The following is a 144,179-nucleotide window of genomic DNA, read 5'->3' on the forward strand; positions in this document are numbered from 1 at the left end:
GGTTCAGCCCGTTTGAACTATTGTAAGGACACCCGGTCCGCGGACCGCTCAGCCTGGTCAAGGAGGGCTGGGAGACGAAGCCCCAAGGCGCCCCTCCTGACGTCTACCGATACCTCCTGACCCTCCGAAACCAGACCCGCAAGTTCCGAGCCATGGCCGAAGCCAACCTCGAGGCCAGCCAGGAGGACATGAAGCGGTGGTACGATCGGAACTCCTCTACCATAGAATTCGAGCCAGGTCAGAAAGTATGGGTCATGGCCCCGGTTGAACCCGGCGCCCTCCAGGACAAGTGGACCGGGCCCTTCAAGGTGGTGGAGAGGAAAAGTCCCGTCACCTACCTGGTCGACCTGGAGTCCCCCCGGAACCCCCTCCGGGTCCTACATGCTAACAGGCTAAAACCCCACTTTGCCCGGCCCGATCTGAGCCTGCTACTGGCGACCGACGAGGGGGGCGAGGACGACTCCGAGCCCCTGCCCGACCTCTTGCAGTCCAACGTCCATGATGGATCAATCAAAGGTGTCCAACTCGCCTCTTCCCTGACTCCGGAACAGCGCAACGACTGCCAGCAACTGCTGCAGGACTACGCAGCCCTCTTCTCCCTCACCCCGGGGGTGACCCACTGGTGCGTCCACGACGTCGACACCGGGGAGAGCCCCCCCGTGCGACACAGAGCCTACCGGGTACCCGACCGAGTGCGGGTATGCATCCAGGCCGAAGTAACGAAGATGCTGGCCCTGGGGGTCATCGAACCCTCCGACAGCCCGTGGGCCAGCCCTGTCATCCTGGTGCCAAAGGCCGCAGCTCCCGGCCACCCCCTGGAGTTACGATTCTGCGTGGACTACCAAGCCCTGAATGCAGTGACCAAGACGGACGCCCACCCTATACCCCGGGCCGACGAACTCATCGACCGCTTAGGGGCCGCTCGCTACTTGAGCACGCTGGACCTCACCGCCGGGTACTGGCAGATCCAGCTCACCCCCGGCGCCCAAGAAAGATCCGCCTTTTCGACCCCGGATGGGCATTACCACTTTCGGGTGATGCCCTTCGGAATGAAGAACGCCCCGGCCACTTTCCAAAGACTGGTGAACAAGGTTTTGGCCGGGCTTGAGGCCTTCAGCGCGGCCTACCTAGATGACATTGCCGTGTACAGCAACAACTGGGCAGAGCACCTCCTTCACATTAAAGCCGTCCTGGCCGCCCTCCAGCGGGCCGGGCTCACAATCAAGGCCAGCAAATGCCAGATCAGCCACGGATCCGTGACCTACCTGGGCCATCAAGTAGGGAGCGGGCAGGTGGCCCCTCTCCAACCGAAAATAGATGCCATCCAGGCCTGGGAACCCCCCACTACCCAGACCGCTGTCCGGGCCTTCCTGGGTCTCACCGGATACTACCGGCGGTTTATCCGGGACTATGGGAGCATTGTTGGCCCCCTCACAGAGCTAACGTCCAAAAAGCAGCCCAAGAAGGTGCACTGGACACCCCGCTGCCAAGCAGCCTTCGACACCCTAAAGACAGCCATGTGTACTGCCCCGGTGCTGCAGGCCCCTGACTACAATAAGGAGTTCGTGGTGCAGACGGACGTCTCCGAGTATGGGATCGGGGCCGTCCTGTCCCAGGCCGATGAAAAGGGGCTCGACCGACCAGTGGCCTTCATCAGCCGACGGCTACTGCCCCGGGAGCAACGATGGAGCACCATCGAGCGTGAGGCCTTCGCTGTAGTGTGGGCCCTCAAGAAGCTCCGGCCCTACCTCTTCGGTACCCACTTCCGGGTCCAGACCGACCACCGGCCCCTGCGGTGGTTAATGCAAATGCGGGGCGAGAACCCCAAGCTGCTGCGATGGTCCATCTCGCTACAAGGGATGGACTTTGACGTTGAACACCGGCCCGGCAATGACCACGCCAACGCCGACGGCCTGTCCCGCTTCTTCTGCCTTGACGAGGAGAATCCCCAAGGAGATGGGTGACTCTCCATGCCTTCGGCTGGGGGGGACGCCTGTTGGACCCGGCCTCGTGGCGTGGTCCTTACCCCCGGGGATTGTGCCCGTTCCCCGCCCCGGCCTTCACGGGCCACCCTTCTGAACTGCACCGAGGCCCTTCATCCTGAGCTGCACAAGGTCGCATACCTCTCGTGGCTCCGCCATCTTGTTGGCATCCACGTGACTCTGTGCGCCAGCCAGCACGACCCCGCTCAACCCGGCCTCGACCCCAGCGAAGCCCCGACAACGGGGCACCACAAACTGGCCAGGGGGTGCCGCAGGAACCATTCATCACCCCCGGCGGAGGACAGTATCGATGGGACCCCCAACTGTCCTCCCCTCTCGAGGTGTGATCGCCCTGCAACTCCCTTGGGCCTGGCGCCTCTCCTGCTGGGCGTCTGGTCACCTCCACCCGGCCTCTCCCCCCCCCCCCCGGGCGCCTGGGTCCGGACATCAAAGGGCTCCAGACCTATATCTGGGGCGACCCCGCCACAGATCGGCAGTTGTATCCCGGAGTCGAGAGCCCTGCTGATTGAATCGCGGCTGACCCTACGGAGAAGAACTCTTGTCGGAACCATCACGAGCCCTGCTGACTGCGTCGCGGCTCCTTCTTGTGAACACTTGGAAGCCACCTGGAACATCGGAGCCCTGCTGACGCTGTCGCGGCCCAACCTCGCTGAAACCTCCCTCGGAGCCCTGCTGACGACGTCGCGGCTCGAGCTGAGCAGAAACCATCTTGAGAGCCCTGCTGATTGGATCGCGGCTCTCCACGAACTGTACGCCGGAGCCCTGCTGACGCCGTCGCGGCTCGATCCCTCCGAGATCCGGAGGTCCTCCAGCTTGAGGATAAGAACTGGGCCCCAGGTACCCTCGTACCGCACTCCTGCCAAAGACTGTCCCGCTACCCCTACCCTTCCAAAGAGACACTGAGACTTTTGGTGGATCCCTCGATCCCTTCGTGTAAATATTGACCTCGTAACCTTTTTATTGCTGATAAAGAATTGCTTGTCTTGAGACAACCTCCTTGAGTCCTGTGTGGTGGTGTTACGGTGCTAGTACGTGATAGGAGAAGGATCTCTCAGGAGACTTCTCGGCAGCGCTCGGCTACTTCGTACAGTGTGAGGGCCCCCCTTGGTGGTCTCGCCGACTCCTCGGGGTCCGCCTTCCAACAGACACCAAATTGAGAAGGGAATCAGAAAAGTGTCTCATGCGCATATTGAAACAGTCCTTAAGATGAAATTTCTGACCACACAGAGAGAAGTGAGAGTATACTTGGTTGGCTATTGTCGACAGTGGATCCCATACTTTTCACTTGGTGGTGAAGCCTTTACTAAGGCCGATGCATACTGATGTCAATGACCCGGTAGCAAGGAACAATGAGAGAACCCTACATTGCAGTGCACCTGCTCTCGGAATGCCAGACTACACCAAGGAGTTCATATTCTTTTGCCATGATGAGATGGGTGTGCTTTATCTATGTTGACACACACCCATGGGGTGGCCAAATAACCAGTGACCTACTTCTCAGCAACTTTTGATCGAGTAGCTGCATCATTGCCTGGTTGTCTCAGAGCAGTCTCAGTGGTCAGTCAAAGCATTCAGCAAATGGAAGGAATCGTGATGTGTCACCTGCTAATTTTTATGGTGCTGCATTCCATTGAAATTTTCATGACTCACACTCTGCATTTGACCAATAGTCCCTGTAGGAGAGTAGGGTCTGCTATCCTATGGTCACCCCAAATTTTTGCTTTTTGCTTCACTGGTTTTTGACATATTGAGGCTGTGGGCCTGCTAATCAGACCCCCAGCCTGCTGTTCTCTCTACTAAATTGACACTATGCACTTTAGGTGCATAACCAATTGGAACTGGATCACCCTGTGAGCCCCTGTACCAGTGTACACTAGGTACCCAGGGCATTGGTGTATCTAAGGCCTACCAGGGGCTGAAGCATGTATTGTGCCACCCCTGGCCTGGCCTAACAATTTGACACAACTGGCTGATCACTCAGCTGGGGTAAGTTGGTGTAACCACCTCTTACTTAGGTGTAGTATACCTATACCTAACCTTAAATGGGACACATGTTAACCTATAAGTCACTCCTATGGCAGGCCGTAACAATCCTGAAGGCAGAGTGCTTAGTTTCATGTGAGATTGTGCTCTGGCATGAGCTGAGCCTGTCTGCAGTAGTCGGAACAACTTCCTTCTACCATTTCCAGATATCGCCATACCATATACTCTTAAGTGCATTATGAACCTCGCGGTTAAATGCTATCTTTGGTTTGGCTTTATCAAAACATGTCGAGTAAGGTGTCATACGAATTGGAATACTAACCCGTCGCCAGTTCTGGCGACGGGGGTTAGCATTCCACCCTTCTAGAGGGACACGACATGTACAGAACCTGAAACCCGGGTAAAATCAGACATAGCCTCAGCTCCACAAAATGGACGCTGCCAGCACAGACACAAGTCTGCCCTCCTGCTGCTGGGAGTCCTTCCAGCTTGGGAGACGTGGACAAAGGGTTTCCTGCCAGGGGAGGTGCGAGCCCCACCCCAGACAGGATTTTGTGTATTGGTCAGGTAGGACTTGAATAGAATCAGACATGCCGGAGGCTCACAAGGAGCCTCGGTGCATATGCCAGTTCAAACCGGTCCTGGGGCACACCAGCCCCGGACCTGGGGCGAGCTGGACAAAGGATTGGGGGTGTAACCACCCCCCTTCCTGGTCCCACCGTTAGGGAGGGACCTAGCAGGTAGTCCGGCCCCTAGAATCCGCTTAAAGGTAGGAGCTGTGTCCTAAGACTTCAGACATCCTGGAATCAACTTAACACTAAGAAGAAGACGGGAACTTCGACGTTCTGCTGCACAGAAGACTGAAGGAATTTCCCCCCTATGGTCAGGGAGTGACCATCTTGCTAACGCAAGCACCAACCAGCGAATCGACGTCTGCTTTGCCGCCGCCTCCCGCCGGAGCCCGAGCCCAGAGACCGACAAGAACTGGACCTCCAGACCTCTCATAGCCCGATCCACAGTCCCGGCAAAGAAGGAACCCGTGGAGGCACCGAGACACGTGGAGCCAGCCATCTTGGAAGACACTCGACAAGCTGCAAGCACAACAACAGAGGCTCCCTCCAAGTTGTGCTTTGGGTCCTGAGAAGCCCAACATCCGAGCAGCATCTGCACCAAAGGTGAGCCCTCCAGCATCTCCACGATCTGCGTGGGGCCCCTCTGCACTTTGCGACTCGACGCACCTGCCCGGTCCCTGGCCCGTTGGCTAGTGGCCATCTTGGCAAACCCTTTTGAAAACTACAATGCTGGTCTGGTTGCTCCAGACTGGCCCCTGCATCCCTCCAAAGGAGCAGCCCCTCTGACCTTGCTGGTCAGAGCTAACAGCTTTCTTCGATTCCTGTGACTCCTGCTTTTGCCAAGGCTTGTTTGCTTCTTCTGAGACGCCGACACCGCCAACAGCGAGAGCCTGCGTGGGACAGCTTGTGAACCAACTCCTGGACGTCGTCGACCTTCAGGGACCACGTGGCTGCAGAGACAAGCTACACCTCTACACCTGTTTGCACCCGACATCGCCTGGTACCTACCTGGTGCCACGCCGGTCACTGGCTAGTGACTGTGAACACTGTCCCCTCTGCTTACAGGTCTTCTACACTTCTGATCCACCCTTGGATCCACCGCATCTCTTCTGGACCGACCGCCTGCAGCATCTTTGTCGTCAGGCTCCATTGAACAGATAGACGAAACCCGACGCACTTCGAGCCCTATGCACCCGCTTCCTGTGGGTGAGATAAAGCTGGCACTCCAGTGCACAAGTATAGAGTAACATCTCTAATGTCTAGGTTTGAAGTCTTGATTTCGTAGCCCAACCAGAAGACCCTTCTAGCAGTAACTTTTGAACTTTTACGCACCCATTGAAAACCTATGGGAGCCCGCGTGTAACTTCCCTCACTGCACACGCGACCCGTGGACCTCCTGGTCACTAACTGAAGTTAGCTCCTTGTAGGCCCAGCGATTCTAGAGGCCCTAGGCCTTCTACCTTTCCTATTCGTGGTACTTATACCACTATTTTAGTATATGGTTTGAGAGGCCACCAGGGCCTATCCATATAAAGTGCAACTTCTGTATATTGTGATACTTTCTTGTTTAACGATTTGTGCTCCTGTGCTCATAAAGAGTCTAGGGGATACTTTGAGTAATAAATACATATATATTTTGAATATATATCTGTGTGGTGTCCTTTCATTGGTATAAAAGGGGGTTACATATGGTAAAACAGCTTGCTTTACATGCCTAAACGAGTTTAGCCTGAAAGACTGCTTAGCCTACGCTACCACTAGGGCAGCTGGTCCGAAAAGGTTGACTTACAACCACACCATAAGGGTTGCTTGGCATGGTACAAGGTGGTCACTTTAACTAGTGAACATCATATACCAGGCCAACTTCTCACATTGGTGAGCAGCGGTTGGGATTTGAGCTTGCTGTTGTTTTACCTCTGTAATCTCTTTGTTACCAATTGAAAGATCATACAGGTACCTTTAGGTACATATAAAACAAGTTAGTTATATACTTAAGTTCTACTGAACTTAGTTGTTGTAGAGAAAAGGGAGTAGCACACCCTGACTACAACTACTAGATAGGTTTAGTAGGAAAACCCAAGTGTAGGTAGTTGCAACACATCCACCCACACTTAAGAGCAATGGCTGGGGCAGAGGGGTCCAGCGTACCCATCTCTGTCGAGAGTGACCCCCAGAGGGCAACATCCATCTTTGCTACCCTAAACCAGAATGAGCTCAGGCAGTTGGCTAATTCCAGGGGCCTTAAACAGCCCAGGAACCCTACCTCTGCTGAACTCAGAGAACGCTTGCAAACTGATGAAGATCAGAGAGCTCTCAAGAAAGCCTCCCAGTTAGGCCCCTTAGGGACTGGAACAGGAGGCCCTCCTTCTGAAGATGCTACTGAAGCACCCCTTCCTAACAGTCGCCCCTTAGGTGAGAATCAGACTACAGATGATGAGGATCAGCATAGGGACAAGAATGATAAGGGGGATGAGTCTGATAGTAGTAGTGGTTCAGATGGGAGAAATAGCCCAGTGCCAAGTGTTATACTTGGCTCAGCTAACTTAAGACTATTTGGGAATGACAATGGGTTCCCCCCATTGAATCTCCCTAGTGGACTTAACCAGGGGTTTGGGAGACAAAGGAATCACTCAGGTGACTCTAATGCCTCTCATGCCTCTAGAGGCTCTCAGGGTCACTCCAGAAGAAGGATGACCAGCCCTCAGAGGAGGGAGCATGAGGCCAGAATGCAGGAAGCCCAGCTGAGGATCAGGAAACAGGAGCTAGAAATAGCCCTGATGGAAGAGAAACTGAGCAAGGCTAGGCAACCTAGAGAGAGTGGGTCTATACCCACTGGTGGCAGCATTGTCCCGAAGGACAAAGATAGGGTCTTTGATAATAGGAACCTGTCCAAGGTTGTGGCCCCCTACAAAAGTGGGGATGATATCCACAAGTGGATGACTGCTCTTGAGAGAGCCTGCAAAGTGCAGCAGGTTCCTGAAGACCAGTGGGCAGCAATCTTATGGCTCTCCTTTGAAGGTAGAGGCATAGATAGACTCCTCACTGTTAGAGAGGAGGATGTCAGAAACTACAGAGCCCTGAAGAGTGTCCTGGTTGATGGGTTAGGCTTAACCACTGAGCAGTACAGGTTAATGTTCAGAGATACCCAGAAGACACAGACTCGGGACTGGTCTGAATACATTGAATGTGCCACTAAGGCTTTGGAGGGTTGGTTGCTGGGAAGTAAGGTTTCAGATTGTACAGGATTGTACAATTTGATGATGAGAGAACACATTTTAAATAATTGTCAAAACCAGCAACTGCATCAACACTTGGTTGACTCGGATCTGACCTCTCCCCAAGAATTGGGAAAGAAGGCAGACAAATGGGTCAGAACCAGGGTTAAGCAAAAGAACCAGAACCAGGGCCAAGGGGGTGATCAGAAGAAAACAGACCAAAAGGGTGGTGATCAGAAATCCAAAGACCAGAAGTCTTCAACAGGGCCCCAAACTAGTACTAATGAGGGTGGGTCCCAACAAGCTAAAGGAAAGAAGAAAGAAGGTCCAAAGAAACCCTGGTGCAAATCTTGCAAGAATACAACTCACTGGACTAGTGATTGTAAGAAGGGTGGAGCCCCCAACACTGTTGCCCCTAAGGCACCTGCTCCCAGTAGTACTGTTAGCAGTGTTGGTCCCCAGACAAAGGGTGTAGTGGGAATCACTATGGGAACTGAAGGAGATTCTGACTTAGACAGAACCCTTACACAGGCAGTCTTGATCTGTGATGGGGACATGGATTTGTCCCTGACTGTGAGCCCCAGTAACCTGGGCAAGTACAGACAGACTCCATTGATAAATACAAAAGTGGCTCAAGCATACAGGGACACATGTGCCAGTGTCACTATGGTGACACCAAGCTTTGTGGATCCTGGACAGTACATACCAGGTGAGAATTACCTGGTGACCAATGCCAGCAATACCACTACTTCCCATAGTGTGGCTATTGTTAACTTCTGATGGGGAGGGGTAACTGGCCTCAAAAGGGCTGTGGTTAGTGCAGACCTCCCAGTAGAATGTTTGTTGGGCAATGACCTAGAGAGTTCTCTATGGTCAGAAGTGGAGTACAGGACACATGCAGAGATGTTAGGTATATCAACAACAAAAGAGTGTGTCCATCAAATGTGAACAAGTGCAGGGAAGATAAGAAGAGTGAATCACTATGTTTTTAAAAGAACCCTCACTCACCAACCTAGTTGGTGACATGCTTCATCATTGGGTTCCCACCGGAGAGACCGAGTGTCTCCCCGGTGTGCTACGACGCCTGAATTACAGCGGAGCAGGTTTTTTTGTGTGTGGGTGCAGTGCAAAGAGTGATAGTGTAAGTTTAAAATATGTCGCAGTTTCAACCAATAATGAATTTAATAATGGTAAACTGGACACAGTTAAAATGGTGTGGCGGACGGTATGAACTGGTGATAATTAGACCAGCTACGTCCTAAATCAAGTGCATAGTGAAAGGAGTGGTCAACATGTTTCTGCTTCTTGCGTCAGTGCACGAAGCATTCGTCAGGACCTAAAGTGAGACCACCACGGCGGTGTACGCACGCTAAGGCGTACCCTAACCTGTGGGATCAGAAACCGCTTTGAAACTTACGGTTGCGTTTACCCTTCAGCAATTTCTGAGAGGTTCAGTTCTGTTGAAATGAAAAAAGGACAATACAGAACAAACAAACAGAGATTCACATCATACATATATATTTGCACAAGAACAGGCATGAGCTAAATCACACACGTGTCGTGAGGAAATTTCATGCACACACATGGTGGGGATTTCCATGTCCTTGGAAATGCGGGTAGCAAAATTCATTAGTATTAGCCCGTGTTCAAAATCTAAAGGCATGTGGTGCTCTTTAGCGCTATCGCTAATTGTGCCGATAAAGTGATACACCCTGTTTTTTGTGGGGTGATACGGCAAAGCGACAAAAGTATATGGCCTTCACATTGGTGGTCAGCACTGTATTATGGCCGATCTGTAGGAGGCGGTAGGAAAAATAAAATAAAATAAAATGCTTGGGTTGTGATGGAGAATCGAGGGTAAATGTATCAAGTGGAATTGTGAACATCGCAAGAGACAATCTCAGTGCTTACGTGATGTTCAATTTTGTTTCACAACATGAGTCCGGGTGGGAGGCGGGACTTGTAGTCACACTCTGGACGTGGAGTGAAAAGAATAAGAAAGATTAAAAACTTACACGATTGGAGGGTGGGTATAGGCTTCCGTCCTGTAGCACCATTACTTACTACTCCAAAGCCACCAGCCCTCTGCAACACCTATTCGGCCCTCCTGCGGACTCGGATGTTGATGTCCCTAGCCGCCGAGAGGAAGAAATAGTCAGCGTTTTTCCAATTGGGACGGCGTCACGTCATCACGTGAATCACGTGGGACGTAGACGCGGGGAAAAGAAGGAAGAGACTAGACTGCTGCTTGTCAGGGGCAAAATGAAGACTTTGTACACTTCCGGGAAGCCTCGGTAGAATTATAGCGGTACAGTGACCAGAGGCTGGAATGAAAAAAGGGGGTATTTTCGTTAGCCCAAAAAAAGGGAGGCATACAGCCTGACAATAACGTTACCATATTAACTCTATCTGCCATAGGAGAATTTTTTATTTATGGTGAATAACGTTTTGCGTGTTGCAGTAATTTAGAACAGTCGTGCCAGTGAAGCAGTGCCATGATCATAGCCTAGTCTGTCTTTAGTGGAGGCGGGGCTTGGTGTAGAAAATAAACCCATAGTTCAATACCTAATGTCGTAAGCCAATGGAAATGAAACGTAAGTTGGTGTTGACGCACATTTCAATAGAGGCAATGATGAGATAGTGTGGAATATTGCCTCCTGGGTGGTCAAAGGAGCCTCAATATGTTCATTTTGAGATGCGTCTACAGCGTTATAAAGATGGAGCAAAGCCATAAGGTGACTTGTTAAGTGTAACAGTGGTATATAATCCATATGGCTTATTACCTTTTTAGTACTGTGCCCCAGGGGATGTTATCGTTAAAACCTGTGAGGTGACTGGACAGGCGATAGATCCAACGTTGTTCCTTCTCGAACAAGATGTTGGTCGTTCTGATTCCTGGATTGATTTGCTCAATTATGGTCCAGGTTAAGTCGTCAGGGGTGTGTTTGAGGGCTGAGTAGTGCTCTGTCATTTTGGTGACACTCTTTCTACAGCGTATTGTACTCCTATGTTCGACAATGCGTTGTTTAATTTTGCGTGTAGTCATTCCAACGTATCTAATGCCACACGGACATGTGAGTAGGTAGATAACGTTGGATGAATTGCAATTCGTGTGGGTACGTTGGCTCCACACCTTATCTTGTTCCAGATTCAGAGTTTTGCTTGCTTTTGTGAGGTGGCACACACTGCATTGCCCACAGGGGAAATGTCCTGTTACTTTGGGAAGACCCCAGGATTGTAGGACAGACGGAATGTTGTCAGGTGGTGATATACGTGGTCGCGTATGTACTAGAGCATCTTTTATACTTCTAGCCTTCTTGAAAGAAAATAGTGGTTTATCCCATTGCAAGTTGTTACTCAGTAGGATGCCCCAATTTTTGCGGATGGATTTGGTGACAGCATTGGAAGCCGTGCTGTAGGTCGTTACACATGTCAAAGGAACATCTTCCATCGTTTTTACTGAATCCTCAAGTAAAGCCTCTCTGTGTTGATTCTTTGCCCTCTTGCAGCTGCGTTTTAGAATTTTATCCGGGTAACCCCATCTTTTCAGTTTGGTTGAAAGGTTATCAGATTGAATGCGGAAATCTTCCATGCGACTGCAGTTGCATCTGATACGCAAGAATTGACCAAAAGGGAGGTTTTCCCTAAGCGGTCGTGGATGGAAACTTGAGAAGGCTAAAAGATTGTTCTTTGAGGTCGGTTTATAATATGTTTTTGTGACCAGCTTGTCTTCACACTTGGTGATAGTGAGGTCCAGAAAGATTATTTCATTCTGGTCATATGTGTTGGTGAACTTCAGACTCGGATCGCAGGTGTTGATCCATTCAAAGAACTTGACGAGTTCGGTTTCAGGTCCTTTCCAGATCACCAGAATGTCGTCTATATATCTTTTCCAAAAAGATATATAGAGAGAGAAAGGGTTGTTGGGAGTCAATATGTACTTCTGTTCGAAATCGTACACGTAAAGGCCTGCCACACTAGGGGCAAAGGTACTCCCCATGGAAGTACCGGTAGCTTGGAGGAAGAGGGTCCCCTTGTATTCAAAGAAGTTCTTTTCTAATGCTAGAGTTGCACAGTCAACAATGAACTGTTTCGAGGTCTGAAAATCCCAGGGACTCGTCTCCAAAGTTTCGCTAATGACCCTGATGGTATCTTCCTGCGGAATGCTGGTGTATAGACTTTCTATGTCTAAAGAGACCAGGAAGGTTTGTTCGTCTGTCAGGATTACATCCTGTAGAAGTACCAGTAGGCTCTTGGTATCTTTCAAGTAGGTGGATGTGCTCTGGATTAAGGGTTTTAGGAAAAAATCACAGTATATTGAAAGAGGCTCCAGAAGGGAGCCAATTCCAGAGACAATGGGACGGCCAGGCGGAGGAGACTTGTTTTTATGAGTTTTGGGTAGCGTATAAAAGTAGGGAATAATCCCTTCACTTTTAGTTAAGAAGTCAGCCTCATGTCTGCTTATATGGCCGCTGGACTCTGCCTCCTCTACCAGGTTAATGATCATTGTCTTCAGCTCTGGAGAAGGGTCAGTGGTTAAGGGGGTGTAACTAATCCTGTCCGCAAGGAGGCGTCTGCATTCAGTGTCATAAGCTGATGAATCCTGGATAACAAGACCCCCACCCTTGTCTGCTGGTTTGATGACAATGGAAGGGTTGGACTGGAGAGTTTTTAGTGCTTGGAACTCTTCGGCACTCATGTTCTTAAAAGTGTCAGTATCCTCGTAAGCTTCAATGTCATTGAATACTGCCTGCTCAAAAGCAATGAGTTCTGCTGGGACAGTATGAGGTGGTGGAGTGAAGGTAGATTTTAGTCGTAATCCTGTATCACTCTCAGGCAAAGGAGGGCTACTGGCTTGATGTTTTTCAAAGTAGTGTTTAAGTTTCAGCTTTCTAAAGAAATCCGACAGTTCACAGTGTAAACGGAAACGGTCAAGGCGAGCGGTTGGAACAAAACCTAACCCCTTCTCTAGGACTCGTTTTTCAGTGTCTGTGAGTACGAGGGAAGATAGGTTAGTCACTAAGGTCTCTGATTGCTCGGTCCTGCTTGTTGCGCCCCTGACTTGCTCCTCGTGTTGATCCCTGTTCCCTCGTCTGGTCCCCAATGTACCTGATTTCTTCTCCTTCCCCTGCCTCTGCGGCCTCTCTCTAAAAAAGGGGGGCGGTACATGTTGGGTGGATAGGAAGGAATCGGCATGAAGGCTGGATTCCAACCCATCATGGGGAATTGTGGAGGTTGATGGTATTGGTTAGGGAGGTTGGTGCCTTGATTAGGAAAGACAGGCCACTGTTGTTGGTAATTCTGGTACCTGCCCTTACCCCGACCCCTTTGTCTGCTCTTGAAACTGCCACTGCTTGAGCCACTGGTGGTGGATGTGTCGTCATCAGATGTATTGTCTGAGTAGTTGGAACCGCGTTGCGGTGGTGTATAGTTAGGGTCGGCATAGGGGTATACTTTGGTGAATGCAAAGCGCTTAAGATCTTTTTGGAACTTTTGTGCCTTGGATTGTGTTAGGTTGTCTTTATATTCGTTTATTTCTTTATTTAGTTCCTCAAGCTTCTTCTTATACCCTGTCAGTGTTGTTCTGAAATGGGTTTCAGTGAGTTGGATCTCGACCATTAGTGCTTCAGACAGCCTCAGGGCCGTCTTAATGATCAGGACCAACCAGTCACGGGTACAGTGCCAGGCTATCTGTGCCCACTCTTTCCTGAAAATAGAGTCTTCTAGGAAAATACGCGGGGCATTGGTCACCAATAAACCTCTGGGAGCTATGTTGTTACGTAAATATTCAGTGAGAATAGTGCCGTGTAGGATGGTGCGGATGCGGTCACGTTTTTGCTCAGATAGTTTATCCCATTCAGTTGTTTGCGAGATAGTCTGGGCAATGGATGGGTCTGAAAAGAGGGAGGGGTCAGCCAGGAGGGCATCGACCTCCTCATCAGTATAGGTTAAACCAGGATTCTCCATATTGAAACCAAGCAAAAGGACAAAATAATTTCAATTTTGACCACCAATTTATGGGTCAGTGCAATTTTTGTCCAAGAGAGTAATATCTCAAAGAAAAACTCTCGCAGCTGTGCGCTGCCGAAATATAAATTAACAACAGGAGAGGGAGGGAATTTTTTGGAGCCACTCTCAGTCCCCCAGGGCTAGTATAAATCAACAACAAAAGAGTGTGTCCATCAAATGTGAACAAGTGCAGGGAAGATAAGAAGAGTGAATCACTATGTTTTTAAAAGAACCCTCACTCACCAACCTAGTTGGTGACATGCTTCATCATTGGGTTCCCACCGGAGAGACCGAGTGTCTCCCCGGTGTGCTACGACGCCTGAATTACAGCGGAGCAGGTTTTTTTGTGTGTGGGTGCAGTGCAAAGAGTGATAGTGTAAGTTTAAAATATGTCGCAGTTTCAACCAATAATGAATTTAATAATGGTAAACTGGACACAGTTAAAATGGTGTGGCGGACGGTATGAACTGGTGATAATTAGACCAGCTACGTCCTAAATCAAGTGCATAGTGAAAGGAGTGGTCAACATGTTTCTGCTTCTTGCGTCAGTGCACGAAGCATTCGTCAGGACCTAAAGTGAGACCACCACGGCGGTGTACGCACGCTAAGGCGTACCCTAACCTGTGGGATCAGAAACCGCTTTGAAACTTACGGTTGCGTTTACCCTTCAGCAATTTCTGAGAGGTTCAGTTCTGTTGAAATGAAAAAAGGACAATACAGAACAAACAAACAGAGATTCACATCATACATATATATTTGCACAAGAACAGGCATGAGCTAAATCACACACGTGTCGTGAGGAAATTTCATGCACACACATGGTGGGGATTTCCATGTCCTTGGAAATGCGGGTAGCAAAATTCATTAGTATTAGCCCGTGTTCAAAATCTAAAGGCATGTGGTGCTCTTTAGCGCTATCGCTAATTGTGCCGATAAAGTGATACACCCTGTTTTTTGTGGGGTGATACGGCAAAGCGACAAAAGTATATGGCCTTCACATTGGACTTGTAGTCACACTAGACTGCTGCTTGCCCCTGACAAGCAGCAGTCTAGTCTCTTCCTTCTTTTCCCCGCGTCTACGTCCCACGTGATTCACGTGATGACGTGACGCCGTCCCAATTGGAAAAACGCTGACTATTTCTTCCTCTCGGCGGCTCGGGACATCAACATCCGAGTCCGCAGGAGGGCCGAATAGGTGTTGCAGAGGGCTGGTGGCTTTGGAGTAGTAAGTAATGGTGCTACAGGACGGAAGCCTATACCCACCCTCCAATCGTGTAAGTTTTTAATCTTTCTTATTCTTTTCACTCCACGTCCAGAGTGTGACTACAAGTCCCGCCTCCCACCCGGACTCATGTTGTGAAACAAAATTGAACATCACGTAAGCACTGAGATTGTCTCTCGCGATGTTCACAATTCCACTTGATACATTTACCCTCGATTCTCCATCACAACCCAAGCATTTTATTTTATTTTATTTTTCCTACCGCCTCCTACAGATCGGCCATAATACAGTGCTGACCACCAATGTGAAGGCCATATACTTTTGTCGCTTTGCCGTATCACCCCACAAAAAACAGGGTGTATCACTTTATCGGCACAATTAGCGATAGCGCTAAAGAGCACCACATGCCTTTAGATTTTGAACACGGGCTAATACTAATGAATTTTGCTACCCGCATTTCCAAGGACATGGAAATCCCCACCATGTGTGTGCATGAAATTTCCTCACGACACGTGTGTGATTTAGCTCATGCCTGTTCTTGTGCATATATATATGTATGATGTGAATCTCTGTTTGTTTGTTCTGTATTGTCCTTTTTTCATTTCAACAGAACTGAACCTCTCAGAAATTGCTGAAGGGTAAACGCAACCGTAAGTTTCAAAGCGGTTTCTGATCCCACAGGTTAGGGTACGCCTTAGCGTGCGTACACCGCCGTGGTGGTCTCACTTTAGGTCCTGACGAATGCTTCGTGCACTGACGCAAGAAGCAGAAACATGTTGACCACTCCTTTCACTATGCACTTGATTTAGGACGTAGCTGGTCTAATTATCACCAGTTCATACCGTCCGCCACACCATTTTAACTGTGTCCAGTTTACCATTATTAAATTCATTATTGGTTGAAACTGCGACATATTTTAAACTTACACTATCACTCTTTGCACTGCACCCACACACAAAAAAACCTGCTCCGCTGTAATTCAGGCGTCGTAGCACACCGGGGAGACACTCGGTCTCTCCGGTGGGAACCCAATGATGAAGCATGTCACCAACTAGGTTGGTGAGTGAGGGTTCTTTTAAAAACATAGTGATTCACTCTTCTTATCTTCCCTGCACTTGTTCACATTTGATGGACACACTCTTTTGTTGTTGATTTATACTAGCCCTGGGGGACTGAGAGTGGCTCCAAAAAATTCCCTCCCTCTCCTGTTGTTAATTTATATTTCGGCAGCGCACAGCTGCGAGAGTTTTTCTTTGAGATATTACTCTCTTGGACAAAAATTGCACTGACCCATAAATTGGTGGTCAAAATTGAAATTATTTTGTCCTTTTGCTTGGTTTCAATATGGAGAATCCTGGTTTAACCTATACTGATGAGGAGGTCGATGCCCTCCTGGCTGACCCCTCCCTCTTTTCAGACCCATCCATTGCCCAGACTATCTCGCAAACAACTGAATGGGATAAACTATCTGAGCAAAAACGTGACCGCATCCGCACCATCCTACACGGCACTATTCTCACTGAATATTTACGTAACAACATAGCTCCCAGAGGTTTATTGGTGACCAATGCCCCGCGTATTTTCCTAGAAGACTCTATTTTCAGGAAAGAGTGGGCACAGATAGCCTGGCACTGTACCCGTGACTGGTTGGTCCTGATCATTAAGACGGCCCTGAGGCTGTCTGAAGCACTAATGGTCGAGATCCAACTCACTGAAACCCATTTCAGAACAACACTGACAGGGTATAAGAAGAAGCTTGAGGAACTAAATAAAGAAATAAACGAATATAAAGACAACCTAACACAATCCAAGGCACAAAAGTTCCAAAAAGATCTTAAGCGCTTTGCATTCACCAAAGTATACCCCTATGCCGACCCTAACTATACACCACCGCAACGCGGTTCCAACTACTCAGACAATACATCTGATGACGACACATCCACCACCAGTGGCTCAAGCAGTGGCAGTTTCAAGAGCAGACAAAGGGGTCGGGGTAAGGGCAGGTACCAGAATTACCAACAACAGTGGCCTGTCTTTCCTAATCAAGGCACCAACCTCCCTAACCAATACCATCAACCTCCACAATTCCCCATGATGGGTTGGAATCCAGCCTTCATGCCGATTCCTTCCTATCCACCCAACATGTACCGCCCCCCTTTTTTAGAGAGAGGCCGCAGAGGCAGGGGAAGGAGAAGAAATCAGGTACATTGGGGACCAGACGAGGGAACAGGGATCAACACGAGGAGCAAGTCAGGGGCGCAACAAGCAGGACCGAGCAATCAGAGACCTTAGTGACTAACCTATCTTCCCTCGTACTCACAGACACTGAAAAACGAGTCCTAGAGAAGGGGTTAGGTTTTGTTCCAACCGCTCGCCTTGACCGTTTCCGTTTACACTGTGAACTGTCGGATTTCTTTAGAAAGCTGAAACTTAAACACTACTTTGAAAAACATCAAGCCAGTAGCCCTCCTTTGTCTGAGAGTGATACAGGATTACGACTAAAATCTACCTTCACTCCACCACCTCATACTGTCCCAGCAGAACTCATTGCTTTTGAGCAGGCAGTATTCAATGACATTGAAGCTTACGAGGATACTGACACTTTTAAGAACATGAGTGCCGAAGAGTTCCAAGCACAAAAAACTCTCCAGTCCAACCCTTCCATTGTCATCAAACCAGCAGACAAGGGTGGGGGTCTTGTTATCCAGGATTCATCAGCTTATGACACTGAATGCAGACGCCTCCTTGCGGACAGGATTAGTTACACCCCCTTAACCACTGACCCTTCTCCAGAGCTGAAGACAATGATCATTAACCTGGTAGAGGAGGCAGAGTCCAGCGGCCATATAAGCAGACATGAGGCTGACTTCTTAACTAAAAGTGAAGGGATTATTCCCTACTTTTATACGCTACCCAAAACTCATAAAAACAAGTCTCCTCCGCCTGGCCGTCCCATTGTCTCTGGAATTGGCTCCCTTCTGGAGCCTCTTTCAATATACTGTGATTTATTCCTAAAACCCTTAATCCAGAGCACATCCACCTACTTGAAAGATACCAAGAGCCTACTGGTACTTCTACAGGATGTAATCCTGACAGACGAACAAACCTTCCTGGTCTCTTTAGACATAGAAAGTCTATACACCGGCATTCCGCAGGAAGATACCATCAGGGTCATTAGCGAAACTTTGGAGACGAGTCCCTGGGATTTTCAGACCTCGAAACAGTTCATTGTTGACTGTGCAACTCTAGCATTAGAAAAGAACTTCTTTGAATACAAGGGGACCCTCTTCCTCCAAGCTACCGGTACTTCCATGGGGAGTACCTTTGCCCCTAGTGTGGCAGGCCTTTACGTGTACGATTTCGAACAGAAGTACATATTGACTCCCAACAACCCTTTCTCTCTCTATATATCTTTTTGGAAAAGATATATAGACGACATTCTGGTGATCTGGAAAGGACCTGAAACCGAACTCGTCAAGTTCTTTGAATGGATCAACACCTGCGATCCGAGTCTGAAGTTCACCAACACATATGACCAGAATGAAATAATCTTTCTGGACCTCACTATCACCAAGTGTGAAGACAAGCTGGTCACAAAAACATATTATAAACCGACCTCAAAGAACAATCTTTTAGCCTTCTCAAGTTTCCATCCACGACCGCTTAGGGAAAACCTCCCTTTTGGTCAATTCTTGCGTATCAGACGCAACTGCAGTCGCATGGAAGATTTCCGCATTCAATCTGATAACCTTTCAACCAAACTGAAAAGAAGGGGTTACCCGGATAAAATTCTAAAACGCAGCTGCAAGAGGGCAAAGAATCAACACAGAGAAGCTTTACTTGAGGATTCAGTAAAAACGAAGGAAGATGTTCCTTTGACATGTGTAACGACCTACAGCACGGCTTCCAATGCTGTCACCAAATCCATCCGCAAAAATTGGGGCATCCTACTGAGTAACAACTTGCAATGGGATAAACCACTATTTTCTTTCAAGAAGGCTAGAAGTATAAAAGATGCTCTAGTACATACGCGACCACGTATATCACCACCTGACAACATTCCGTCTGTCCTACAATCCTGGGGTCTTCCCAAAGTAACAGGACATTTCCCCTGTGGGCAATGCAGTGTGTGCCACCTCACAAAAGCAAGCAAAACTCTGAATCTGGAACAAGATAAGGTGTGGAGCCAACGTACCCACACGAATTGCAATTCATCCAACGTTATCTACCTACTCACATGTCCGTGTGGCATTAGATACGTTGGAATGACTACACGCAAAATTAAACAACGCATTGTCGAACATAGGAGTACAATACGCTGTAGAAAGAGTGTCACCAAAATGACAGAGCACTACTCAGCCCTCAAACACACCCCTGACGACTTAACCTGGACCATAATTGAGCAAATCAATCCAGGAATCAGAACGACCAACATCTTGTTCGAGAAGGAACAACGTTGGATCTATCGCCTGTCCAGTCACCTCACAGGTTTTAACGATAACATCCCCTGGGGCACAGTACTAAAAAGGTAATAAGCCATATGGATTATATACCACTGTTACACTTAACAAGTCACCTTATGGCTTTGCTCCATCTTTATAACGCTGTAGACGCATCTCAAAATGAACATATTGAGGCTCCTTTGACCACCCAGGAGGCAATATTCCACACTATCTCATCATTGCCTCTATTGAAATGTGCGTCAACACCAACTTACGTTTCATTTCCATTGGCTTACGACATTAGGTATTGAACTATGGGTTTATTTTCTACACCAAGCCCCGCCTCCACTAAAGACAGACTAGGCTATGATCATGGCACTGCTTCACTGGCACGACTGTTCTAAATTACTGCAACACGCAAAACGTTATTCACCATAAATAAAAAATTCTCCTATGGCAGATAGAGTTAATATGGTAACGTTATTGTCAGGCTGTATGCCTCCCTTTTTTTGGGCTAACGAAAATACCCCCTTTTTTCATTCCAGCCTCTGGTCACTGTACCGCTATAATTCTACCGAGGCTTCCCGGAAGTGTACAAAGTCTTCATTTTGCCCCTGACAAGCAGCAGTCTAGTCTCTTCCTTCTTTTCCCCGCGTCTACGTCCCACGTGATTCACGTGATGACGTGACGCCGTCCCAATTGGAAAAACGCTGACTATTTCTTCCTCTCGGCGGCTCGGGACATCAACATCCGAGTCCGCAGGAGGGCCGAATAGGTGTTGCAGAGGGCTGGTGGCTTTGGAGTAGTAAGTAATGGTGCTACAGGACGGAAGCCTATACCCACCCTCCAATCGTGTAAGTTTTTAATCTTTCTTATTCTTTTCACTCCACGTCCAGAGTGTGACTACAAGTCCCGCCTCCCACCCGGACTCATGTTGTGAAACAAAATTGAACATCACGTAAGCACTGAGATTGTCTCTCGCGATGTTCACAATTCCACTTGATACATTTACCCTCGATTCTCCATCACAACCCAAGCATTTTATTTTATTTTATTTTTCCTACCGCCTCCTACAGATCGGCCATAATACAGTGCTGACCACCAATGTGAAGGCCATATACTTTTGTCGCTTTGCCGTATCACCCCACAAAAAACAGGGTGTATCACTTTATCGGCACAATTAGCGATAGCGCTAAAGAGCACCACATGCCTTTAGATTTTGAACACGGGCTAATACTAATGAATTTTGCTACCCGCATTTCCAAGGACATGGAAATCCCCACCATGTGTGTGCATGAAATTTCCTCACGACACGTGTGTGATTTAGCTCATGCCTGTTCTTGTGCAAATATATATGTATGATGTGAATCTCTGTTTGTTTGTTCTGTATTGTCCTTTTTTCATTTCAACAGAACTGAACCTCTCAGAAATTGCTGAAGGGTAAACGCAACCGTAAGTTTCAAAGCGGTTTCTGATCCCACAGGTTAGGGTACGCCTTAGCGTGCGTACACCGCCGTGGTGGTCTCACTTTAGGTCCTGACGAATGCTTCGTGCACTGACGCAAGAAGCAGAAACATGTTGACCACTCCTTTCACTATGCACTTGATTTAGGACGTAGCTGGTCTAATTATCACCAGTTCATACCGTCCGCCACACCATTTTAACTGTGTCCAGTTTACCATTATTAAATTCATTATTGGTTGAAACTGCGACATATTTTAAACTTATACTATCACTCTTTGCACTGCACCCACACACAAAAAAACCTGCTCCGCTGTAATTCAGGCGTCGTAGCACACCGGGGAGACACTCGGTCTCTCCGGTGGGAACCCAATGATGAAGCATGTCACCAACTAGGTTGGTGAGTGAGGGTTCTTTTAAAAACATAGTGATTCACTCTTCTTATCTTCCCTGCACTTGTTCACATTTGATGGACACACTCTTTTGTTGTTGATTTATACTAGCCCTGGGGGACTGAGAGTGGCTCCAAAAAATTCCCTCCCTCTCCTGTTGTTAATTTATATGTTAGGTATATCACCACATGTCCTTGCTGTGACCAGGTCACAGGCCAAACAGTGCCTTACTGAACCTCAGGTCTTGGATCCTGGAACAATGGACCAAGCACCTACCAAGAAGAAGAACAGGAGGGTTAAGGCTGTGCCTTCCCCCCTGCCTCCAAGTAATGATCAGTCTTCCCAGGAGGATGATCTTGAGAACCCAGAAGGAACTGTCCCTGAAGAGCTTGAACCTGACCAGGTTGAGTTTCTGGGGACAGGGGGACCTTCTAGGGCTGACTTGAGGCAGGCTCAGTTATCCTGTCCATCTCTTGAACCCCTCAGACAGCTGGCTACTGCTGAGGCTTCTGGGAATGCTCAAGGTACCCATAAAGTGTATTGGGATGATGGGCTCCTTTATTCAGAGGCTAGAGACCCAAAACCTGGTGCAACCAGGAGGTTGGTTATACCTCTGCAATTTAGGGGCTTCCTTCTTACCTTGGCCCATGATATTCCTCTAGCAGGACACTTAGGCCAGAACAAGACTTGGGACGAGCTCGTCCCTCACTTTCACTGGCCTCACATGAATGAAGATACCAAGGAGTTTTGTCGCTCCTGTGTGACCTGCCAAGCCAGTGGCAAATCAGGTGGCACAACAAATGCCCCCCTAATACCACTACCTGTGGTGGGGGTTCCCTTTGAAAGAGTGGGAATAGATATAGTGGGTCCCATGGATCCCCCCACTGCATCTGGGCACAGATTTATACTGGTGGTAGTGGATCATGCCACCAGGTATCCAGAGTCAATTCCCCTTAGGGCCACAACAGCTCCTGTTGTGGCCAGGGCCTTACTGGGAGTATTCTCCAGATTGGGGTTTCCTAAGGAGGTAGTTTCTGACAGAGGTACCAACTTCATGTCAGGATACTTGACAACTATGTGGAAGTAATGTGGTGTCAACTACAACTTCACCACCCCTTATCACCCAAAATGCAATGGGCTTGTTGAGAGATTCAACAAGACCCTAAAGGGTATGATCAAAGGATTACCTGAAAAGCTCGGGCGAAGATGGGACATCCTTCTACCCTGCCTTCTGTTTGCTTACAGAGAGGTCCCACAAAAAGGAGTTGGCTACAGCCCCTTTGAATTGTTGTTTGGGCACCCTGTAAGAGGCCCCCTATGTCTGGTGAGGGAAGGATGGGAGTTACCTCTCAAAAAGCCTAAGCAAGACATAGTGGACTATGTACTTGGTCTCCGCTCCAGGATGGCTGAGTACATGGAGAAGGCATCCAAAAACCTTGAGGCAAGCCAGGCCTTACAGAAAGCTTGGCATGACCAAAAGGCTTGCACCAAGTAGCAAACATTTATTTGATCTGGAATGAGTGGAAGAAAGAATACTTTTTCAAAAACCTCCAGTACCCATTGTATCATATAGTATAACCCCATCCAGTATGCTACAAGTATTTAAAAAAAAATTAAGTCAACAGAGAAAGGGAAAACAAGGGGGTGTGAAGTCAGCCCACAGGTTAATTAAACAACTTAATTAGCTCTACACACATCCACAGTAATGGAAAAAGGAGGTGAAAAAATGTGTAAAGAAAGAGAAAGTACCTCACGTGCGCACCACCAGAGGAGCTACTGGTTGGTTCTCACCAGCTTGCCCACGTCTATTTCATCATTGGTAACTTTCTCTTAAGAAGAATGTGCAGTGTCCAGTGCAAAGAAAAAACACACATAACAAAACAATGTGTATTGTGAAGACGAGAACACAAAAACTGTGCCAACAAAGACAGAGAAGGGGTTAGACTCTCAAATATTTATTTATTCTTGTTAGGAGTCTATCCCGCTGTTTAAAAACACAGCATGTTGAATACCTTGTTAATGACGGCCAACATGTTTCATTGCCAATTATTTTGTGGCAAATTCATCAGGACGAGAAGAGGTCAAAGATCACCTCCCTGGACACATACCATTAAAAAGGACTGACAAACACAAAGAGGTCAGATTTAATCTTGAACCACAGGCCAATCAATAACTTGGATCTTTGATCCGTTCTTTTTTGGGCCAGGCCCAGCAAGGCAACAGAGGGGGAGGTCACAGGGGACGTGGCAGAGCCAGACAGAATCAATCCCAGAACTGGCAAATGTTTTCCCCACGCCATGCTCGCAGTCGGGGCAGAACCCCGATGTAAATAACATTGTTGTAAACCTCTCTGAGCATGAGCTAACAACAGGCCAGCTGAAGGTCCTGAATCGTGGACTTGGGTATGTTCCGACTCCTAAGCATGATTCTTTTAAATGTCGGACTGAAGTCCACAAAGTGATGAGAAAAATCAAAATCAAAAAATTCTTTGCTAACAAAGAACCTATTTCCCCCTCGGTTTTTTCAACGGATTTACACCGCCCCTCCCAGTTTTGTCCACCACTATCTACAGTGGGCCCTGAGGTCGCAGTTTTTGAAAACAAGGTATTGAATGAGATCAGGTTGCTTGAGGAATCCCAGCATACCAATACCTTTAATAACATGAGCAAATTGGATTGGGATGCAGGGAAATGTTTACAGGATAACGCTGCGTTGACCATTAAATCAGCTGATAAGGGGGGCGCTGTGGTCCTTATGAATACCAGCGACTATGAGGCTGAGGTTCTGAGGTTGCTGAGTGACAGGAGGAATTACCGCCCTCTTGTACGTGATCCCACGGCCGAATTACTACAACTGATTACCACCATTGTGGCACAGGCGCGTGAGAAGAAGTGGATCACTGTTAAAGAGGCAGAGTTTCTTGTTAATGTCAACCCCAGGATACCGGCATTCTATGTTCTGCCAAAGATTCATAAGGCCCAGCGTTCCCCCCCCTGGTCGTCCAATTGTATCGGGGATCTCTTCGGTACTCGAGCCCCTTTCACAATTCGCTGACTTCTTCCTTAGGGAATCTGTAATCAACCAGCGGTCATATGTCCAGGATACGACTGATGTCCTGAACATTATAAATGATATGGACTTTGACCCTTCCCAGCAGTTGCTCGTGACTATTGACATCGAGTCCTTGTACACCAGCATACCCCAGGACGCGACGCTGGTGGCAGCAGCTCGCGCTCTTGGGGCCCAGGAGTGGTTCTACGATACCCCCCAGTCTTTTGTCATGCAATGTGTGGAGCTGGCCCTCACTCGTAACTACTTCTGCTACAAAGATGACCTGTATTTACAAACTTCGGGGACATCTATGGGCGCTACCTTCGCGCCGAGCCTGGCATGTATTTATGTCGGCCAATTCGAGGAACATCACTTGGACCAACCCTCCAATCCCTTCCAGGGGCATATTTGCCTCTGGAAGAGATATATAGATGATGTTCTATGTATCTGAACGGGCACCCAGCAACGCCTTTGTGAATTTTTGGAGTGGGTGAACTCGCTTGACACCTGTTTAAATTTCACCTGGCAGATCAGCAGGGAGACGGCCACTTATCTTGATCTTGACATCACTGTGGTTAATGACAAACTCAGCACCAGTGTTCATCATAAGCCTACTGACAAAAACTCCCTGTTGCACTACCAGTTGTTCCATCCTAGAGCTCTAAGGGATAACCTCCCGGTGGGCCAATTTCTGAGATACCGCAGGAATTGTTCCTCTACATCGGACTACCTGCGGCAATCGGAAGTTTTGAGCGAGAAATTGGCTCAACGCGCTTATCCCAAGAGAGTCATCACTAGAGCTCGTAAGAGGGCCAAAAATACACCTAGGGAAGCTCTGCTTGAGAGGAATCAAAAGAAAGTAAAGGCAAAAGAAAGTAAATGAGAGTCTGCCCGTAGTCCTGACGTTTGACCCTCTGTCGAGTAAGATCAGACAGATAATAAAGAAACACTGGTCACTGCTGTCTACCAGCAATTTTCAGATGCCTCAGCCTAGATTTGCGTTTAAAAGGACGCAAAGCTTGAAGGACAGACTAGTGCACACGAGACCTGTTCATGACAAGAAGAGTGTGAGCCATCCCCAGGACACCATCCTTGTGGTGGTTGTTCAGTGTGTGGACTGACGGAGAAAACAACTGAAATTACACTAGGTAGTGGGAGAACCTGGTTCCTCCGCCAGTTCACTAATTGTAATACGTCCCATGTAATATACAGACTTACATGCCCTTGTGGTTTACACTATATTGGTTTAACATCTAGAAAGGTCAAGGTACGCATACAAGAGCATCTAAGCACGATCAGGGCAGGCAAGCTCACTACACGCCTGGTACAACATTACCATGACCAGCAACACCACTTTAAATCATTAAAGTGGGTCATTTTGGAGAAGGTTTTTGGTGATGCTGGCGACATAGACAAAAGATTGGCGGTGAAGGAAGCTCGCTGGATCTACTCAGAGAAGGGGGATACTATCGGTCTTAATGACCAAATTGAGTGGAACAAAGTGAGTAGACAGGTGGTACTCTGTAATTCCAGTATAATATCAAGAGAACACGATCTAACTGCTTGGGTAAACCTCTGCCTATCTATGTGTTGTGTATCGAGTTCAGTATAACACACAATAGGTTTAACCTTATCAGTCGATGAAATTAACTTGGGGATTACTACCTCTCACATCTGGTGTCTTACCTGTCCTATGGTCGCTGGGGAGATGGTGTTGTTTATTTTGAGGCCGCTCTTCCCTTCAACTCACTTAGATGTCGTTTGGCCTCTGCCTGGTCGTTGAGCCTGACTTAGAGCTATGTGATTGGCTTATGTAGGGACTGTGATTGTTCGGAATTGGATTTAACTATATTCGTCATAGGGACCCAACACAGTGCTAAGATGGCCGCCACATTCTCTTACACTGAGGCAGCGATCTGATTTATAAAAACACACCCAGATCGCTAGAGTTTTCAGCCTGAGTATCCTGTTTGAGTTGGAATGGCAAAGTCTGTCGGTTCAATGAACTTCCTTTTCTCTTTTTTTTAAAAAGAACCTTTAAAATAGGGTTCATGTCAGGATTCAATAGGACCAGACATAGTGCTAAGATGGCTGCCGCACTCCCCAATACCGCTCAGACTCGAGATTGAGAACTTTGGAGTCTCGCGAGATGGGTTGTGTGACTGTTTGTAAGCAGACGTGGGCGGGCGGTAACTCGTTCCAGTGTTGAGTTACCGCCCGTGTGTAAAGCTACATGGTAAGCAGGGGGTCTAAGAGACGCTGAGAGGCTGTCGCTCGTATATCGAGCGGTGTACGGTTGCTTCGTTGTGTAGAATTTTAGTCTCTCGTGAGCGTGGCACGAGCTGTGGTCAGCTGTTTTAGGCTGTTTGAGGGCGTAAGAACACCGAGTGAACCGCGGGGTCCTCTGCAGCCATAGGACCGGTTTGTGACTTGTCACCATGGCGATTATGACGTGTTTTAGTGTAGTTGACATCCTGTTGGGTGAGCACATTTGATAGCCTTAGGAGCAAAAGTGACAACAACGTTGACAGGACATGAATATATTGGTAGTTACTTGAGCTCTTGCATGGTGGCCGGGCTCTGATGAAAACTAGCAGTGATTTTGCGATGATTTATGGCAATTATAAGGGCTGGTGATGTGCTCTTTTTCAGCGCAACCTGTGTTGATTTGAGCGCTTACATAGGTGGAATATTTTTGCATCACAAGATGGAGTGTGATGACATAAATATAAGGGAATGTTCCCTGTCAGTTGTATATGATCTATATACTTTTTTCACAGACGCAGGCACTAGCAACGGTCGTGCTTTGCTGAACAGGGAGGCGAAAGTAAACAGGTTATAACGCCCCTGTGACTGGTTGGTGGCTGGTATGTGGGCCCATAGCTCCAACTAGGTAATGGATCTGAATTCATAATCCTGAATTTTTTCCGTGATGCACTGTGAATATACCTCCCGATGAACTAATTATGCTGTATGTTGTCTCTTTGTGTTTGTCAGTCCTTTTTAATGGTATGTGTCCAGGGAGGTGATCTTTGACCTCTTCTCGTCCTGATGAATTTGCCACAAAATAATTGGCAATGAAACATGTTGGCCGTCATTAACAAGGTATTCAACATGCTGTGTTTTTAAACAGCGGGATAGACTCCTAACAAGAATAAATAAATATTTGAGAGTCTAACCCCTTCTCTGTCTTTGTTGGCACAGTTTTTGTGTTCTCGTCTTCACAATACACATTGTTTTGTTATGTGTGTTTTTTCTTTGCACTGGACACTGCACATTCTTCTTAAGAGAAAGTTACCAATGATGAAATAGACGTGGGCAAGCTGGTGAGAACCAACCAGTAGCTCCTCTGGTGGTGCGCACGTGAGGTACTTTCTCTTTATTTACACATTTTTTCACCTCCTTTTTCCATTACTGAGGGTGTGTGTAGAGCTAATTAAGTTGTTTAATTAACCTGTGGACTGACTTCACACCCCCTTGTTTTCCCTTTCTCTGTTGACGTAAACATTTTTAAAATACTTGTAGCATACTGGATGGGGTTATACTATATGATACAATGGGTACTGGAGGTTTTTGAAAAAGTATTCTTTCTTCCACTCATTCCAGATCAAATAAATTTTTGCTACTTGGTGCCAGTTCTTTTGTGTTGAAATTATAGTTGATTGGAGGGTGTTCTGGCACGTCTTCCCTCTGTAGCTCCTCTTTTCGATTCAATGACCAAAAGGCTGTCTTGGTTGAGTTTCAGCCAGGACAGAAGGTATGGGTGTTGGAGCCAGTAGCCCCAGCAGCACTCCAAGACAAATGGTCTGGACCCCATACAATCCTGGAAAAGAAGGGAGAGGTTACCTACTTGGTGGACCTAGGCACTCCCAGGAGTCCCCACAGGGTACTCCATGTTAACAGATTAAAAGCATATGTTGACAGGGCAGACATGGGCTTGCTCATGGCTACAGATGAGGGACAGGAGGAAGAGAGTGACCCTCTCCCAGACCTGTTGTCTCAGAACGCTGAAGATGGTTCAGTTGAAGGAGTGACCCTTGGAGGCAACCTCACTGAGCATCAGCAGATTGAATGTAGACAAGTTCTACAATCATTTCAGCATATGTTCTCACTGATACCTAGTCAAACTGACTGGTGTACCCATGTGGTGGACACTGGTGACAGTCTTCCTGTGAAGAGCAAACTTTACAGGTAACCTGACCATGTCAGGGACTGTATAAAGGCTGAGGTACACAAAATGCTGGAACTGGGTGTCATTGAACCCTCAGAGAGCCCCTGGGCTATCCCAGTGGTTCTGGTCCCCAAACCTCACACCAAAGATGGCAAGAGAGAGATGAGGTTCTGTGTGGATTACAGAGGACTCAATGCTGTCACTAGGACAGACGCACATCCTATTCCAAGGGCAGATGAGCTCATAGATAAACTGGCTTCTGCTAAGTTTTTGAGCACATTTGATTTGACAGCTGGCTATTGGCAAATCAGGTTAGCTGAGGAGTCTAAGGCCAAAACAGCATTTTCAACCCCAGGAGGACACTACCAATTTTTGGTGATGCCCTTTGGTCTGAAGAATGCACCTGCCACCTTCCAAAGGTTGGTGAATCAAGTCCTTACTGGGTTGGATGACTTTTGCGCAGCATATATTGATGACATTGCTGTCTTTAGCTCCACCTGGGAGGATCACCTGATCCACCTGAAGAAGGTACTTGAGGCTCTGCAAAAGGCAGGCCTCACTATCAAGGCTACTAAGTGCCAGATAGGGCAGAGTAAGGTTGTGTACTTGGGCCACCTTGTAGGTGGAGGCCAAGTTCAACCACTGGAGAGTAAGATACAATCCATCAAGGACTGGTCTCCTCCCACCACCCAGACTCAAGTCCGAGCTTTCTTGGGCTTGACTGGGTACTACAGGAAGTATGGGTCCATTGTGACTCCTCTTAATGATCTGACATCCAAAAAGATGCCCAAAAAGGTTCAGTGGACAGTAAGCTGTCAAAAGGCATTTGATGACCTGAAGAAGGCCATGTGCTCTGCACCTATCCTGAAAAGTCCTGACTACTCCAAAGAGTTTATTGTCCAAACAGATGCTTCTGAGTTGGGTGTGGGAGCTGTGCTGTCACAACGTAATGTAGATGGTCAAGACCAACCCATTGCTTTTATTAGCAGAAGGTTGACCCCCAGAGAGAAGAATTGGTCAGCTATTGAGAGGGAGGCCTTTGCTGTGGTGTGGGCCCTGAAGAAGCTGAGGCCATACTTGTTTGGCACTCACTTCAAGATTCAGACCGACCATAAGCCCCTCTTGTGGCTAAATCAGATGAAGGGTGAAAACCCCAAACTGCTTAGGTGGTCCATTTCCCTACAGGGGATGGACTTTACAGTGGAGCACCGGCCAGGTACAGACCATGGGAATGCAGATGGTCTCTCCAGGTACTTCCACTTAGGACATGAAGACGAGACTGGTCAAGGCTAGTTTAATGTCCCTGCGTTTGGAGGGGGTGGGGTTGTGTAGGAGAGTAGGGTCTGCTATCCTATGGTCACCCCAAATTTTTGCTTTTTGCTTCACTGGTTTTTGACATATTGAGGCTGTGGGCCTGCTAATCAGACCCCCAGCCTGCTGTTCTCTCTACTAAATTGACACTATGCGCTTTAGGTGCATAACCAATTGGAACTGGATCACCCTGTGAGCCCCTGTACCAGTGTACACTAGGTACCCAGGACATTGGTGTATCTAAGGCCTACCAGGGGCTGAAGCATGTATTGTGCCACCCCTGGCCTGGCCTAACAATTTGACACAACTGGCTGATCACTCAGCTGGGGTAAGTTGGTGTAACCACCTCTTACTTAGGTGTAGTATACCTATACCTAACCTTAAATGGGACACATGTTAACCTATAAGTCACTCCTATGGCAGGCCTTAACAATCCTGAAGGCAGAGTGCTTGGTTTCATGTGAGATGGTGCTCTGGCATGAGCTGAGCCTGTCTGCAGTAGTCGGAACAACTTCCTTCTACCGTTTCCAGATATCGCCATACCATATACTCTTAAGTGCATTATGAACCTCGCGGTTAAATGCTATCTTTGGTTTTGCTTCATCAAAACATGTCGAGTAAGGTGTCATACGAATTGGAATACTAACCCCTCGCCAGTTCTGGCGACGGGGTTAGCATTCCACCCTTCTAGAGCGACACGACATGTACAGAACCTTAAACCCGGGTAAAATCAGACATAGCTTCAGCTCCACAAAATGGACACTGCCACCACAGACACAAGTCTGCCCTCCTGCTGCTGGGAGTCCTTCCAGCTTGGGAGACGTGGACAAAGGGTTTCCTGCCAGGGGAGGTGCGAGCCCCACCCCAGACAGGATTTTGTGTCTTGGTCAGGTAGGACTTGAATAGAATCAGACATGCCGGAGGCTCACAAGGAGCCTCGGTGCATATGCCAGTTCAAACCGGTCCTGGGGCACACCAGCCCCGGACCTGGGGCGAGCTGGACAAAGGATTGGGGGTGTAACCACCCCCCTTCCTGGTCCCACCCTTAGGGAGGGACCTAGCAGGTAGTCCGGCCCCTAGAATCCGCTTAAAGGTAGGAGCTGTGTCCTAAGACTTCAGACATCCTGGAATCAACTTAACACTAAGAAGAAGACGGGAACTTCGACGTTCTGCTGCACAGAAGACTGAAGGAATTCTCCCCTACGGTCAGGGAGTGACCATCTTGCTAACGCAAGCACCAACCAGCGAATCGACGTCTGCTTTGACTGTGAACACTGTCCCCTCTGCTTACAGGTCTTCTACACTTCCGATCCACCCTTGGATCCACCGCATCTCTTCTGGACCGACCGCCTGCAGCATCTTTGTCGTCAGGCTCCATTGAACAGATAGACGAAACCCGACGCACTTCGAGCCCTATGCACAGCTTCCTGTGGGTGAGGTAAAGCTGGCACTCCGGTGCACAAGTGTAGAGTAACATCTCTAATGTCTAGGTTTGAAGTCTTGATTTCGTAGTCCAACCAGAAGACCCTTCTAGCAGTAACTTTTGAACTTTTACGAAGCCATTGAAAACCTATGGGAGCCCGCGTGTAACTTCCCTCACTGCACACGCGACCCGTGGACCTCCTGGTCACTAACTGAAGTTAGCTCCTTGTAGGCCCAGCGATTCTAGAGGCCCTAGGCCTTCTACCTTTCCTATTCGTTGTACTTATACCACTATTTTAGTATATGGTTTGAGCGGCCACCAGGACCTATCCATATAAAGTGCAACTTCTGTATATTGTGATACTTTCTTGTTTAACGATTTGTGCTCCTGTGCTCATAAAGAGTCTAGGGGATACTTTGAGTAATGAATACATATATATTTTGAATATATATCTGTGTGGTGTCCTTTCATTGGTATAAAAGGGGGTTACATATGGTAAAACAGCTTGCTTTACATGCCTAAACGAGTTTAGCCTGAAAGACTGCTTAGCCTACGCTACCACTAGGGCAGCTGGTCCGAAAAGGTTGACTTACAACCACACCATAAGGGTTGATTGGCATGGTACAAGGTGGTCACTTTAACTAGTGAACATCATATACCAGGCCAACTTCTCACAGTCCCCTAACCTGCCATGCGGTAACTTTTTTGGCTGCAGATAATGTTTCTTTAAGGAGGTGTAATACACTAAACCCTGCTTCTTTATTGCCCTCCCCAGATGAAGGTGAGTTAGATCATGACTGCATAAGTGTCACTGAGTTATACACAAAACCAAGACCAGATATACTGGATGTCCCCCTCCTTGAATCTGACCACACCATGTTTGTTGCTGCTTCTGTGTGAGAGACAGAAGTTGCATTTTAAGAGCTGTATATGCTGTTTGATCAATGAGTGGAGTTGTGGAAGCATCCTACTTGTGCTGTGTGACCTCTGCACAAGTAGAGGAACTGATTGCCCGTACCAGAGCCTGTTGCACTTGAGAAGGCTCACAAGTCACCATTTACACTGGTAGTCAGTATGGATTCGGCATTGTGCACGACTCTGGCCAATTGTGGTCGCAGAGCTGATTTATAATTTCTGCTGGCTCTCCCATCCCATCAGCTTGCATGTTTTACATTTATTTGAAGCTCCTCAGCTACCGAAGAAATTGCTATGGTGAAGTGTGCTACACACAAGAGCGGTGATAACTTTGTCATTAGAGGCAAACGCTTTGCAGATGAGATTGTGTGATATTGCGCTCTTGACTCTAGCACCTTCCACATGACTAAGCCAAGCAGTTCTGAGGGAGAACGAGTTTCAAATATGCTGTTAAACACTGTGCAAATTTTCATTGAGGTGAGGGAATTGCAGCATGCAGCTCCTGAGATCGAACAAACCAGGTGGGAAAGACTAGTATGTGTGAAGGATGCCAGTGACATCTGGGTATCAGTTAAGGCAAAGTCTGTACTTCTAGTTTCAAAGTTACCAGCCATGGTGAGCCACATGCATAGGCTGACACTTGTGGACCGTGACGGGATGGTGATGAAATTTAATCAGCACTGTCAGAATCCATGCTTCGCGCAATAGCGGAAAACCAGGGCCAGCATTGTGCAATCTGAAAGAAGCAAAATTCGGGGAAAAATGTTGTAGTGACCATGAGCCATATAGGAAAGTCTGATGGATCTCCATATTGACTTTGTGGAGATGCCCTTGTGTATCCAGTTGAGGTAATTGCATGTATGTTCTCTCATTGGATGGAAGCATATCACACCAGGAGATGTGACAATATGAATGTTGCCGAACTACTACTGCAGGAGTTGATACCGCATTTTGGGCTGCCAGTTCATCTTGAATCAGATCAAGGAAGTCACTTTAAGAATGAGATGATACAGTTGCTCTGTATGACTTCAGACCAAAGATTCCATTTTTGTTATAGACCATTAGCCTCAGGCATAGCCAAAAGAAAAAAAGGGGCAGTTAAAGCAAAATTGGCCAAAACATGCGCATCAACAACTCTCAAATGGTCTATCACAGATGATCTGGTCCTCGAATACTCCAAGAGATTGGCTGATGTGGTATGTTCTCTCTCCCAAAGTTGATATCACCACTCTAACTGGGCGAGACACTTCATGTCATGATCTGAGCCCTGGTGATTGGGTTCACTAGAAGAAGCACATTCTCAATTCATGCCTGGAGGAATGTTGGAGACGCCCATACCAAGTGATCTTGGTGACCAACACTGCTGTGAAGTGTGTCGCACTGCCTAACTGGATACATGCCTCCCATACCAAGAGGGTGAGACAAGCAGAGGAAGAAGCAGAGTCAGCATTCACTAATTCCTTTGAGTTTGCCTAGGTATCAGGTTTACAAAGCATCTGAAGAAGGAGGGGAAGGCCAGTCTGAAAATTCTCATCTTTCCATAGAGGAACGCCAAAATCTGTCAGAGCAGAATGAGAGTACTAAACTTCCAGTCACGACCAACACTGCAGACTCTAGATTGAGAGTGCACATTCACAGAGACAGTGGGAACTTGTGGAGAGCAGAATTGAATCTGTCTTATACAAGTGCACCAGAATCAGAGAGGGATATTGACAGAGAAAGTTCCGCCTCTTAAAGCTAATCAGCTTCATCCGAGCCAGAAGTCACAAGTACCTCTGAGAATCGTGCATCAATAGAAGAAGGTTGGCCAAAAACTAGGACCAGACAAAAGAGACTATTGACAGCTACTAAGAGACCGGAGACTATAAAATAAGTTAGTGAGTTAGAGGAACAAAAACATCCAGAACAACAAGATACTGCCGAGTGTTTAGACTTGGCGTTACTTAAAAGGTCCAGAAGGGAGAGAAAGGCTAATACCAAATATTCAGGCCCCAATTTGACATACTTCGCCAGGATTGACATTGAATCTGACGAATGTCTGACAGACTTTGATGAACCTCCGTGAGTAAAAGACAGTTGAATGTTTGATCTACGCAATTGCTGACAAAGTAAACAAGGATGGAAAGATAGTTAGGGTAACAGTAAGAAGGCTACAGAGCCTTACCATCCAGTCAATGCAGAATAAAAATCACCATAGATTTTGAGATAGGGTAGTGACTTTAAAGTAGTAGTAGAATGACAAATCAAATCAACCAAAGATTCATCACTTGTTCTGATTTAAACTAACATGGTGCAGCAACACTTCAAAATGTCTGATGGCAATTTTGGTAGTTGCAATTCTGTTTCTGTAGTTGAGTGCATGTTAGATGCTCATCTGCTGGAGGGAAATGTTCCCCATGCATTAGTGAATCAAACTAATAAGCCTGTTAGTTGCCAGGAAATGGATGAAAGAAGAATTTGGCATGCCCTTCACTCAGAAGGTATTTATAGTTATAATGTCTGTTTTCAAATGTTAGTTGAGTACATTAGATTCTTGAAGACAGGGGACTGCTTTGTATGGTCCTATTTTCAGCCTCTGCAGCTGAGAAAGTTGCATACTTCCATTTACTGTTCCCCTTTCATTTTTCCTGCATTATCTTTCTAAATCTGTTCTATTACCAGCACACATTATATTATTTTATACTGATTATGAAAAGTCTTTGAAAATCTGCGGATTGTGAAGAGATTGAATATGTATTTGTGGTTTACTAAACATGCTCATTTTTCCAAAGCCTTTCAACAAAGGGATCCGTGTGAGTATATGATGAAATTCTTTACACCTGTGATTAAAACTTGTATTTCCAACAAAGTGTTAGAATAGAAAAATGCATGTTTGCGCATTGTTCTATGTATGTTAGCATTTGCGGCTCCATTTTCTATGTCGGCGTCATTTTGTGTTATAATCGAAACTCATACTTCGCTATTTCAGAGAAAAGGCCTCTGTTAGGTTATATTCCTCCAAGGACGAGTTTTGCTTCACTAATGAATACACTGTTTTTATTAGCACATACCTTTCCCACTAGATACTGGCCTTCTTCCACTTGTCTGAAGACGAGCTGACTGCAGTGGCCTTGGACTCTGCAACTTTGTAAGATATGAGCACTGAGATTGTTTTTTTCTCTCGTTTGCATTGCTTTACAGCACCTGTCTGGAAAATTCCATCATGGTCATGTTCTAGCCAAGTTATGAAATGTACTAAATGTATCTGTATGCTTGTTGACTTTAGTCCCTTTGCAGCACTCCTTAGAGACTGGGCAGACCGGGCTCCGCACTGAGTGTACTCTGAATAAACAGATATTGGTTTGTATTCTTTACTGTCTGACCGACTCTTCATTTGGTGTGGAAGGCAGAGAGGTGGTCGTGAGTGACCCGGGTGACCCCAATCGGGTCACTTCCTTGAAAAAGCATGCTTGACTTAATGTGCAAAATGAGTGGGTGTGGCCAAGAAGGCAGCCGCATTGGACGTGCTCTGAGGAGCATTGCGGCCGGCCTGAGAAATATCCTGCATAGGTCCTCACCCGTCTGCTGCAACATGCCCAAACACAGTGCCTATTTCACCCATCTCCCTGGAGGTAGCGCGACCATCACAGGGACTTGAGAGATCCCCTTCTCACCAAGAGGGATGCGAATGAAGTCGGGGCTGATGCCTGCAGAGAAACAGAGCCAGTGCGGTTCCACTGCCTCGGAGACCGCGTGGCGTGCCAGAGATTGAATGCGGACACGGAACTGGGAAGACAAAGCACACCCCCTACCTGCTGCCTGGTCAAACCCATATCTGGGCAAAATCCATCGGCATGGCCGCTGGCCAGGTGGCAACCCGGTCGAGACTCCCAATAAGGCCTCTGATTACATTGCTAATGGCTGGTACCCTAACACGACCGCACTGCCTACACGCGACATGGTGGGGTCTCCCGCTACGGCCCACAATGGACTTGCCACTAAAGCGATCCTGCTACTTCTAGGGACCATGAAGCATGCTAGTGAGTGGCACCTGTGGGGTGGGAGCAGCCCGCACCTCCTAAATCTTCCCACCAGCCAGCCTGCTCCCCTCCAAGGGGGGAACCTAATCGCATGACGACCAAGCCTGGAAGAGAAGGCTTCCCTGAAAAATCAAGTGACTGTCCCGGAGTACAGATGCATTCAGCTCCCAGTCAGGGCTGACATGCTTGGTGTGTGCATCACTCTGTATTGTGGCCAGCAAGCTGCCCTGAAGCGGACTGCTAACTGCAGAATTTATTCGCCGGTTGTCATGGGACAGGGGGGAGATGAATCTGAAGCAGGTGGAGCTGCGGGACCTGAGGGCATCGTAGGCATAAGAAAACCCTGAAAAACCACATCCACTGCGGGCCAGTAAAACATGAAGGTGACAGCAGTGTCCAAATGAGAGAAAATGTGGCTGAATGCTGCAGACAGGACAGGCATGATGGGGACAGCCCTTCAGAGCAGATGGACTCTGGCTTCCTTATGAGATCCTAGGTGGCCCTGATGACAGGATCAATGCCCACGGCGTGAGGAAATTTTTTATTGAAACAACCTAGTTCCTGAGGGTCTTCATTGGGGTGCAGTTATTGCTGGAGGCGTCATCTGAGTGGGGGAACTGCCCCAAAGTCCTCACTGGGAAGTAGCGACGTCACAGTTATTTGGGTTGACCCACACCTGGAGCCCAGTCACCTTGAAGACATCACTGGCGCCCCTGGGGTCTAGATTGCCACACCTCTACACTGACCCCTCTCTCTCTATCCTCCCTCCTCCAGGCACGGTACACCATGGGAAGGACATACCCTGCGGAGGAGTGCAACAGACCAAGATGGATCAGTTTATGGCCCCCAGGACAACTTTGATGTGCAACCCTCCATGTGCAGTGCCACCTAGGCACCAGGAGGGACCACAGGATCCAACTGGTGTACTGATATTGGCAGCTATAGAGGTGTCCAGCGCAGCAGTACAAGCCAAGATAGACACCGTCTTGCTGGTTGTTGGACTCCTGAGAATTGACCTCCGCACAGTGGTGGAGCACTCTCTAGCCACAGAACAACATGTGTCCGAACTGAAGGGCAATGTCACTGCCTTGAAAACTGCTCTGACAGACCTTTCCGTCTAAACAGAGGTCTTTGAGAGCAGAGAAGAGTATGCAGAGGGACGCTCCGGACACTGCAACCTTTGCTTTGTCGGATTTCTGGAGGGGGCACATGGCCAGACACCTGAATTCTTCTTCGAAGGCTGATCAAGGAGACCCTTCCAATTGCTGCCCTATCCTCCATGCTCTTGATCGAAAGAGCTCACCTAACCTTGCCCCGACACCACCAGTGGGCGACCTGCCATGCACTATATCACAAAGATCCTCAACTACAGAGACACAATTCTCGGGGCAGTCCGGCATTCCAGGGATCCTACCCATGAGAACCATGCAATCTGTATCTTCCCTGACTATACCTGACTGGTGCAGCCCATGCGAATGTCCTTCGGGGGTGAAACAAAAACTTCTCTATCCAGCCATGTTGAAGGTGCTCCACTCGGATCATGTACATTTCTTCACCACCCTGGAGGCCGCCTGGGACTGGCTGGAGGTATGTGGAGAGGGTTAGAACCCATCCTGGCCTAGAGCACCACAGGAGACTGAGCCTCGGTGACATATGATGCACGACCGCAGAGAAGACAGTCAATGAGGTGGGTTGGCCTCTCAGGCTTCTAAATGTGTGGTGGTACATCATGCTGGTACTCTGGACTTTGAACGGCAGAACTTGGAATGTAAGGAGGTTAGTGCGCTCATGGAAGTGGTGACTGCCTCCAACTCAGACGACCGTGATAACGATATTGTGGGGGAGCATCCAGTGACAGGGGAGTCCTGAGACATCTTTGCTGCTGGCAGATGCTTTGGTGTGGACTATTGCAGTGGGTTTGATAAGGCTGCCTGATTCTGTGGATCAGGAACCATGGCCCGGGACTTGCAGTTCACGCTTTGGATCTTCTCATTGTACTTGTACTGGGCTGCTGGTTGTGAGCGAGAACTGGGTGTGGAATACTCAAGCATGGCCACACCGTCACTGTGGTTGAGTCAACTGACGTGGGAGAGCGTGTGTTTTGAGTGTTCAATGTAGACAATGTGTTTGGAGTTGCTCTGAGGTGGCTCTTGCCTCTGTGTTAGAGAGAGTGTTGGATGTGAGTGTTAGCAGCCGAGTGTGGTGGTGTGTTATCGGGTGCTGCTGCGCTTGCGATTGGCTCCGGCACACCCCCTCTGTGCTCTATTTTTCTGCAGGGTGAGTGGGGGGCTGAGTGTATTTAGTAAGTGTTAGGTGACGTGTTTGACTGATTTACATATCCCTTCCTTTGTCTTCTGAGGTGGACGTAGACTGTGAGTTGTTTGTTAAATAGGATGGGTTTCCGTAGAGCTGCAATGATTGGGGAGGCACAAGTTGTTTATCTTCTGGGTTTACCCTGTGGGAGGAGGGCTTTGTTCACAGTTTCTTTGGATATTTGGCAGTGGCGCTGGTGTGGTTACAGGGTGGGTACAACCCGAGGGGCAGGGGAGGGTTGTGGGGAGGTGACACAGGATGATGGCAGACTTTATATTTGTAACATGGAATGTTCGTGGGCTCAATTCTTAGGTGAAAAGATACAGGGTACAGACATATCTTCACTGGCATGGTGAGCATATAGCGATGTAGCAGGAGACACATTTAACGGAGCAGGAGGTCCACAAGAAATGGAGGGGACAGTGTACTCCGCCACATATTCCAACTATGCCCGTGGGGTGGTTACCTTGGTGGCTCCCCAGGTTCCCTTCCGGGTTTGTGGCTTCAGAGCAGACGTCAAGGGGAGATATCTGATTGTGTAGGATCTGCTGGATGGAGTGGAAGTATGCCTGTTCAACGTTTATGCTCTGAATGAAGATGATGGTGGTTTTTACTTGGAGTTGGAAAAGGAATTGGCCCCATATGTTGCTGTACCTCTGTTTTGGGCCAGGGACTTCAACTGCGTACTCGACATCCATTTAGACAGACACCCACCACAGCCGCAGACTAAGTCGCACATGACAGAGGCCCTACACACAGTGATGGAATGCCTGCATTACATAGATGTTTGGCACTCGACCCACTCTGGGATGCAGGAATATACATGCAATGTTCCCACACATGAGATGTATAGTCAGCTCAAAAGAATCATGGTCTCTGGTGATGTGGCAGCGACCACATCGTAGATCCAAAACCTGAGTCGATTACTTTCGGCCCATGCTCCATTGCTGCTAGAATGTGGGGTGGGCGGCATTAGACTGTGAGTGGCCCTCCGGCCAGAGATGTTAGGTGACACACTATTTCAAGAGGAGCTCCGCGAGGTAACTGGAGGATACTTTGATATGAACTGGTTGTCCACCACATGTAGAAGGCTAGAGTGGGACACTCTGAAGCTGGTGACATGCAGAGAATCCTGTCCAGGGTGGAGGGTTCGAGATGGCAGTATGAACAGAAGCTGACTGAGGTAGAAGGGTTACTGACGGACCTTCAACGTGCAGTGCCCGGGCTTGAGGAAAATCGAGAGTCCTTGTTGATAGTGTAGTATTGGGTTGGTGATGTCTGGGATAGGCTGGACTGTCCGACCTGCCGCGAGTACAGGCAGCTGCTGCACCGGGAGGTGGATAAATCGGGTAGACTTCTGGCCTGACTACTGAAGAGGGAATGCTCACCCTGTTTATACTCTCACTGCGATGCCCACATGGAGCCATGGTCAATACTCAGGCCGGCATTAACTCTCTACTTCAGGACCACCTTGTGACTATTTACTGTGGGGGCCCAGGGATTTCCCTGGATGCGACTGAGGGGCTCCTCGATGATTTGAACCTCCAGCACCTCACGGAGGTGCAGGGATGGGTTCTTGAGGACGATCTCTGGATAGAGGAATTGAAGAAGGTTATTGCTGACATGGCACGCTGCAGGGAACAGGGCCCAGACAGGCTCCCTGTGGAATATTATCAGATGTTCACTGGCCCTCTTACTGCCACCCTTGCTGAAGACCCTTCTGGAATCCAGACATACAGGTTCCCTGCCAAACTCCATGCAGGAGATTCAGATTGTCATGATCCTGAAACCTGGCAAAGATCTGGTGGTCCCCAGTTCTTATCGTCCCCTGTCTATGCTGGGAATTGACACCAAACTCTTGGCTAAGACCCTGGCGATGCGCCTGGGACGTATGGTAGGCCATCTGTTCCACGAGGACCAATGCTGCTTTATACCTGCATTACTTGAGATAATGGCTGCTTTTGGAGAGGTATCTGGCTTACGCGTTAACTGTTAGAAGGCAGTTCTCTTCCCGCTGGTGTGCCTGGTTGGGGTGGACTCAGCTGCCCCCCCCCCCAGCGACAGAGCTCAATTGAGAGTGCAATCACTTTCGCTACCTAGGCATACAGGTGGCTCACAGTGCTGAAGATAACTACAATCTAAACATGGGTGAGGGCATCACTCTTCTCGAGGCTTCTATTTGCTTCTGGAATCGCCTTCCTCTTTCAATCATGGGAAGAGTAGCATTGAGCAGGATGGTCTTGCTCCCATGCTGCCTCTAAGTACTGCAGAACTCCCTCTGCCAAATGCTGTAAGATATCTTTGCCAGGTGGAACAGCCTTCTATTATACCTGGTGTGGGCTGGCAGGCATAGCAGGTTAAAGTTGGAGGTGCTAAAGCTGGACGTGGAGCTCGGGGGCCTGGGGCTACCGGACTTGCAACTGTATTACTGTGCTGGACTACTACAGCATGCTGTGCAGTGGTGCTCCGTTGGCTCGAATGGTGAGAGGCCCTATTAGCGAAATGGGGTGAGGGGACAGACCATGCTGGGTGTCTAATGAACGGATCTGGGGTGCTGGCTGACTGCCCGTTTATCGTCTGCCAGGTAATGGAGGTTTGGGAACAGGTGGTCACTCTAGTGCTTCATAGGGCCCCGTACACCAGATTGTTTCCTCTTCATTGCCTACCCTGTACTTGGCAGATGCAATCAATCATGAGCTTAAGTGATAGACTTAATGCAGTGGTACACTGGGGGATGCTCCACGGCAGGAGTCCTATATCTAAATGGCACTTTCCTCACTATGGAGGAAGCTAGGGATTGCTTTAAATTACAACCCGGCCAATTACTATAACATGCCTAGTTATCACGCATGGCCTGCGAGGTTTGGTTTGGTTTCTCGGTGGAACCAGGGAAGTCACAGACGTTGCACTGATTGCTGGACATAGGCTCCTCCAGAGGAATGATCTCCTGCATGTACAAAGCTCTGAAAGCCAACTGCAGGATGGACGTTGCAGGGATTCACAATAGGTGGTCGGTCGATCTACCAGAACTTCTCACAGAAGGTGAATGGTGTTGGTCGTTCACACAGATCTGGGAGGTTTCCAGCAACGCCCGCTTCAAGCTCACACAATTCCACTATTTGCACCGCACCTACCTAATACTTCAATGACTACATAGATTTAATGCAAATCGATCTCCCGCTTGCTTCAATGCGGAGTGGAGCCAGCGACGTTCCTCCATATGACCTGGTACTGAGCTAAACTGCGGACTTACCGGGACGGGATACTGCATGCATTGTGGGATGTCGCGCTGGTCCAGATAGAGACCTAGGTCAGGCACTGCTTTTTGGGCATGGTGCCGACCCCAAAACGAGGGGCACGGATGAAACACAGGTTTGCCTTGTTGGGATAGGTGCTGGCTAAATGACCCATCACATTCCACTGTACGTGTCCCGGCCCCCCCACCCTGGACAGATGGAGAGCGAACGTACACAAGTGGGATTTGGTGGAAGAGCGAGAGCTAAAGATGGTTTGCACCAATGAGAATGCTGAGCTGGAGCTGTCGGTCAACGTGTGGAACGGTCTGATAGCCGAGGACTCACGGCAGGTTACACCTTCTGACCACTCACTAGCTGTAGGCTTGGCTGTATCCACGGACACCACACAGACAGGTTCGCCGTACACCTGGATGATGTGTATGCATGTATGTATGTATGTGTGGTTATTTGGGCGTGGGAGCATGTGAGGTGTTGTGTGTGTATATGCATGTATATGCCCATAGGCAGGCAGGTAAATGCGAGTGTGCATATATTTACAACTGCTGCTGCTTCTACGTGCAGGATAAGGGCATGGCAGCTTCTGTAGGGCCAGGCTCTGATTATCCTTGGACCCGCAACATTCCGCCTCCCTTCCCCCTTACATTTGGGATGACTCACCTCCCTAAATTCTCCCTAACTTACTGTCCCTACTCCCTCTCTAATGAACGGAGGTCCTGGGGAGGACGGACACACACTGGTTAGTTACTGCCAGTACTGTTAGTTGTTGTTTTATTGTTTGAGCTTTCATTGGTTAATGCATGTCCTGCTTTTTACTTTTCCCAAGCAACGTATTCTCGCACCACACCACACCACACCACACATTAAAATTTGCATGAAGAAAATCTGACGCATATAGTTGGGAATTTCTCCAGAGCTGTTCGGTGTAGTAGGCCCTCTGCCTCGATTTGTAGACCACTGTATTATATGTTCCTGTTTTCACTGATGTCTGGATTTGATTGTATTATTATATCTTCTGTGACACCAACATGTTTGCCATAATTTTATATTGTATACTGTGTAATTGTTGAATAAAAAACACAAATAAAAAACAAAACTTGCAAAATTAGCAAGTCTGATCGAAATTTTGTAGATGATTCAAATGAAAGAATAAGACTAGATGAAGAGAAGGGGAGCAAGAGAGTCAACCAGGAACAGCTACTGGAAAGGGTAAAAGAAAACTAGAGGATCTGCCCCCAAGGATGAGCATTGTTGTTGCTGAGAACTGAACTTTTTTGTATGATAAGAAGATAAGAAGGGAATGAGACTGTTGAGGTAGTGGGTTAGAGTGAATGTGAGCATAGTTATTTAGTTGGAGGAAGAGTTTTTGCTGAATTAGAGGGAAGTATTAAAGGTTTATATATTATGTTTGGCAAGTCAGCCTATGTCCAGTTGCCACGCAATTGGGTAAGAGGTTGCTAGGCAGCTTTAGACTTTTCAAGAATCTATCACACTAATGATATTGATCCAAAACTTGATTACTATGTGAAACAAAGCAGGCGCAGCTTTAAGCAGATACTCAGCAACACTTTTGGAGCACTAACACGCTCATCAGGAGCAGCGTTAAATGATGTTAAGATTAGAAAATGGTCAACCTTAGTGAATAACCTTGCTACTAATACAGCAGGAGCTATGAATGTCATGATAATACAAAATCGGCTTGCTTTAGACATGCTTCTCATCAAGGAACATGAAGTCTGCTAGGTAATTAATGCTAGAGAATGTTGCGCTTACATTCCTAAAATAAATATTCAGCTGTTTTGTCGTTAATATTAGTAATATTGCCTAGGAACTGAGGGCCATATTTATGACAAAGTCACACAGTGCAGGGCAGCAAGTCAATGCAGCGCATTTATGCCTTTTTCCCTGTGCTGGTGCCCTTTTGACAGCCTAGCGCCAATGCAGTCACCCTTGTGCCATACTGCAAGGGTGCCTGCGTTGTATGGTAGATTATTTTTGTGCCAGAAGGGGCACCTTTCTGCACAAAAACAATCGTCTAAGGCTTTTTTCCTCTTTCTACGTGCTCTGCGTAATAGAGCACATGCGGAAAGAGGAAATAAAGAGGAGAAATAAACATATTTCTCCTCGTTATGCCTCCTTAGGGAAGACATAGGTTTTTGGTACATTCCTTGGTCTACCACTTCTGGTAAATCTAGGAACGTGTAAAAACCTATTGTGCTGGAACACCCACGCAAAACCCATGGAAATGTCTCCCTGATGCAGATTAATGCAACACAGCGATTTGTGCTACATTGCATTACTCAAGATTTATGAAGCCCGTTGGACCTGGCCCTTTTTGCACGGTTATCGTCAAACTTCTTTATTTTTCTGACCCTCTTTTTGTTGACTTTAGGACTCTTTACCACGGCTAATCAATGCTAAAGTGCATGCGCTTTTTCCTTTAAAACATGGTGCAATTTGTTTACTCCTGTTTGGCATATTTAGTTTACTTGTGTGTCCCTTGTACAGTGGTATCCCATATACCCAGGACCTGTAAATTAAATGCTACTAGTGGGCTTGCAGCGCTGCTTGTGCCACATACAGAAGTAGTCTTTGTGCCATTTAGCCTGTGTGTGCAGTTTACTGCCACATCGACTTAGCATTTAAAGTTACTTGCCAAGCCTGAAACTCCCTTTTTACCACATATAGGTCACCCATAAGGTAGGCCCTAAGTAGCCCTATGGGCAGGATGTTGTGAAGATAAAAGGTAGTACATGTGCCTTTATTGTGTGGCATATCCTGGTAGTGACAAACAGCCTATTTGGTTTCTCATTGCTGTGAGGCCTACTCCTCTCATAGGCTAACATTGTGAATTCCCTCAAAGGAACTTAAGTGGCAATTCCTGAACTGAAAGGAGTAGCATTGCCATGTTTGGTATGTTTGGAATAGTGGTGATAAATCTTGCTTATTGGTGTAGGTGGGTATTTCATTATGTTTATAGAAATGCCACTTTTAGAAAGTGGGCATGATTCTATGTGCATTGCAGCCTGACTCCAATCCACGTCTAGGACATAGTGACAGCTACGCTTTATGCAGACTTTCCAGACAGCCATAACACAGGGAGGGTTGGATGTAACGGGTTTGCATCTACATTCATCTGCATACTGAAGGGTCTCGTGGACCTGGAAAGAGGGAGTCGCCGACACTTACATTTGTATAGGCTATGTGCTGACCTCATAGAAAAGGCTGATTTACCCCCTGCTGTCCGTCTTGAGCCAGAGCTGGGTTGAAAGGGGGTGTTGTGTACTTCGAAGGTTTCTTTTGAAGCTTACCCATATCAAAGACATTTTGAGTATAATAACAGGGGCTCTGATGTCTCACTTGTTGTTGTGCTGACCTGTTGCCTGCTGGGCTATAAGAAGGACTGTCACTTTACTACAAGGACCCGGATGTGTTGACCTGCTGCTTGTTCCCTGCTCTTGTGCCACCAGTTGGTCTCCTGGGACCAGTGACTTCCCAGATCTTTTCATGGAACTCTGATTCTGACCTCTCCAGTCACCTGCAACTAACATGTAGTGATGTGGGATTTGATTTTGCCCTTTGATCTGTCCTGAGGACTATAGTGTGGTAAGTGCTTCATGACGCTCATTTCCCCTTATTCCAATATTAGTGTGTGATTAGCACTGCATTTGACCTGCCAGTGCATGGTGAGCACTGTGCTCACCAGTGTATGTGAGGCGCTGTGTCCAGGAAAGGTCATTGCAGGCTGCACGCGTTCATCATTGTGAGCTCAGAGTGGTGAGGCTTGGTGTTGTGCTTATGCCCCACACCACTACCCTGAAGGCCAGCCTCTCCTGGATTGCCAGGCTTGCTTCCTGTTGTGGGCTGGTTGCATAGGCAGGGTGTGCTCTGCCAGGAGGATCACCAAGGCAACCAGGAAGCACAACCTTGTGGTAGTGACCCACCCCCAGAGTTGCTTCTCAGAAGAATCCCCAAGGTAGAGGGATTGCCAAGCAGGTAGAATAGAGCTGTGCCCCAGCCCTGCCTGCATCTGCGAGAGTCCAGCCTGACTCTCTCTTCCCTCAGAGCGGGCTCCGTGTGCAAGACCCACCCAAGATCCTGAGCGGCTACCTGGCGTTGTGATCCTGATGGCGTGGAGGACTGAGAGAGGTCTCCCTATGGGAGTCTGCAGTGTGTGGGACCCCCACCTGCCTTTGGGATGTACCGGGCATGGTGCTTGCTCACTGCGGCAGGCTGTTGTTTTGGGGCATTCCTTGGCAACCCGTCCACGTGCCAGCATTGTGGGCTGCTGCCAGTGATTTCTCTGCATGCGAGGGGCCTCTCCTAGGACCGCTACTGCGGGTGCCCCTCTCTTCCAATTTAGACAATACACAACGGATGAGTCCTTGACTGAGGCCCCCGGTCGGGAACAACCGCAATAGGGAAATTACAGGAGAACCACCATTTTTCCACATTCCAGGTGGTAGGAGCATTGATACTTTTGGCCCTACACTTTGTTTTCGGTGCCACATTACTGTATAGTGTCTGTGAGAAGCTGGTCTGGTATATGATGTCCACGTAGTGGGCACCTTGACCAGTCCAAACAACCCTTATGGTGATTAAGAGGTCTTAGATAACCTTAGAAAGCTCTATAAGCGGTGAAGGAGTGTAAAGCAGCTTGTTTTACCATAATGCAATCTTATATGTATAGATTAAGTGAAAAAGAACCACACAAGGTATTTATAAAAATATGTATTTATTATATAATACTCTCTAGCACATACACATATTTCCTACCCGCAGATATGCACAATGTACACAATACTTTGCTAAGAAATGCAGTAAATAGCACAGAATACACAGTGGACCCCAGGGCGGGACCAAAACATATACTAAGAAAGTGATATAAGAACTACGACTCGAGTCAAGACAATGTCGAGAGGATGTAGAATTGCTGGGGACCCACAGAACCACCCAAGGTAAGTAGATAGGTACCCCACTGAGAGCATGTGCAGTGTGGGAACACAACCGTGTGCTCTGTCCAAGTCAACGTGTAAATTGCAGTTGGAGTTTTAAAGATTAAGGACCCTTCCCAGTGGACCCTGAAGAAACCCCGTGGTAGGCAGAAGGTTGGAGAGCCACCCCACCCGTGGATACCCTAGTCCCCACGTTACCTACACAAGGGAAGCCGGGTGCATACGTGTGAAGTGGTGTCGGAAACCGCCGTTGAACCCAATGGGGATTTCAGGAAAGTGCCGCTGCTGAAGAAGGAGAAAGTGTCAGGTGGAATCTGAAGGTGGATTTTAGTTGACAGGTACCTGCAAGCAGAGGGGACAGAGTCTATGTCACTGTGACCAGGAGACTTGGAAGATGAATGCCCTCCGATTTCGGGTGTTGCAGGAGAGATGACGATGACCTTGACTCTGCAGCTGTAAGGCCCAGGTGACGTTTAGGAAGACCAGGAGCCATGCACGAGCTGTCCCAAGTCTGATGTCGAGTGCTGAGGGGTCGGTGTCCGGCAGGAGCACCAACAAGGTTTGGCAAGTGCAACCAATGCAGAAGTCAAAGAAGGTGCAGTGTCGGGACCAGCAAGGTCCAGGGGACTCTTCACAAGCAGGGGAGCTAGGGCAGGCCTGAGCAATCAGGGAAGCCCAACAGAAACAAAGATGATCCTAAACAGGACCCACAGGCCGAAGGCAATGGAGTGGCAAGATGACCTCGAGCAGCTCACCAAAAGATGCAGGCCACGGTGCAGTCGATGCGATGTGGACAAAGACTTGGTCACTGGAGATGCTTGCGGTTGGGACTACTTGGAGCCCGAAGATCTTGGTGGAAGCAAGCCAACAAGCATTTGCAACTGCAAGCTGCACAGGGGTTCGGTTATTGCAGCCCCCACAAGGAATACTGGCCTCAAACTTGGTAAGAGGGCAGGCCAGGCCTCGGAAGCTGTGGAAAACCGCCACCTGTGTTGCAGATCCTTTCGGAGTCCAGAGGAGCTCAGGTTCAGCAGACTGGTTGACTTAGTTGCGGTGCCTACGAATTCCGGAAAGTGACTCCTTCACTTCAAGGGAGATTCCTTCAGGTGTCTTTGATGCCCATAGGCCTTGGAAGGTTCCAGTATGGTGCACAGGCCCAGACAATGCAGCAGACTGGAGGGGAGACTAAGTCAAGCCCAAACGAAGTTCAGTGAAGTCCAGAGTGCCCAGATGGTAGAGGAAGAAGTGGCGTCTGATCTGAATCTTATCCCACGACAAATCTAGGGACCCACCCACAGGTAAGCCCTTAAGTACCCCAAAGAAAGGGTTGGGACAATTCAGGGGACCCTCCCAGGGGAGGATCTGGACAGGGGGGAGGTTACTCCCATGTCCTTTGTCCAGGTACACGCCAGAGCGGGAGCCAACGGTTCCTAGGACTGGTTTAAACTGGACTATGCACGGAAGCACCAAATGTGCCCCTCATGCAGACTCAGTGGCGCCGGCAAGCCCCCCCACTTACCCCAATACACTACCTCCTGTCTGGGAGGTGGTCACACCTCCCTGTGACAGGACGCCTATTGTTCTGCCTTCCCCTGCTCTAGCTTGGCTCAGCAGCAGGAGGGCAAAATCGTGTCTCTGGTCAGCAGTAACCATTTTGTGCTGTCCGAGTCTAAAAGATTGGCACCGGAAACACTGAGAGCCTAACACAGGGCTCTTCCAGTGCTTGGAATCATACCTCCCACACCATTTACAGTGTGGGGGTATAATTCCAACATGTTTGATACCAAACATGATAGGATTCGTTGCAGCCAATTTCGAGATGGTCATCGCGTAATCACGCAGTACCCTTCTATATGGTATATGACTGCTTCATTTACAACCGGGGAGAATGGACTCCATAGGCTGTAGGGGTGTCCTGCTCATGCAGGGGCACTCTCACACTTAGAACCACGCACCCTGCCTTCAAGATTTCAAAGGCCTGCTATAGGGGTGACTTATAGGTTTTGAGTGCAGTGACCCAAGATATAGGAAACCTATATCTTTAGTAAGTGGTGCTAGCAAGGGAAAGCCTGTAGTTCCATTTTGAATGGTTTCCCATGGGTGGCATAATAAATGCTTCAGCCCATGGGGGACCTCTGGGATACCTATGGCCTGGGTACCTTAGTACCATATACTGGGGACTGATAAGGGTACCCCAGTATCCAATCTGGGATGCACCTAAGTATTGAAAATAACAATTGAAGGGAGAAAGCAGATCGACTGGGTCCTGATTAGCAGGATCCCAGTCAGACTAGTCAACAACAGCTTAGCACCAGGCAAAAATTGGGGGTAATATTCAATGAGAACTAGCTCTTGTTTAAATTGTTTGTATGTCTGTGGGTGTGGGAAAACCATTATGTTTTTATGAAGGCCCTCACCCACCAACCTAGTTGGTGGCATGCTTCATCATTGGGCCCCACCCGAGGTTCCGAGTGTACCTCAGGTGTGCTTCGACGCCAGATTACTGCGGAGCGGGTTTTTTTGGTTCGTGAGGGTTCTGTGGGTGTGCTCTGAGTGAGGTTTAAAATACTGTCCTGGGTGTCCCAAAGACTGTTTTAATGGTGGGCCCCAGGCAGTCAATAAAAACAAAGGCTATCGGACGTGCACGGTAGGCTTATGGCCTCGGACTTCCTGTGCGGTCAACTAGTTTCAGCCAGGCCTTTTCTTCTACTGACTTTCGTTAGGACCTTATATGTGTGGGGTGTTACAGGGGTTGTTATGAGTTTGTCAGTGCCCTGTGTGTAAAGCACACGCTACGGTGCTTATATGTGCAAGAGGTGTTTCCTCTCGGGTTGTACCTTTAGGGGGTAAAAAAAGGGGACAGACATAACATTTAAGTAAAGGCTCCTAGTAGTGGGCTAAAAGCTTATAGTGAGGCCGAACTAAGTGCCTAGATGTGACCACGGACAAGGCAGTAGTGTTGGCGTCAGTGGCGGGCACTGAAAGAGTGGCCGGTCTCACAATATGCGTTATTGTGTGTGAAATTAGGCCTACGTACTGTAACCAGTGATGGTAAAAACAGTAAAGTGGAGTTGCTTACACCTGATTATCGCGAACAACTCACCATGGAGCTCAGCCGGGGGCCAGGACCATGTGCACTCTAAATAGGGGGAAGAAAAGGAAAAAGGTTGTTAGGGGAGGTGGTTGATATGCACCCAACAAGGTAACAGTAAAAAGGATGCACACACAGACACGGCCGGGGGCAGCATGAAAGGTGGCTGTACCGTTAGCTTGGTCAAGTTCAGGTACTTACTGCGCAAAGTTGCTGGACCCTCAATGAACATGTTGTCTGGGCAGATGCTCCGTGAGAAATTAGCTTTAGTGTAGAGAGTCTTAAATACCTGTGGGAAGGGCCAGGTGTTGCTTGTTAGCTGGGTCAGGTGTTCTGCATCTGCCACCTCACGACACATACCAAAACCCTCGATCTGGAAACCGGAAAAACATGGCACCAACGTAAGCACACGAACTGTAATATAAACAATCTAGTGTACTTGATTGAATGCCCATGCCAGCTCCGTTACGTGGGGATGACCACGAGAAAAATACGCACCAGAATCACTGAACACAGAAGTACGATTCGGTGCAAGAAGACTATCAGCAAACTCACAGACCACTTCCTTAGGTTTGGACATACCACCAATGACCTCAGATGGACGGTCATTGAACAGATCCCTGTCCACCCTACAGACAACGAGAAGCAGCTACTGTCCAAAGAACAACGCTGGATCTACAGATTGTCCACCCACATGGAGGGACTGAATGATAATATTCCATGGAACAGCCTCAGCAGATGAGGCCCCCCCCCACCAACCCCCTTCTCAATCTAAGGGCCGACATCAGATCCCGCCAACTGATGCCCTGTGAACCTTACTGCAGCCGGCAGGGCATCTAAACTCGAGGCCTTGCCTGGACCCACTAATCTGTGCCTGGGTATAAACCCACACGAGACCATAATGACCCCACGGTGTACCCTTCATACACATACTCATGAGCCCCCACACAGTGGGTTCATCACCCCCATTTTTTAGCAGGGCCAATATGCAGCAACATCCCTGCATATGAACACACGTTACCTTCTTAGCCCCGCCTAGTTGCCGCTTACATTTAAATAGAGAGGGTGCCCCCCCCTTTGCAGTGCACAGATGGAGCGCGACTCCCCCTAATGGGTTAGCACTCCCCTAAATAATCCGCACATTTGCACGCACATGTTAGCAACTTAGACATCCAATTGCACCTTGGAAATACTTTAGAGAGAGCGCTACATACACCTACATGCGAGTCTTTCTTCCATTTCCTCTACTACAGGCACCTCCTCGAGACAACAGGAAGCTGAATACGCCCCATGACTCGTGCCCAGGCCAGAACACCTGACCCAGCTAACAAGCAACACCTGGCCCTTCCCACAGGTATTTAAGCGCTCTCTACACTGAAGCTCATTTCTCACGGAGCCTCTGCCCGGACAACAGGTTCATTGAGGGTCCAGCAACTTTGCACAGTAAGTACCTGAACTTGACCAAGCTAACGGTACAGCCACCTTTCATGCTGCCCCCGGCCGTGTCTGTGTGTGCATCCTTTTTACCGTTACCTTGTTGGGTGCATATCACCCACCTCCCCTAACAGCCTTTTTCCTTTTCTTCCCCCTATTTAGAGTGCACATGGTCCTGGCCCCCGGCTGAGCTCCATGCTGAGTTGTTCGCTATAATCAGGTGTAAGCAACTCCATTTTACTGTTTTTACCAACACTGGTTACAGTACATAGGCCTAATTTCACACACAATAACGCATATTGTGAGACCGGCCACTCTTTCACTGCCCGCCACTGACGTCAACACTACCGCCTTGTCCGTGGTCACCTCTAGGCACTTAGTACGGCCTCACTATAAGTTTTTAGCCCCCTACTAGGAGCCTTTACTTAAATGTTATATCTATCCCCTTTTTTTACCCCCTACAGGTACAACCCGAGAGGAAACACCTCTTGCACATATAAGCACCGTAGCGTGTGCTTTACACACAGGGCACTGACAAACTCATAACAACCCCTGTAACACCCCACACATATAAGGTCCTGACGAAAGCCAGTAGAAGAAAAGGCCTGGCTGAAACTTGTTGACCGCACAGGACGTCGGAGGCCATAAGCCTACCGTGCACGTCCGATAGCCTTTGTTTTTATTGACTGCCTGGGGCCCACCATTAAAACAGTCTTTGGGACACCCAGGACAGTATTTTAAACCTCACTCAGAGCACACCCACAGCACCCTCACGAACCAAAAAACCCCGCTCCGCAGTAATCTGGCGTCGAAGCACACCTGAGGTACACTCGGAACCTCGGGTGGGGCCCAATGATGAAGCATGCCACCAACTAGGTTGGTGGGTGAGGGCCTTCATAAAAACCTAATGGTTTTCCCCCCACCCTCAGACATACAAACAATTTACACAAGAGCTAGTTCTCATTGATTATTAACATATAAACAGGGGAAACGGACTAGCCTCTTTAGTTCTCTCTCTTCTTGATTATAACACAAAAATTGGGGGTAACCAGGCAGAAGCATTCTACCTTCCTACAGTGTCTAATAGGAGCACATGAATGCAGTGCTCTATAGTGCTAGGGTGATGTGTATGGTACTGATGTGTACCTGGGATGCCTTGATAATTATATATGTTTTGCATTTTATGACCTGATGTGATAATATTTGTTGTTTTACCCTTGCACTAACAGGATAACGATGACTATTTCAGGGGCTGCATAATATGCACCGTAATGTTTTCTTTCATGATGTTTTGCAGCACAACAGTGATTTTATTGCATGCAGTGTGATATTTTGACAATTGCCTTGTTGGCAAAGTAATCACTGGTTTATGTCATCGTGGTCTATGGTTTATGTGTAATATACTCTATATTTTTATATAACATTGCGTGTCGTCTCGTTTTGTGGTATTTTTATTGTGTTGCTAGTGTGAGTGTGTTGCACAAACGCTTTACACATTGCCTCTGTAATAAGCCTGACTGCTTTTGCCAAGCTACCAAGGGCGTGAGCATGGGTTATCTTTGGTGTGTAACTTACTTGCCCTGACTAGAGTGGTGAATTCTACCTGGCTTAGGTGCATACCCTAGCCAACCAGAAACCCCATTTCTAACAAAGCCACTCAGGGTCACGCAAGGTGGCCTTCGGTAACATAAATCTAATTTTGAAGTTGCGTTGCTCTTGCACCACATTGTGTGGTGCAAGAGTGACGCAAAGGGACTTGTAAATATGTCCCTGACTGAATTAGAAGAAACAGGTGCCAGGGTAGGAATAGCTTCGGTATGCATGTCTATTGGAAAGGGATTTCCCAAATTAGATAAATAGGAAGTATAGGTGGTGAAATACTAAAATTGCTTTTGACCCCTGTTTTGTTCATACTAATTTGCATTGCATATATGCTTTTCTTCCTAAAACTTAGCATCCAAATTTATTCAAATGGTGGGTTAAAATGTGGAAAAAGAAGCTGTCAGCAACGAGCAAAGAAAAAGAAAAAAAGTAAATGTTGAAGAGATGCAGAGCGAACTTTATGATACCATAAAGGAATTGGAAGAATCCAAGCAGTAGAATCCTAGAATGATAACCATTGTGTTGTAATAAATATAAGAATGTGATGATTCAGAATTTATTGGGAATGTTGTGGGATCTTTTTATTGTAGTTTTTAATGCACGAGAAATCAAGTTAATTGTGAGAGAATCTTTGAACATATTCTGGTGAAATGTTTCTTCTTGCTGGTTTTCTATTGGTGCATAGCCCGGGAATCGTGTATTGGCGTACTGAAGGTATAAAATGCTTTGTCTAAAGTCCTATAAAAGTACCTGTTTCTCTGTTAGTGGGCTCGCCCACTTTTTCCCCTCTCTTAGAAAATTATTCTATGCTGGATTTCCTGTAGTACATTTCTGAGTTCTTCCAGTACTTCATGATTACATGTTCATATTCCTAAATTGGCTGAAAGTCTAGCTTATGTATTTCTGTTCTTATATTCTTTGAGTAAAACTTTAAACTTTAGTCTTGTCTCTCATTCTTATTGAGAATGTTGACCGCTTCATCCTAATATGTGAGATTTAATAAAGTACAGACAGATTTAATAAAGTAGAGACAGGTCAATCGGGAGCACCAAAGTCCTTTAGGGAAAAAACCGCTCCAAGTCCAAGTACTTGCAGCGCATTGGGCAAGTAAATGAGACAAAGGCTTGCGTGCCAGCAACAAGCTGCTGGGATCATGAATCAAATGCCATTTTAACACAATGGGAGTAAACATCAAAGACTGTATACCAATAGAAACTGAGGCATAATTTAAAATCAGGTGTACAGTTGCTTTCTGAGTGCAGTGGCATGCACCCTAAATGAAATTGAATAAAAGGACGACTGTGCCATCCAATTATCATAATTTTCCATGACTGGGCCACATAAAATGCAATGCCAAACATAGTAACGTCCCTCGCAAGTTGTACAATGCCTGTCCATCTGACTTATTCAACTTCAAAATACAACAATCAAAAAGGCAATGGGGAGAATTTGAAATACTTTATTTAATATTGATGTTGATGTCCTGGGATAGGATTATTTTCTCTATAAATGGTTATGTTTGTAATATATTTTCAAATAATTACAATGGTAAGACACGTCGTGGGATATATAAAAATGAAGTTGCAATTGTCTATTCCAAATCTTTAAGATAAGTATTAGGTAGTTGCCACTATTCCAAGTCAAAGGCACCATGGCATGTGTTTTAACTGATCAGAGACTTTGTTACTTCAGTCAACCCAAGTCAAGTCATTGGAACACATCCTGGCTGAAAGTCAATTTCAGCCAGATGGTAGTTTTCTCATCATGTGAAAAAATCTTAAATAATGATATTCAAAAATATGATATGTTCTGCAGATTTGTAGAGCGCACTGTCACCTGGGAGAGTATCCTGGCGGTGAGCAGGTGTCAGTCTAGTGAAACCGAGGGCCTAATGTGACTACTCAAAAATCCAGGTCTTCAGCTTCTTGAGGAATTCAAGAAGTGAGTGGAAGGCTCTTATGTGTAGCCAAACTCTAAATCAAGCTGTAGGTCTCACTCAGATTTTTGAGTTGTTTTTCAATGTGCAATTCTCTGAAATAAAAAACATTTTTTGATCTTTCTTCCAGCCGGTTACCCTTTCTGTTTTTCATCCAAGTCACTGACTGTTTCTGGCTCAGCTACAGGGCTGAGAAGGGTCAGCTCAGTTGAGGCTGCAGAGATAGGAAGGGTGGATTCTGTTTCTTGTGGAGGCCTGGTATCTGTTGTTCAGTGTAGTAAGTGATAATTTCAAATATGTACTGCATCATATGATTCAATTAGAATTTTGAACATGGTGAGTGCTGTGGAATTTTGGGACTGGTTTGACTGTGGCCCTTGTGGGGACCTTTTTAGGTGTTCCTGAAAGTCAGAGGTTTCTGGGCTCAGATTGTGTCAATCAAATCTACTTACTACTGGTGTCCAGGGGCGTAACTTTACAGTTGGACCCAAAAAAGTTTGTGAGGTCTTTTCACAGGAACTGCCTCTGTGTGCCACTGTCCATGGAGTCTGCCCAACACACACCAAGTAAAAAGGATACTTCAGTCAGAGCCTTGGCTCAGCCTGTGGGATTCACACTTCACATTGCATGCCAACTATGACCAAAGGTAGATTACAGCAGAGACGGCACATGTCTGGGGGTGGCGTGCAGGTAGAAGAAGAGAGCATAGTCATTGGGGTCTTACGCCTTGGGATTTTGGGTGTAAACTCAAACCCTTCTCGCAAACAAGCAGATGCCCAGCCCCAGGTCACAGCCGAGTCACTCCTCCTCCTCATGATGTTGGGTTGAGCTCAGCACTCGGAGATTATTGAAAGTCTGACCAGTTGCTACAGCACTTCGGTCCTCCTAAGTGATACATATCAGAGCAGAATTCTCTTCAATATTAGCTCTGGAACACCCTCAGTCACAAATATCGATGCCACCTTCAAAATGGAAGCAAAAGATACACAATTGATGGACAGAATGCAAAACAAATCAAAACATTCACCCCCAGTCAAAAGATCTGGGTTAAATCCGTCATTCTTTTACTCACCATGCCACCCCAGTTTAGACCTGGCCATATGCAAATCAGTCTTGACCCAGTGCCTCATGGGAACAGTCCAGCCCGAACTGTCAAGCCAGGTCCTCCCTGCTCCGGAAACAAGCATCCTAGGACCGGTTTGGGGGTTTCACCCCTCATCAGCCAGGATGCAAATGTTTAGAGTAGAGAATGAATTACGGGGAGTGTTTAATAATTTGGATATCTGAGTCCCAAGATAAGTACTTCAAACTGAATTTTAGCCCTAACTGACAGTAAGTCCAGCATTCTGAGCCCTGGGAATTTGCTGTATAAGGCAAGCTAATGAGTTCCGGTGTACCTAAAGATTATGGAGATGCCTATTTGTGGATCCTACTAGTGAGCTAAAATGGGGCAGATTCACAGAACTAATCTGAGATAAAATCCTAAACTTACCACTTTTGGTATTCACAGTTAGGAGCCCTAACTTTACTACTACTAAATGCCTTCTGTGAATACCAAAAGTAGTACGTTTAGGATTTTATCTCAGATTAGTTCTGTGATTCGGCTCCTTTGTTGTCATCTACATAGTTGTGAAATTTACACTGGACATAAATGTTTAAATTAGAAATTAGATTTTTGATACCGGGGACTCTTGCAGGCTTCTGAAACAGTCCTCAACCTAATCTTCAGAACAACTAGTATAAAGAAAACATTCTGTTTTTCTGCAATGTTGAAGGATACTTTAGTATTCAACTTCCGGCTGAGTTTGAAAAATCATTTTTTAAAAGCTGTCAGGATCAGAACTGCGATTCTCCAGCTTAGATAAAGAGACAAGCCCCTTTAGGGAAAGAAGCACAAACATTTATACCCAACTTCAGAAGTTACTTGAATTAGTCAGAATGTTCACACATTTCACTTTACCAACAAATAAGTGAATTCATGGGAGCAAGAGAAATCGAGAACTGACATCCTTCTAATGTATCAAAGTTATGCTCGTAGTTTCTACATACCCAACAATTTTTAAACTCACATTTATGTGTGGAAAGAGGGTTCCTCATCTTCATTATGAGGCAGGAAGTTCTGGTTAGTAGGTTTCAGTACTGTCAAGAGGTGAGAGTTTACATTAGCTAAGAGTAAGACCACGACATTTCTATTTATTTGGCACCAATTACGCTACCACCCTATCTATTCTGGACATTAGAGACTTATGGAGGGTTTCAAATGCTATCAACAAATCAAAAAGCATCACTATTACTGCTGCACCATCAGGAAAAATGCCAATAACAAGAGCCTGGATGTCCAATGGAATTGTTCTGGTGCTTCTGTAAAGGCTAGATTCTGGTAGCCAACTCTCAAGTATCAAATGGTAGCAACTTTCTCAAAATGGAGACGGACATTCAAAATTGATTAATAATTTCCACATTATGAAGAGCCTCATTAGGCCTCCTCCTCAGGATTCATACTAGGTTTGTTTCCAATAAACAAGGTGTAACCCCACTTTCTAATTTTGCAGTTAAAGAAATTTATAATTAGTAGAGCAATTTTACCTCAGAACATTTCTAATAGGAGCCAGAGGGCAAGAATCACCAATGCAATTAGTCATGTTAATAGCAATAAGAATGCTCTGCTGTCACCTATTGCTACATCAATCAAGAATATATGACACCAGACTTGTTTCAATTAGGGTTCAGTTTTAAAGCGGAAGGAAATATTTCACATTAGAGAAGATAATGATATAATTTTGGGTTTAATATTTTAAGTAGCACTTCTCCAACAAGGAATACTTCCAATATCTTTTATTAAGTGCAATAGTACATAACTTGAAGGACCATACATTTATGGCGCCTGGTGTCTTCTCCGTTCCTCTCTCCCCTGTAACAGTCCTCACTCACCACATTCACTCATTCCACATTCTAATGATTCCACTCCTCACACACCCATCCACACCTACACATTCAACCAGACTACCATACCTCTTATTAACAAAACTAAATACTCTTTAACTACACCTACAATGACAGGAAGCCACTTCATCATACTTACCAATAAAAACCAAACTTGTAACTTAAAACATAATCCCTTGAACAAGCCGGTAACCTATGTATCATTGCACTAACACCCTCATTGATGCCATCAACTTCCTCACTGCTTACTCCAGAAATCTTCTCTTGGTCTCTAGCCAAATCCCCATTACTAACATCAAAAAACACATTGTCTTCCTCATTATCCGCCCTTCTACTCTTCCCCACATATCATCTGCATAAAGACACTACCCAAATTCCATATCCTGTCATCCTGAACTCTTACTGCAGTTTTAATAACTTCCACCACTTGTTGTGGGTCAGACCATAACAAATGCCCCTTGGGGACACTTCCTGGTTTTCTAATGCAAACCCAGCTTCCCAGAACAAGTCCAGCACCTCTCTTTTTGTTCTTACGATATTTCAACATGTAATTTCACATTTTCTGTTGATGTTTCCTTACTCGTTTCTTTATTTCTGCACCATCTTCCCTCACTTGTTTCACATTCTGCCGTCTCATTAACCACCAAGGTACCGACCTGGTCATAGGTTTTCGCCCTCTTAATAATGCAAATGGTGTTTTACCAGTTACAGAATTGGGAGTCAATCTATATGACAGCAAGGTGGTTTGTAAAGTTCTCCTCCAAAATAACCCCAACTTAATGGCTAACTGAATTGATTCCTTCACAATTATGTTACACCTTCCTACTTGGAAGCTTCTGGGTAATATAAGGCAACTGTGGTGTGTTTTATACCTGAAACCAATAACACTTCTTCCATTCTCTCTGACACAAACTGCACACCATTACCACTTCCTCTGAGATCCTTTCTCTCGCAAAAATATCCTCAAAAAATGTAATCACCACCTTAATGGTAACACTCCCCACCGTTTGCATGTCAGGCCATTTTGAGAAATAGTCCACGAGAACTAAACATAAGCCTCCTTCTCAGATGAAGTCAAAAACGGGCCCATTATATCAACAGCCACCTTCATCTATAGTCTATCTGGAATCTCCACCAGATATACCGGAGCCGGAAAAGATCAAGCCGATTTGTCACTCTTATGAAACACATCACTTTTTCTCACCCATCTATCTACATATGCATTCATACCAGGCCACTAAAATTGTTCCAAAATTTTCCTCTTTGTTCCAGACATGCCACAATGTCATTCATGTGCAATTTACATTAGCCTTGTTCTTAACCCTATTGGTGTTATAAATGTATCCCCTCGACTCAAAACACCATCAGCAAACGCCAACTCCCCTTGCACCTTATAGGATGAAACACAGTCTCCGCTCAAATTCTTCTCAGTGGGCCATCCTTCATCTAAAAGTCTTCTAACTGCCACCATATCATCGTCATTTGCCATCACCTTAATCCACTCCTGAGACACAACTCCTCCATTAATGGAAAAACTCTCCTTAACATCCTCAAACGTAACAACCTCTTCACACTCCTCCTCTACCTCCATAGTCCCTTGAAACTCACTCAAAGGCAGTCTAGACAATCCATTGGTTTGTCACTTTAATCTACCAGGAACATATTCTATGTCATAGCGGCACTCTTGTAATTTGGAAGCCAACCTTGCCATCCTTGCTGACATAGATCTACGACCTCCTGGGGCCAGCAAATGCACCAAAGGTTTATGATCCCTTCTGATAAAAAATGTCCTCCCTCACAAACAATTCCTAAAATAACCTACTGCCCAAGTACATAAACACAATTACAGAATCGTTTTTTTCCAGCTGGTCTAATAGCCAATGATCTGTATGCAACAACCGGTTCTTCTTGATCATTCTTTTGTACCAAGACCTCCCCCAACCATACCTGCTAGCATCCACCACTACCACACAATTCTACCCACTAATAAATGGTTTAAAACATGGCATATTTGTAATTTCTCTCTTTAACAGTTGAAAACATTGGTCTTGTTCCTCATTCCATATATATTTTACATTTAGTTTTAAGAAATTCCGCATTGGTTCCACTTTATTTGAATAATTTTGTATAAATCGTGCATAGAATTTAGCAAAAGCTAAGAATGATCTCAACTGATCTTTATCGGTAGGTACAGGAGCATCCACAATCACTTTTACATGATCGTATTTTAGTGTAATTCCATCTATCGAAAATCCTGCATTCTGCAATTCAGAAAAAGCTTGTCTGAGGTTCACATCATGGGCTTTCATAGCCTTCCAAAAAATCAAAACAGCGTCTTGAAATAAGCAGGCCCCTTCAATGTCTGTAAAATTGTGTTCATTACCTCTGAAACATGGCTGCAGCACTGGCTAACCCAAATGACGTTCTATTATACTGAAAGGCCCCTCCAGAGTTATAAACGCAGTGAAATGTCTAGAGTTTCTTCCAACTCTACCTCATGGTACGTACTTGCTAAATCAATAGTGGAGATCACAGTAACATCCGATACAGATGCTAGCAAATAAGGTATGGATAAATCTATCCAAATAGCATAATTCAGACATCTAAGGCCCACACACAATCTCAGCTCTCCTGAACCCTTCAAAGAAGCAATGGGGGACAACCAATCTGAACATTAAATAGGTTCAATAATGTCTTTTTTATGCAAGTAATGTAACGTTTTCTTTACCTTCGTTCTGTAAGACAAAGGCGCATTACATAATTTCTGATTTACTGGTACTGCATGGTCTCATTCTACAGTTTTGTGTTTATACCCTTTGACCATGCCCAACTCCTTTCGGAATACATCTTTAAATTCTACTTGCAAGTTATCATACTCCCCATCACTGCTCCCATTCGTGCCTATTGCATAAACAGGAGGATTGGCTCTAAGGTTCAAAATATCCCAAGCTCAACGGGCCTGATTCACAAACGTAATCTGAGACAAAATTCTAACTTTACGACTTTCGGTATTCACAAAGGGCGTTTAGGAGTAGTAAAGTTAGGATTTTGTCTCAGATTATGTTATATCCTCATAAGGTGTATGTATGTTACCCAGCCTAGCTTTCTCCTAGCTGCTCAGCCAGAGTGAGAGGTGGTATCGGAATGTTGGTGTGACTTTGATAAATGGAATGCCTGGGTGCCTGTGTGGATGAGTGGCGACAGTTGGAGATGGGCTGAGAAGCAGGGAGGCTGCTCTTGGTGAGGCTGGAGTAAGGGCTGGCAACTGGAATGTGGACTGATGTACATATTTACATGGAAACAATAAAGAAGACTTCAAACTCTTCCTGGCTACTTCTGTCAACCTGTGTCATAGGGCCCAACATATTTTGGCGACATCTGGGCCTGGACTCAAGCGTTTTAAAGGATTTATAAGATGAGAACCTAACATATGGAAAAGGCTAATCTACAGGAACCTAAAGTACTACAGAAACAAAGAGAAACCAGGAAAACTAAGAAAGCAGAAAACATAAGCTAAAAGCATCTTGTTTGGAGCTACAGGCAAGCCAGCCCACCAGTGTCCTTGTCACCGGATTGCCCAACCCACCAGTGTCCTTGTCAATGGACGGCTGAACCCACCAGTGTCATTAGCAACGGACAGCCCCAGCCTGGAAATGCTCCATTAGACTTACAAAAAGAATTAGTGAGTAGGTGGTGTAAGGTACACTACTGCCACATGTGGGTGATCCAGCCACATTGTTTTCCTGAGGTCTACAAATAGTGTATTGTCTTTATAAAAATGGCAGTATAAGTTCACTAAAGCCATCTTTATGGATACTCCTGATGTGCTGTTCCACTTTCATTGCGTCTGCCCTGAATCGGGCTGTTTTTACTCTGAGAGGAGTAGCAGCACAACATGTGTTAATATTCTGAAAGCCCTGCATTGCCATGTCTCTGCAAGTCTTGCTCGTCAAGCAATTGTGGACACTTTCTGTGGCTTTGTCTCGCTGCCTGCAGCATGTGGGTCCATCAAGGTGAGACAAATGCTGATTTTTGATTTATTTTATTATGTGAAATGACTTGTCTACACTGAGGCACATGGATCTGTTGTGCTTCGTTTTGAATTTAAATTTGAACACAAGCCGGTTCATGTGCACCTTTCTACAATACGATGAACTTACATGTTATGTGTTTCCCTGGGTTTTAACGTTTGTGGCAGCGATGGCAGTTAAACCGCAACAGAGCATTTTAAAAAGGAACGTGCGAGCACGCTTACCTTCAACATGGGGTCGCGCGTTGTTTCTTCGGTGACGTCCTCCCATCAGGATCTTGGAGCCTTCAGCTGTGACGTTCGTGGTTGTTTCAGATCTCTGTGTTATGACTTTGGATGCATTGGTGCACAAACGCACCGTGAGCCATCCGGTGTGACGTACACAACGTGCCGCCATCTTGTGTTTGGAGGCACCTATTAAGGACCTGAGCCATGAAGTGTTCTACCTTTCAAGCTTTTGTGGTCGTTTACTGCCAACCATGCTGTTTTCAATAAAGCTGGAGCAAAACCTGATGGAGTCCAGGGATTTCGCAGTGTCAAGATCGCTTGTGGATCATCTCTTCTGTCTGTCTGGTGTGTTTGATTATTTTGACGAACATCACATAACTACAGGTACTTTCTTTGCAGTTCATGCACATGTGTTTGGCAGAACACAGTGCACAGTCGTGGGTACCAGTTATGCCTGTCAGCTTCCACAAATTTGTGTCAGCACACCACAGCAGGATTTGGTTTGCCCGGTATTGACCCGTGGACACTGTATTTTATTTTCTCTATCGCGTGTTCTTGCTGGATCCTCATTCTTCACATGGACACATGTTATGTTGCCTGAATGTTACTTCTTAGTGCTTGTGATTATTACGTTTTTATTCTGTTTGCCAGAAATGTTTATGGAAGGGGGTTTACTTCTGGTTTCCAGTGTTAAGCTCATGTATTATTTGTTGTTGTCACCATGGTTAGTCTGTGCCGTTTCATGCTGTCAAGTTGTCTCATAGTTCTTGTGTCAACAGGCAGCAAAGTGGCACAGGGTCTAGAAGCATGGTACATATTACATTGTATTGAGCATTGGGTCATTTAACTTGTCGGTTCTCGCTAGCACCAATGATCAGTTTCATGAGGAATTTGGACATGTTAGCCTAGTAGTACTCATGTGAGAGGTCGCTCACCGGTTTGTGTTACTCTTTAAATTGTATGGGGTCTTGCATGACCAGTTTAACATTTTCTTGTGTTGTGATACCACAGTTACCATGGTTTTTTTTTGGTGGCACTTCTAACAGTGTGGGTGGTTGTCACTTTGGAATTCTTTACATGAAGTATGGTTATGGTTACACCTTACATGGTACTTCCTTACGCTTGGGTGGTTCTTGTTTTGTGGTTCATACGCTGTGAGAAGTTGGCCTGGTATATGCTGACCACAAGTTATAGTGGGCACCTTGCACCAGCCCAAACAACCCCTTATTGATGATAGGTTAAAGACAATCTTATTTGAAAGCTATCCTAGTGGTAGCTATGGAGAGCAGCCTTCAGGCTAAGTCTTGAAGGAGTGTACATCAGCTTGTTTTACCAGTCTATAATCTCTTGAATGACCAAATACAAGGAGAACCTCACCAGGTATATATATCAAATATATATATTTATTACTAAACACACCCTACTAGTCTCTTTATGAGGCTAGAGGTCAAAGCCCATATGTTACACTTCAAATATCACAGTAAATTAGCACAATATACGATAGGCCCTAGGGGCGAACCAAACCATATATTAAGAAAGTGGTATAAGAACCACGACTTGACTAGACACAAGGCCTAGAGCCTGTAGAATCACTGGGACCCCAAGGAACCACCCAAGGTAGTGACACAGGGGACCCACGGGGGGCGTGTGCAGTGTGAGAACACAGCCGCGAGCTCCGTTAGCTTTTAGGGGGAAAGTTGCGGTTAGAATTTTAAAGTTTATGGACACTTAGAGGTGGACTAGGAACAAACCCTTTTGGACTTAGATGGTTCTAGGGCCAACACCCATGAGAGCACTGGAGTAATCGTGTTACCTCACCCAGGGAAGCCGTGTGCATAGGTGTCACATGGTGTTGGGACGCGTCGTCGTTTTCAATGGCAGGCTATGGAAAAGTGCTGCTGCCGGGAAGAGGAGAAGTGTCCAAAGAGATATAAGCCTGGATCAAAGATGTGAAATACCTGAAAGCAGAGTGGACAGAGTCTGGGTCACATGCCAATGACCAGGGGCACGATAGACGAATACCCACCGATGTCGGTACTTCAGGTTCGAGGAGGGGAAGCTTGACTCTTCAGCCACGAGGACCAAAAAGCGTCGAGGACAAACAGGAGCTGGTCCTAGGGACTCCCCAAGTAATGGAGGGTCAGGGCACATCTCGAGCAACCAGAGAAACCCAATTAAAGTTAAAGTTTCTTTCACAGGGACCCACCAGTCGACGGACAAGGGATCGCAAAGGTACCTCAAGCAGAAACACAAAGTGCCAGCTCATGGATCACTCGTGGAGTGTAGGCCAGCAATCTTTGGTAGAAAAGGTACTCGGGTCTGGACTGCAAGTAACCCAATGCACAGCCTCAAGGGATGTCGACAAGCTGATGCACTGGCAAATGTGCACGGTGTCCAGGGGTTCCGGTTCCCACGAGGGCTATGGGTCTCAGCTTTACTGGAGACTCGGGTCAGCCTCTGGGAAGTCTGGAAACTCACCTCCTGTGTTGCAAATACTTCGGAGTCCAGCGAGAGCTTCAGAGATGCAAACTGGTCAGAGGCATCTTTGGTGCCTGCCTTGCAGGGGAGTAACTCCTTTACTCCAAGGGAGACTCTTCAGTCATCTAGTCGTTAGGATCGTTGAAGTTCCTGGATTTCTGATTCAGAGTTTTGTCCAGGTTTAATCTAAAGTCCGCTAGCCAGGGGTTCCTTTCTTAAACCCAAGGAAGGGGTTGGACATACTCTGGGGACCCACCTATGGGAGGGTCAGGAAAGGGGGTGGCTACACCCGTTTCCTTTTTCCAGTTTCACATCAGAGCAGGGGCTGGTAGCCTCTGAAACAGGTTTGAGCTGGACTATGCACAGGGACACCAAATGTGCCCCCAGTGCAGACTTCAAAGCACTCCTGGAGTGCTCCCACCCAGCCCTAATCCACTAAGGCCTGTCTGGGAGGTGATAACACCTCCCTGTGACAGGAAACCTATTGTCCAGGCCTCCCCTGCTGGAATCTTGGTCAGCAGCAGGGGGCCAGACTTGTGTCTGTGGCTGGCAGCATCCATTTTGTGATGCCAGTGCTCTGTTAGCTGGTACCGGGTATACCGGTGCTGTCATATCTCTCCCTCTTGAAGTGTGGGATCATACTCCCATACCAGTTACTGGTGTGGGGGTATGATTCCAAGGTGTTTGACACCAAACACGACATGTTTCCGTGCAGCTATCCCAAAGTAAGCATTTGCCTCGAGGTTATAATGCACTTAAGAGTATATGGTCAGGCTTCATCACAGACAACCCCAGAAAATAGATTCCGAAGGCTGCAGAGGGGCTCTTCTCATGCATGGGCACCCTCTCACATAAAACCAAGCACCCTGCCTTCAGGATTGATAAGGCCTGCCGTAGGGGTGACTGATGGGTTTATATGTGCAGTGATAGGGTGAGATATAGTGAACCTATATCTCAGTAAGGGGTGCATGCACCACCTTACTCAGGCTGCAGTAGCAGACCTGTGGTGTAATTTTGGAAGGCTTCCCAGGGGTGGCATGATACATGCTGCAGCCCCTGGTAGGCCTCTGTGGTACCTATGCCCTGGGTACATAGTATACCATATACTATGGACTTATAAGGGCACCCCAGAATCCAATCTGTGGTGTACCTAAGGTACATAGAATCCATTTAGAGAGGAAGCAGCTAGGCTGGGGTCCTGGATAGCAGGGCCCCAGCCAGACTAAAGTCGAAAAACAGTGAAACATCAGCAAAAAGTGGGGGTAACCATAAGAAGCAGATCCTACTCTCCTACATACGCTTTGTTTCTTTTGGTGTCGTGTGTATGTGTGTAAGTCGCCTTGCGCTGCACGTCTTGTTGGTTTGTGTGTAAGTCGCCCCGCGCCTCACATGTTTCTGTCTTGTGTGTACGTCACCCTGTGCTTCTTGTTTTGTGTCTTGTGTGTAAGGCCACTGGTTAGTGTTGTGTGTGTAAGTAGCCCCGCGCCTCACGTGTTGTTCTGTGTAAGTCACCCTGCGCTCCATATGTTGTGGGTCTGTGTTAGTCACCCTGCGCTTCAGGTGTTGTTGTGTGTAAGTCGCCCTGTGCCTCAACGTGTGTACCCTCTGTGTTGTTCACCTAGTGGTACACGTGTGTTTCGTCTCTCCCTTCTCTGGGTTGGTCTTTGGGTTTATTACCCTTTGTGTTGGTTTCACACTTTTTGCCTGTTTTTGGTTTGGGTGTTTGTCTTGGAGTGTGGCCCACCCTTCACTACATTTTTTGATATTGTTTATTAGGAAGGATGGGGATATTACTTGTTATTGATTTATTCCTTCTTGTCAATATTTTTCCTTTTCCTTCAGGTTACGTAGTGTTCCTACTCTTGTGAAGTTGTACTTAGTTTTGCTTCCCTGAGTTTGAACCTTTTCTCTGTCCTTATATTTTTTCTTGTCTATAGTTATTCCTCTGTTTCTTCACACTTTCTCTTTTCATTCTTGTCTTTTTCACACAAGTTCTGTAACATTTTCTTTACCTTCGTTCTGTAAGACAAAGGTGCATTACATACTTAGGTTTCTGGAACCTTTTATGACTTACTTTTCAGTAAAATATGGTCCCTTAAAACCTTATCATCTGTAATGTGTTGAAAAATCAGAAATTCTGCAGAGTTACATGAAAACTCTGTGAGATTCTGCAGAGTTCCACGAATGGGCAGAAATCATCATGATGTGCTGCTTGTGCTGAATTTTAGCGTCAGGAGCTTGTTCCATGCACAGAAAACAGCATGAACGGCACCATGCAGCACACCACAGGCGCTGCTTCTCAAGTTGGCTTTGCTGACGCCCAAGTAAATTTTCTACTTGAGCAGCAGCTTTCTCTCTGAGGTAATTCAGTTTTCCGATCCCGTTCGTATTTAGCCACCATTTTGTGTTCCGCCGCCATTTTGAGTTGCCCTCACTCAGGCAGCACGGTGAACGAGGGGTTGTTATGCCTCTTCCTACTGCAAAGTGTCAAATAACCTCCTGCCTCTGTTTAAAGCTGGTGTCAGGGTCTGGCCGGCTCCACTAATCCTCGTCTGGTTTGACTGATCCCTGTCTCGACTATCTGTTGGTTCGCACCATTCTTTAGTGACGTTATCTTATCCTCTGGCCTTCGCTATTCTTTACTCGTATTCTCTCATTTCACAACTGTCCTGCGGGGCATACCAATGTGTCCTGCCACCTGCAAGTCGACTTATAAACACTACCACTGATTAACTTGTGGGGAAGGGTGACAAACACAGTTGGAAGGGAGGCTTATTTGAGTTACTTAATATCTTGTTTTCACATTCTTCTCATTGGTTAACCCTGTATGCATTGGGAGTGTTCTTTGTGAATATGTGTGTTATAAAAGATTGTGGCGTAAGGAAGCCAAACAGAAAGAAATTAAGCAGGCAAAACTAAATAAGAAAGCACAAAATATGACGATTATATAGGCTGCACAGCAGTTTAAAGATAATGAGATTGATAATGCAATGGAAATTTCAGAAAGACAGCATCGTATGACAATAGATAGATGCTATCCGGTGTTGCCTAATTCCCCTTCTGATAAAAGTAAGGATCTGGAGGAAGACCCTTTGATGTCTCACCTATTGAGATTGCCTCCACCCTATGTACAAGGTGCTAATGCACCCCCGTTGTTACAACCTGTTAAGTTGCCTGTTGTCCGCCCACCTGTTCCGGTTCTTCCACATTTGCCCCTTCCGGTATTGCCACTCCCGCCTCTCGTGCCACCGATTCCTTTGTCTCCATCTCCTGAACATCAATCTTCTTTGCCTTCGGCCCCCCTTATAACTGCCAGTTCCTCTCCTGTATCGCCTAATACCTTGTCCCCTATCCTTATGTCTAATTCTCCTACTGTGCGCAAACGAATCACAGATACGGTCTCTGGCTTTTTGTCCCCTTTCTTTGGGACTCTGAACATGTCTCCGGCTTTCTCTCGAAGACACTCTCGTAGTCAACTTCCAGGTTCTGACGAACGGGTGGCATTGGACTCTCTCGCTCGAAAATGGATCGAGTAGGGTCCCCAGTATAGTGTGAAAGATATCATGATCACCTTTCATCAGTGGGATGCGCCCACGCAGAGATATGTATTTAATGTTATGTGTGACACTCTTGCTAAAGGATGGGAGGATATGGATTTGGGTTTACTTCCCCAGGGTCTGTTGGACGTTCAGGCTAATTTCGATAAAGGACTCATTGTGGGTTATAAGGTTGAGGACGCCGTAAGGACACTTGTTACTTTTAGGTCCTTATTTTCTTCACAAACTTTTCTTGATTCTGATCCTGCTGTTCGGCAGACATTGAAACTTTACCCAATGAGAGAGGTTCCTCCGATATGGAGGGAAGAGGTTGCGCAAGCAGGTAATAATCCAGCTATTCCCGCTCACTTCCAGCTTATATGGGTACATGTGCCCTGGAAGAGATCTGATGTTTTGGCCCTCAAACAATCTTTCACGGATCCCCGTAAAAACCCTGCTGGTTACTATAAACAATTGTCCCAGACTGTTGATGCCTGTATTATGAATTTAGCCGATATTGACATGTTGATGGGAAATGTAGTCCCACAAGCGTTATGGGCTCGGATTTGTAGAGAGGATCACGTTCAAGAATTAGGTGGTACATGGAATGCTATAACTGCCTCGGATAGAGCACAAGTGGGTGGTGCTAAGCCTGATGTTTTGATCACAGAACTCCCTGGTACGATTATTACTTTAATGAAAACAATGATGCCCGCCTTACGAGTTAATTGGGATAAATTAGCTGCGTGTAGACAGAAGAAAGATGAGAGTGTCTCCGATTTCTTCACTCGTTTTGAGGAGACGTTTATTGATCACAGTGGACAGGATATGACTACGGAGGGTGGACAGCGATTATTTGTAGATAAATTTGTATTTAATTTGCTCCCCGAGTTGTCACATAAATTAGACTCTGAAAGTTCATGGGCTGTTTCTTCCTCTGCTCAGATATTGGCTACTGCTCAATATTACGAAAACAGGGACAAAGAGGAAAAAGACAAGCAAGAGAAAAAGACTAAAGAATTAAAAACGAAGGTTCTTCTGCAACAAGCTTATCCTCCTCGCTCTGCTCAGCGCCAGTTTCAACAGCCTCCCCAGTTTCAGAGGGTGTTTCAAAAGCCTGAGCCCTATATTCCGCAGCCTTTGTTAGGTCCTAACCAATGCGCCTATTGTAGGGAGGAAGGTCATTTTAAGAATGGCTGCCTGGTTTTATTACAGCATAATGGAGGACTATCTACTCCACGAGGTCGTGGTGGTTCCCAGTTAGCGCCCAGGGGTAGAGGTGGAGGTATATCGCCCCAGACACAGCGTTCCCCTCCACCTCCACATTCTATGAATACTTTGATCAGCAAAATACGCAGTCTACACAGTATTAGAATGATGATTACTATGTTGAAGGTGAGAATGACGGTCTTCACGCTAACTAGGACAGCCATAGACAAAGTGAGGGAGTTTTATCGATCCCAGTAGATCAGAATGGGCCTTATGTTAATGTCACTACAATGGGTGTTTCAGAGCCATTTCTTTTAGATACTGGTGCGATGAGAAGTTCTATTATTCACTCCAAACTCCCTGGGGCACCTTTGTCTGGCTCAACAAACGTATCCGTAGGATTTTCTGGCGCCCCAGTTCATAGCCCGGTCTCTTGTCCTCTGCCTATTTCAATTGGTTCTCGTAATTTGGAAGCTCCGCTTCTTTTAACGACTGGTTGCGGCAAAAATCTGTTGGGTTTGGATTTATTGAAAAGATTGCATGCAACGATATATTGTTCTCCTTCTGGTGTACATCTCGTTTTGGGGCAGAAACTGACTTCTCCAATGTATTTGTCTAAAGATCAATTTCCACCTGAATTGCTCTCTCTCCCTGCAACACTTTGGGCTACGGGTCCAAATGATGTTGGTTGTCTTGAGATCCCACCCTATGTCGTTACCCTCAAGCCCAATGCTAAATTGCCACACATCCCTCAATACAAAATTCCCAATGATGGTGAAAGAGCACTTTTTGCTATTATTTATGATTTGGTTCAGAAGGGTGTGGTTGAGGAGACGAGGGGAAATGTATGCAATAGTCCTGTTCTCCCGGTTCTTAAACGCACTGATCCTTCTCAGCCTCCTGTTTATCGCTTTGTTATTGATCTCCGGGAGGTTAATAAAATTGTTGTACCGTAGTTTCCTGTTGTTCCAGATTTCACTGCCCTGTTAACTATGATACCTGCCTCGGCAGCTTGGTTTTCTGTTATTGATCTGAAAAATGCTTTCTTCAGCATCCCCATTGCTGAATAGAGTAGGGATATTTTTGGCTTCTCTTTAGGAGGCCGAAGTTTCCGGATCAAGCGCGCACCCCAAGGCTATTGTGAAAGTCCCTCCATCTATAGCCAAGCTCTGAAGTGCCAGCTTGATGCTTTTTCTTTGCCGCCAGGTGCTACCCTTATTCAGTATGTGGATGATTTATTGATTGCTGCTGATTCAGAGGATATTTGCAAGAACGTGACTATTGCACTATTGCGTCACTTGTCTGACCTTCACCATAAGGTTTCACCTTCTAATTTACAATATGCCCGCCAAGAGGTTACCTATCTAGGTCATCTCTTGTCGAAGGAGGGAAGGCGACTGACCCCAGAACGTATTCAAGCAATTGCACAAATGTCTGTGCCATCCACACAAAGAGAAGTGCGTGCCTTTCTGGGCATTACCTCTTATTGTAGACAGTGGATTCCAAATTTTTCTTTGTTGGCTAAACCTTTGTTGGCACTCACTTGGAAAGACACACCCCAACCCCTTCCTTGGACTGACAAATGTCAGAAGAGTTTTTCTGATTTACGTGCTGCTCTGTGCTCTGCTCCTCTGTTCGGTACTCTGGATTACAGTAAGCCCTTCACGCTCGATGTCCATGAAAGAGAGGGTTGTGCGTTGTCAGTCTTAACACAACGATTTGGAGACAAGCAGCGGCCATGTGCCTACTTTTCGGCTAAATTAGATCCAGTAGCCAAGGCATTGCCTAGTTGTCTTAAAGCTACAGCAGCAGCAGCAAATTCTATTCGTCAATCTACTGGAGTGGTGCTGGATAACACTCTTATTGTCAGTCAGTCAGTGCCACTTTAATCGATTAATTAAAATCATAAAAGTACATCACGATAATTCATACTGATAATTAAATACATTATGATAATAAAATATGATACAAACATCCTAAAAATTCATCCAGACAAATACATATATCACTAAAATCCTAATCTAGGCTGGGCCTCAAGTTTTTTCCTTGACCGCGCCAACCAGAAAGTTAGCAATGTTAAAAATATTCCATGGGCAGTCTAGTAATTGCAAGTACATCAGTGCAGGTTTAACTTGAGAAAATCCTCTCCCTTGCAACAATGGTATAATGTACTTCTTTCTGCTTTCAGCATAATATTTACAAAATAAAATAAAGTGCGCAGTTTCTTGAATTGAGCTACCATCACAGTTACAAAGAGCAGCATCTTCTGGTTTACTCCAGCCTTGAAAGCTCCCTAAAGTAAAATAAATCAATTTAAACCGAAATCTGGTCAACAGCCAGCGGTGATAGTGTTTCGTGACCAACTTAAGGTAAGGCTCAATCTGGGGGGAGGTTATTAGTAAAAAGTGAGCCCTTACCGACGCTTTTTTAAGTTCCTCTCCCTCCCGCTCTTGAGACCTTAAATTAAAAAACTGAACTTTAACCCAGTCAATGTCCCCCTTAGTGATCACTTCTGGGTTCTCATAAATCTCTGGCCGCCCTAAATTATAAAACATTTTCCTGATGTACAAGAGCCAAGGGATATCGGCCACTCTATCTAATCCAATGCAATCTTTTAAAATCAATCGGTTTAGGGAGAGTTCAGGGTTCAACCATATTTTCAACCAAAATATCAGAGGGGCCAGACTTATACGATCGGACACATAATCCATCCCCAATTCTTGATGTATTGAAAAGGTTGGGGATGATTGGGGGGTGGAGAGAAGTGAACGAAAAAATGTATTTTCTTCTATCTGGACTCCCTACGCTTTTCTGTACCCCCAAATTGCAGCACCATAGACCGCTAAAGCTAAATATTTCGCCCCGTAGATGGCAAGAACTGCATCACATGGTTTACCACCCAAATGTCGGGCAAAACTTAATATAGCGGAGGATGCTCTACCTACGCTATTCTTTTTTGCTATAAGCTGTGGGGCCCACGAACATCTATCATCAAATAAGACCCCCAGGTAGGTAAATACCTTTACTCTTGTGACCTCCACTCCTTTACAATAGAAATGTTTAACTTTATTTTTCCGTGTACCCAGGGACATAACATGCGATTTAGAACTATTCACCACTAGGTCCAATGTGCCAATGAACTCCCCGAAGGAGTTCAGTAGTCTCTGTAATTCCAAAGGGGTACGAGCCAATAGGACAGCATCGTCCGCGTATAGAAGAACAGGGAGGATACTGTTCCCTATACGTGGAATGTCCAGGCTGGCCTTACCTAAGGTTAAATCTAACCTATTAATATATAAAGTGAAAAGTAAGGGGGCCAGGATGCATCCTTGGCGAACCCCTCTGACCGATTTAAAGTGGCGTGTACATTTGCCCTCATGGGATACCCTTACTGCAGCGTGCAAATCTTTGTGCAATTCCGCTAGAAAGTGAACCAGACAAGGATCAATCCCCAGATCCAACAGGATCGTCCACAGCCTCGATCTGTTCACCAGATCAAAGGCTGTGGATAGATCAATGAATGCCAAACATATGGATCCTTTAGTGGCTTTTGTATACTTGTTAATTAACAAGTACAGGTTAAGGCACTGGTCCATGGTACCTCTGCCTAATCTAAAACCATTTTGAACCTCCGATAAAATCCCTCTCTCCGTCACCCAATCTGAGATTTTATTCAGGATAACTTTACCCAAGATTTTGACCGCTGAATCAATTAATGAGATGGGCCGGTAACATCTCGGGTCACCCCTCTCTCCCTTTTTAAAAACCGGTATAATGATTGATTTAGACCAAGACTCTGAAAACCCATTCACAACACTAGCATTAAAAACATTAGTTAAGATATTGCTCCAGAGGTCAATGTCCCCTTTATAAAGATCCAGCGGGACGCCATCTGGTCCTGGGGCCTTATTAGTGGCAGATTCTTTTATGGCCTTCCCACATCATTCTTATTGAATATCAAAAGGTTTAGAGTGGAGTAGGTTTCAGGAACCTTAAAAAAGTCAAGAATCAAATTACTTGCATAAATTCCTTCAAAGTGGGTCAGCCACTCCCCCTCTGGAATATTAATGTCGAGTGGGGCATTTACCTTCCCAGTTAAGAGTGGACTATTAACTATACTACAAAACTTTGCGCTATCCTTAAGAACCTCTACTGAGGTTAGGGCATCCCAGGCCTCCTTCTTTAAATCGTTTTTTCGACCCTGGATAATAAATTTGTAATCTTTCCTGAGGGTAGCTATTAGGGCCTTGTCCCGGGGTAGCTTTTTTAGGGCTGTTAATACATTTTGATGAGCCCTGGAACAGCTAGTATCAAACCACTTTTTTCCCTGTAAAGGACGCGGTTTGCTAGTGATGGTTAGGTCTGAGGCAACCTGTTTACAGATAGAATCAAAGGCAGAAATTATCTCTCCACCCGATATAGAAGGGTCCATACACTTCCTAAACTCATCTCTGGATTTCACAATTAGATTCTCCATAAAATCCTCCGGAACTACTTTGGCCCACTTTAGTTTCCTTCCTTGGTCACAAGAGGCCATGGTAACAGGGGGAACTGGGGCCGATGGAACCTCCTTAGGACAGAAACCCTTGTCTAGTTCTAAGATCACAGGATTGTGATCACTGAATGGTGAGCGAAAAACATTGTACCTATGAACCAACCTTAAGAGAGCAGGGGATAGGAAAATATAGTCGATGATTGATTCACTATCCCTTGCTTCAAATGTCGCTACCCGTTCACTCTTAGTTAAAAAACATGGCTCAAAAAGATCCGCCAATTGAAGGAGTTCTTCAAGAGCCTCACCCTTGGTGGAATGTTCAAAGTGTGGTGGGGCAGAGTGGGGAGGGCCATGAGGATCGACAATCTTACAATTGAAATCACAAAGATGAATGTTAAAATCACCCATAAAAATAATTTGTACAAATGTGGTTTGACGAGCGTTATACAATTCTAAAAAGTTTGATAAAAAACTAAAGTGCTCATTCTCAGGTACACAATCACCAGCATTATAAAAATTTATAAACAATATTTTGGATTGAGACTCAGTAATGAATTCCACCATTTGACAGTTATGGGAGGCTGTGTCTATCTGGGAAATCTTAGCCTTAAGTTTTATAGAGAAAAGAAACAACAGCCCTCCCTTTGCTCTGCCTGCTACCGATGGTAGGGCAGGCTGAAAGTAAGATTTAAAACCATCAATCCACAGGTTGTTTTCCCTAGCCCATGTCTCCTGTAAAGCTATAATATCAAAACCAGCAACAAACTTTAACCAATTTACATCTTCTTGTTTAGAGCGTAACCCAGCTATATTCCAACTCATGAGCCTAACAAAGACTACATTGTCCCCTGAGTTAACTATTTCATTTCCAATGCTACAGGATTTGGGGACTGGGAGATCTAGTCAGTCATTTTCATCTAGCTGGGACGAGGGTAGAAACCTGTTGGATGTGACAATAACATCTATAGTCCTATCTATCCTATTGTTTCTGGGGTTAACCTGAGAAGAAACTTTAGGGGAACTCCAGGACGCAGGCTCTTCACTAAATACGGCACAAGGCACAGATACCAATGGGGTCTCAGGTCGTGATACGGGCCGATATCTCCCTCGAGAATTAAAAAGTCTAAGGGGCGATGGATAAAAAAAACTTAAAGGGACAGCCCTAATGTTACCAACCTCCCCGACCATATCTGAGGCATCCCATAGCATACGTGTTACTGCATAGGGGTTATTAAAATTAACCACCACACAGTCCCCCTTAACTTTTTTCTTAGCACCTCCTATCCATCCAACCCGCCTAGCTGTTAGGATATTCCGTGAGATATTGGCATCGCCCGAACAGTTCTGGTCACACCATTTCCTGGTAACTGACAATAGTGCTTCGGTTGATTCAACCTTACCGTGCACTAATGGCGGAACTCTAACCAGAATAACCACCAACGGGTCGGCCTCAGGAGGGAGATTAATGCAAGGTTGAATTAATGTGTTACATGGAATATGCCCGCTAACAGGTTTTTCCTGAGACCTAAGTTGGGCTAAAGACCTAGTCTTCCTACTCGGATACCCATCCGTGTCCCTTACATCTAGGGTTGTTATTTTGGTACTTGACTTGGGGGACACAGCTAGGCTCGAGATCCTAGAAGAATCCCCCACTGTCCTACTACTTGGACCGGCTGTTATTGGATAAGCCGATCTAAGAGAGGTACTATTTTGAGGGGGATTACGGACCTTATTTATAGCTAAAAGGGTGGAATCAATCTGAGCACATTTCTCTAGTAGGCTAGCAACACACACGTTCAAAGTGTCAATGTTATCTTTAGCAATACTGGTTAGGGTCTCCACCAAATCCCGAACAGAGGAGTGAAGGGAGTCGATAGTCACTGGGCTGGGGTCCGATAAGGTACATTTAGATGTAGGGTCCCGCTTATTTGGCTTTTTACTCGTTCTCCTTGTACACTTTGATTGGGGCTTAAGTTGCCTTTTTTTTACAGGGATCGGAAGGAGCGTAAATTGAGGAGTAATCGTTGGTAGAACGGGGACCAAATCTTCTCCAGCAGCACTTTGTTGTTCCAGTGCCTGGGCTGGGGGACCAACAATAACAACAGGCTCTAGTGGGACGGGATTTTTCCCTGGAAGCTGCAAAGGACCAGTTTGTTGGGCTTCGATGGTATTAAGTCCAAGTTCTCTCTCAGCCTGCGCAATTTCTGATGTTAAAACCCCCACTGCTGAAGTTAGATATGATATAATGGTGGCCGACTTTCTAGGGACTTTAGCTTTAGCCCCCCCCTGGTCCTGTGTGGTAAGAAGTTTCTGCTTACCCATTCTTGGACCTTGATCTCAACGAGAAAGAGAGATGGTCCGGCCTGGCCTCCTCTGGCCCCTGATGGCCACAGACGGCCCGCCCTTTGCCCGGGCTTAGCCCGGTGCCGCCCGCGCGCGTCCCACATGGTGGCGACGGTGGGCCAAAGATAACGCCCCCGGTGCGGGAGGGAGGGGCCGCTGGCGGTGACGCTGCCCCTCGACTTCCTGGTGCCTGTAGTCCTCCGGGTGCGAATGCCACGAGTCAAACTCCCCTTGCTGACTCCTGATGCGCTGCGTCTCCCGCGAAGCGGGAGGCGCGAGGTTGTTTTACAAGGTCTGGTGTGGGAGGGAGGGGTCGCTGGCGGTGACGCTGCCCCTCGACCTCCTGGTGCCTGTAGTCCTCCGGATGCGAATGCCACGAGTCAAACTCCCCTTGCTGACTCCTGATGCGCTGCATCTCCCGCGAAGCGGGAGGCGCTAGGTTGTTTTACAAGGTCCGGTGCGGGAGGGAGGGGCCGCTGGCGGTGATGCTGCCCCTCGACCTCCTGGTGCCTGTAGTCCTCCGGGTGCAAATGCCACGAGTCAAACTCCCCTTGCTGACTCCTGATGCGCTGCGTCTCCCGCGAAGCGGGAGGCGCTAGGTTGTTTTACAAGGTCCGGTGCGGGAGGGAGGGGCCGCTGGCGGTGACGCTGCCCCTCGACCTCCTGGTGCCTGTAGTCCTCCGGGTGCGAATGCCACGAGTCAAACTCCCCTTGCTGACTCCTGATGAGCTGCGTCTCCCGCGAAGCGGGAGGCGCGAGGTTGTTTTACAAGGTCCGGTGTGGGAGGGAGGGGCCGCTGGCGGTGACGCTGCCCCTCGACCTCCTGGTGCCTGTAGTCCTCCGGGTGCGAATGCCACGAGTCAAACTCCCCTTGCTGACTCCTGATGCGCTGCGTTTCCCGTGAACCGGGAGGCGCGAGGTTGGTTTACAAGGTCCGGTGCGGGAGGGAGGGGCTGCTGGCGGTGACGCTGCCCCTAGACCTCCTGGTGCCTGTAGTCCTCCGGGTGCGAATGCCACGAGTCAAACTCCCCTTGATGACTCCTGATGCGCTGCGTCTCCCGCGAAGCGGGAGGCGCGAGGTTGTTTTACAAGGTCCGGTGTGGGAGGGAGGGGCCACTGGCGGTGACGCTGCCCCTAGACCTCCTGGTGCCTGTAGTCCTCCGGGTGCGAATGCCACGAGTCAAACTCCCCTTGCTGACTCCTGATGCGCTGCGTCTCCCCTCTTATTGTTATGGTACCACATGCAGTGGATACCTTGCTAAATAGGACGAAAACGCAGCATCTTACAAGTGCTCGCTTGTCTGGGTATGAGCTGACGCTCTTGGCTAGTCATGTACACATCAAACGATGTAACACTTTAAATCCAGCCACATTGTTACCTCTTCCAGAGGAGAAAGGTATTCAGGAACAACATGATTGTTTTCTCCGTACTGAGGAGGAGACAAAAGGTAGGATTGATTTGAAAGATACACCACTAATGGACCCGGATGGGATCCTATGGGTGGATGGTTCTTGTTTTAAACTACCTAATGGTGAAACAACTTCAGCTTATGCTGTTACCACCTTGCATACAATCATGGAGACAGCACGCATCAGACATAATTCAGCTCAGGCGGCTGAACTAATGGCTTTGACCAGAGCGTGTGTGTTATCTAAGGGGAAGTGAGTGCATGTATATACCGACAGCCAGTATGCATTTGGTGTGGCACATAGTTTTGGTCGTTTGTGGAAGGAAAGAGGATTCTTTACCTCCCACGGTACTAAAATACAGCATGGTCAGTTGGTAACTGATCTTCTTGAGTCACTTGCTTTGCCTACCCAGATAGCAATCATAAAGTGTAGTGCGCATAAGAGGATTACTGATGATGTTGGTCGCGGGAATGCTTTTGTGGATGAGGTAGCGAAAGAAACAGCCAGAGATGCTATAGGTCGCATGTATGTTGCGGGCCCTGCAAATTGGGTCAAGGAAAAAGGAATGTGTGAGGATACAATAGAAAGTGTGAAATCGATTCAAGGAGAGGCTACAGAGAAAGAGTTGAGTAAGTGGAAAGAGAGTACAGGAATGTTAGACGCGATGGGATGTTGGATAGAATTGTCAGAACATCATCAGCGTTGGCTGTTACCAGATGCCTATGTACTGCCTGTAGTTGCTATGGCACATGGTCCAGCCCACATCAGTGCGAAAGGAATATGTAAGTTTGTGGCTGAACAAAGGGATTCCAAAATGTGCAGATAATTTAGTGAAGCATTGTATCGTTTGCTTGATGCATAATCCAGGAAAGGGAACCCCAACTCCAGCAGGTCATTTTGCTCCCCCAACATATCCTTTTGAGGTGTTGCAAATTGATTATATTCACATGGAACGATGCAACAATCTCAAATATGTTTTGGTGGTGGTGTGTGCCTTCTCCAGATGGATAGAGGCCTACCCCCTGAAAGACAACACTGCTTTGTCTACTGCCAAAGTTCTTCTAAAAGAGTTCTTCCCTATGTTTGGTTTGCCACGCATTGTCTGGAGGGACAATAGAAGTGAATTTGTGGGCCAAATTATGAAAAAGGTGTGTGCCGGTCTTGGTATCAGGCAGAAATTCCATGCGGGAAAGCATCCCCAATCAGTGGGTTTGGTAGAGTGCTATAACGGCACTCTCAAACTTAAGCTTGCAAAGGTACAGGCTAGCACAGGACTTGCCTGGCCCGATGCTTTACCTTTGGCTCTCCTTTCCACTAGAACAGCAGTGTATTCTCATTTGGGACTCAGCCCATACGAGGTTGTTTTGGGGCGCCTGGCTAATGTTTGGGGAGTCCCACGCCCTAAAAGTATTCTGACATACAGTATCCAATGCTGATTGACTACTTACATGACCTCACCACTGAATTACGTGTTCTCTACCAACAGGTTCAAAACGCTTTACCAGAGGCCTCCAGATACCCAGGTCATTCTATCCAACCGGGAGACTGGGTCTGTGTTAAAATTTTTCAGAGGAAAAGGAATTTGGAACCTCGTTATAAGGGGCCTCAACAAGTTCTTCTGGTGACACGTACAGCAGTGAAAGTCGAAGGGAAAAAGAACTGGATCCATGGCGTGCACTGCAAAAAGGTACCCTTGCTCTTGCCTTTTGACCAGTGGGTCCGTAAGGGTGTAGGTGATTTTGAAGGCGAAAGGGTCCCCCGGCTTGTACCTTTCAGTAGTGCACACCTAGATGGAACTCGGTCAGAGAAAGAAGATGACGACGTTTTACAAGAAGCCGTACCGCCACATCTCCGATTGAACACTACAGATCCACAGACACTATTTCAGGACCAAACTGTACTGAACAGAACTCGATATAATTTAAGGGCTAGACTGGTCAAGGACACCTGAGATTCTCATCTCTTTCGTGACATGTATCATCTGTCCAGGTTGCAGGGTCACGGTAGGAGTCTTGGTTCGTGACCTGTATAGAGGCTAGGCCCCCAGGACTTCCAGTGTCATAGGACGGCTAATAATCACAGCCAAGTGAGTAAGGAAGATTGCCGTGAGCAACAATTTTAGAGGATGTATGTCAAATTGGGAAAGAATAATAAGAAGGAAGAGATGAGAAAGAAATATTGTAAATTAGTGTACAGTCAATGTGGCATAGCATTGTGTGTTCTTATGTTTTTTAGTACCTTATTGGCTTGTGTAGGTTGGATTGTTCATGCTATGCAGCACAAATCTGTCCCTACTTCTATTTCCTTGCCTCTTCATTCTACTATCTCCCCACATCAATTACATACGCTTCCCCAACATTAACTAATCAGGAGAACAGAATATTTTAACAATTCATTTGTCCAGTTGTTGCATCAACACCAATTGGTAGTCAACACAACCGACTGTTGGGTGTGTGGACTTATGCCTCATACCACAGACAAAGGGATGCCATATTTAGCCCTTCCATTTTCTTATGACGGTTCCACTTGGGCCTATTTTGTGATGTTTTCAAATGCATATCAGAACGGATTTAGACGTCCAGTTGGTTCTTATGGTAGTGGGCAAGATTTTAGTCATAGTTCTCTGATAAAAGGAATAGTGGCTATCACTAGAATTGTGGAGAATAGTAGGGTTCCTGTTGATGAGAAACGGGCATACGATGGTTGGAACGTGACTCGTTACGCTACTAGCCTTACAGATAGAGTTAAACAGGGAAAATCTCCACCAATTTGGACTGTGCTCATCGAGGTAACTTTTGTTTACAAATGAATGGCCAGACTACTGACACTGGACAAGGAAAGAGTGTTTGTTCCCATACATACATTGACACATCTCAGAATTCACTTAGTGCCATCCCAGGGCACGTATTTTGTCTGCCACGATAGAGCGTACACGTGGCTACCGACGGATTTTTCAGGAACGTGCTATATAGCCTTTCTTCTCCCACCTACATACACTGCTCCTTCGGGACATCACAGAAACAGATATGGCAGAGGGATTATTGATTCTAAAGACACGGCAGGACAAGAGGGAGGTGATTTCCTTAAAGGATTTCTTCCTTTTTGGGGCCCAATGGCCAACAGTAGAAACATGAGACAATTAGTTCGTGTTGGTGAGACTACCATAGATGTCACTGTGGGAGCCTTGAGTAATCTCACAGCTGAACTTCAAGCGGATCGTCTCATGACATTGCAGAACCGGATTGCTCTGGATGTTATTCTTGCGGATCGTGGTGGAGTTTGTAAATTGATCGGATCTAGCTGTTGCATAAGCCATCTCCAAATTACATGTGATCTCCGAGTCGATTCATCAGGACGAAGGAGATTGGTCTTTATTGGAATGGTTTTGGGGATTACTGTCCAAATGGGGATGGAAGGTATTAACATTCCTTGGAGTGATTTTGGCCATCATTTTTTCCTGTTGTCTCTGTATGCAGTGTGGCCCCGCCATCTGTGGTCTTTGTGCCACTATGTGTGTCCCAAGGCCTGTGTCACGGAAGAAGGAGAGCATTAAAATGATGTTGCAGCAACAGCTTGATGACCTCATGGCCATTGACGTCGACTCAGATTAAAATGAGTCTGAGCGTCTTGCCTGAGTAATGGCAAAAGGAGGGTCTGAGGTAATTCAGTTTTCCGATCCCGTTCGTATTTAGCCACCATTTTGTGTTCCGCCGCCATTTTGTGTTGCCCTCACTCAGGCAGCACGGTGAACGAGAGGTTGTTTTGCCTCTTCCTACTGCAAAGTGTCAAATAACCTCCTGCCTCTGTTTAAAGCTGGTGTCAGGGTCTGGCCGACTCCACTAATCCTTGTCTGGTTTGACTGATCCCTGTCTCGACTATCTGTTGGTTCGCACCATTCTTTCCTGACGTTATCTTATCCTCTGGCCTTGGCTATTCTTTACTCTTATTCTCTCATTTCACAACTGTCCTGCGGGGCATACAAATGTGTCCTGCCACCTGCAAGTCGACTTATAAACACTACCACTGATTAACTTGTGGGGAAGGGTGACAAACACAGTTGGAAGGGAGTCTTATTTGAGTTACTTAATATCTTGTTTTCACATTCTTCTCATTGGTTAACCCTGTATGCATTGGGAGTGTTCTTTGTGAATTTGTGTGTTATAAAAGATTGTGCACCACGAAGTAAAGTGGCAGTCTCCTAAGAACATACCGAGTGTACTTCTGGGACAACTGTACTTAGCTGCAGCTAATAAACCAAACCTTCTACGCCTAACAGAGTGTCCCGTGTCTCTGTTCGACAAAGCAGGTGAACTCAGGAGATTAAGGCGTACCCTGCGCCGCCAGGCCCATAAGGTCTCGGTTCTTCATCACCATGAACGGTCGCGACCCTCTGAGTTGGGAAAATCTCGCAGGGTGCCCTCCTAGTGCCTGAAAATCCCGCTAGGGGATGCCAATTATCGATCACTCTCTCCAACGTTGGCGAGCCGCGCATGAGAAAAAACTCTGCCGTGTGGCGGTTGATGGAATTTGGCCGGACCTCTGTGTTTCATGCGCAACACAGAGTGGCCAAAACTCCTCCTAATCCACCGACGGAGCAGAATTTATTACCCACCCGTAACATATCCATCAATATTTTTACCCTCTCTCCTTAAATAAAATGTAAATCTCTTGAACTACATTCACCTTCTTTCCATATCTCTCTTGCAATTGCCTTGTAGCCCTCTGATTTACATTCATATCTCCAGCATTTTCCAAACCTGGAAGATTTTTAAATTCCGTTAATCCCACAACATCCAAAGATAGTTTCAATAATGCCAATTGTCTGACATGCTAACATTTGCCTTCCTCCAACAACACTGCATATGCTTGGAAGAGATCAATTCACATATCACATTCTATCAGTGGTTCCCCTGGTTGCGCTAGAAACATCGGCGGTCATTGAAGTTTCAACATCTTTTATTCCTTTGGTTAGAACTAATCAAGGCTATTTCATTTCAAGCAGGCGTGCCCGGCACTGAGTAAAAGGCTTCTGGTGTGCCTGTCACTGACAGCCACACATCTGTGCTTCTTTCCCTAATCCAAAATAGATTCCCAGGAAACTCCTATAAATTATAGACTTCCCCAAACCAAAATGACCGCCGACATTGATTTTGTAATGAAAGCCTTTCCCAAACTCTTAAAATGGCTTCTAAAACATTGCCTTATGTCAGTTTCAATGGCCGGTATTTCTTATTCCATATACATTGGGCCAGCTTCCATGACTCTTCAAAATGACCATCCAAAACACCGCTAGCATCACTTTCTATAGTTGGGAGAGCTCACTCCATGAAAATTCGGCCCGCTCCTCTCAAGCCCGTCTCCTCCTTCTGCCGCCTACTCACCACAGCAATGAGGCTGCACTGCGTCAAATAGTCCTTCTGCCGAGGTCGTAGCCTGTGGCTTCCTTGTTCCTGCTTGCACCACTCAGCTGGTGAGAACTACTGAACTTACTGCTTATACCACCCAGCTGGTAAGAACTGCCAAACTCATACCTGATTTTGATCAAATTTAAGAGTGCTTCCTCACTCCATCCTGTCTACTCCTGCTCGTCGCCATTGAAGTAACACTTCTCCAACAAGGAACACTTGCAATATCCTTTATTAAGTCCAATGTACATAACAGGACGGAGCATAACTATATGGCTCCTGGTGTCTTCTCCACTTCTCTCTTCCTTATAATGATCCTCCCTCACCATATTCCTGCAACCACATTTTAATAATCTTACGCTCCCACTCCCCATGCCCTGATACACACCTACACATTCAACCAGACTACCACACAGTTATAACATGTTGTACTAAACCTTTTCTGCAAAGCTTAAATTAAGTAAAGCTTGCTATCACACGCGACTCACTCCCAGAAGAGCATCTCGGCGTTTGAAGATCAGTCCAGTACTCTTATTTTATGGATTCTGGGTTGCTTTGTAAATCTGGTTACTCAAGAAAATTGTGGTGGATGGGTGGGTTAGTGAAGGGGTGGATGGATAAATGCATGGATGAATGAGTGAAAGGATGGATACAAGGATGGATGAGTGGAAGGGAGGAAGGATGTCTGAATGGATGGATGGATGTGTGAGAGGGTGGCTGGATGGATGATGAGAGAAAGGATGGGTAGATGAGTGAAAAGGTAAATGGATGGTGGATAAGTGGATGGATGAATGGATAGAGTGAAAGGCTGGATGAATTGATTGGTTGAAATGGTGGATGGTGTGATAAGTGAGAGGACGGATTGATGAATGATGGATATGTGAAAGGGAGGGTAGATGGATTGCTGGATTAAAGGATGGACGGATAGATGAGTGAAAGTGTGAAAGGATGGATGGATGACAGACTGAAAGGATAGATGAATAAGTGAAAGGGCGGATGGATGGATGGATATGTGAATCAAATATTGGATGGATTTGGGAGTGAAAAGGTGGTATGGATAAATACATGGAGGAATGAATGAAAGGGTGTAAGGAAGGATGAGTGAAAGGGAGGAAGGATGCATGGATGGATGAGTGAAAGGATAAATGGATGGATGAGTGAATATGTGGATGGATGGATGAGTGAGTGAAAAGATGGATCAATGAGTAAAAGGGTAAAAAGGTGGATCAATGAGTGGATGGATGGATGGATGGATGGACTGAGTGAAAGGGTGGCTGTATGGATGAGTGAAAGTATGGATGGATGGATGAGTGATGGGATGGATGTGAGGATGGATGAGTGACAGAATGGATAGATGAGTGAAAGGAAGGGTAAATGGGGACTGGATGAAAGAGTAGACTGATGGATTAGTTAAAGGGTGAATGGATGGATGGAGGAGTGAAAGAGTGGGTGAATGGATGAATGAGTGAAAGGATGGATGAATGAAAGGGTAAATGAATGGATGTGTAGATGGATGGGTTGAAGGGTGGATGGATGAATGAAAGGATTTATGGATAAGTGAAAGGGAGGATGTATGGAGTGAAAGTATGAATGGATGAGTGGAAGGGTGGATGCATGAGTGAAAGGATGAATGGATGTATGACTGAAAGGATGGATGGATGCTAGATGAAAGGAGGATGGATAATAGATGGATGGAGTGAAAGGCTGGGTGCATTGACAGGTTGAAATGTTGGATGGATTGATGAGTGAAAGGATGGATGGATGGATGGATGAGTGAAAGGGAGGATATTGATTGCTTGATTAAAGGATGGATGAATAGATGAGTGAAAGTGTGAATGGATAAATGGATGATTGAGTGAAAGGATGGAGGAATAAGTGAAAGGGTGGATGGATGGAAGGATTTACGGATGGATGGGTGAGTCAAATGTTGGTTGGATTTGTGAGTGAAAAGGTGGATGGATGCATGGATGAATGAGTGAAAGGATGTAAGGATGGATGAGTGAAAGGGAGGATGGATACATGGATGGATAGATGGATAGCTGGATGGATGAGAAAAAGGATGGATGATGAGTGAGTGAGTGAAAGGATGAATCAATGAGCAAAATGGTAAAAGTGGATGGCTGGATGAATGGATGGACAAAGTGAAAGGGTGAATGGATGAGTAAAAGGATGGATGAGTGAAAGGATGGATGATTGAAAGGAAGATTAGATGGGGGCTGGATAAACGGGTGGGTGTGTAGTGTAGTTTCTATATCCCTGATAGGCTCTGCGCATTGGAATAATATACACTATAGATTTGACATAGGACTGAGGTCAGTATGTCTCTATTGAGTACATTAAACTTAATTACTTGTGTGTGCCAGCTAACTCAGAGGTCACTAGAAACTTCTCCAATAAACAAGAAGGGATTAGTTTCTGACAGCCGTATAAACATGACAACTTTGTTTCCCTTGGAGTCAGAACAATCTCAGAACCATGGAAACAATAGATAACAGTTTCACTCAGTCAATCGTGCATGCTTCGTTTCTACAGAGTTGCACAGAAATAGAGAGACAGGCGTTTCAATAAAAGGGTTTATTGAACAGTCTTATTTCTCATTCAAGAGATATGAACTGCTACAATCGTAAGACAGGCTGCGAAGTACAATATGTACAGAGTTAGCAGTAAGATAAAATAATACTGCAATAGCATGGTTTGTAGCTATGACATATATTAATTAAAATACATACATAAAATAACACAGGCTAAAATGTGACTACTCAGCTGATGCTTCTAAATAGTTCTACCCCAGTGCACCTAACCTTAAGTGTAGTACGAGGTAAGAAGTAGGTGCTGTTTTCTAAAGTATAGCTAGCTATAGTTTAGTTTTGCCAAGAGTTGCCAAAAGTTTCTCTAAGTTCTAGTCTGCTCTATACCTTAGAATGTGCAAGGTTGGAATCTCTTTCCGGGACTCGATATCTAACACCCCGCAAGGAGAGTCAGAAACACTGGAGCTGGATTCTCTGCGAGGAGGAGGACAGCGTCTGGTCAGTGCATCAGGCTGGAACTCGATCTCCTTCCGAACTTGCCGTGGCGAACCGCAAGTAGGCAGTCGAGCTGGACCGTACCGGAAACCGTGGTTTGCCAGGGCAAGTGCAGGTATATTTATACCTTGAAGGTGTTTAGGAATGCCTGTGTTGACATAAAAGGTCGGGCATCGGAACGTCATGAATGAACCCCTAAGGAATAGATGTTCATGCATAATAATGAGTTCTTGGAGAAATCAATATCCAAGCAAGGGAAATTCCTAAGCGCTTAAGAGTCTGGTTTTCCAAGAACTCGTTGTGACGTGGATTGACGGATGTAGGAGATCATGCCTGTATTTGGTTAGCATGGACAATGCCTAAATAAGGGCTAGATTTTCTATGCCTAAATAAGGGCAATATGAATTGTACCTATATAAGGGCATAAATCGGGAAACCTATATACGAAATCTAAATCTACACACAACACCCACTCCAGTTTCGTATGAATGACATTACTAAATCCTAAACATACTAAACATGTCCAAAAGAGAGTATTGCATGATAATCTAAAACATAATAAAATATATCTAAATACACATGTCCTAAAAATGCATTACAAAAACCATTGCCATGCATAAGGTGCTGTACATATTGAAAGCAATGTTTCATTCTAAGCATATGTGTGTATTGGAAATGCCAAAAAGAATGAACCAGAAATATATACACATGATGAAATGGCTCGTTAATACAGAAGAAAAAGGGCCGAAACCATTTCGTTTCAGGTTAACACAAATCAATTGTTGATGTGACAAGGTGGCAAAATGTCCCTCAAGATTTTCAAAGAATTGTGTTCTCTATGAAGAGTTCTACTATAAGCAGATTACTGTGCCAAAAAATGAAAAAAATTCAAATTTGGAAAAAAAAATTAATCATAGGAAAAAAGTTCCAAAGTTAGTCCCTTGTCTAAAAAGAATGAAGGCCAAATTCAGAGTCTCATCCGAACACTGTGTGCCGGAATCAAAAGTCAGTGTGTGGGCCTGGAGAAAACATGAAATCTTCTAATCCTGTAGACAAAAAGTAGTCTACCGTTGTAGGTGAAAGTTGGAATACCTCGTTATGAAGATTAACTGCAGATGTGAACTATCGCCTTCAGTATTGGTTGCATCAGCAATGTTCGAATCAGATGTTACCTGCGTGCCTGACGTTTCTTCTCGTACCTCAGCAGTAGCAATTTGCGTCTGTGAGATCTCAATGAATGCCATCATCAGGATTGGTAGCCGCTGGGGACAACACAGAGCATGTGCCGTAACTGGGTCCAGCAGAGTATCGATATCCATAGGCATGACTGATGGGAGTGTTAGACAGATGTCTAGCACGCATTCTTCACCACAGAGCAGGCAGCGTAGAACAGGTAAGATGCAATCTTGCCAGATTGGTCTGAATGACAGAAACCATGTGGTGTTTAATTCTCGTAGACGAGGTAAACCCAAAATTTGGACGATGTGCTCACGACACTTCATCTCCAATAGAGCTCTTTCCATGGCGAATTGGGTGTCGCTGGTGATTTGGCTTGCCATATCGTAGCAGTAGGAGCAAAAATAGGATCCCTGCAACAAGTGCTAAAAGGAGCGGCAGTCCGCCAAACACAGAGTGCACGAAATTTGGAAAAATGCTGAGGACTGTTTGAAAAGGTGCTAACAGTCCTGCACACACGTTCTTAAATACATGTATAATACTGCTCGTATCAGACATGTTTAAGATACGACCTAACATTTCTGAGAAATGTACAGGGCAGTTTGTATACAAAAGGGTATGTATCTCCGCAGAAGTCCTTGCGACTTGGAGATCATAGGTTTCTCTGGTCGAGGTAAGGGGCACTGTTTTTTGTAAAAGAATGGCTTTCATTCTGCTTAGAGTATCAATTCGTATAGAAGAGATGTTCAGTGAAGGCCATAAAGGCGACTCCCTGACTGTGTCTATTTGTGGAAACAAGACTTGCATACAGCAAGTGACCCTGGATGTAACCGTAACTAGATATGGAATATCTGGTAACATGCCACAGCAACTGTGATCATTCAACATAATGTAACTCCCATTCGAAAGATGGCCAAAATTGGATTAATCACTGCAGCCGGTGAACCTTGTAGGTGACAAGATAAGTCTGTAGGGGAACCATCACAGGCCCGTGTAAGTTAATACCCTGACAAAGGAGAGTACCGCTTAGTGTGTGTTCACAGTTTTCACCGCAAAGAAACACTTCACGTTCCCCACTCCAACATCTATGTGTGTAAGGTAAATCCCAGGATGTCTTGATGTATTCTTTACCCAACCTTTCATACTTGCCAACTGGTATATGTTTTAGGCAATATTGGAAATGGAAAGTTGTAACAGGCAGAGTAATTTTACCATGTATGATCCACTCAGTAGCTGGTTTTTTTGCCACTGTGAATGGTAATTTTTCCAGTTTTTCAATGGTCAGCATAGTGTAGTCTGATCCCCTTTGTGCCAGTCTGATCTGTTTATCAGTGAGATTGAATTCTGAAAACAGTGACGTAGAATTGATTGAACGCCATAAATACCGAAGTTTACCGATTCGGTATTTATGAATCGGTAAATAGAATGTAGGTAAACATTCGGTAATTATTACCGAATCGGTAATATTCGGTATTACTGGTTCGGTATTTACCGAATCGGTAATAATGCATCCCTTCCAATTCATTCCTATGGGCCTGGAGGCCCATAGGAATGAATGGGAAGCCATTCACTATTACCGATTCGGTAAATACCGAATCGGTAATAGGGGGAGCATTTTCATGGGTGGCAGGGTGTCACATTGACACCCTGTTGCACCCCTGAATCGTGCATGTGTGTACATGTGGCGCACATACATGCCTTAAGCGCATGTATGTCTGCCACATGGCACTTTTCAAAAAGCACAAAATTGCTTTTTAAAAGGTATTCGTTATTTACCATCAACTTGTAGTTGGTGGTAAATAACGAATCCAGAAACCAAAAATGCACTCACTTGAGTGCCCCCTACATAGGATTTCAGGATTCGGTAATTTACCGAATCAGTATTTTTTCTTAAAATTCCGATTCGGTAAATTACCGAATCCTGAAATCCAGCCACCTACATCTCAATTGTCTAAATACCAGTCGGTAACGGGATATTTACCGATTTTTGGCCGTTACCGACCGGTATTTAGGTACCTACATATGGCCCCAAGTCTTGTTCCATGATGTCTATGACAGAAGACACAATGCTGTCCAATGAATATATTCTGGACGAGTCGTTAACCCATTGTCTACTACAGAGAGAGTTTTCTCTAAATTAATACGATCAATTTCTCGTAATCGTTCTGCAGTCTCTGCTTGGGTAACCTTCCATGCTTCATTATAAGCAGCATAGATACCGGCATATATGAAACGTTTTTTTTTTTTTTTTTAAACCGTTTATTACAGAATCCAAAAAATATACAAAGATGGGCCTACAACCTTCAGGCCGGCCGCTAGCAAACAGAAGGAGCATGTAATACAGACAATAGAACGCACGCTGCGGCAAAAGGGACTTCACAGGAGTTGAAAGAGGCGTTGGCAGCCACACCATCCGGACCCCACACGACGGCTTCATTTTTATATAAATAACAACAAAAAAGCAAGTCCACAAGGCAACCCACAGTCGGAAACAACCGCATGTGCTCTCCTAGGGGGGGGACCCCACTGGTTCATAGGAATATCGAGGGGGGGAATAGGTCAGGACGGGGACTAAGTAAACTCAGTGCCCAGAACCGGGAAGACAAACAGGCTAAGGAGACGGGGCCGGTGACGGATCAGGCAGTAGCGGCGGGGTACAGATTCCCCCACGGTAAGTGTTCCAGGGGCCCCATACTTTCACCCATGTCCCAGGCTTACCTCTCGCAACATACACCACCTTTTCCCGAAACATACACCAATCCATGTTGTCCTTCCACGCCGAGACAGTAGGCGACCTCTGGGAACCCCACAGTTGCGCAATGTCACGTTTGGCCACCATATATCCCAGAGTCGCCCACCACGTCTGCTGCACTGAGTAGTCGGTTGGCTCCCATACATTCAAAAGACATCTCCTCGCCTCAGGCAACAGCGGCACATGCGTAACTACCTGCAAAACCTCATGCACACCACGCCAGAATCGCACCACCTCCGGGCATTCCCACAGAATATGGAGAAAGGTCCCCAAAGAACCACACCCACGCTTACACAACCGGTCCACAGCATAGCCCATACGCATCAGCCTCGGCCCCGTAACATAGACCCTATGGAGTATCTTGAGCTGGACGAAGCGAAGGCGGGCCGGTATGGCCACCTCTTTCGGGGAGGCCACCGCAGACACCCAGTCCTCGTCATCCAGCTCCAATCCATCAGCCCCCCACGCCTCACGAAGGCCGGTCAGCAGTCCCGAACGGTCATTGATGAGCTTTTTGTAAATTAATGAAATCGTGCCGTCCGGGACATGCCCATCTAGCATTCTATCCTCCAGAGGGGAGTACTCCGGGATGGAGGCAACGTCCGGAAATACGGAGCACAACGCATGACGGATCTGCATATAACGAAAGTACTCCCTGTCCTGCAGCTGGGATTCTGTCTGCAGCACATCGAACGTTTTGAATCCCCCCCTCGTCCAGAGATCGCCCACCCTGCTAATGCCTATCATGTCCCACTTCTCAAAGCCCTTCAAGGTCCACAGGGAGCCCAGCCGCTCAGATGCGTATAGTGGCGTCGCCCGGGTCAAGCGATCCTTCCACCCCATCGCCACGTTAGCCGTATGCCACACCCGTACCATGACCCTCGTGGGGCCCGTCAGCCGCGCGTCATGCGAGCTAGAATAAAACGCCCGATTATAGTCACCGCCCGGCAGTAACATTTTGTCCATCTCAAAGGCCGGGTTTAGGGCGGGCCCGTAAAGGCCGTGATTGATCGCAGCCAGCTGGGAGGCCCAGTAATATCGCTTGATATCTAGGAGGGCAACCCCCCTGTCGTACCACGGGAGCGTCAGCTTCGCCAGGGCGATACGCGGCCTACCCTCCCAGATCAGTCGGCGCTGCAAACTCTCCACCTCGCGAAAGTAGCGCGCCGGGACAACGTCCATTGTATTCTGCAAAGCATACAGGAAACGCGGCAGCGACATCATCTTAAACAATGCCGCCCGGCCGAGCGGCGAGAGTGGCAAGCGCTTCCAACGCGCGACGTCCTCCTTCAGGCGCTGGAGGGGGGGAAGCAAGTTCTGGCTATATCGGGCCTCCGCGTCCAGGGTAATGAAGACACCCAGGTACCTAAATCCCCGCGGGGCGATCTGGATAGGACAACCCCGCGGAAGGATAGGATCCTCCCCAGAGAGGACATACACACACGATTTAGCCCAGTTGATGACCAGGCCGGAGTTGAGACCAAATGAGTGCAATACATCAACCAGTACTATCAGTGATTTACGTGGGGAAGCCAGGTACAGAAGAATATCATCAGCGTAAAGAGATACGCGGTCCTCATACTCGGGGGTCCATCGGAGACCACGAATAGAAGGTTCCCACCGCAGCCACTCCGCCAGGGGCTCCAGGGCAAGCGCGAAGAGGAACGGTGATAATGGGCAGCCCTGCCGCGTGCCCCTGCCCAGCTCAATCGGAGCCGACACTCTACCGTTCACAACCACCTGCGCCAGCGGTCCCGAGTACAACAATTTCACCCAACCGATGAATCCCGGGCCAAACCCAAACTTCGCCAGTGTTGCCCAAATATATGGCCACTCAAGTGTGTCAAACGCCATAGTGGCGTCCAGGGATGCCAAAATGGCCGGTTCCCGTATAAACGGGACACGCGCGAGCACCCCATGCAAGCGCCGCAGGTTAAGCGCAGTGTTGCGATGGGGGATAAAGCCGGACTGATCCTGGTGAATCAAATCGCACACCACGCCAACCAGCCGATTGTCCAACACCTTGGCGAGAATTTTAGGCTCCGCATTCAGCAGCGAAATAGGCCGGTAGGACGTGACCCGGTCCCGCGGCCTCCCCTCCTTGTGAATGACCACGATAGTAGCCAGACGCTGGTCTAGCGGGAGGGAACCCGCTGAACGGGCCGCGAGGAACATCGCACGGAGATGCGGCGCCAGCGTATCCGGTCGCAGCTTGTACAATTCGATGGGAAGACCATTAGGACCCATGGCCTTGCCGGAAGCGACCGAGCGTATGGCGAGAGCAATTTCTTCAGAGGTTGGGGCGGCGTCCAACGACACTATGTCCTCCTCCAAAAGGTAAGGCAGCGCGATATCCCTAAGCAGGGCATGGGTATCCTCTTCCGAGCGGGAGGACACCGGGGAATACACCCCACGGAAATATTCTGCAAAGCAATCGACTATTTCTACCGGTTCCGTGACACACACACCATCCAGTTTCTCAATCGACCGGACAACTCGACTCGCCCTCTCCTTTTTATCCAGCCACGCAATCAATTTCCCAGCCTTATCACCCACATCATACAGTCTCCCCTGTTGCTCTCTACTGAGGCCCCTGGCCGCCTCCGTGACGAGGGCCTTATAGGCCGCCTGCTTGAGTCGAAGGACATGTAATTTGTCATCCGTCACCCCACATTCGAGGTCGCCCTCCAACTCAGTTATTTCAGTTTCAACACGGGTCACCTCCTCCCGCTCGCGCCTCCGGGAATGGGAAATAAGGGACAGGGCATCCCCCCGAATCACCGTCTTAAATGCCTCCCATAGCGAGACCGCAGATGACACCGACCCCACATTATCATCAAAATATCGCTTAAGGGACTTAACCAACTCTGCACGAATGGTGGGGTCACGCAGGTACCAGGGATTAATCGGGGCCACCCTACCCTCTCCCCTCGGGAGAATATCGAAGTGCAATAAGAGCGGGGAGTGGTCTGAAATACCCCGCGCCAAATGGCGCACCTCCCCGATCCTCCCCGCATGTGCCGCCGGCACCAGGACATAGTCTAGTCTTGATAGACTGCCATGGGCCCCGGAATGAAAAGTGTACTGTTTCTGCGTAGGGTGTTTCAAACGCCAACAATCCACCAGCCCCAAGGCATCCAATAGGCCAGACAACCACGCTTGGGCACGGGGGAGATCCCTAGGGGGGTGACGGTCCTCAATTCCAGAAACCACAGCGTTAAAATCCCCCCCAACCACCAGAATCCCCTCCGGAAGGCCAAGGAGGAGGCGCCCCAGATCCGCAAAGGTGGTCGTCTGCAACCCTGGCGGGACATAGACAGAAACAAAAATAATCACTCTGCCCTCCATTCTACCCACCAGAACCGTGTAACGTCCCCTGTCATCATGGAGTACCTCATCAACTTCCAACGGCAGCGAGGTCTTGGCCATGATGCCCACACCCCTTGATCCCGACGTAAAGCCCGAATGGGCCAGAAGGCGGTAGCCCCGCCGGTTCATAGCACGAAAGGAGTTGCCAATGAGGTGCGTCTCCTGCAGAAAAACTATGTCAGGTGAAATTCGTTTCAGGAACTGCAGGACCACACCTCGTTTTATCCTGTCCCCCAGTCCATTAACGTTCCAGGACAAAAGACTCAGTCCCCTACCCCCCTTCATAAACGAAAGCAATCACTCGTCCCCCCGAGAGCACTTTGGGAATAGCACGACAATACTTTTGCCTTGTGGTACAAATGAACAACACCCCACCCCAACCCAACCGCCCCAACAAAACTCCCCCCTCCCTGCACCCTGCATGAGCCCAAACAGCCCCCCCAACTGTCGCCCCTATATAGTTGAAACTAGGTAAACCCCCTAGAGGAGGAAAGAGTACCCCTTCGAGACCCCGCACCACCTACAAAGGAGGGAGAACGAGTACAAAAAACGAGAGACCCTAAGCTTGGCCGAAAGCGGCAGCATCTTCGTCCAGAGTGAGTCCCAGTATCAGCACCTCAGTCCCGGTCCAGTGGGCCTTCTCCTCCCGCAGCCCCCCCCGCCATCCCGATCCTGACCCCCAGACAAAGTGTCCAGCCAGTGCCCGGCCGCTTCAGGACGGTCAAAAAAGTGAGTGCGACCATCCACCTCCACCCGCAGCCTGGCCGGGAAGAGCATGGCGTATTTTAAGTTCATGTCCCGAAGCCGCCGCTTGACGGCCAAGAAGCTCAGTCTCTGCTTCTGGACCGCTTGGGTGAAGTCAGGATAAAAGTTCACCTCCATGTTCTCCAACTTAATCGGCCCTTGCAGTCTGGAGGCTTGCAGAATTGCATCCCTGTCCCGAAAATTAAAGATACGGGCAATAAGAGGCCGCGGAGGGGCTCCGACCTTCGGCCTTCCCCCGGGAACTCTATGAGCCCTCTCCACCGCAAAAAATGTACTCAGTCCCCGAGGCTGGAGATGGGTAGTGATCAGGTCCTCCACAAAAAGATCTGCCGCCGACTCCTCCCGTCCCTCAGGTACTCCGATGATGCGAATATTATTCCTCCGGGCCCGGCTCTCAGAATCCTCCAGGCGCCGATCCATGAGCGCACTCGCCTGACGAAGCCGGTGTACCTCCGTCTGAAGGGCCGCCACCTCAGTCGTGAGGCCCGACGCGGTGTGGGCCAAAGAATCGACCCGGTCGTTGGTCTTCGAGAGATCAGCTCTCACCAGGTTGACATCAACGAGGACCGCGTCGATTTTATACGCTAACGTGTCAAACCGCTGGCCCACCGAGGCCTTCATCTCAACAATGGCGCCCATGACGTCTTGCAGAGTCAGATCTGTGGGCAAATCCGGGGCATCCGGGGGGCACTCAGAGGACTTGTGCGGTCCACCGGGAGATCCCTTCGGGAGGGTGTAGCGGTCCATGATGTTGGCCTGATGTGCGGCGCCACGCCGGGTCGACTTGGCCTTCAACCGATCTCCATCTTGTTTAGTGGCCATCGTCGCGGGTCTCACACCCTCACCAGCCACGCAGTAAAAAGCGAGCAATCAAGGCCACGAGCTCCGGGGGGCCACCCCAGGACGGCGGAGCGGGCCACAGCAGGCAGGCAGGCAGGGTCTCCCAGCGAGGCCACCCCAACACCAAGAGCGCCGCGATCCCACTTGCAAAGACAGCAAGGGGGCGCGAAAGTGAAAGTGAAAGTGCGGGGTACGCGACTCGCCAGGCCCAGCCCGCCGTTGTTGTTCACTTTGCCACCGGGTCGCCCCCAAACGCGAATCCGGGGTCAGGAGAGAAGTAGGCCGCAAACTTCAATCGGTGCTCACTCCGGCACCCGAGGTCCGATTCAAAAACGGGAAACGGGTACCACCTCGGCTCAGGCCCACCGACACAGTTCCCTCAACCGATGCAGGATGAAGTCAGGATAAACGTAGGAGGTTGCGGAGGTCCTCGGGAGCCTCGCACCTACGCGGCCATCTTGGTTGCGCGCTAGGCTCCTCCTCCATATGAAACGTTTTTGACACGGTTTTCTTGGTCCTAGCAAGAATTCCCTAAGGTCTGCGCCTTCTTGAAGTAAAGTTAAGTGTTTTTTTACATCCTTCAGTGTAACTTTCTGTAGCCAATCAAGGCAAAGTTTCCCTACACTGTATGTTGTTACTATCCCTGGATGCTGTCTTTGAACATAGCGTGGGTCTGGCCTATTGATAGTGAAAGCCTGTGTTTTGTTCAGGAATCGATCTTGACAGTTATTCGTGTCTGTGGGCCAGAGCAACCATTGTTTCCATTCTGGATCTGATCTGTTGTGATGCAAAATAGTATGTACGTCGACCTCCCCCGTGTAGTGCCATCACTTGCAGGTATAGGTATGGTCGGTGTGTTCATGTCTTTGATCTTGGCTAATCCAAGGCAAGACGTTTGTTGGACAGTGTCATTCAAAAACATAATTTGCTCAGGGATGAGACAGGCTCTAAACAAAGCTTCTACCCCCTGCACTTGCCAATCTTTTGTACCCCAGTCAGATTTTGTCTCAATGTTGTTTTTCCAAGAGTCGAAACCCTGTCTGGACAGTTGGGCAATAAAGGATGCAGATAAATCTGTTTCGTATTGGTTAACATATTTTTCATTCCTGTCTTGTTCACATTTTTAAAGTAAAACATTTCTGGATTAGCCTGAAAAATATGGAAATTTCATTGCAAAAGTTTTCGAACTATCCTTTGGAGGTGTAGGACAATGTTCCCATTGGTTATACATAAATACATTTTTAGGTGTTGCAGATTTATGCAAGAAATGATGACCATAGTGGTTATAACAATGCATTTGATCATAGTCTGATGAACCTTCTAAATATTCATGATTTGTGAATACTGTAGACATCTCTAGATCAGATATCATGTTATTAACAGTCTCAAAGTCCCAATCATCAGAAAAGGTACTAGAGGTAATAAAGTCACTTAATGAAATCTTAAATGAATGTGGAATCTTCAAAAGCTCCGATGGGCCAAAAATGTCATATTGAGTTTGGTCCCAAACTATACCATCTTGTATAGGAACGGCTGTGATGTTCACTGCTGACAAGTCTCTTGCTTCACGATGGGATGATTTGTGTGGCTGGAGAAGTAAGTTCACTCTTTTACTTGCTGTGTCCATTTGAATATATCTTCCATTTATCAGCATACCCAGAGTTAATATCAGAGCTAACCAAAGTAGAAAGAAGAATATTCCCAAAACAATCCATGGTTCAATCCATGGTGAAACCAGATAAGTCTTTTTCAGGAGAAGAAAAAAGTCTGCTGCTTGTTCTTTGAAAGGTCTTGTGCTGGCGTCGTTTCAGGTTCGCTGGAATCCTCAGAAAACGTATCAAAGTTCATGAAATAGCCAGAGGCAGTTCTGTCAATGGTTGGAATTGCATCAGGATTTGTTGAATTCACTGGAACCAGTTGATCACTTGTTACTTCGTTGTAGACATGTGTATCAGGACGAACTGTTATTTGGGTTTCAAGAGGGACAAGTTCCATAGCTTTGTTGCTTAGTCCTTTATTTCTCACTGTAGAATCTTCAAAGGTGATAATTCTCTCAGTTTGAACCTCTTGGATTGTAGCTAGAGGAGTGTGTCTGCTACATTGGCGGAGTCCACTTGACCTACTGCTTAGTATCGGCCACATAGTGTGGTTTGATCAGGTCGATGGACACAAATCTTTTCTCCTTTTTACCAGCAAGGGGCGACAAAAGTACTGTTCTTGATCCGTGGATTGCTAGGACAGGTACTGGTTGTCTGTAAGAAGGCCCAAATCCCTTCTTGTCCGCGATCTTTTCTCTGACTAGATCACCAAGCTTTGGGATCCAGACAGGCCTTGGTGGGATGGCTGGTTTTTCCCCAGTGATGGTTGGCTTCAGGAGCACGTTGCTTTGTTTCGTTCTTAGTTCATTTAAGTCCTGTAAAACAGCCAAACGATCTTTGATATCAAATTTCTTATTTTCCATCACTGTACCTTGCATATCAAGGTCCGGTACCAACATTCTAATTCCAAATAGAACTTCATATGGAGTGACACCCCCCATAAAGGTGTTTGACCCACCCATCACCCGAACCTAATACCCTAGCTGTTATAGACTGCTTTATGTCTCGGTTTTTTCTTTCCACAACAGAATTTCCCTCAGGATGGAATGGAGAAGAATACCGCAATGCTACGCCCAAACTGGCCATGGCTTCTTTGTAAGCTCGAGAGCTAAACGCAGGACCCTGGTCAGAATATAGTGTGCCAATTGCGTATTTGCCGATAAAGACTCGCAAATCTTTTATAACAGTTCGAGCGTCAGCCGAGCGCTGAGGCCACATCCATAGGAACCTAGATTTAGTGTTTGTGGGACTGCATTCGTCCACAGGGACGGCTGCATGTAGATAGTCTAATACTGTCTAACAATGGTGTCTGGGCTGGCTACATTGTAGACAGGTGCCTGGTGGCATTCTGTACTGCGAACTCTATTGCAGTCTATGCATTCATTGATAAAAATGTGTATCAGTGTATTCATCCCTGGCCACCAGTACATCTCTTTTAGTTCTAAAATGTTTTTAGAGATCCCCTGATGTGTCAGACCCTCCCCCAGATGTGCTTCGTAAATCAAAGCTGCTCTTCGTTCCATGTTTGGTATTACCCTATCCCCCACTCTAGGGATTCGAGCAAACGGAACGCTGTTCGCATCAATTATATATGAGTATTTGAGTGGAAATATTTTAGGTAACGCTGAACCGCTGCCTTTGCTTGAAGCATTGACAGCTAGCATTATTTCACTGTCTATTTTCATTTTTGAACGAGTGATTGCAGCTACAGAGGCCGTTTGTACAGCCCCTTTCGCGGCTTCATCAGCCAATGAATTCCCTTCAACGTGAACGCCATCACGTTGATGACTCAGCGAGTGTTTTGTAGTCCGTTTCGCAATCTGAACTACTTGTTCCCAAAGCGTTTTATGCTTGATTGTGCCACCTTTTGCATCTTTGAAACCATTTTGAAGTCAATTCTGTAAATATTAATTTTAAGATTGGACACAGTAAAAGGAATCGCACACTATGAGTGTGGGGAATTCGCGATCCGTGTTTTCAAGTGCCATCTTGAATGTTTGTAGTTCAGCTCGCTGAGCTGTACAATCTCCTAGAGATTGTGTTTTTGTGACCATTGGTCTGAATTTGCCATTGCGCATACGACCTTTAACGATTGCGCATGCTGCACTGTAAGCTTGTTTACTCCCCGTAGCGGGTTGTGCAGATCCGTCAGTATAAATGATAAATTCGTACCGATCAAGAGGGAGAATTTCAGTAGGCAGAGGACATTCATGTTCGTATTGCAGGAATGCTTGTGTTTTCAAATAAGGATCAAAAACATATTCAACATCAGTTGCAACAAAAGAATTAACCCATTGTATCCATCTTGGATGTAAAGCTTTTGCATTCGGAATGCTAGCTTTAGTAACTGCCTCTAAGGCTGGTACAGGAGTCACGACCATAATGTGTTTTCCCTGTGCTAGGGCTCTTTTTTTTGCTACAGCGGTTTGAACTGCTGTCAGAATCTTTTCCGTAGAAGTGAATTTCATTTCTGCTTGTGTATACAAGTTTGATTTGTATGCAATTGGTACTTTTTCACCTTCGTTAAAAGTTAAGTAGGTGAATCTGCATTGACCCGGAATGATTTGGATCACTAAGTTGCGTACGTTTACGCGTGTTTGCAAGTGTTTTGTTGCTAACATGTCTGTTTGAAGTGAACGCAGAATTTCTGTGTGTTCTTGTGTCCAAGTTGTGGATTTGAAATCAGGTTTGATTAATTTGTAGAGAAGTTTAACCCTCTCTGCGTAGTTTAGAATATAAGTTCTTCCGAAATTCAGGAAACCTAGAATCGACTGTAAGTTTTTCAGCGTTTTTGGAGGTTGGAGCAGCGCACGCTTTTCTAAAAAGTTGGCTGCCAGACTTTTGCCTTCACTTGATAGTTCATATACTAGGAAAAGGATGTTGAGATGTGCAATTCTGGATTTTTTAAAGGTGAATTTGTAACCGTCAGAGGCGAAGCCCAATATAATGGTGTTCACCCTGTTCAAGTGTCTGTTCAGGTCATCGTCTGTCAGATAGATGTCATCGACATATGACAATGCCTCGTCATCATAAATTTGTAGTAACTCTGTTACCTTTGCTGAGAATAACCCAGGGCTGTTTTTGAACCCCTGTGGGAGTCAACAAAAGTGACGCTGGGTCCCCATTATTGAGAAAGCGGTCAAATATCTACTTTCAGGTGCAATATTTTGACAAAAGAAACCATTTGAAATGTCTAATGTGGTTTTGTACTTTTTACGCACAATGTTATTCATTAATGCTGTACTGTGTGCATTTTCCACTGCAAATGTTTTACAACAAGAGTTTAGGTGTCTGTAATCCAAAACTAGACAATATGTATTGTCTGGTTTGGAGACAGGAAACAAAGGATTGTTCATTGAGGAGGTGCATGTTTCAATCACCCCATGGTATTCAAGTTGATCTAAGATCTACCTGACTTGTTAGGTCTCGCTGAGTCAGCGCGCATGCGCTGCTCGGAAAGACTTTAGTAGGTGAGTTTTCAAAGTGCTGCTGGCTGGCCACAAGCTTGCGTTCACACAAGCGTGCACGCGCGAACCACCAGCCTTCAGCGCCATCCGTCTTTCCTCTTGCTTGCTCCCTGCCTCCGCCCCTCCCCTGCCTTCGCGCTTACAGACTATTCTGAGCAATAATTTTGCAAACCAGCAGTCGTATCTCAACAGCAGGGTCACTCTTCAATGAACCTGCTTTGGCACAATTAAATGTCATTCTTCTCAATGGTGCAGCGCTGGAACTTATTACCAATAACGTCAGTCTTTAATACACCAATTTGACGACCTTTTAACAATCGTTCTTTAAAGAACAGGTACATAGGCATGGCGATTATGTCTTTAATGGACCAGTACTGCCATTTCTCAAAAATAACACACTATAATTGTACAGTAATGGCACTTAAAAGATCCATGTATCCTTGACTAGTGAGTACACACACATTTCCGGCGCTGTAGATCATGATAATCGGTATTCGTGGCTTAAACCAACCCGCTTTACATAAAAAATATGTTTGTTATAGCAATCCAGGAAAATGTAGTTCAGACCGAAGGTCTCTGGTGCTGTAGCTACAGGGAAAAATGCTGCTGCATGTACGGAATATTAGGAATGTGTGATATGCCGCTAGTGAGAGACCGCTACATAACATGGTAATTACGTTTCAAGCACAGTCAGTAAATTAGAGAAATGCTCACAAAAAGATTGGTACCACCGAATCAACATACTTACATTTTACATGCATCAAATGAAAATGGAAAAATCACATAGCATTGGTCTGTAACAGTCCGTTTCACAACATACCTCTATCTCTACGAACAATGATCCAAATAAAAGATCAAGGTTGTGTACAAAATCCTAATACTCTATGTGCACTGCCTCCCTGTGAGGAATCAAATCCTGACCGCCAGCCCCTCCCCGATCATGACCCAGGATCAGGCTCTAACCGGCATCATTTTGGGACCACCCCAACCACACAACCACACACACAACAACACATACACACACACAACCACACACAACCACACATACACACAACCACACACACACAACCATAATCATAACCACACACACAAACACACACACAACCACACACAACCACACACACAACCACATACACACACACAACCACACACACACACACACAACCACAACCACACACAACCACACCCAACCACACAACCACACAAACACACAACCACACACACAACTACAAACACAACAACACACACACACACAACCACATACACACACACACAACCACACACAACCACACACACACAACCACACACACAACCACAAGCACACACAACCACAACCACACACACAACCACACACACAACCACACATACACACAACCACACACACACAACCACACACACAACCACACACAACTACACACACAACCACACACAAAACCACACACACAACCACACGCACAACCACACACACACACAACCACACACACACACACAACCACACACACACAATCACACACACATAAACAACCACACACACACAACCACACACACACTCAACCACACACACAACCACACACATGACCACACACACTCTCACACACACACAACACATACACACACAACCACACACACAACCACACACAAAACCCCACACACACAACCACACACACACAACCACACACACAACCACACACACAACCACACACACAACCACACACACAACCACATACACACAACCAATCACACACACAACCACACACACACACAAACACATACACACACAACCACACACACAACCACACCCACAACCACACCCACAACTACACACACAACCACGCACACAACCACACCCACACCCACAACCACATGCACACACACACAACCACACACATAACCACAACCACACACACAACCACACACATAAAGAGAGGAGACAACTGCAGCAGGACCTTCGGCTCGATCAGGACAGCAGAACCACCGGAAAAGGAACCCCTCGGCAAGACCTGGGCAGCAAGAAGTTGTCACTGCCAATAGGTCTCGCCTTTGGGACCTTATAAATGTTTTGCCATGCAACAGTTGTTGTTGCACCAAGGATATTGTGCTGCATAACTAAATACTTATAAGGTCCCAAAAGCGAGACCTTTAGGCTATGCCAATGCTTGTTTTTTAGCTTCTTGCTTAACTGGGTACTGCCTTTGTGCAGTTGGTTGATTTTTTAACTGGATTTTGTGGTGAGTCCTCATCCCATCCTACATGATTTTTGTATAATGCTGGGGCTTGGGCCACTGCCCATTTCCTGACATAAGTATATTTTAAATGTACTGGAACATCGTTGGAGAAGACTGGCAGAATGACGTCTTCGCCATGTGGGCACTCTCTGACAAATTCTGGTTGCCAGTTCCGGTCTGCTAGAAGTATATCATAACCCCTTGAAAGATGCTCCCAAAAGAGTGCTTTCACTTTTCTTGGTATGTCTCCCTCCATCCGGAGTGTTATTTCATATAACCTATGCAGAGAACTAACCCTGGTGTCTGCAGTTTCAACTTGAAGAGAACTAACCCTGGTGTCTGCAGTTTCAACTTGAATGTCCTCATTCAAGTCCACTGTCTCCAGAAGCCCCTTCAGGTTCTGGTGAGCTATTGTAACTTCTGCTGCGCTGTCCAACATTGTCTGAGCCCATTCTCAGTTTTTGAGTTGTGTTCTCAGAATCTTCGGCATGTCTGATCTTCAGACCTGCTACTTTCTTCTTGGAGAATTGAGATTTTGATTTATTTTTCTGAACGTGTTGGTCGTCTTTGGACTTCACGCGTTCTTCTTTGTTCTCTGACCGTCCTCTTCTTTCGGATGTCTGTGATGATATCTGAAAGGTACGAGAGGAACGTGTATCAGTATCTTGATACCTGTCAGGTTTTCTCAAATTATCCCTATTCCTGAGGTTGTACCTCCTTACAGAGGGCTCCTTTTAAGGAGACCTACCTCGGGATTGAGAACGCTTCTCTTTGGAATGCTGTTTGCTATTTTCCCACTTCTTTTTAGAAGAGGTAGGAGTGTTTTTAGGAAAGACCTTATCAGGACTTTCAGACATTTGTGGTTTAACTGTATATTTCTATTAGCTTGTGTACGTTATTAAGTAATTCCTCGTCCGACATTGATTCAATGTCAGGGTCAGGTGTGTAGCCGGCTAAAATCGGCCATGTTGTTCCTGGTCTACCTAGTGGACCGAGCCTGCTAATGCTCCTGGTATGTGAGTGGAATTTCAATATCCTCGAAAGGAATATATTCCTCTGGTGGATCATCTTCTTTGTCGAAGTGAAACTAGTGTGTTACTGGATTTGATTCTGGGAAAACTATCCGTGAATAGAATACCTCTGTCTGGTGAGATTCATGTGCCTCTATCACAAAAACTGCTATACCACCTCTTGGTGTTAGGCCATGTTTTATAAGTTTTAAAGTGATGGCTCTCCTTAAATTTGGAGGGATGATTATAACATCCTCGTTGGTTTCTTGAAAACCTGTACGATTAAAAGCTGCTGCGACTTGGTCGGCTACAGCCCCACCGGTCACAGTGTTTGTGTCGCTGTCGGACATGTTGAAATGAAAAATGCAGAGCAAGTTTCAAGGGAACAAAGATAAGGTGCACAATATTTTGGAACACTGTATTCTTCAACGTTGAACAAACCAAACAGCTAATACATAGGATTTTTGTCCTACTCAGCTATGGCGGATTTTATCCCTACCCGCTCCAGACTTCTTATGGAATATTATGAGTAGAGGGTCTCTGAGAAAAGCACGACTGAGTTACTTCAGTATCTAGCGTTAAATTAGTGCCTTACCAAACCATTGGGCGCCATGTAGCGTAGTTCCTATAGCCATGATAGGCTCTGCGCATTGGAATAATATACACTATAGATTTGACATAGGACTGAGGTCAGTATGTCTCTATCGAGTACATTAAACTTACTTACTTGTGTGTGCCAGCTAACTCAGAGGTCACTAGAAACCTCTTGAATAAACAAGAAGGGATTAGTTTCTGACAACTGCATAAACATGCCAACTTTGTTTCCCTTGGAGTCGGAACAATCTCAGAACCATGGAAACAATAGATAACAGTTTCACTCAGTCAATCGTGCATACTTCGTTTCTACAGAGTTGCACAGCAATAGAGAGACGGGCGTTTCAATAAAAGGGTTTATTGAACAGTCCTATTTCTCATGCAAGGGATATGAACTGCTACAATCGTAAGACATGCTGCAAAGTACAATATGTACAGAGTTAGCAGTAAGATAAAATATTACTGCAATAGCAGGGTTTGTAGCTATGGCATATATTAATTAAAATACATACATAAATAACACAGGCTAAAATGTGAATACTTATCTGATGCTTCTAAATAGTACTACCCCAGTGTACCTAACCTAATTGTAGTACGAGGTAAGAAGTAGGTGCTGTTTTCTAAAGTATAGCTAGCTATAGTTTAGTTTTGCCAACAGTTGCCAAAAGTTTCCCTAAGTTCTAGTCTGCTCCATACCTTAGAATGTGCGAGGTTGGAATATCTTTCCGGGACTCGATATCTGACACCCCGCAAGGGGAGTCAGAAACACTGGAACTGGATTCTCTGCGAGGAGGAGGACAGCGTCTGGTCAGTACATCAGGCTGGAACTCGATCTCCTTCCGAACTTGCCGTGGCGAACAGCAAGTAGGCAGTCGAGCTGGACCGTACCGGAACCGTGGTTTGCCAGGGCAAGTGCAGGTATATTTATACCTTGAAGGTGTTTAGGAATGCCTGTATTGATGTAAAAGTCGGGCATCGGAACGATATGAATGAACCCCTAAGGAATAGATGTTCATGCATAATAATGAGTTCTTGGGGAAATCAATATGCAAGCAAGGGAAATTCCTAAAGGCTTAAGAGTCTGGTTTTCCAAGAACTCGTTGTGACGTGGATTGACGGATGTAGGAGACCATGCCTGTATTTGGTTAGCATGGACAATGCCTAAATAAGGGCTAGATTTTCTATGCCTAAATAAGGGCAATATAAATTGTACCTATATAAGGGCATAAATCGGGAAACCTATATACGGAATCTAAATCTACACACAAAAGGTGGATGAATTAGTGAAAGGAGAATAGATAGATGGATGAGTGAAAGGGTGGGTGAATGTATGAGTGAGTGACAGGGTGGGTGAATGAGTGAAAGAGTAAATGGATGGATGTGTGGATGGATGGTCGAAGGGTGGATAGATGAGTGAAAGGATAGATGGATGAGTGAATGGATGGATGTAAGGATGGATGGATGACAGAATGGATAGATGATTGAAAGAGAAAGTAGATGGGTGGCTGGATAAAAGGGTGGGCGGATGAATTAGTGAAAGGGGGAATGAATAGATGGATGAGTGAAAGGATGGATGAATGAGTGAAAGGGTAAATGGATGGATGTATGGATGGATGGTCAAAGGGTGGATGGATGAGTGAAAGGATTGATGGATGAGGGAAAGGGAGGGTGGGTGTATGTATGGAGTGAAAGTATGGATGGATGGTAGGATGTAGGACTGAAAGGATGGCTGGATGGATGCATGGATAAAAGGGGGATGGATAATTGAAAGTGTGGATAGCTGAGTGAAAGGATGGATATGTTTGATGGATAGGTCTGAAGATAGATGGATGGGCGGACCGATGACAGAATGGTAACAGACTGAAAGTTGAACGAAAGACTGACTGGATGACAAAATGTAAAGGTCAAATGATGGATATCAGTGGGTGGAAGGATGAAAAGATGAATGGACAGATGCTTGAATGAAGGAGACAAGCAAGCTCTTCAGGGGAAGGACATGATGACTTGCTTCACTTGTTGGTTCCATAAGAGCTTTGGTTCCAAGTGGGGGGAATTTGAATTTTCTGGCTGCTCCCTTAAGACCCGTGCTCCATTGTGGTTGGTCTTAAACCTTACCCTAGTCACAGGACAAAGAAAACCAGATGGCCTCAGTTAGCGATAAACACTTTTTGGTGTTATTTTAAACCTTAACTTTAAAAATTCATAACTTCAGTTCTGCTTATTCGATTTTTGTAATTTTGGTGTCATTTCATTTATTAACATCTGCTCTGGGTTTCTAAATTGGTTTGGGATTTTTCTTGCATTGTGGTTTCACTTAATTACTGTTTGAGTACTGCATTAATATTTTACACATTGCCTCTCAGTTAAGCCTGACTACTTTGTGCCAAGCTACCAGAAAGTCAAGCACAGGTTTATTTAGTGACTTTTGTGGTACACCCGACAGGCTTGAGTTTATTATTTGAGGTGGATTCCCATACACTCAAATAGCACTTCCATTTCTTACGACCACCAACATATATTTTACAATATTTAAGCCCTCCTTATGTATTGTATTTTATGTTGCTTATGAGGTGCAAACCATGTAGACAAAATTGCTACTGTGCAGTAACACCCCACCATTACTGTGCAATACTGAGTTGATCCCCCTGATTGGGGATAACTGCCATGGCCTGGTTTTATCTGGCAGATTCTGCATGGCTTTACCTGCTCTTTTTATTTATTTTTTTGAATTTTATATAGCGCAAACTAGACCCGAAGATATCAGTATCAGAACGCTTTACATGAGCACCAGTTTCGTTACAGATGGACACATTCCTTTTTGTTAGGCATGGGTAGATTAAGTGATTTGCCCAGAATCACAGGATGTTGAGGTTCGTTGCCGAGGCTCGAACCCGGTTCCCCAACTCCGAGGTAGACTGCACTAATAGTAAGGTTACATCCTCCCCCCCTCCTCTCTCTCTCATATTTACCATCATGCCTGAGAAGGTGGTAGATGTAAGCTGCTAGGTTGGGGCATAGGGGGCATTGAGAGGGCATTGAGAGGGCATTGAGAGGGAAAGGGAAAAATTTGCCTTGGCAGGGGGGAGCATTACATGCTCTGCCACCTGTGAAAAAAAATACTCTGACAGGGACTGAGGTTCGGCTGTTGTTGCAGGGAACCCCCTGCAAAATTTTACTACCTAGAATTACTGGTCGGAAAGTTGTGTCTGGTGTTCCAACACTGGTAAAAGCTAGGCTGCTGGGTTGGGGCATAGGGGCATTGAGAGGGCATTGAGAGGGAAAGGGAAAAAGGAGCCTTGGCAGGGGGGATCACTACATGCTCTGCCACCTGTGAAAGAAAATACTCGGATAGGGACAGGGACTGAGGTTCGAGTGTTGTTGCAGGGAACCCTCTGCACAATTTTACTACCTAGAATTACTGGTCAGGAAAGTTGTGTCTGGTGTTCCAATACTGGTAAAAGCTGAGTATGGGAACACTGGGCCTGGTGTGATTATGCAGAGCTGAGTCCCACCTGGGAATACTGTTCTGTCTTAACTGTGATGAGGGCATTAGATGTCATTATGTGAATGACCTCCAATTGTGAGCTTGCATGAGTTATGAAAATGAGAAACAGTGAGTGTACAAGTGCACTGGGGAGACACCCAAAGTGATTGTTCCACTAAGTGAGACAGCTGCATCCATGCAAGCCAGAAAGACTTATCATAACTGTCTCACAGAACTCTGCTGCCAACTCTGCTAATTCAGAGAGCACTGTAAAATTAGAAATCCCTGCTTTAAATTAAGTACACATGCTATATATGTTCTTTAACAAAGGAAGGCTATTTGTATACACTGGAATACACAGTAATCAGTGGCTTAGCAATGGGGGGGGGGGGGACGGTCTTATCTGCAGCCGCGCAGAATGGCAACACATGATTCATTCAGCAGCACCCCCAGCTCGCTCTTATGGCCGCCTCGGGCGGCAAACGCTGGGACCGCCACGGGCGGCAAAACACCTAGATAGGCCACTGGTATTAATGTATTTGTATGGAGGTAAGCTGTACCAACATTGAGTTCTAATGGTTGGAAGATTGCTGGAAAAACAGAACACCCAATGCACAAGATACCCTATAGCCTAGATTCACCTAAATTCACCACCAACCTAGGGCTTTCAGATTTACGGGTCCATCATGCCTGCTGGCCCTCAACAATTGCTGTAGGAAAATCCACCTTTTTTCATGGCTTTTTTTTTATTTGACTAAAGAGCTGGTATATTTTGACCACTGAACATTGGGAGACTGCTAACCAACCGTCCACTGCATGTCTATTTTTTTTTTTCTTAACTCCTTGTGTAATCAACCAATTTTGCCATTTTCCTTGTTGGTTTTTTTAACATTGCATTTTTTTTTAAATGTTGTAAATTAGTTTGGGCATTTTAATGAATTTGTTGTTTTTTGTGTGCTTGTAAAATACTTAATTCACATGTTCTGTGAGAGAAGCTTGACACGTATGTCTGAGCTACCAATGGTAAGCTCAGGATTCCTCGATAAAACCTCCTTTTATTTTTGAGTTACAAGATTGCTTAGTCGCTTTATTTATTTATTTATTTGTAAAAAATAAAGGGTAACCTTAAAATGAATATGATGTTTGACGGGGAGCTCCCGAAGAGAGTTATTAGCAGAAGTGAGCAAATCTATGAAGCTGAGATATGAAGGGTACAGCCATATTCTGGATCTTCTATAGTTTAGTAGCCTCAGTGGTCGAAGTGGGCGGGATCTGAAGTGCATGGCGTGACCCTACTTTCTTAATTCAACAAAGTCCGTTCCCCTACTTCTTCATTTAAAAAATGCATTCTAGGATGGCAGGAATGGTCCCATAATATTTTTGAATTTTAGATCATCCAGCCCTGTGTGGTGCACATTGAGGAAGGCGTCTACAGTTGCCACAACCTCCTCCCCCTTCCCCTTTGTATCTGTGGGCAGGGGTCTGCCCAGCAACACTATAGGAGCCGTGTTTTACTGTAGGAGCAATCGTAAGAGCAACCATTCAGCACATGAAAATGGCTACCTATGATGGTCCGGCTGCTACAATGTGATTTACACCTCATTTAGGGAGGAGGCCACCTGCCTGTCCCTACTGTGACCAATACTATGGACACATTAGGATGCATGGTCAGCCCTGCCCTTGACCTCATCTGCCCTTTATTTTCTTCGGGCTCAACCAGACTGATGACGCCACAAGGGTAGGAAGAGGACTCCAGTGTTGAATTTGTTTCAGGCTGTGCCCAAACCATGGCGTTTAAAAAAAAAAAAATAACTGTAGAATACAATTAATGTCTTATCAGCTGTTTTCCTTATTTTATTTTATAAAATGTGTACTGCTGCTCTGTCTGTGTTCAGGGATGTGGTCTTTTTTTTAAAATGCTGTTTAACTTTTTTAAGGATATAACATAAAAGCAGCTTGAGGTGTCCAGTTCTGTGACAGACGAACACAGGGGCCCCTTGTGGACCCCATCCAAGGTCGGACTGTGAAAACAAATAGGTCAGGTACCAAGACCGGACTGGCATAATGGGCATCAGGCGAAGGCTGGAGAGGTTGCAAAACTGACCTCCAGTAACAAAACCAGCAGGGCTGGCCAGCACAATGACTCACTTCTCACTCTCAAAAACACATAAATCACTGCAGAGTTCCTTGTAAACCCAGCAGTTTTCAGGCAACAATAAAAGAGTCCCTATGCAAATGAGAGGACACCCTCTGTTGATAGCGCTGGCGCTTTAAGTGTGCCAGCACTATCGGTATTATAGAAGGGTATGCACAAGCGTCTGCGTCCCCTTCTATATTACCAAAGTGCCTGGGGGCGCGCAAAGCGGGCGCAAACGCCCATTGTGCCCCCGGGGCACCTTATGTAATACGGTTCCAGAATTGATGGCATGTGAATCGTGCACCTTGTAGTCCCTTTTGTCTTGTATAACATTTTCTAAACACTGATTTGCACATGTATGATTCATTGGCTCTGTATGTGTGCATGATGTAAAGTACTCCAAGTCCCTACACTGGTATGAGAAGCGCTAGAAAACAAGTGAAATACATGTCAGAGGGGCTATGGAGAGATGAGGGGCAGTGTTGGAGGGTGATAGTGAGGGGAGAGCCCCAACAAGATTGCCGTATCCTGGTGTACTGTGCTCTAAAAGCTAATAAAATTGAATATATAATAAAATGTGTTGTAAAATGCACCATTTATGTAACTTTTTCCAAAATGTTCTTGGGGAGAGTACACCCTCTACCCATGTCCCCTTTGCGGTGTTCAGGCTCGAGTGCTGCATTTACTCGCAACACACCGTACAGGGGATCTGCAAAATCTACTAGGGCTGCTTTGGGTTCCCAGTTCGGCCCTGTCTGGCACCAAACTAAAAGTTCACCATTTAGCAAATGAGATATCTAGACAAGCGTTGGCAAAGCCAATAGGTCTTGCCTTTGGGACCGCTTAGGTTTGTGAATTTTTTTGTAATGCTTTACAGCATCACTAACATACTATTGTTTCACCCCAAAAAAATTACGTTGGATGTATCTTTTACATTTTGCCTTTTACTCTCAAGAGCTGTCTAAAGTTTTTTGTGGGTAGGAGAGTTAGCCAAGCCAGACAGTTCAAAAGGTACCATTTGCAGGACACTTGAATACATAATGTCGATGTTTTAGAAGCTAGCTGGCTGACATGAATGTGGAGGAGCCATTGTGGATTTCCATGAGTCAGATCAGAATTTCCTGAAGAGTCCGTTTATCTTCTGAGCCCTGCTTAACCTCTTCCTTGCGGTCCACGAGTGCAACAGAGGTACACCTGTGTACAGAAGGACCCCTGTATTCATGACCTCAACTTTTAAGGCAAAAAACACTCATTGGTTACTGAAAAATGAGTGTAAAAGCGTTAAGGGAACCATGTTGTTCCAGGTTATATTTCGCATGCTTTACATAATCTTGCATTGCCTAAGAGGGTTTGCTTTTTCCAGGATGATAGTACTACTCTTCAGATAGTGCATAATTTGAATTGAGTCACATCCAGGTGTTTATAATGGGGCACATTTTGGTTGTAGCTGAAGGCAGGGGAGGTTTCTCTCAGTGGGGCAGAAAGGTGTTCGGGGGGAGGATGTGGCACTATGGCCAGAGATACTGAATTTGGAACTGGGGAATCAGGCTTCATTGCCAGTCCACCCGACCACTTGCCTGAGGGAGCACATTCCCCTACTAGGCCTTAGAAGGGCAGGCCTACGAAGCAGCACACCCTAGATCAGCAGAGACTTTGTCACTGAGGTCACAGGACCCTTGAGGCAAGTCCACCTCACCCATTGGTGTCTCGATTGGCCTTGTTCCACCAGTAGTAGTGCAACTCACCGAGGATCAGCAATGCAGGATTTGCACACACACCAAAACTAAGGGGCATATTTACAAGGGCCTTGCATCATGCTTGCACCACAGGACGTGGTAAATGCATGAAACAAATCTACAAGTCATATTTATAAAGCCACGCAAAGCCACTTTGCATGGCTTTGAATGGATTAATAAATATGGCGTAATGCAACACAGCACAAATTGCTGCTTTGCCTTACTCTGCACAAAGGAGGCGTTTCAGTGGGTGTTCCCACTCAACTCCCATGGTTTATTACGCATTCCCAGATTTACGAGGACTTTTAAACCTGGGACTTCATCAAAATCTTACGCCTTTCCAAGGGAGCAACAAAACAAAAAGAGAAATATCTTTATTTCTCCCTGCTTCTCCTCTTTCTATATGTGCAGCACACATAGAAAGAGTAAGAAACCTCCCAGGATTATTTTTGTGCAGGAAAGTGCCCCTTCTACACAAAAACAATCCTGCATGCAACGGAGTCACCCTTTCACCATCATGCAAGGGGGCTTTCGTTGGCGCTAGGCTGATGAACCGGCACCAGCGTACTGGCAAAGGACAGGAATGCACCGTATTGAATAAATACAGTGCATTCCTGCCCTTTCCCTGTGATGCCGGGCAGCACAGCAAAGTAACTTGCTGTTCTGACCCACCATTCCAGTAAATAAATTTAGCAAACTTCACGGTCTCTCTGCTTCATGCACAAGCACTTTAACATGTGCTGCCTGCTTTTGAGCAGCTGCAATTATGCAGCAATGGAGGACAACATTGTGTTGCAGTGTCGTCTAAATTATGCAGCAAAGGAAGGCTGCAGCGTAATGTGGTAAATTTTCTGATACTTTATTATTTTGACATTGTTACACATACCAATGGTCTCTGCAAAGCTTTCGCCTCACTAATAGCAATTTAACATACATGTAGCAGTGAGAACGGTGACCAGTCAACCTTTGTAAAAGGCCCTCCACTTCACAGCAACACAAATCACATTGTTTTGATCCGTTTGAGCTACAAACAAGTTTTTAGTTAAAACCATCAGATTATCCAGCAGATGATGTATTATGTGTCAAATACGTTAGAGCTATAATTATGCGGAAAACAGTTGCAAAGTAGGATATTTTGCCATTAATGTTTGAACTTCTCTCATGCAGTCTCTGTCGGGTGTTATTTCTAGATACCTCGAGTGCTCGTGGAGAGACAAAGGATGAAGGTGTTTAATAGTGATTGCAGAGGACAGTAGTCTGAAGGGGAGAAAATAACTGATTGAGATAATCCGGGGGCCACTACCTATTTCTGACTCTCATAATTTCAGAATTGATGCATCTGCAATTCTCTTTTATTTATTTATTTTAAAAATTTATTTTTATTAGTGCATGATGTCATAATTACATGTATCAAAATTCACCGTTCAATAGCAATTTTGCGCTTACACAGCAGAGAACAAAAGAGAAAAAGAAAAAAAAATTGCGTATGCATCTGCAATTCTCATTGCTAACTAACTTAAGTAGTAATTACACAAACTACTAATATAATAGTTTTATCTCATTCATCTGATACCGATTAAGGCATCTGCAAAACCAACAGGTCTGGGTTGTTTTAGGTGTATATATTTATTTGTGAGTGCTATGTTTAGATACAATTTCAGGAAACTAAGAGGCATCTAAGGCTGGCTTCATGACATATTACGTGAAGCACATAAACAAGTAGGACTACAATTTTGCATTGACTGAGGGACACAGAATGATGTTATTAACAGTGCTCCCCAACAAGTGGGGCCTCCTGTCATAGAATTTAAACTAAAATTCAGAAATCATTAGAAAGAGGGAGGAGAGGTGCTGATGAAAGAAACGGCATGGCTTGGCGAGAAATGGCTTATGATTCCACTGATAAGCGTTTTTGGGACATTCTGTGATTAACAATGTATCCCACATTGTAAATGTATTTTAATGTCAATAACTCACATATTAAACCTCAAATTAATGTGTATCTACTGGTTGCATTAAATAACGTTATAAGATGTAACTGGTCACCGAAATGCCAAACGTACTAAAATTTGGTATGTTTTGCTCTTTCTTGCCACACCACTGACTCCGCCAACTGAACCAATCCTCTGATTATTCCCGCCCCCTGATGCTCTGCCCCCAGTTCCCCTACTTATTTTTTCCCCACTTCGATCACTGAGTAGCCTGTATCTCTGGGAGCTTGAGATATGAGCACATTGCCATAAGCCAGATGCAAAAGGACCACAGAGCCAACCACTGCATCATGTTTCTCCCTTGGAAGAAAAGGAGGTATATTTTTTCAAAAGACCGATGGCTGGAGCGAATCATACCTTCTGAATCTGGCATTCAGTGACAGGCCATGATCAAATTGCTTCTCAAGGTTCTTGATTATAGCTGCAGAAAGGTGGGGGTCAACCAAAGAGGAAAGTCATGGTCTATTAGACCAGACCAAGTGGTTACCACCACAATCATTATCTCATTCTTATTGCCATTCGGTTTTAGGAAATGAAGGCCATCCAGGTCTGGACAATGGAGAGACAGTACCCAAGGGACATGGTGACATTAGAGGAAAATCTATCAAACCTCGGTATGACTTTGTATGATGATGATTATTGGCCTTGTTGTGGCCATTTAAATACCTTGCCAAACAGCACCTCCTCCGTTCATGCCCTCATTTATTTGTCGTACCAAAAACGTACCAAAACTCAACACGAAATAAATATTCTTTGGCTTTCTAAAGATACCCTTTCTGCAAATATTTTGCCAAACTGTTGCGTGCAGCGTTTGCAGTGTACACTCGCCTGTATCAGGATTGCAGAATCCTGGTTTTGATGGCTCTTGGCACCCTTGCTCTACTGGTTAGTGCATGCTCCCCCCCATTCATCCATTTGTGGGCCTTGCCTCCAATATGGTACATTAAATACTTCCACAAATCTCTCTTACAAATAGATTTTTTTCTTACTGTCCTCAGGCAGCCCCTCACCTGCCAGAGAATTGTTATGTCCCTGTGGAGTAACATTTTAGGCTTCACCACTGCTTGTTTTGCACCCTCACTGATTTGTATTTAGCAAGATACTGGAGACCTCTTCTACATTCATTTTCTTTCTTTATCATCTTTATTTCGACTTAAAATGTCATAAAAGAGATCACAGTACAATACCAGCACAAATCATTACAAATTGTGAGATAAAAGCCATAAAAGTTATTAGTCATAAAAACATTTTCTTCAGTTATACAAAAGGTCAACTGGAAGTCCCACTCCTCGTTAATAGCCTTCATGCACCTTAAGCTAAACATCGGTACACTGAATCTCATTTTACTACATAATTTCTTCTGATATTCCACATGGCAGCTAAAAATTTACTTACAGCAAAAACAATTGGTGGGGATAGGTCAGTTTGTAATATTCGATAAGAGTGCAAACAATGCCTAATCCCCAGGTTTCTGCATATGGGAATGATCCACTTCTTCCTAGGCTTCCAATAGGAAGGACAGAAGAACATTACATGAATATCATTCTCCAGCTCCTCGGTGCAAGCTGGACAATTTTTGAGAGTAGGTGGGTACCATCTGCTAGTAAGGGCTCTGATTGGTAGGGAGTCGTAAAGGCTGCAGTGTATTGGCTGCTTTCACTTACAAGTGATCCATCAAAGTTTCACTTTGTGGTCTACACCAAACTGAGCAATGTATATTATTTTCCCACCTGCTGAACGTTCACTGGTATCACCTTAAATTAATCAAGCATATTGGGTAGCTGTCCACTTCCGATAGCTGTGCCTCAGTCAGCCAGCACACCGGTTGAGCCTTCGCTTCTGGTGGCTGTGCCTCAAATCTCCCAGTCTTACAAGCGATGGATGTTTCATTATCATCAATCATTTAGGCATGCAGGGTGCCTGTCCACTTCCAGTATCTGTGTCTCAGTCAGTCAGGCACACCGGGGACCCTTCACTTCCGGTGGCCATGATTCAACAGTCACAATCTTACAGCAGCCATGCTTAGTCTCTTTCAGTCAATCAGCCATGCTGGGTGGCAGTCCTCTTCTGTTAGTCGTGCCTCAGTAAGTCAGGTAGTCTGGGTGCACCTCCTCTCCAGTGCCCGTGAATTACTCACCTTCAGTTTGACCAGGCCTTCCATATGGCCATATCACGCCCTATCCATCCAAGCCCTTCCGGCTGAAATTCACTGGCAAACTTGAACCCTCCCACCATCATTCCTGGTTGCTCCCCGTTGCTCCCTGCTGAAAAGCTGTGTTTTCCTGGGTGCCACCTTTTTCACCTGGGCTGGCAGCTGACCTTGTGGATTGGCTTGTAAGTTACATGTGGCAGCTACTGTAACAAAACAAACAAGTTATTGCTTTGCTCAGTGGAACCTTCCTGTCACTGTTGTGGGGGCGGGAGGACAAATGTTGTGCTCTCTTTCCAGAATAGAAGAGAGTGGGGCATATATACAAGGGCTTTGCACCAAAGGAACTTCACTTTTAATGACGTTCCTGTGGCTCAATGCCCTGCTACATATTTACAAAGTGGCATTACGCCACTTTTTGTGGCTTAACGCAGCTTTGGAAATATGATACTCTTTCACACAGGCATCTGTGTGAAAGGTGCGTGCAATGGGTGTTGCTGTGGGCAATCCACATCAACAACCCATTGCTTTTTGGCGCTGCCCCAGATTTTCAAGATTCTGTAAATTTGAGGCAGCTCCAAAAACTAATGCCATGCAACAGCAGGTGTTAGAATGGCGAAACAAGGAGAAATACTTTTATTTCTCCTCGTTTCTGCTTTTTCTATGTGTGCTGCATTCTGCTTCACACATAGGGCCTCGTTATGATGGCGGTTGTATGAGCATCCAGCCATCATCACAGCGGGAGGGAGACCGGCCGACAAGTAGTCGGAGGTTCCACCTGTCATATTATGATGCGACCGCCGTGTAGGTGGTCGGAAACATATATAACAACTATAGCTGCCTGTGCTGCGGCCTGGAAAATGGCTGCAGCACAATCCAGAGTAGTAAAAGCCGCACAGTGCATGGATGTTTGGGGGGGCACCACTTGTGCCCCCTGGCCAGATAGTGGAGGTCTGCGGGTCTCGAGGCCCTGCTAGGGGCCCTCAAAGTCCCTACCCGACAGCCTTTACATGTCAGTGGGACTGCCATGAAAAGGCTCTGGTAACTGGACATTGTAATCCCTATGGCGGTGCCTTCATTGTAGGGATTACTGTCTGACCGCCACCTGCTGTACTCCGACCACCAGTATTTAATCCGGCAGTCATACCGTTGCCCTGGATGTCGTTGGCGGTGCCTGATGCCCTTAGAAAGAGCAAAATGCCATGAACGATTGTTTATGTGCAGGAAGGTGTTCCTTCCTGCACATAAACAATCATTAAATAATGACGATTGGCTACTTCTATGTGTGCTGCATTCTTCAACCACATAGAAGTAACAAATCGCCATTATTGATTATGTGCAGGAAGAGACACCTTCCTGCACAAAATCAATCATTCCCTGCAATGCAGGCATCCTTGCATTATTGTGCAATGGTGCCTGCGCTGGGGCTATGCTGCTAATTTTAGAGCCAGGGAGAACACAGTGATGCACTGTATTGTTGTAAATTCAGTGCACGCCTACGTTTTGTAAATGTCAGAACGCGGTGCTGCCAGATTTGGGGCAGCTTTGAGCGCCGATATTTCCTTGTACATATGCCCTAGTGTTTCGAAGGGGGGTAGGAATTTAGGTATCCTCACCTCCGAAATTTGGGTTCTTGGCTGCTTGGCTGTGTGGGTGGAGCCTGCAGGCAGGCCTGAGATTGGGAGGTGGGTGCTTCGCAATACAACACTTGAGGGCACACAACCTCGTACCACACTGGAGCCTGTGTGGGGTGGTCTCCCTTCAGTGGTGCATTACTAGTATCCTGCCACTTTGATGTCTCCTGCAGGGTCGAGCCAGGAGCAATCACTGTGCAGGCTCACACATCAAGACCACAAGGCCATCATCCCACACTCTCAGGGACTAATCCATCCGATGATAGTCACAGTCACAGACTGCACCACACATCTGAATTCCCTAGGCGGAGATAAGAGCCCATCTTTCACCATAGCACCACCATTGTGAGTAAGAACGCGAAAGCAAAAGAATAAATGAAACACTCTCTGGCTGACACAAATGAACAGTGACTAATGCCTTTCTTAAGTGGCCGTGTAACTTTGATCTGCAAGTCAGTTCTAACAAGCAGGATGTTTTCTACTCCCAGCGTGGGTGACCTCATCCCACTGGCTTGTGATTCAAATGAAGGCTCGCAGAGAACTGGCATCCTTCTGTGTGAAAAAGAACCCCCTTTGTATTTCACTACAAAGGCCTTGCGGAGTAACCACTGGGGCCTGGCTTCATGTTTAATGTCTAACGATTCGGTGAACTGCTGCTAAACTTCATTCCGAGCTCTAATGTTCGTAGAAACCTTGGAAAAGACGGGAAAGAAAATCCCGATCATCTCCTTCGCATTTCTGGCATGACATTTCATTCAGCGTTTTTTTCCGGCAAAGTGCCCTAGTTTGAATACTGTCAGATAAAAATCTATTATATTTCTGTCTCACAAAAAGCACTTTCATTACAAATTACTTTCTCAACAAATTTCGGCCTTTTTTATTTTTATGGTTCCGCGAGCACACTGCAGGGGAAAACATCTATTGAGAAACGCCCAGCATGATGCGAGCGGGGTTTGGGAGGTCAGTCTTGTTGTATGGAGGAAACGTGGGAAGTAAACAACCACAGCAGGGCCGCGGTTGCTCCCTGGGACTTCTGGCTGGTGCTCGTTTTTCCGCCATTGATCACGTTTTGGGCCTCCACTCCGTGTGCGCCTGTGGTGCCAGTCTTACTGTCCTCCTCTTCGCGTTTCCTTTTCATAATGAACTCAGCGTGTTTGTTGGCAATGAGCCCGCAATAGTCACACACACAGTCTCACACACACACACAGCCACTGGCAGGCACGCACACACACACTCGCTCGCTTGGCAATGAGCCCGCACTAGTCACGCACAGTCACACACACACACAGCCACTGGCAGGCACGCACACACACACTCGCTCGCTTGGCAATGAGCCCGCACTAGTCACGCACAGTCACACACACACACACAGCCACTGGCAGGTACGCACACACACTCGCTTGGCAATGAGCCCGCACTAGTCACGCACAGTCACACACACAGCCACCGGCAGGCATGCACACACACACTCTCATGTTTCAGTGTAAATAATGGCAAAGTTCAGGGCATAGAAGAGCACTGCGGCGTGGTGGAACTGGACATCACTATTCACTGTTCTTACGCACAGTTCTTACGCACTGTCGGGGAATGGGGGCTCCCGCAGAATGTGCTGAGACTAGAGGGCGGCCCCTGTGTCTCCGATATCTCGCAGGTATAAAATGACCTTGTGCTGAATGGGGCCCCCCTGAAGGGATGCCCCCCGCTCCCCGCTCCAGTACTGCAGGGGCTGTACGTGCTTGTGTTACAACACCCCTCCTTATGCATGAGGTGAGTACTAAACATAGGAGATAGGCAAATTACGTACTCCACCCCTCACCCCTTGTATAACTAGTGACCACACCGCCATCCGCTTCAGTCAACACGCATACACAGACATCACCCAAAGATTACACTGACACTTTATTTGTGGGTGAAGAACTGCTGCAGGTTTATTTCATACAACACAGTATGATAATAAAATTGGGTTATCTTACGGGCGATCCAGGGCAGGCAGCCCCTTGCTGCCCGCCCGCCTGGTGAGCCAGCACACACGGTGGGTCGATGCCCTGGCAGTGTGGCACATAAATATTTGCAGATCATCCACTGGGTCACGTGATCTGCCTCCTACTCCCGCCCCCTCTGACAGGGGCGGAGCGTGTTGTGGCCACCCCCGGTTGGTCAGGCCCCCCAACCGCCCGAAGGACTAACGGGGCGCCGTCGCGGTCTTCCCAGAACCCCCTTCGGCTCCTGGACCTTGGCTCGGGCACCCTTACTGTGCCGGACAGGGATACCCTTACTGTACCGCCTGTCGCAGAGGTACCCTTACTGTACCCGTCTGCATCCAGATCACCCTGTAACTCCGCCTGCAACGCAAAACAGAAAAATTAAAACATTCCAATAACGCGCTGAGCCTGACATGCGGGGTACGAGGAAAGGGTGGGAGAACGCGTGTCCAGGCTGGGTGCAGCGCGCAGGAGTCAGAGGAGGAACTGGGCGAGAGAGCCCGCTAAGTAGCGAGTAGGCCGCGCCCCCCCCGCCCCCCGGTCCGCCTCCAGCTCCCCGCGATAGGGGGTTTCTACACGAGTGGGCGTAGGCCTCGCGCGCGAGGCAGCACGGGGGGAAGGCTCCGACGGGCGGCCACTAGAATGCTGCCCTGCTGATGTCCCATTGCTTGGGACGCGGGCAGCGGCATAGTGACCACACCGCCATCCGCTTCAGTCAACACGCATACACAGACATCACCCAAAGATTACACTGACACTTTATTTGTGGGTGAAGAACTGCTGCAGGTTTATTTCATACAACACAGTATGATAATAAAATTGGGTTATCTTACGGGCGATCCAGGGCAGGCAGCCCCTTGCTGCCCGCCCGCCTGGTGAGCCAGCACACACGGTGGGTCGATGCCCTGGCAGTGTGGCACATAAATATTTGCAGATCATCCACTGGGTCACGTGATCTGCCTCCTACTCCCGCCCCCTCTGACAGGGGCGGAGCGTGTTGTGGCCACCCCCGGTTGGTCAGGCCCCCCAACCGCCCGAAGGACTAACGGGGCGCCGTCGCGGTCTTCCCAGAACCCCCTTCGGCTCCTGGACCTTGGCTCGGGCACCCTTACTGTGCCGGACAGGGATACCCTTACTGTACCGCCTGTCGCAGAGGTACCCTTACTGTACCCGTCTGCATCCAGATCACCCTGTAACTCCGCCACAGCTCTGGAGAGGCTACCGTCGCTGCCAGAGCCCCCCTCTCCTAACCATTGCTACTGATGTCCCTTGCCCGCCAATGCCTCTTGCACGTCCAGGAGGAACATGTCCATGCCTACCCTGGACAGGTGCACCCCGTCCGTCTCATAATACCCCTCCACCTTTTCTTGGATCAACGCATGTCTGATGAAGCCCATACCCCTGCGCTCCAAGAATTTCTGCATGGACCTATTAAGCCGTCTACGGGACCGTTCTACCGCAGCCGTGGACCTAGCCCCTCTCCAAACCCTGCGGGGGACAATTTCAGACCACCAAACCTCGCATGACCCTACGGTTTGGCTGATGGCCTGTAGGTCAGCTTGCATTGACAGTAGTAGAGCCCTCCTCCCCCTGGCAACCAAGTCATTACCCCCCAAGTGCAAGATGATAACATTGGGCTGGACCCCTGCAACTGCCAGGCGCTGCTCAATCAAGCCACGAGCCTCACTCCATTTCATGCCCGGGGAACCCAACCACTCAAGCTGTGTAGTGGCAAAGTTCTGCGACCAGTTCCTGTGGGCTGCCCAGCGTTCCATCCTCGAGATGTAGGAATGGCCTACCATCCATACCCGGGAACCTGCCAATAAAGCGATGAAACGGCCTTAAGTAAGCTTATCTTTATTGCACACACAAAACGATGCGTTCATGACAATGTACAGAGCAAAAAACATGGAGCGGGAACACCGCTCCGGGTTGTGCCACAGCCTTACGGACGGACATACTTCTTGAAACAGTCCGATGCCCAGCGGCCCACCCCTTTTACTCCCTCAGGGCCCAAGCCGGCCTTGGCCGCGGTGGTAGCAGCACCAATCCTGAAGGAGTGCGAGGAAAACCTGCGACCGCTCCCCGCTAGACCGGCTCTCGCTAGTGAAGCTCCCAGTAAGCGCTCAAACTGAAATTTGGTGAGGGGGGACCCGTCCGCGTGAATCAGAAAGGGACCAGGGAATTCTGGACGCAAAGCAAGGTATTCCCTAACCCAGTGAACTGGGCAATACCTATTGTCCCCCAGAGTCTGTAACACCACTGTCTTCCCCTTCCCCATTTGGTCTGTTTTAGATCTGCGGATACGTAGCTCTAGCACTGTGTCGAGGGACACATCCGCAACCCCCAGGGCGCAATTGGACAGGTCTTCCTTGGATTTGGCCACCAGCTCGCTGATCCTGAAAGCGCCAAAAAATGCCAGGCAGAAAGCTGTGGAAAACAAGCTGGCCTCAAAGGGTGAGAAAGTTACCATGGGCAAAACATCTAAGAGGAGTTGGAGGTCTCTGTACTCAATGGGTGCCCTAGTGTCCGGTTGCCTGACCTCCTCCCTGGCCCAGCCCTTCAGGGCCGCCCTGATCTTGGATGATCCCGCGGGGTCGCCTCTACCATCCAGCTTGGCTTCGTGGCGCACCGCAGCCAGGTGACCGCTGACCCACGAGTGTGATCTGCCGGTCTCCCTGGCCCATACCACAAAGGCCTCCACCTGATCTTCCGCCCCTAATGCGGATGCACCCAGCGCCTCTCTCACAGCTCGGAAAGTTGCTAGCTGCGAGAGGTATTTTCGCCGTGTCGCCGGCGCCAGGGACCTCTCCCCCATCTTCCTCAGTCTTTCTCCCACTGAAGCAAGCGCCAAAGGTGGTCCGGGAATGGTGTCATCTCCGCCCTCGCCCGCGGCCAGGCCTCCCGGAACCGGAGCCACTGAAAGCGAGAAAGAGCGTCAGCTGCCACATTCCGCACCCCCGCGATGTGCCGTGCCCTACACTCGACATTGCTGCGCAGGCCCTCCCTGACTAATTCCCTCAGTAAGCTAAGGCCATATTTGTTTGCGTCGCCTCGTGCTTCCCCCTCCCGGGCCCACATGAGATCGAGCACCTGCCAGATGTTCCTGGAATCCCAGCTGGCTCACTTTAAGAATCTCTCTCAAACAGAAGAGACACATTTCTGTGTAAAATACAAACCTCGTTGAAAGTTCTGCCCATCAGTAGATAGCAGGGGGTTCTCTTTGTGAAACATGCTGCTAGGCACCGGGAGGGTCAATAGTCGCATGAAGGCGCAAACTTAAAGTGCGCCGACACATCAACCATAAAGCCTGCCGCCATCTTGTGGCCGCTCATTGCCATTGAGCCCCTCTCTTCATTTTAACACGATACATATCAGTCGTCCAAGTGCAGCTCCGGGGGCGGTAATGCGGGGGAAGGGGACACTTCTGCGGGTAGTGGGGTGACGGGATCGGGCGCGAGTACCCAGTGCACCGTTGAGAGTGCGTGCCCTTGGCGGGAAGGAGCGGGGGCAAGGAGCTTCGGCCGGGAGCCTCCGCCCCTTCCTGGAGATCCGCCTCCCTCACTCGATCGGCGCGACCTTGGCGACCAGGTTCGAGTCGCGTCAATGGCGCTTGGCATCCTGCGAGCCTGGGCAAATCGGTTTGCGCTCGGAGTGTTGAGGGCTGCCCCCCCCCCCCCCCCCCCCGCATCGCGGTAGCGTGGGGGAAATATTGGCGGGATTCGCAGGTTGTCGCTTTGCACGCTGGGGGGATTGATTGTTGAGCGCGCGGGGTCAGAACGGCACAGAGCTAACAGAGCTACTTTATTTCAGGCGGCCCTGCACTGTCGGCATGCTTGCGAGGGCGATCAGTCAACTTTAACTTTGCATATTGTTCACCCCCCCCCCCCCCTCCCCCGCATCGCGGTATCGTGGGGGAAATATTGGCGGGAATCGCAGGTGGGCGCTTTGCGCGCTGGGGGGATTGACTGTTTAGCGCGCGGGGTCAGAAAGGCATAGTGCTACTTTATTTCAGGCGGCCCTGCACTGTCGGCATGCTCGGGAGGGCGATCAGTCAACTCCCACTTGGCATAGTGTTAAATACGGAATGACTCAGCGGCTCAAGCCATGCACCATGAAATAGAGATGCAGCCAGTTTCATGGTGGCTGCCTGCAAATTATCTAGTACCCTGTTTCCAGTAGGGATAATTGCTCTGTTTGTCGCTTCTCAGCTTTCTCGCTGGATGCTTACCATTTGTACTAATCGCCGTTCCTTTTTCCAATTACAGGTCGGTGAGGGAACGCCCGCGCGGGTAGGGCTAGGACCGAGGCAAAAGCGCTAAAAGGACGCACGTAGCGGCACTGTCGGAGCATCGCCATGGAGAACGTCGGGACACCGGGTCCACTGTTCTCCCAGGACACGTCGGTCGAGGAGACCCAGGCGAGCGCACCTCAGGAAGGGGTCTGGGCGGACTTTATGGCTTTCGCCCGAGAGAAGGGCACGGCTTGGGCCCAAGGTTTTTTGGAGGGTCGCAGGGCAGAGGATTCGGGCGTTGTCGTGACCCCCCCCCCCCCCCGAGGGCGCCCCAGGCCCGTCAGGGTCGGAGCCTTGGAGGTCCACCCGGGTACGCAAGCCCACATCAAAAGACATGCCGGAGGCCCAGCCGGCCAGGAAACGGCAGGCGACCGCACCGCGCTCCGGCCCCCCCGTGGTCACACCAACACCGCTACATGATTCGGCCACAGGACTAACTGACTTGGCCCAGATGGGTAAAGCCATGGACCAGATGCTTGGCCTCATGGCTGCCTTTCAGAGCCGCCTCGATGCGCTGGCCGCACCACCAGCACCGGCCCCCTCACCGGCCCAGGCGCCCGTACTACAAGTTTGGGCTGGCCAGGGCTCAGCCACTGAACGGAGCATTGGTGAGCGAGGGGAAGTGTTGGGGTTGTTAACACAAGGGGAGGCCGGCCCTTCCACAAACATGGCAAGCGCCCCCCCGGTCGTCGCTGCGGCACCGCCCCCTCCTGCACAGGCGGTTCCCATACCTCCCTCCCCCGCTGCCGCGGAGCCTGCGCCTGTTGCACCCACGGCTGTGGCGGCGTCCGGAGGGGAGAGTGTATCCCAGGTCCCGAAGCCATTAGTTACGCAGGCACCACTGGCATCAGGCCGCTGCTCCCTGGCGTGGCTGGTGCCGCAGGCCGCGAAGGAGGGGATCTGGAGGAGGGAATATGTGGACATCCTAACATTATTGATGCATGGTTCAGCTGGGGCGGACACGAGGAAGATGGGCCGCAAGGAGGAGGAGAGGGTCAGGTACCAGCGGTGGCCGGACAAGACCATCGAAAACTGGACATCTGCGTTCAATATATTGGCGGCGGTCATAGTACAGAAATTCCCCGAGCAGAGTGAGGCCCTAATGCAGTACGCTAGCACCATACAAGAGGAGGCGAGGCTCTCGGGGGGGTTAGGGTGGTTCTACTATGACCAAGATTTCAGGAAAAGAATGGCCCTATGCCCAGACTTGGGGTGGGACCAAAAAGAAATTCAGCTTTGGGTAGAACACATGTGCCGCCCCACCAGGGAGAAGAAGGACCAGGGATACAAAGGGCAGGGCGAGGCAGTTGACAAAAGGAAGGACCACTCCCCCAAGCGCTCTTTTAGGCAGCCTTTTCGTGGTGGCAGGGGACGGGGCCAGCGGCAAGGCAGGAGATTCAATTCTGGGACGTGCCGCCTTTACAATGGGGGCATTTGTACCTGGGGTAGGTCATGTAAGTTCACACACAACTGCAGCAAGTGCGGCGCGCAGCACCCCGCTTCCTCCTGCTCCTCCAGCCAGAGCGCCCCACAGCCCACAGCAGCACCCAGGAATGACGCCCGTATCTGAGATCTCACCCGGGCCCACCCCATCACCGCCAGCTCCCCGTCCTACCACACCAGGCATGCACCCCGCTTTCCAATGCTCACCACTGAGCGTCATGGCCCCTGTCAAAGGTCCTTCACCCATCATCCTGGGACACATCCTCCCACTCATTAGGAGGTATCCATTGCTCAGGGACAGACCGCTCCTGGCGGGGGGGTTTATCGATGGTTTCAAGATTCCCTACAATGGGCCGATGGAGTTCAGGGACGCGCGCGAGGCAGCACGGGGGGAAGGCTCCGACGGGCGGCCACTAGAATGCTGCCCTGCTGATGTCCCATTGCTTGGGACGCGGGCAGCGGCATTCCTATTGGCCTTGTAGACGTCTTAGGACTTCCCACACAAGAGACACCCGGAAGCACAGCCAAGGGAGGAAGGTTGTGGCAAGGAATGCAAGACGATCACTAATACGTAATAGCAATGCCGCCCATGTACGCATTGAATAAAGGGCTGGTAATATTCGCAGACACGACGTTCTCGAGGAACGAGTATTCTTAAGGCAAATTATGGCTTTTATGAACCAGCTGGCATTGCAAATGGCTGCCATGGTCTTGATTTGCAAGCATCCTTGTTGATGTTTTTCCGGATCCTCCTGTGCTGGCAGCACGGCGAGGCTTGCCTGTTTTCAAGATAGCAGGTGGATGCCCAGTGATCAAGGTTTCCATAAGCAGCAGAATTGCTCTCAGGTTGCCGCCAAGTACCCCGGTGATAGATTGCATTTGCCCTCAGATGGGAAACTCATCCCTTAATGGGCTGCCATTGCCAGATGGCTCTAAGTCATTAGGAGCAAATGAGCCAGACCTGGTGTTTTCAGCTCACCCCTGTGCATTGCAGGGTTTGTAGTGTTGCTTTTCTAATGTAGGAAAACATGTTAACAAGTAGACTGTAGCACCGAAGGGGGACTTTGGACGCTTCAGGCAGGCTAACCACTCACCCCCTCATGGCACGGAGCCTGCCGATTGCATTTCATGTGCACGCGTTGCTGAAATGTTGCAGATATTGCTGCAAATCTGTTGAGAGCATACACAGTGCATGTGCAAACTGTCCATAAACAACAGTGGGTTCAACCTATGTCACTTATGACCCACAGGGACACGCGCTTATGAGAAGCAGTGTCATTGTTTAGTGTTATAGCTCCTCAAGGCCTTTTGAGTGTATAGGCAGTGGTTGCCATATTTACTTTTCATGAAATTGAATTTAATCATATTTGTAGACTAGCATTATGGATTATTGGCAGTGTGTTAGCAATGAAATATAATTTCAATGTAAATACTGCAACATGATGAGTGTCTGAGTCAAACAAGGGTTTTTAGCTTTTGGGCAGAGGCTGTGTCTGATTCACATCTGTTTCAGTTGGCATCTGGCATCGTCTCATACATGATGAATATCTATGCTCTTACAAAAACTCTAGTGTTACTACTAAAAAATATGGATGACAGGGCACCTGAAAATCATGACATGCTTTTCCAGAAATGTAGCTGGGTCTGAACTGGAGTGGCAAAGTGAGCTAAAGAACGAGGATGGATTCAACCCAGATCTGTTACTGGGGGTGAGTGTTTAAAAAGTTTCAGCTCTCCGTCCATCATCTTCTTGTGTTTGCTTTGTTCACCCTAATTTGTGAGGGTATCCCCAGACGTGGGTCCCTTGCTCACTTTGCCACTGAATTCAAGCTAGCCTGGCTGATGAGGGGGTGGTACCCCGAAATCAGTCCCAGGATGCTTGTTTTCGGTCCAGAGTAGACCTGGCTTGGTAGATCAGGCTGGACTGTTCCCATGAGGCACAGGGGCAAGACTTATTTGCATATAGCTGGGTCTGAACTGGGGAGGCAAAGTGAGCTAAAGAACAATGATGGATTCAACCCAGATCTGTGACTGGGGGTGAGTGTCTGAAAAGTTTCAGCGCTCCGTCCATCATCTACTTGTGTTTGCCCTGCTTTTCCAGAAATGACACATTTCAGGCTGGCACAGACAATATAAAAGTGTCCAATTTCCTGAATCGTCTCCCTGTTAACTTCAACACCACAGTAAATCTAGAGACTAAACAAAATACATTATTGCGCCATCTGCACCAACCATGAGAAAACACTGAGCAAACTTAGGTTTGAATGTAATAAGGGGATAGATAGATATATTTTCGGTTTGGCTGATTGAAGTTGAACAAAAGATTATATATATATATATATATATATATATATCAGAAACACTTTCCCAACTCTTCCCGCTTCCCATCCGGCAAACAGCCAAGAGAGAGTCACGGACACCAGTTTTCTTCGTGGCAAGGTCAGGTCTTTATTTGAGTTTGCAGCTTTCGACGCGTTTCGGATAACACAGTATCCTTGTTCACATGCGGAAGTGCAGTCCGCCAACAGTTTTTATATCCGTGTAACTTTTTTTTGTGTGTGTAAATGCATAGTCACGTGATAATAGACATAAACAACATCCTCCGTTAGCGCTAATCTGTTATCGTTTGGACTATACATTATGCGAATGTAAATTCAAATGCACTCTATATGACAGTGGACAGTTGTTATCGTCCATGCATATATGTATTGCACATATTATTACTACATTATTGCATATATATATATATATATTATCTACTGGCGGTCGCCAGTAGATAGTTATAGTTAGGACCGTGTTTCCATAGGAAATCTCAAAATTCTATTTTGAATAACTTTGGCGCCGGTTGACGAATCCTCGCGAAATTTTCAAAATGAATGGGGCGCTCCGCTCAGCTCCTACCCTGAAAGTCGCAGGGTGATTCGTCAAGCGGGGGCCGAGAAAAAAGGGGGGTCCCAAAACGCGTTTTCCCCATGCATTTTCCATAGGACCTTTAGTCGAAGGTACAGCCCGAACGGCTGAACAGAATTACTTGAAATTTGGCAGAGAGGTAGTCCTCAGGTCAGGGAAGTGCCTTTTGCAGGTCTGGTGTCAATCTGTTCAGTATTTCCTGAGAAAATAGCATTTAAAAGCATATAAATATCTATACGCGCGCACCGTGCGCGCACGATGCCGTGCGCGAGCAAAATTCTGATTGGTTGTTAGATGTCAGTCAACATTCGAATCGGTCGAAATCAGGAAGTGTCGGCCGCCATTTTGTCTCTCGCACTGAAAAGGAAAGGGGGAAACAAGGTGGAAAACGTGAAAAGGGGGCAGGGAAGAGAGTTCCTGACCCCCTAGCCTTTGTCAGGGGGTCACAGAAGGACCCCCCAGGGGGAAAAAAAATTCATTTTTTTAAAAAAAAATCGCGGGGTGCGCGCACGGTAAAAAAAATAAAAAAATATATATATATTAAGAAATACATAACTTAGCATTTAAAAAACCGTACAAATTCACTTAAAAAACCATAGGTTTCACACACGTTATAGTTAGGAATTAGCATTTAAAAAACCTTGCAAATTCACTTAAAAAACCATAGGTTTCACACAGGTTATAGTTAGGTGGATATTTCTCTCGTAAAAAAACAATGAAATTCACCCGTTATAGTAGTTCAGATAACTATAACTCGCGCGACTGCCACTCTATCACAAGGAAGATGTCATCAGTGATGTCATGAGTGATGCCACTGACCATGTCTTGAGTGATGTAATATGTGACGTCATCAGCAGTGGATTGCGGGCGCGCGAGTTATAGTTATCTGAACTAACTATAACGGGGGAATTTCTTTGGTTTTTTACGAGAGAAATATCCACCTAACTATAACCTGTGTGAAACCTATGGTTTTTTAAGTGAATATATATATATATATATATATATATATATATATATATATATATATATATATATATATATATATATATCTATCCAAGAACAAGTTTTTGAAAAATCAAAACGCCGCACTCTTCCTGGATATTAGTACGAGTTTAATGGAGAATTCCTACGAATGAAAAGGAATTGCTCTGAGCCAGAAGAAATGGAAAAGAAATTTCAGGACACAATAAAAAGGTTCACGTCACGCGGATACCAACATGGCGATATCCTGCGTGGAGAAAATAAAGCCAGACAGAAAACGAGAGTTCAAACTCTGACTGAAAAAATTAAAAACCAGCATGAGGATTTGACAACAACTGATGAAACACCACGACTAATCCTGACATACTCCAAAGAAAGCTTTCAAATTCGGAAAGTCTTAATGAAGTACTGAAACGTCATAAATCAATCAATCAAACCAATCAATCAAAAGACTTTATTCGGTTATAAAATATTAATAACCATAAAAGTACATAAAACACAAATTAGACACAGTTTACACGATATAAAAACAAGTGCGGTATGTATAAGTTTTTAAAACTCGCATAGTCAAAGAAGCATAGCATGAGGGTAAACAGCGACTGGGACATTTTTCCATAACTCGTTCCAACTTATATCTTAAGTAGATGCGTGAAGTCATACATTGGATTGACAGTCACTGTCACAATACATTACATTAAAATGCCAATCTGCCAATCTAAACATTATTTTTTAAGGATCGCATTTAGACTACCCTTTTCCTTAAATTAACAGAGTTTACTTCATCCAAGATTTACTCTGTGTTTGAATACGCACTTTAGAAAGGTGCTGACATTTTTCGAAATCAATACGGTGTTCAAAAATTGCAGGTGCAGCATAGCAGGACAGCAGCTTCGTAGGCCAAGGGTTTTCAACAAAGGGATTAGCCAAAGTTTGCGATGTGCAGTATAATATTTGCAGAACAAAACGGTATGTATCGTTGATTGTTCAGACGTTTCGTCGCAAGGGCACACCGTTAGACGCTCTTCCCAGTTATGTCTATTAGGAAAAGCTACAAGCCTGTGGAAAATGTTCAATCTGAATCGTGCCAACAAAAAGCGCTCAAACTGTGACTCAACGTATGTCAGATATGGTTCCATTTCCAGGGTAGTCATTACTGCCAAGGAGTGTTGGACTGATGGTTTTTTTATCTCTTTACTCAACCGTAGATCTTCCATGTGGCTTAAAGCCCATATTTTTAAAACTTTCTTTGGGATCTCAGCAATTAATTCGGGGTTGGAATAATATTTATCCAACCCCAGGTCTGCAAGGAGATTTTTCACATATAACAGCCACTCAATTTTCCCCACATGTTCCAAGGACATACAATCTGCCACTATCTCTTTTGTAAATGTATTTTTTGTTGACGTCCAGCTACGGCGCCACAGTAATAGTGGTTGGATTTTTGCCAAATCCTCTATATGGGGCATTCCGAGCTCTGAATGGCAGGCAAAAGTAGATACTCGCTTGGGTACCGCCAGGAGGAATCTCATAAAAGTATTCTCTGCTACCTGTAATACGTTGGTGTTTTTATGTCCCCACAACACCGCCCCGTAAAGTGCGATGGAATGACACTTTGCTTTGTAGATACGGAGCAGCTCTACTGGTGGCCTCTTTCCTAACTTCTGGGAAAATTTTATGAGGGCGATTATTGCTCGCAGAAGTTGATGTTTACGGGCTTCAATGGCCGCTTTCCAGTTAAGCTTTTCATCCATCATGACCCCGAGGTATGGGTATTGGGTAGTCAAATCTAATCTTTCTTTATCAAGAGAAATACTCCTTCCCCCTTTCTTTCCCTTTCCTGCCACCATAACAAATGTTTTTTTAATATTTATTTTAAGGTCCAAACGGCCCATAAACCTTGAATATCTTTCCAGTGCTTTCTGCAGCTCTCGCGGGGTGCGTGCCAGGATCACGGCGTCATCCGCATAGAGAAGCGCGGGCACCAGGCGATTTTTCACTCGGGGGAGGTCCTGACCCCCCCTCAACATCTCCACCTCTAGGCCGTTAGTGTAGAGGGAGAAGAGAAAGGAGACCAGTACACAACCCTGCCTCACACCCCGCTCCACCTTAAAGGACTCAGATAGTTCGCCCTGCGTACCAAAGCGCACCCTAGAAGAAGCATTTGAGTATAACGCTCGGAGAAGGTCTACAAGGGCTGGATCTATACCCATGTCGGTGAGGACTGACCAAAGCTTCGAGTGGGAAACGCCGTCAAAGGCCGCGGATAGGTCAACATAGACCATATATAACCTTCCCTGCTTTGCTGACACATATTTTCCCATAATTAAAGCTAAGTTCAGTGCCTGCTCGATTGTTCCGAAACCCTCTCGGAAGCCGAACTGGATATCAGATAAGATCTCACAGTCATCTGCCCACTCCTGGAGATGCTGGAGAACCACTCTGCCTAGTACTTTTCCAAGCGAATCGAGTAGCGAGATTGGCCGATAACAAGTCACCTCCTCCCTGTTTCCCTTCTTGAATATGGGGACCATAATCGATTGGGTCCAGGTTTTGATTATCCCACACTTCATAGCTGCATCAAACACCCTCTTTAGAATTGGGGCCCACAAATCTACTTGGAACTTAAAAAAATCAACTGGTACTCCGTCTGGGCCTGGGGCTTTTCCGCATTTACTCATTCTGACTGCGTTTATGACTTCATGGATTCCAAAGTTTAAGGGAATCGGGAATAAATTACCTTGTATACTCCGATTAGTGTCCTCTAATATATCTGCTACTAGTGGTTTGCCAAAAACTTTGGAAAAATGGTTTACCCATGCTGAGCCCTCAATCGCCACTTCTACTGTTGGCTGATCACTTGCAGCTGTCAGAAAGGGTGTCTTCACCACCTTTCAAAACTGCTCACTATTTCTATTCTGAGAACTCTCGTGTAGTTGGTCCCACAGTGCTTTTTTTAGTTCCTGTTTTCTTATTTTACAGGCTATTCGATAGGACCTTCTTAATCTGCAAATCTCCTCTTGGTCTCTTACAGTTTTTGTTAACGCTAGTTTTAGAGATTTGTGTGCCGCAGTACAGTCGTGGTTAAACCACCCTTTTTCCCACCCTTTTTCCCTTTTTCCCTTTCTTATTGTTTGTTAGACAATCATTTACCTTATCCTGGATTATACTGAATTTATGCAAGACTTCCTCTTCACCTGTGTCGATGTCTAGGCACTTCACTATGGCGGGATATACCGCGAGTACCACCTTATTTGTCAGATCTGCTGGGTCTATCTTTCCCCATCCTATGGCATAGCCATTTGTTTTTTTTAAGTATATCTTGTTCTGGGCAAGTGCGGTCATCAACAGCTGTGATGTTAATTGCCCCTGGTCCACAACCAGATCAAAGCCCAGAGCAGCGTGGTCGCTTAGAGTGTTAATTATTAATCTAAATCTCTGGGCCTTGCTACCAAGGGTCGCTGAAACCAATATGTAGTCAATCGTCGACTGCCACCCCCTACCCAGATAAGTTGGCTGTAACTGCCCACAAGGGGTGTTAATTTCATTTAATATCACCAGACCTAGTACAGACAGGGTTTCATTTAGGAAGTCTCCAACTCCAGAATGGTTAAAGTGGGTCGTGTAGTCATCTGTTTCTTCCGCCACGCCACAGATATTGCTATTTATCCCATCGCAGGGATGATGGTTAAAGTCGCCCCCCCATACGATGCTTGGGACAGCTGACCCTTGCGTTTTTTTTGTTAAGGTGAAAAGTTTGTTACGGAGAGCCCCGAGTATTTTTACTCTCTCACTTTCTATCAAATTGTCGTACATGTTAACCAAGATAATTGTCCTCTTCTTTTGAAACGATAGTCTCAATATCTCATAGTTGGATTGTAAGCTTAAAGCTGTTACTTCTAACCCTGATATGGTGTTTTTTATATATACCATCAGGCCACCCTTAGCCCTGCCATGAGTGCCTGCAACTGCCGGGGAGAAATACGTTTTGTACCCTATCAGATGCATTTCTTTAGTAATCCATGTCTCCTGTAGGCATATCACATGGTAATCTTGGACAAAATCCAGGGCACTTCCATTCATTATTTTTGTGCGTAAGCCCGCTATATTCCAGGACATAATTTGTACTTTTTTTATCGTCCTTTCTAAGATCTGAACATTTATTTATACTAACTACCTCTACTAGGGGTTGGTTCTCCAGAACTCTTTGCCCGTCGTCCCCCATATGCATAGGTCTGCTACAAGAATTATTCCCCCGAGTAATAATGTCTGCTCCTTTAATCGGTGTCAGATTAGTTGGTAGTAGGTGTTTACTGCTTTCCATTTCTTGTCTTACTGCGCTTGCGCTTGGGATGGCGACCTCTTTAGGGATAATGGGATCTGCCATAATAGATTTTAGTGAGGGGACCTGCTCTAAACTAAGTCAATCTACCTCGTCCAAGCCAAACAGCGTCGAGAAATGGTTGAAGGTGGGTACATTAAACCTCTGATGTAGTTGGGGGTTATGGTTCTGGTGTGGTACATTAAACCTCTGATGTAGATGGGGGTTATTGTTCTGGAACCTCCTAGTAATCTGGGGATATAAAGGATAATTGCGGGAATTTTGATAGGGAAATTGGTAACCTGCTTCCCTCCAGTCTAAATGCAAGTCTTTTGCAGGGTTTAGTTTTGGGTAGGGAATCAGTTCTCGTGGGTAGAAGTAATTAACGTAATGTGTGGAAATGCCATCCTCCCCTCTTGCTTCGTACCAATCGCCAATACATCTAACAGCTCTATGATCCCTAAAATTTATGATTATCACGTCCCCCTTTTTTTCTTTTGGTCTTATTCCAACCCAGCTCGTACGTCTCACCATTAGGATTTCCCCATTTATATGGGCGGGAAGAGGTCTGTTTTGCTTCAGCCAATAGATGGTTTTATTTCTTAAGGCATAATGATCCTCCCTGGTTCCCTTTGACAGTTCTGGTACCCCGGTCATGATAATCGTATATGGGGCTGATTCTGGGGGTAGGTCCACTCTTCTACTCGATGATATGTTAGGGGGCTGAGATGTCCATTCGCCATTCCCATTCTCCAATCTGTCTTTTGCAGGAATATTATTTGTTGCTAGAAAGTTTTTTTTGTTTTTTGTTTTTTTTCAGCTTCTCCTATCTTTCCAACTTTAGAGCTATCACCCAGCTTTATCTCCCTATCTATTTCTATTTCTTTACCATTTGGAGAGGGGTTGGTTTTTCCTTTATTGGCGGTTTCTTTGGATGACTTGGCCAGTGCTTTTTTCCCCTGCGCGGTGTAGAATTTCGTAAGAGTACAGCTGGTTGATGGTTGTTCTTGCGGCAAAATAGGAGAGGCAACAGGGTCAGCAGTATTGCCTTTGGTCTGTGACTTTAGTAGTTCATTTAGAACCAGGTTATTCCCTTGTATTTGTTTGCCCAAATCGTCCAAATATGAACTTATTAGTCTAGTCCTCTCCAAAAGGGGGAGTAAGAGGGACTTGACCATGGACTCTATTTTGGTGAGTAATTCACCCGCTAGGTCCTGACCAATGGACGGCCCTGTGATGTTAGTGCTTGTAGATGGGTTATTTAGCTCAAGGGGCCTAATAATTGGCGAAGTTTGTGGCAAGGATTTTACTTTCTCCTTTTTAGCCTGGGGTGACGTAATGGGGGGACTTCGTCTCTTTCTTTTATTTGGTCTAATCTCGAGGTGCCCTGTAATCTGCGGGGAGGATATAGCCAAATTCGGCGAGTCCGATAAGCTAGATATATTTAGACTAGTAGTATGGTCAGAGGAGGGGGCCACACCTGGGGAGTTTATCTCTATAACTGATTCTTCCCTTACAGGAATTGGGTGGGTGCTGGCACTACCTAGATCCACACTTGTCGTCCCTGGAGACGGTACTTTCCCAATTGGACCTAGAGAGGAACGTTTACCGGTTAACAGATCTAATGAAAGGCGCTTCTCTGTGTCCGCAATTTCCTTTTCCAGGACAGTTGTTACGCGTTTAAAGAATTGGTCTATTGTGCCAGAAACGGGACCTTTAGAAGTGTTAACTATTAAAGTGCGCGATTTCCCTGCATCTGATGACATGATGAGAGACAGTATGCAATTACCACAATTATAGATTCTGAGTACAGGGTACAGTGTCCGTGTCTTGTAAATCTTTGTAACAGTACAAGGATGCAACTCTTACCACGAGGTGGAGGTTAGAGGGATGGCCCGTCCCGTCCTCAGCCGTCCTCTGACGGCCACAGACGGCCCGCCCTTTGCCCGGGCTTAGCCCCGGTCTGCGCCCCGCTCGCACGATAATAGGCGTGAGCTATGTAGTGAGAGGAGGAGGGGCCGGGAAGAGGACCAGGTGTGGCAGATCAAACAGGCAGCAAGGCGCCCTGGTCCTCGCAGTCCCGCAGTAAAAGGTGGGTTAAAAACGTCCTTTAGCCTCCAATTCAGCGAATACAGCAACCAAACTCTCGGTGGGAGCCCCAAACACAAAGTTTCAGTCCAAGCCCTCGAGCGGCGCCCGCGAAGCAGGGGCCGCGAGGCGCAATATAGAGGCGAGGGGAGGAGCCGGGAAGAGGACCAGGTGTGGCAGATCAAACAGGCAGCAAGGCGCCCTGGTCCTCGCAGTCCCGCAGTAAAAGGTGGGTTAAAAATGTCCTTTAGCCTCCAATTCAGCGAATACAGCAACCAAACTCTCGGTGGGAGCCCCAAACACAAAGTTTCAGTCCAAGCCCTCGAGCGGCTCCCGCGAAGTGGGGGCCGCGAGGCGCAATATAGAGGCGAGGGGAGGAGCCGGGAAGAGGACCAGGTGTGGCAGATCAACAGGCAGCAAGGCGCCCTGGTCTTCGCAGTCCCGCAGTAAAAGGTGGGTTAAAAACGTCCTTTAGCCTCCAATTCAGCGAATACAGCAACCAAACTCTCGGTGGGAGCCCCAAACACAAAGTTTCAGTCCAAGCCCTCGAACGTCATAAAGAAAGATCCTGATATAGGACCTATAATAGGAAACCAACCTCTGATCTCATATAGGAAGGCACCATCACTCCGTGATACTTTGGTTAACAGTCACTTTGAAAACAAAAGGACTAAAATTTGGCTTGAAAAACGACAACAAGGCTTTACAAAGTGTATGACATGCAAAATTGAAAAATCTCAAATTATCAAAGATTCGCAAGGTCGAACATTTGAAATTCAGAACACAATTACATGTGAAACGCAATTTGTAATCTATCTGATTGAGTGCTTTTGTGGCAAACGATATATAGGCTCAACAATCTGCCCATTGAAAAAGCGCATATTAGAACATATACGCGCAATTCAGAATGGAGACACAACCTATGCAATAACCAAGCACCTACAGAGCCACAATGGAAAAACGTGGAAAGACATTACATATTCAGGCATAGCCTGCATCGCGGAACATGAAAGAGGAGGAAACAGAACTAAAAAACTCAGACGTTTGGAGTCTAAATTAATAATTCGTTTCAAGACACGGACCCTGGGGGGGCTAAATGGAGATGAGGAACTTGATGTACACTTGTAGAAAGACTGAATATCATTGTGAACAAACTCTTAATCTAACACTAATTAGATATGATTTCATGGCCATATACTTGAATTATGTTTAGAGAAAATATGAATGTATGAATTGATCACTTAGAGCATTGACAATTAGACTATAGGTATTGTATTCTTCGTCTGATTTGCTACTCGTCATGGCGTCACAACTTGGCACACAGATGTAAATATGGCACTCAGCCCATAAACTACTTGACACTAAGTCTATAACCTTTGAAGATTCATTCGAGTGTTTCGCATGTGAATCAATGTGACTTCACACAGAGTTTAAAGCGAAAGAGCACCTAAACCATAATTATAGTGTTCGGGCTCTTTATAATCCTAAGTAGTAATAAGCACATCATGATGATGCTATGAATGTGGCGCAAATGCCGAGTGAGCGGAATCAGTACGATTTGAATTTAATTTCATGTAAGTTTACATGATTAGCATAATGAACTACCATACCCATAATGCCTCTTTGTTGGCTATGTGGAATCTTGGTATAAATAGCTGAAACAAACAAGGGACATATGTAACTGCCGTGACCAAGAACTGCTGCAGTTCGAAACGCGTAGGTGGAGAGAAAGTTATTAAACTCGTACTAATATCCAGGAAGAGTGCTCCCCCCGCAAGGACGTTTGTTTGATATGTATATATATGTATGTCGGGCTCATTTGTAGTGACGAGTGAGCATTGGATTTTATGTGAAGCCAGTATTGCTGACACTGGCTACCGGCATGCCCTCACGTTCAGGTGCAACGCGCATTCAGCAAAAAACTTTGGACTCTGTATTTTCAGTACAGCGCGGTGCCCCCCTTTGAGGATCATCAGTACTGACTGTGACCACATCGGGAGTGAGGATGTAGCATCAGCTACAGGAGTTACACCAGGTTCCAGCAACAACATCAATTCAACATTGGGACCAGAAGCTGCAAGTTTGTGGAGCTCGGTAAGCCACATTGTTGGGACACCACCTGGTGTTCGGAGGCCCTTCACTTTACGGGTCTTCGCAGCGAACTCCAACGACCAGCATGCAATTGGCCCCGGTGAGCACGAGGGAACTGCAGACTACAAGTCGAGGCGGGGCACCAGCATTTCATTGGGTGTGGCCATGAGAGCGTCACAAGATTTATTAACGACCGCCAGGTGAGAGATTCGACTTGGGAACCGGCACTGAGGAAAGCACTACCGCTGAAACGCGTCTGCCAAAACATTTCCAGTTTGAAGGCATAACCCGTGCTGTTAAGTGTGGAATAAATCCTGTTGTCAAACCCAGCATATGTCGGGCTCATTTGTAGTGACGAGTGAGCATTGGATTTTATGTGAAGCCAGTATTGCTGACACTGGCTACCGGCATGCCCTCACGTTCAGGTGCAACGCGCATTCAGCAAAAAACTTTGGACTCTGTATTTTCAGTACAGTGCGGTACCCCCCTTTGAGGATCATCAGTACTGACTGTGACCACATCGGGAGTGAGGATGTAGCATCAGCTACAGGAGTTACACCAGGTTCCAGCAACAACATCAATTCAACATTGGGACCAGAAGCTGCAAGTTTGTGGAGCTCGGTAAGCCACATTGTTGGGACACCACCTGGTGTTCGGAGGCCCTTCACTTTACGGGTCTTCGCAGCGAACTCCAACGACCAGCATGCAATTGGCCCCGGTGAGCACGAGGGAACTGCAGACTACAAGTCGAGGCGGGGCACCAGCATTTCATTGGGTGTGGCCATGAGAGCGTCACAAGATTTATTAACGACCGCCAGGTGAGAGATTCGACTTGGGAACCGGCACTGAGGAAAGCACTACCGCTGAAATGCGTCTGCCAAAACGTTTCCAGTTTGAAGGCATAACCCGTGCTGTTAAGTGTGGAATAAATCCTGTTGTCAACCCCAGCATATGTCGGGCTCATTTGTAGTGACGAGTGAGCATTGGATTTTAATATATATATATATATATATATATATATATATATAACTATCTTCGGAACAACTCGGCAGTGTCCCCCACCAGAGTATCCACAGCACAGAGGGATTCCGCAGCACGCCAAGGTAAGTAATCTAATTTATATTTATTTCATTTTCTTCTGACACCAGGTGCAAAAACAACAGGGACGGTCAATATATATATATATATATATATATATATATATATATATATATATATATATATATATATATATATATATATATATATATATATATATTCCAGCTTCCCAACTTCGTCGTTGTGTACAAAGTCAAGCACTCATGGAGGGGGTTTTGTATCGGTTCTTATTTAATTAGCAGTTGAATCGAAACAGAGAGACAGACGCGTTTCAGAGATTCCTTCATCAGTGTCTGATTTCAGACGCCGCGCGCCAACATTTAAATTCATTTGCGTCATTCGCATTGCGACAACATCGATGACGATGGTATAAGCCTCGGTATTGCATTGTACCAAGGTGGCCATCTTAGAACAGTGTATCCCGCATACAGAATTCATTATTCTCGCTAAAATACATTTCATTTTTTGATTGCTTGCAGTGTGCTTTACCATAAATGATTAAATGTCAGAAATCTTTACAAATAAGTGATAATATACATAAGATATTATGTCTTCATATTGTCAATTGAACCAAACGGTATAATCCCGCATATGTTCGACTTATTAAAGTTAATCCTGTGAATACCAAAACAACTTTATCAACTGATGAAACCGTGTATCGGTGGTTAAATACACTGCAGTACTGTAATAAAGCCATGTATTGGCTATGATTCTCACTATAATAATATATATTTCATCGGAGAACTCATCCTCCCCTTAAACAATTTAACTCATATTGTAAGCAACACTCCTGTACTTAATGCTGGTGCATAAAAATGAGAATGAAAGGGGAGAAAAAAGAGAAGAAGAAGAAAGGAGAGGGGGGAAGGAGGGAAGGAGAAAGAAGGGAGGAAAGAGGAAAACGAAGAGGGAACGAACAGCATAGTGACCAGGTCTTAGAAAAGCTGAAATTCTGGCAATGTTGTATATATTAAATGATAAATTCTCAAGGAACATCATTTTCATAGTACAAATTTTATAATCCAAGTCACGGTCAGCTTCCCAGGTGTACAACTAGTTCCTCTCCGCTATTTAAACCATAAGGGACCTTAGTATGTAAATCGATTATATAGCGGGATTCTAGTCTCCGCAATCTTTGTACTCTGTCACCACCCCTGGGATTCACAGGCATGTGATCCAGGCCAAAATATTGCAACAGCTCCCTGTTGCTCTGATGTTTGAGGGCGAAGTGTCTAGCTACTGGGTAGTTGACATCTTTATTCTTTATTGCGCGCTGATGTTCAAGAATGCGCATTTTGACATTGTGGATAGTACTACCTATGTATCTCAGCCCACACGGGCATATCAAGCAATAGACAACATGTGTGGTTGAACATGTAATGAATTTATCAATGACTTTGTTTTTTTTTACTCCTTGAATGTTATATTTCAGGGTCTTTTTGCTGTTACTACAGGCCCTGCATTTCCCGCAGGGAAAGAAACCTTGCATTTCTTTCAATGTACCTTTAGACTGTGTTATCGGTGATAGATGGCTGTGAACCAGTTTATCTTTTAATGACCTTGATTTACGGAATGTAATCAATGGTACTGTGGGGATATCCTTGCCTATCACTGAATCAGTCGGAAGAATATGCCAGCTTTTTTTAAACATTTTCCTTAGAGTATTGGCATCATCCGAAAAAGTTGTGATCATACGGAATTTGCCATCCTGGCTCTCTTTCTTTCTATCTACAGAATTGACATCTTTTTGAATTAGAAGTTCTTTCCTTGGAATTCTTCTGACTTTATTGAGTGTCGATGTTAAGACCTCATGATTGTAACCTCTGGCCTGGAATCTACTTGTACAGTGGGCAGCTGCTGTCTCAAAGTCGGGCTCTTTAGAACAACTACGTTTGAGGCGAAGAAACTCACCGTATGGTATACTATTGATGAGTTTGGGAGGATGGTTACTGCCGGCGTGCAAGATGGAATTGCCGGCAGTGGGTTTTCTATGCAGTTCTGTCTCGAGAACTCCATCTCTCACGTATACCTTGAGATCTAGATAGCTTACCACTGTTGAGCTGATTTCGTATGTGAACTTGAGGTTCAGATCGTTGCTATTCAAGTCACATATGAAATCCTTTGCCTGTTCTACCGTCCCTCTCCAAACTAGGAGAAGGTCGTCAATGTACCTATGCCAGACAACCACAAAGTCGGCCCATTTTCTCATCTCATTGCTAAGGGCCACCTGCTCCTCCCACCAGCCAACGAATAGATTCGCATAGCTGGGGGCGAAGCAGGTCCACATAGCAGTCCCTGAGAGTTGTCTGTACAGTTGACCCTGGAACAGAAATATGTTATCAGATAAACACAATTGAATGAATTCAATAAGCATAATGTTATGTTCCGAAAATTTCAGGGGTCTTTTGTTGAGTAAATATCTCATTGCCTCTAAACCTTGGTTGTGGTCAATGCATGTGTACAGACTGGTAATGTCTAAGGCGATCAGTAGATAGTTCGATTCCCACTTGATGTCGTTCATCTGTATAATAAAGTCTTTGGTGTCTTTGACATAAGATTTCAATTGAAGTACCAGTTGGAAAAGGAAAGAATCTATGTAGATGGACATGTTTTCAGTGAGGCCTCCTTTTGAGGAGACAATTGGCCTTCCGGGTGGATCAGTTCTATCCTTATGGATTTTCGGAAGTTGGTAGAAAGTCGGTGTTACTGGATCAGTATTGCGCAGGAAGAGAAATTCATTAGTGTCCAACATTCCTTTGTTGCGCCATTTGTCTATAAGGTTGTGGTATAGAGAGATACTGGTATGATATTGTTCCTTGTTTTTTTCCTCATAATATCTTACATCATTCAATTGGCGGAAGGTTTCACGACAGTACTGTTCTCTGGTGAGTAATAATGTTACCTCCTTTGTCGGAAGGTTTGCAGATTATCTGCTGATCCAGGGTCAGATCTTTTAGGATCATTGTTTGTTCTTCCGTTAGATTTTTTTCTTTAAATTTATCTGGAACGGCCTTAGTTCTGAATTTAAGGAGGTCCTGTAAAACAGCGTCAGAGAACGCATCGATCGCATCATATGGCATTTGCGGGTTGAAGAGTGATGGAGGCTTGAAGGTGGTAACTGGTGTTGCTTGTTCAATGCCCACCCTGCATGCTCTCATGGCTGTATCACCATTCTGATTGTCCTCACAGTCCTCTTCTGTTCGCAGTTCTTCAAGCATCTCAAGCATGCTGAGATCGTGTGCTGTTAAGATGTCTGTCTCTTTCGGTTGTAGTTTGATCTTAAGTCGTCTTGCTTCCGTCACTGATGGCTTCAATTTGAAAAATTTGTGTAATTTTATTTTGCGTGTAAACTTGAACAGGTCGATTCTGGTCTGCGTGTACTCCATACGATCATTAGGACAGAATGACAGTCCTAATTTGAGGGCAGACTCCTCTGCAGCTGTCAACACTCGTGGTGTGAGGTTGATGACGGTGAGATCGTCCGCATCAGCTACCACCTCTTGCCCCTGTTGCTTCTTGATCCCCGTGATGCTATTTTGCCCCTTCCTCTTCCTCTTCCCCTTCCAGCCGCCCCTTCTTGTCTGTATTCGCTTTCGGGTGGCTTGCTCTTGCCACCTCTGAGCCAGATTTGGCGGATGAGATTGAACTCCTGGTGAAAAGGGGTTTTCGCTTGGTCACTGGGAGGGGCAGTTGTTTCATCTCCTGATAGCTCACTCTCTGTAATCTCTGATTCAGAGGTTTCTATTCTTGTTGTGGATCCAGGGGGTTTCTTTCTGTTCAGTTCTTTGCAAGGTTCATCGAATTTCTTAGCGAAGGCTAAAATCCTCCCCTGCATGTAATCTCGTTCGTCACGCTCAAATTTTTCTTGTTTTCGTTGCCTTATCGTTAGTTCATATTTATGTAGTAGTTTCCTCATTTCCTCTCTTAGGTCTTCTAGTTTACTCTTGTCAGCATCATTGGCTAGGTCCTTTTCCAGGATAGCTATCTCTGCCAGTGCTTTTTCTCTGTCGCTCCAGGCCAGTTTTACTAGGATGGCCAACAGTCCTCTGCACGATGCTGCTGTGTAATCTGCCCATTCTTCCAGAAGCTGTGGATCCGGATTTTCATAGGCGGGTACGGTGTAAATACGTAGTCCCCTTGGTACCCTGTCCAAGTCCATGTAGTTCTGGAGGGAAGTAGCTTCCCACCACTTTCTAATCTCTCTTTCACACAGCCTTTCTAATTTAGTAAACTGTGTACGTAGGGTAGTACGAGTATTTGACCCATTGGATGTTTTATCTGACCCCACTGTTGGTTTATTTGCGGTCTTTTTAAATATGTCGCGTGCTGCTTCGCGGCGATCTGTTTCGTCGAACATGTTTCTCACATCTGCTTCGGAAAAGCAACTTGCCTTTCCCACGATACACCCCCTCACACGCCTTACTCCGGATTCGTAATGCGATAAATCTGGAAGATGAAAAGTCTTAAATTGCACGGCTTACCCGTTTTGTTGATATCAGCCGGGACGTCAGTCCGTGCGTTGTTTTCACTCTTCACTCTGATAATGACGAATAGCGCATTCCGGAATAGTGCCCTGGATATAAATATTGCTCCCAAGTTACACCAAAAGCCAGGTCACTCGCAGGCGGGTGCTGTCTCGTGGCGGTGCCCCACGTATGAATACTCCAGCTGCCCAACTTCATCGTTGTGTACAAAGTCAAGCACTCACGGAGGGGGTTTTGTATCGGTTCTTATTTAATTAGCAGTTGAATCGAAACAGTTTTTTGCTGTTTTCAGAAAATATTGCATTTCACTATAAATTGTGAAAGCAATTGCATTCATCATTTAACAGCAGGCAAAAAAAAATTAACAATCTCAAAGATTGTTTTGAAAAAAGCCCACAATCTCTTTTTGCATAAACATAACTTTATAGAAATGCATAATATTCTTAAAAAATATCATCTAATATCAATACTTATTTCTTTAAAATACCGTCTGATATTTTTGTTTCAGAAGTATAATCACAATAATATATGTCAAATAACTCCACAATACATCTGGTTCCATTTCCTTTAGGCCAAATAGTAATTTTAAAATTCTTTTTTTGTTTAATTTCCAATGGTAATCCAATAAAAAACAAAAGTTTGAATTGTACAGATGTCACCGATTCTCTGTAACATTTTGGTTTCCGAAAGATTAATTAATAATTAAATAAGTCCACAATAGAATTGTTTACTTTTCCGCATGGCCAAATAGTAATTTTAAAAATCTTTTTTGAAAAAATTTCCAATGGCAATCTAATAACATTCCAAAATTTAAATTGTGCAGATGTTACCGATTTTTTCTAAATTTTTGGTTTTCCAAAGTTTCCTTAAAAAATGGAAAAATTCCACATTACAATTGGTTACCTTTCCATTAGGCCAAATGATAATTTGTTAAATCTTTTTATTTGTAAATTCCAAATGGTAATCCAATAAAATGGTAAAATTGTTTTGTCCAGATGTTGTCAAATCTCTCTAAAATTTAGGTTTCAGGAAGATTAGAAAGGAATTTGCTAAATCAAAAGGCAAACGTTGCTTAAAAATCAATTGGGAATCATTACACAGTGTCCAGCCTTTTTCACATTTAAGATAAACTGTGTAATGACCAGAAGTTACAGTAGGTCCATCATGGAAAATTATTGCAACTGTTACAAAAGTTTTTCCTGAAATTGATAATTGCTGTCCTGTAAACTTCTTTATTAAAGTATCCAATTTTGAACCATCAGCTCTACATCGTTGCATCATTAAAATTACATACTGTCTGTATTCCTTTAAAATTAATGTTGAAAACATGTCAGATTTACACTCACCGCATTGCATGCTATGATTAGCATCTTTAACTAATTTAGCAAAAGTGACTGTTTTACTCTCTGGCAATGTTAAATAAATAAACCTTTCAGAATCAACATTAGAGCCACATATATTATAACAGTTTTCACAACTATGTTCCCATTTATAAGAGAGACCAAATACATTTTCAATGTTAACCCCTTCTTCTTCCAGTACCTGAAGAAAATAAATCAAGAATTCCTGTGCGTCTTGCTGTACATTTTGAGAAAACTGTGTTCGTCCTGAACATACATCTAAAACTTTTCTAATTTCAGTAGCAGTTTCTATTTGAGTTTTATCATTACTCAGCTTTTCAAAAAGGAG

Source organism: Triturus cristatus, chromosome 6 (assembly GCF_964204655.1).
Source record: "Triturus cristatus chromosome 6, aTriCri1.1, whole genome shotgun sequence".
NCBI lineage: Eukaryota > Metazoa > Chordata > Amphibia > Caudata > Salamandridae > Triturus > Triturus cristatus.